At 34.4% G+C, this 142,654-nt stretch overlaps 7 protein-coding genes and 1 long non-coding RNA gene across 10 annotated transcripts; 4 read left to right on the top strand and 4 right to left on the bottom strand.

Moving 5' to 3' along the window:
* Positions 1-6,120: 6,120 nt before the first annotated feature.
* LOC133182351 (microtubule-associated proteins 1A/1B light chain 3C-like) lies at positions 6,121-18,043 on the bottom strand. Its single transcript, XM_061317163.1, has 4 exons — positions 17,883-18,043; positions 11,545-11,600; positions 10,607-10,713; positions 6,121-9,758 (listed from the first exon to the last, which is right to left on the bottom strand). The coding sequence occupies exons 1-4, from the start codon at positions 17,935-17,937 to the stop codon at positions 9,593-9,595; spliced, it is 384 nt and encodes a 127-aa protein (XP_061173147.1). The 5' UTR covers positions 17,938-18,043; the 3' UTR covers positions 6,121-9,592.
* A 10,818-nt stretch (positions 18,044-28,861) lies between these two features.
* Positions 28,862-38,134, top strand: LOC133182349 (uncharacterized). 3 transcript variants are annotated; one of them, XM_061317160.1, is made up of 7 exons: positions 28,862-28,952; positions 32,767-32,890; positions 33,798-34,957; positions 35,602-35,847; positions 36,028-36,110; positions 36,379-36,704; positions 37,049-38,134. In XM_061317160.1, the coding sequence occupies exons 3-7, from the start codon at positions 33,820-33,822 to the stop codon at positions 37,953-37,955; spliced, it is 2,700 nt and encodes an 899-aa protein (XP_061173144.1). In that variant the 5' UTR covers positions 28,862-28,952; positions 32,767-32,890; positions 33,798-33,819; the 3' UTR covers positions 37,956-38,134. The 3 variants fall into 3 exon arrangements, with proteins under 3 accessions (XP_061173144.1, XP_061173145.1, XP_061173146.1); XM_061317161.1 differs by lacking the exon at positions 28,862-28,952 and adding an exon at positions 29,448-29,537; XM_061317162.1 differs by lacking the exon at positions 28,862-28,952 and adding an exon at positions 31,437-31,454.
* An 8,828-nt stretch (positions 38,135-46,962) lies between these two features.
* On the bottom strand, positions 46,963-52,496 carry LOC133183686 (neurotrimin-like). Its single transcript, XM_061318610.1, has 6 exons — positions 52,109-52,496; positions 51,727-51,803; positions 51,372-51,576; positions 50,914-51,066; positions 49,631-49,765; positions 46,963-47,531 (listed from the first exon to the last, which is right to left on the bottom strand). Exons 1-6 carry the CDS (start codon positions 52,179-52,181, stop codon positions 47,143-47,145), a joined length of 1,032 nt encoding a protein of 343 aa, XP_061174594.1. The 5' UTR covers positions 52,182-52,496; the 3' UTR covers positions 46,963-47,142.
* A 14,936-nt stretch (positions 52,497-67,432) lies between these two features.
* On the top strand, positions 67,433-68,136 carry LOC133182710 (uncharacterized). Its single transcript, XM_061317559.1, has 2 exons — positions 67,433-67,649; positions 67,749-68,136. The coding sequence occupies exons 1-2, from the start codon at positions 67,624-67,626 to the stop codon at positions 68,134-68,136; spliced, it is 414 nt and encodes a 137-aa protein (XP_061173543.1). The 5' UTR covers positions 67,433-67,623.
* A 12,662-nt stretch (positions 68,137-80,798) lies between these two features.
* LOC133183685 (uncharacterized) lies at positions 80,799-86,625 on the top strand. The gene is made up of 8 exons (XM_061318609.1): positions 80,799-81,353; positions 81,611-81,741; positions 82,163-82,205; positions 82,452-82,919; positions 83,121-83,609; positions 83,825-83,951; positions 84,208-84,338; positions 84,487-86,625. Exons 4-8 carry the CDS (start codon positions 82,452-82,454, stop codon positions 85,651-85,653), a joined length of 2,382 nt encoding a protein of 793 aa, XP_061174593.1. The 5' UTR covers positions 80,799-81,353; positions 81,611-81,741; positions 82,163-82,205; the 3' UTR covers positions 85,654-86,625.
* A 1,109-nt stretch (positions 86,626-87,734) lies between these two features.
* Positions 87,735-90,721, bottom strand: LOC133183684 (ATP-dependent DNA helicase RecQ-like). Its single transcript, XM_061318608.1, has 3 exons — positions 90,271-90,721; positions 89,335-89,482; positions 87,735-89,217 (listed from the first exon to the last, which is right to left on the bottom strand). The coding sequence occupies exons 1-3, from the start codon at positions 90,569-90,571 to the stop codon at positions 88,341-88,343; spliced, it is 1,326 nt and encodes a 441-aa protein (XP_061174592.1). The 5' UTR covers positions 90,572-90,721; the 3' UTR covers positions 87,735-88,340.
* A 138-nt stretch (positions 90,722-90,859) lies between these two features.
* On the top strand, positions 90,860-91,870 carry LOC133182709 (uncharacterized). Its single transcript, XM_061317558.1, has one exon. The coding sequence runs from the start codon at positions 90,860-90,862 to the stop codon at positions 91,868-91,870; it is 1,011 nt and encodes a 336-aa protein (XP_061173542.1).
* A 7,076-nt stretch (positions 91,871-98,946) lies between these two features.
* LOC133183683 (uncharacterized) lies at positions 98,947-99,589 on the bottom strand. The gene is made up of 2 exons (XR_009720703.1): positions 99,500-99,589; positions 98,947-99,347 (listed from the first exon to the last, which is right to left on the bottom strand). It is a non-coding gene; the product is annotated as an uncharacterized LOC133183683 (long non-coding RNA).
* Between the last annotated feature and the right edge of the window lie 43,065 nt (positions 99,590-142,654).

The following is a 142,654-nucleotide window of genomic DNA, read 5'->3' as shown; positions in this document are numbered from 1 at the left end:
AACACTATCCCCCTTCTCCAGGCCCGTAGCAACGGATTCAAAAAGTGCAGGGGTGGGGGCTTACCAAAAAAAAAAAAACTCTGATGACAAGCTAAAATACAAGAAAAACAAAGAAAAGAGTAATTAATCGTCCACATCCTTGAATTGGCCAGTGCTCGACCTTACAGCAACAAGCATCTATAAAGGAAAATTTACTATAGCCGTAGCAAAGTCTAAAACGACCTGCAAAATAAGATCAAGCCGTCTTTCCATGGGTTAAATTCTAATTCTTTTTTTCAGCGATAACAAAATTAATAAAATGTTTATAATATGCTAATCCAATGGGTCAAAAAGAAAGTCAGGTTGATAAATTCACTCGATTAATCAATATTTTACGAAACATTTAGGACGATCAATGTAATTTGTCCATGCAGTGGAATTTGAATATTAACCAGCTTTATCATACACAAATCGAAAGCGCTATTACAAGTAGTTTTTTTATTTTGATTTTTTTAAATCATATTTCAAAGAAAAGAGATCGCGATAGGGCACCAGTTCTGCTAGTAGCACTATAAGAAGCATGACGTCAATACTTCCGTGACGCTATGAAATTGTAACATCACGCATAACGTCAATACTCAGAAAAAGTGCCCCCCCCCCCCCACGCGTTAAACGGGCCTTTTCTCACTTTGTGCCCTGGCCCCTCGTAGCATTTAGCAATGAGCGCTAATATTTACCAAATAGCAGTGATTGAGCAACCAACAATAAGCAACCGACAGTAAGTAAGGGACAGTACGAAAGTAATTTCCATTTAACAACGTATTGTTATTCTAATGTACTTAAAAATTCGAGGACAGTGCATTCTATTCGAAGTATAATAAGTTATCAATCTGCACTGACGTGTTATGAAATCAATCGTTAATGAAGCAGTAGGAGAGAAAATCCTCCAATCAGAATACGATAATTATAATTAATTGACGTTGCTACTTTGGGAAATACAAAGTTTACATCGCAATAAAAGAGGCGGAAACTGTGATATTTGTCTGTGTTTATCTCTACCAATAAAACAATTCATTATATTCTGGTAATCCCGAAGTCTATTCCCTTGCAAATAAGACAAAATAGCGCGAAAATTGCGATACTTATATGGATATTTCCATCTATTAAATAGAACATCAAATCACGTGCCTGGCGTAAAATGTGAATTTCCACATTCTCTGAAAAGACAACATTTAAAAACTATAGAGTGAAGATTAAGTCACAGGGACTTGCTCCTGGCGTGTGAAAAATATTTATTTAAAAAAAAATGTACGAACTAGTAAAACAACACGTTTTAGTAGTTCACATATATATTTTTTAATAAATATTTTTTACACGCCAGGAGCAAGATATCTTCTGGTTTACTGGTAGTAGGTCTAGCTCAGGTTCAGCATCAAAATAAGTAAGTTTTAAAAATGGGCTTAAATGTGCACGATTCAATGGCTGATTTTTTTTTAAATCTCCGCTTCTTTTAAATAGTCGGGGGGGGGGGGGTGTCTTATAATTACGTCCTTTGTGATGCCCATTATATCTGATCAACCCCTAGTTTACCAAACGAACACTCCGGAAACTGATTACACAAGAAGTATAGAAAATCTTTTTATATCAAAATAGCTTTCAAGTTTTTAATTTTGCCAACTACCGTATATACGTACAAGTACATAAATCACGTTTTTTAAGCCCCCGTAATCGAAGATTCGGGGGCATATAGTTTTTGCCTTGTCCGTCCATCTGTCTGTCTGTTTGTCTGCAAAAACCTTATCATTGCCCAAAACTTTTGATTGGTTGGAGCTATGGCTTTCATATTTCACATGTGTATTCCTCGGGACAAGACCTTTCTTTGGGTACCATCATATTTGATCTTTTGACCTTGGAGTTTGACCCAGATTTGCAAAATTTTACCCAACTTTTACCTTGGCCATAATTTTTGAACGGTTGGTGCTAGGGCTTTCATACTTCATAAGTTTAATCTTTGTGAAAAGACATTCCTTTGGATACCAACAACTTTGACTCTTTGACCTTGACCTAGGAGTTTGACCTGCTTTTGAAAATCTTTAACCTTGGCCATAACTTTTGAATGGTTGGTGCTAGGGCTTTCATACTATACATATGCATTCCTTCTGACAAGACCTTTCTTTGGATACCAACAACTTTGACCCGTTGACCTTGAACTTGGAGTTTGACCTAATTTTGTAAAACTTAAACTTTGGTTATAACTTTTGAACAGTTGGTGCCAGTGTTTTAATACTTCACATGTACATTCCTTGTGACAAGACCTTCCTTTGGACACCAACAATAGAATTATAGCCCATTGACCTTGACCTTGGAGTTTGACCTAATTTTGGAAAACTTTAACCTTTTAAATATCTATTCAATAGTTGCTGCTAGGGCTTTCATACTTCACAGGTATATTCCTCAAGACAGGACCTTACTTTGGGTACCAACATACTTGATTTGCATTTGAGAAAGTTAAACTTCGCTATAAGTTGCCAGTGGACATCAGTGTTTAGCAAATACATCTTGTTTAAGTTAACCTTTCAACTTTACAGAGACAGACACATAATTAAATTAAAGTTTAATGACCCTCTGATAAGAGAGATAACTCACACTAAGATTAGTCGATATTATTCCATTTATAAAACTGTCCATTTTAAAACTGCAAGGAATGCTGAAATTGTCTGGATTTCAATTATAATTTCAGGCTGTCCAGCGCTATTTCACAAAAAAATAAAGGCAAATTTAAGGGCTACTTTAGAGTTAATAGTAGGAGCTTTATAACTAAATTAAGGCACTTTTAGATGTTCAAATCGACTTACCTTCACAAATTTGACAATAAAAAACTTACAAAAATATTTTACAGAAAGTATCCACTGGGGTCAACTGGCTTTCACTGCATAATCTGATTAAGAAGTGCAGACTACATTAAGATATATTTTGTGTGAATTCAAAATTGCTAGAGTAGAAATATATATTAGAATAAGATATCCATTGGCAAAAAGCTCACCTGAGTCAAAAATGTGAAAAGTTTAGACAGACAGATGGACAGATGCCAGACAAGTGTTGATCAGAAAAGCTCACTTGAGCTTTCAGTTCAGTTGAGCTAAACACTTGAATTCATTAAGTTTGACAGGCATAGGTCAAATGCTGCATATACTTTTTTGCAAAATAAAAAAAAAACTTCCTGTGTTAAAATTTGACCAATAAAAGAAAGAACTAAGGACATACTTTTATCCTTATCTCAAAATTTTTGAAAATAAACAGAATATGAAAAAAAAAAATACAAGAGAAATCAAGGGCCTTGAATCGCTCTTCTAATAAACTGTACAACCTATCACTTCTATTTGAAGCCTCTAAGTATCCTGTATATTTAGATAAAGCCTTGAAATTCCAAAGGTAGGTCATCATGACCTACATTTTAGATGAAACACTCTGAGAACCCAAGACGATTGTAAGCCAATTAGTACCTGAGAGTAGGTCATGGTAACTTACTTATCACTTGTCGTTCTCTGAGGACACAAGATGCATCAACTAAGTTTGATGATTCCTAGCTGGTAAGTACCTGTTATATTTAAATAAAGCCATAAAATTTGAAAAATAGGTCACAGTGACCTCCTTTTCAGTCAACTAACTCTGCAGACCCAAGATGCATCAACTGAAAAAGTTTGATGAGTCTAAGCCAATTAGTACTTGAAATATTTGATTAAAGCCATAAATTTTCAAAAGTAGGTCGTGGTGACTTACTTTTCAGTCGACCCACTCCGAAGACCCAAGATGCATCAACTGACAAAGTTTGATGATTCTAAGCCAATTAATACCCAAGATATTTAATTATAGTCATATAAATTGAAAAGTAGGTCAAGGTGACCTCCTTTTCAGTCGCTCTACTCCAACGATCAAAGATGCATCAACTGACAAAATTTGATGATTCTAAGCCAATTATATAAGTACCCGAAATATTTAATTATAGTAATATAAATTGAAAAGTAGGTCACGGTGACCTACTTTACAGTCGACCTACTCCGAGGACCCAAGATGCATCAGCTGCCAAATTTTGATGATTCCAAGCCAAATAGTATCCGAAAATATAAAATGCAGCCAAAAAATTTCAAAAATAGGGCACGGTGACCTACTTTTCAGTTGTCATACTCCAAGGACCCAAGATGCATCAACTGACAAACTTTGATGATTCTAAGCCACTTAGTACCCGAAATATTTAATTAAAGCCATAAATTTTCAAAAGTAGGTCATGGTGACCTACTTTTCAATCATCTTACTCTGAAGACCCAAGATGCATCAACTGACAAAGTTTGATGATTCTAAGCCAATTAGAACCTGAAATATTTAATTATAATCATATAAATTGAAAAGTAGGTCATGGTGACCTACTTTTCAGTCGACCTATTCCGAAGACCCATGATGCATCAACTGAGAAAGTTTGATGATTCTAAGCCAATAAGTACACGAAATATTTAATTGTAGTCATATAACTTGAAAAGTAGGTCAAGGTGACCTCCTTTTCAGTCGATGTACTCCGAGGACCCAAGATGCATCAACTGACAAAGTTTGATGATTCTAAGCCAATTCGTACCTGAAATATTTAATTATAGTCATACAAATTGGAAAGTAGGTCACGGTGACCTACTTTTCAGTTGACGTTTTTCGAAGACCCAAGATGCATCAACTTACAAAGTTTTATGATCATAGGCCTTAAAATGTCCAACGTATGCCTCTAAAACACTTTGAAATCGAATGCCTGCAAAGTTCAAAAAATAGGTCACTGTGACCCACTTTTAATAAATATGTTTTATGGCCCCAAGACGCATCATCTTACAAGATTTAATGATTCTAAACCTCTCAGTATTCGAATTAATGACCTTAATTGATTTGAAAAAGATTAGCCATAAAATTCAAAAAGTAGGTCAAGGTGACCTACTTTTTATTCCACATACTCTGGGGACCCAAGATACATCAACTGACAAAGTTTGATGATCATAGGCCTTAAACTGTTTAAAATATGCCTCTAAATCATTTTGAAAAAGAATGGCCTCAAAATTTAAAAAGTAGGTCACCATGACCTACTTTTGAGTCAATGATATGAGGTCCTTAGATGCATCAACTGACAAAATTTGATGATCCTAGTCCCTATAGTAAGCAAAATATCAACATTTTAATAAAATGTAATTTTTTGTCAACTTTGAAGTGACCTTGAGACCATGCCCTTTGCTCCAGGGTAAATCCCCATGCAAATTTTATTCTACAACATATCCTCATCCTTTTGTGTAAGAAGAGCTAAAAATAAAATACATAAACAAGTTCTTACATGCAGAGTGACTAGATGTGATACTTGGGAATGGTCTTATCTAAGAACTTTAAACTAGTCACTCATCCAGAAAATGTCATTCAAATCCAGTATCTGAAGAAATTTTAAGAGTGTTCACCCCCTTGATGCATCATCCATGCAAGTTTGGTTCAAATAGGCCTTATAGTTTCTTGGTAATGGACCTGCTCTAAAAACTTTAACCTGGGCACTCATCTGGAAAATGAAGGTCATATCCAGCATCTGAAGCAACTCCAGTATTGTACATCCTTAGATGTATCATCCAGTAAAGTTTGGTCAATATAGAGCTTATAGTTACTTGGAAACGAGACCTGCTTCAAAAACTTTAACTTGCTCCAAAGACTTTAACCTACTTCAAAAACATAAACCTGGTCATTCTTTCGTTAAAATTGCAGCATCTGAAACCTTGACTGGTACAATAAAACATACTAGAAGCATCCTCCATGCATCTCTGATTAATATAGGGCATAAAAGTACTTGAAGAAATCTGCTCCAAAAACTTTAACCTGTGGCACCGACGCCAAGGGTATTACATAACTTTGTTGAGGTAAGATAAAAATGCTCTTTATGAAGCCTTACTGCTCTACTTTGATATGAGCAAAGATTTTTTTTCTTCTTTATAAACAAATTTCAATCTGGTGCACATTTAGAAAATAACCTTGTGATAAAACTGTATGCATCCTGCTAAAATTTTCTATATGTTCATTGAAATTGCATAATAAACCTTTCATAGTTTAGCGGGGGGAAAAAAGACTAAAACGATCTTGTTAAGTATTTAGATACAGTTTATTACATTTAGTTTTGAACAATCACATTCTTTTTCTATACGAGAAATACCTTTCACCATCTACAGGCAGAATAAGTTGAATTCATAAATTAATATTTATCACAGACAAACAAGGAGCACAAACATCACTAATGCCTTTACATGAGTGGTGCTATGATTATAATATCTTAAATGCCACAGTTTTTTTCCTGTAATAATACAATAGCCTTTCTCAATAGTCAAATGAGATATAGTGCACCATGGGCAGCAAAACTATATCTACATGAAATATTTTACAATTGTTCAGATTTCCCATTTGAGAAGGAATTCCTAATTAGCATGTCTTTCTTTGCTATAAATTGGATTTCTGGTACAGTTTGGAGATTTCAGAGTTTTTCAAAAAATCTATCTCACCACCATGAGTACATAGAAACTACTCTAAAATAAGCATATTTGGTAGCAAGAATTTGTTCAATTCAAGCAATATAGAGACTGCAAAATATTTTGTAACAGTACTCAATAATGTCATTGTCAGATACCCACAGGGGATCTCGTCTTTCACTTATCAGCCGTGGGCAAACTCGCTGAAGTATTGTCGTTTATAATGCAAATTTGTTGCTTATATAGACAAACAATCAGAAAGTTGGAACTCTTCAATTTTGAAAATATGTTTATAAGTTTGCTATTTATGGTAATATCGTGACGCAGTAAAAATTTTAAAACTATAAAAGACACATTGTACATGTCACTGGCATTAAATACCATTCAGGAATGATATAAGAGTACCTTTTTCAAACTGGTTGGCGAGTGGATTTGTTTGCAATTGGTGTGTTAACTATGGAAAAGCATTTGTCATTGCCAAACGTACATATGTAATGTTAACTGTGATTCATTGACTTGCCATCGCGATTCTGTGCAGCAGCCAATCAAACGACCCATTAATGATATTAATTACATAAGACAATATTTCGGCAAGTTTGCCCACGGGTGATGACTAAAAAATGAGATCACCTGTGGGTATATGATGATGGCTCAATAATGGCAAAATACATAAATAAATTGCAAAGAATTCTGTATTGCACAACATCCACAATATAAATTGAGAACATACATCTCAATCTGTTCTTTGTGAAAAAAAACCTATCACACTCACTAGCTTCTGCCCTTAATACAATTTTTTTTCTTCCTCTGTTCAAAGATTGTGGAATTTAAACAAACCCTTGACATATGCAATATGTGTTAAGGCACAATAAAATAAAACATGGACACTGCACACAGAGAGACTGAAAGTACAGTCCATATTACTTCATTATATACATAATTCATTATCCAGTTCATAATTCAACAACTCACAACAATATTGAGGTGTGTGGGTATCCCTTAGTTGTAATGTTCACCTCTAGAACTTGGAGCAAAATCATCCTCGGGAGCCATATGGCCAATCTCGGCCGTGGGTTTCCGACGATGGAGCAAAATTAAACTATAACAAAATTGAGCATTAAACAGTTTTAGATATGGACCTTACGAAGCAATTATGTAGGAATGTTGAACAAGTATCCAGGTGCAAGTCCTTTAACTGAGCTATGAACAGCATGAACATGGTAATTACTTGCAACCAATGAATACACAAAATTTTACATTATTGCTAAGACTGTGGAGTCTTAGTTTCATCATGTTCATCATAGTCAAATTCATTTATCATCTTAGACTAGAAACAGACCAAAAAGGTTTACAAAAGTTTGAATCCTGCACATTTCAACTTTACATATAGCCTTACTCAAATATCCCTATCTGAACAAAACAAAAGTTTTTTTTAAAGGTATCACAAAACAAGTCTATCACAATAATGTACCGATACCTTAGTAAATAAAAGGTTTATGGGCTACAAAGCTCACCAGAGTCCAATATATTCCTATGTAAAATTTAGACAATCTATTGTGGCCCCATCTTACCTCCAGCCCCTCCCTACCCCTAGGTATCATGATTTAAAGAAACTTGAGTCTGAGGATGCTTCTATACATATATGAATAATCATGGCTTTGCTGTTCTGAAGAAGACTTTAAAAGATTTTTCCTATATATTATTCTTATGTAAAACTTTGATTGGCCATTGTGGCCCCATCCCACCCCTGGAGGTCATGATTTGAACAATTTAGAATCTACACTACCTGAAGATGCATCAGTATAAATGTGACTAATTATTGCTTTACTCTTCTTGAGAAGAATTTTAAAGACTTTCCTATGTATTCCTATGAAAAACTTTGATTGTCTATAGTGTCACCACCCTACCCCCGGAGATAATGATTTGGACAAACTTGAATCTACACCACCCCAGGAAGTTTTCACATAAGTTTCATCTTTTCTGGCTCAGTGGTTCTTGAGAAGAGGATTTTTAAATGACCCCATCCATTTTTCACTATTTCTTAATTATCTTGCCTTGGAAGATAGTGTGTCACTTCATTTGAATAAATTTGAATCCCCTTTACCGAAGGATACTTTGTGCCAAATTTGGTTGAAATTGGAACAGGGGTTCTGGAGAAAAAGATAAAAATGAGAAATGTTTACAACAATGACAAATAGAGCGGAGAAATTTCGATCAGAAAAGCTCACATGAGCCTTTAATTGTAAATAAAAACAACATACATGTAAACTATCCATCCAAGTTCACACTACACTGTACTTATAATTCTTTCAAAGACTCAAATGTTAAAGGCACAGTAATTGCCAGTATCCAGTTGCATTTAATACAAATAAACTCTGAGATATTTTCAAGTGAGATTCAAGAGTTCGAAGTTTGTCAAAGCAAAATAAACCTAGACATGACAGCTAAGGATAAGATTAATCCAACTAAGTATAAATCGATATGTTCACAACATGCAATACAAACCCGGATGTCTAATTTCTTAATAGTTTTACACAAAATTTTAACTTAAAGGGGAAGCAACTCTTTGCAAAACTGCAAGATGCTGTGGAAGACCTTACATAACCTACTGAAACTACAAGGCATTATCCGACATGCAAAAAATTGAAACATTTTGTATAGATGTGTTGCAAATTAAAAAACAAATGTCAATTCTTGCAAAAATCATTTAGCTTTGCATTTGTTCCATTCTAAAAATGTGTTCTTAGAAAAATTATTGCTTCTGCAAAATGAATAATACAAAAGAAACAATGAGGTGTTTGACATAGGTTCAAATGTACTTAAGTTGTTCAAACAGAAGAATGAAATAAAATATAGATACATTATATATATAATTATGAATAAATCAGCATGGCAACAAAATCATTACGATGAATTGTTGAGGATGACAAATAATCATATGAATCCACTTTTATTTCAATGACACAGTGTATCAACTAATTCCATGGCACTGGCTCCAATACTCTGAAAATTCTGATTCAGAGGCAAATTCCAAGATCTGATCAAATGATCAATAACTTATTGCCCAATCACAACATTGCACTATAATATCAACACCCTCCGAACATTTCTTGAGATGCATAAGTCATGTAAAGGAAGCCATCATCATCTTTTTCATCTCTGTAAACTTCCGCCAGTGTCATTGACATGCTTGAAATACTTTTGTTGTTCACTATGAGATAAAATGCTTGATTCGAGTTCAGTGACATACGATTCCTGGAAAATATATAGAGGATATTCAATGTTTTGTAGATGAATATGGAATTTATTTCAAGAGTGGGACAGGATTATTTGATATTTTCACGAGTGCGAAGCACGAGTGAAAATATCAAAAAAAATCCTGTCTCACGAGTGAAATAAATTCCATATTTATCTACAAAACATTGAATTTTCTGTTTATTACATTTTCTTTCATTTTCCCTTTGCCTCTGTCTTTTCTTAACACAGTGTCATAGGCTTGACGTCATAGTTGAGCGGTTGAGACGTCATAGCTTAGAAGTTGTGTGTCAGATTGAAAACATTACATAGCATGGATTTTAGCAACATATTTAGGAAGAAATTTGCAGTTTTAGCTCTATCAAGATGCTTAGTTACTATCTCTATCTTATGACAGGCCAGAAATTATTTTTTACTTACTTTGATATCCTTTCACACTGTGAGAGAATAACATTTTTGGTATCCTTTCACACTGTGAGAGAATATCACTTTTATTCAATAAATAAATCACAGTATTTCACTGTTGAAAATGTAATAAATATATATAATCAGCTGTCACTATCCAGAAACATTTCAATTCAGCAAGCATAATAGAGTACATACATGTATACTGATTCAATTAAAATGCTCCACTGTTCATTTTGAACATGGAAAAGTCAAGATTATAACTCTCAAAATCCAATGAGTAAATTACTTAACTGCTTAATCATTTTTCCTAGAACTGTTTACTATATCATTACAAATTTCCCAAAATATTAAATGTATATCAAAATCAGGGTTGTAAATGGATTTTTTTTTTACTTATAAAAGGGGCATTTTATTCATGTGTAGTCAGATTTATTGCCTACCTAATAATAGAGGCAAACTGTGACATGGAGAGCTCTTGAGGCACGAGGAATTTTGTTTTATCCAGCATCGGAAGATGCTGCTCCTTATAGTATCTCTCTACGATCACCTACAAAGACACAGAATACAATGTCAATAGATACCACCACACAGAGATTAATTATTACAGTGACTTAGATAACCACTATCGGTGTCACACAAAGTGTACAGATTTAAACAAGCTAAAACCAGTACAATGTGGACAGATTCATATGATTATAGCTGGCTGGTGCCTGTCTTATTCCCAGTGTATACTGGCTGAAAACCATTCTCCCACAGTTGTTGTTTTTATATTCTTTGCACATGACAACGATGAATCAAACCAAGTTGTTAAGAAAAACATATTTGCAAACCTAAGTAATCTATTTAACACTGTTTTCAGGAACAGTACTTTTGTAACAATTACAAGGTTTTTTTCTGATATGCATGACCATTTTATAGCATTTTCTTAATTACTTGTTTCATATTTTTTATACAAAATAAAGAAGGCAGAACACTTCCTTTAACTGACTTCTTAACTGAAGGGAAATATTGCATGTACAACCTAAAACCAAAATCTATTTTTAGACTGTAATTTCCAGTGCCAATATTCTTAGTAAACTGCCAATGTCATAATGTGTTTGTGATGCAGACAAAATACTTTTAGAAAATATTGGTGCTATCTCATAATCTAGTGGACTGTTTAGTACCTATAGTGCTACAAGAAAATCGGATATTAGTCGTATTTATGCAAATTGTTACACTGAAAAGTATTTCATTGTTTTAAAATCAAATGCCTTTATGCAGTTATGTTTATCAGCAGAAGCACACTTCAATTAATTACAAAAGACATATCAATTTTCCAAGACTCTACTGTCAAAATCAAAAAAGGAGAAAAAAAAATAAAACGTCAATAACATACCGGTACTTTTGTAGGGAACTTTGATCTTATGCCTACAACCTCTTCCTTCCGCACAGCTGAAAATAATAATTTACCTGCAGTTAATGAACTTTAATGAAACTAAAATAACTAAAAGAGCAAATTAACATACCAATACTTTCTACATAAAAGTAGAACAATTTTCAAAAAGACTTCCCTAAGTACTAAGAAAAAATCAATTTATTGTATATAGCTTACTATAATCAAAAACGCAGTTGTTTACACGTTAATTTTCAATCAAAACCCCTTGCCAGTATATTTGTGTACACATCATTTTTTCCCCCCAAAAGTTATGCCCCTTAATAAAATAAATTTAAAATTTATTAACAAGTTACTTATTTAAACCCTGACCTCCTATCACTTTCCTCTGTATGGAACATTTGTCCAAATACAGAAAATTAATATTTTCATACATGTATGTACCCCAAAAGAAAACAGATTGATTCTAAAGATTGAGAAAAATATGTCTAATTAATTATATAAATAGTGACATAATTTATATATTAATAATATGTAATTAAATAGTGCCATCATTCAAAATCCTCTCATACTTTAAAATGTCTCTTAAGTAAGAACAAGAGGCCCAAGGGCCTTAACGGTCACCTGAGTACAATACAACAATTTAGAGGATCCATAGAGTATTAAAATGAAATGAAAGGTGAAGCTTTGTTGCCCAAAAGCAAGAAAAATAGGGTGATCAGGATCAACAAAATAATTAGTCTACTATTCATTAACAGTTCATAAATTAGGTTCTAATCTGTTCCCCATTTATCACTATCACCATACAGTATATTAACAAACTATCAGTGCTTTTGTACTATTTTAATTCCTTGTTGTAATCTCTTACATTGGCCTCTCTTGGTCTTTGATGAACATTTAATAAGACAAGTTATTTTTGTCTCATTTTCATTTATCTATTACTTACAAGTCCACATGATCATTAAAACTATGAAAATACTTTTTGTATTACACAATAAAAATTCTTGCATAATTCTCTTATTCTATTAATTTTCAAGTACATTATTTACAATGATTAATTATCAAAAGTAAATGGCAAAGGGGAATAACTCCTTTCAGTAGAATGCAAATTAATTGAGCCCTGGCTAGGACCAGAACACTTGACCAAATGGTCCAGATGTTCAAAAATCTGGTAAAAATACCCTTCCTTATTACAACTTTTACACTTTTTGCCTCTGATATGCCCAAGTGCAGATAAGATTTTTAAAGAAATAATGCATTTTCACTACAGATTCACTATATTATCAATAGAGCCCCCCCTCCCCCCTTCACCACCGAGAAACACCAGAGCCTCTCACCCTGGGACCAGAAGTTTCAAGTTTGCTCATCGTAAGTAATCACTTTGTTTAACTGCTTAACATTAAGGAGCAGACAGGATTATTTAATAGAATCAACAGCCCCACCCTTATACCAGCACATCTGACCAAGGGGTCATGCAATTCACTACTCTGGAAGAAGCACTCTTGCACATCATAACTATAAACTTAGCTTCTTTGCTTTTTAACCAGAAGCAGAAAAGAATATTTTCAAAGAAATTTTGATTTTTCACTATATAATCAATAGAGCCCCCCCCCCCCCACCTTTTGACCAGAACCCTTGACCCTGGGGCCATGAAATTCACAATTTTAGAAGAGGCATCCTTGCATATCATAACAATGTACTTAGTTTGTTTAAATAGTACCCAGGGGCAGAGAAGAAGATTTTCAAAGAAATAATTCACCTTCACTGTAGGAGCTATATAGCCCCACCCTAGCACAAGAACCCCTGTCCCTGGGGCCATGAATTTCACAATTTTGGAAGAGGTGTCCTTGCTTATCATAACAATGTACTTAGTTTGTTTAAATAATACCCAGAAGCAGAGAAGAAGATTTTTAAAGCATTAATGCATTTTCACTATATAATAAATAGAGCCCCACCCTAGCATCAGAACCCCTGACCCAGGGGCCATGAAATTCACAATTTTGGTAGAGTTTCTCTTGCTTATCATAACAATGTATTTAATTTGTTTAAATAATACCCAGGAGTAGAGAAGAAGATTTTCAAAGAAATAATGCACTTTCACTATATGATCTATATACCCCCCCCCCCCAGCAACAGAACCCCTGACCCTGGGGCTATGAATTTCACAATTTTGGTAGAGTCACTCTTGCTTATCATAACTATGTATTTAATTTGTTTCAATAATACCAAGGAGTAGAGAAGAAGACTTTTAAAGAAATAATGCACTTTCACTATATGATCTATATACCCCCCCCCCCCCCCCCTAGCACCAGAACCCCTGACCCTGGGGCCATGAATTTCACAATTTTGGTAGAGTCACCCTTGCTGATCATAACTCTGTATCTAATTTGTTAAAATAATACCCAGGAGTAGAGAAGAAGATTTTCAAAGAAATAATGCACTTTCACTATACGATCTATATAGCCCCACCCTAGCACCAGAACCCCTGACCCTGGGGCCAAGAATTTCACAATTTTGGTAGAGTCACCCTTGCTTATCATAACTATGTATTCAATTTGTTTCAATAATGCCCAGGAGTAGAGAAGAAGATTTTCAAAGAAATAATGCACTTTCACTATATGATCTATATAGCCCCGCCCTAGCACCAGAACCCCTGACCCTGGGGCCATGAATTTCACAATTTTGGTACAGGGCTCAATGCTTATTACAATCATGTCAACAGTTTGACTGCTTGATGTCCAGGAGTAAAGAAGAAGATTTTTAAAGATTGCATTAATTTTGATGGTTTTAGCCCCACCCCTCAGGCCCCAGGGGGGCAGGGACCATGAAATTCACAAATTTTGTTCCCCATCACACATAGATGCCATATGCAAAAATTGGCTGAAATTGGTTCAGCGGTTTCAGAGAAGAAGCTGAAAATGTTCAAATGTTAACACACGACGCACGACGGACGACGACGGACGAAAACAGATAGCAATAGGTCACCTGAGTGACTCAGGTGACCTAAAAATTGATAGAGTTTTACTTCAAAGTCATATATGGCGTATTTTTGATAAGTTCAGACTACCTAAAATTAAAAAGATCTTTCTATTTGTTTTATTACTTTATATAAAGATAGGACTTTCCTGTAAATTACACAATTTAAATCAATCTTGTTTCATACATATTAGAAATTTAAAACAATAACCAATTTATTTACCGGCTCCGCATTTAAATATCAGACACAGTTTAAAGTCAATTACTTTAACAATAGGAACGTGGGGTTATTCAAGTTCAAAATTGGTGAAAATTTTAATTTGAACATAAATAACAAATATCATGTTCATCTACACTCAATCTCGTATTTTTATTTTTAAGCTAAGATACGCAATATAAAGCTTTAAAGTAGAATTTACATATTTTTTTATTTAAAGATACCCACACAAATTTGAATTATAATCAGCTCAGGGGGTAGCAGACTAAGAATTTAATATAACCCACATGGTGTATGACTAATCATCTAATATTAGAGATGAAACAAACATGTATGATTTCAAATCATTAAACTTCAAGTTTTTTGATGCCACTAATAAAGCAGGTATCAATTATTGTACCCTGATCTAAAGAATAATGACCTTAAAGAACATGACCCTATATATGTGTCAAAATGTAAACATCCTTCAAATTACAAAATGTCAACAGGACACTGCCCCCTAATATCTAAACCACTTAACAAAGAGAAATAGAAATTCAGTTGCTACAATAAATTATGTTAGCTCATTACAAAAATGACAATTGGAGTCCATACAGAGTAGTTCTCTATTAAACCTATACATGCTCTCAAAATTACATCATAAGGCCATCATTAAAAATTTTTTGTTCGATGTACTCTGACCCAAATTTTTCAAGGTGGGTGGGTGGGTAGGTAGGTTTTTTTTTTTTTTTTTTTTTTTAACTTTTGGAATTATCTAACACCATGATAATTAAATGTTAAGACAATCAGAGATTTACCATGAATCTTATCTAATCCTCATCAACATAGTTTATATGTTTGTCAAATGCAGCAAAACCAAAAAAAGACATATGGAACCTAAGCAAGTTAGACAATATGTATTTTCCCATTAAAAAAAATCAAAAAAATTAAAGTACTAAAAAAATGATTGGGTAGGGGCAGTTTTGATGGGTCGGTTGGAGTACATCAAACATTTTTTATTGTTGGCCTAATTTCCTGTACAATCTGTGACTTTGAACATTTTGAAGTCCATAATAACATAAGCATTAACCAGATATCACAACTATGTTAAGAGAATACTTAAAATGTTCAAGGTGGCTAATAAAATAGAAAATGCTAAAAAAAAAAAATTATTTAAATTAAAATATATCACCACCACCCTACTCCTAAAATAAAAATAATTAAGCCAAACCTCATTTTCTCGAACTCCATGGGATTGAGAAAAAACTTCGAGATATTGTAGGATTCAAGATATCGATGGTAAAATACTTTAAAAAAGAATAAGTGGTTGGGACTTCCAAATTACTTCGACATATCAATGGTATTCGAGATAGCGAAGTTCAACTGTATAATAATAAATAAAGTTAATCTATACACTTCTAATTTATTACTGTGACAGTGCACACCTAAAACTTTTTTCAACACTATCCCAGTCGGGCTAGTATTGGCAAACTATTACTAGCCTGAATCACTATTACATGTACTTTTTACTAGCCCCCCCCCCCTTTAAAAGTGTGAATAATAAAGGGACAGAGTTTTGTTTCATTCCTTTAGATTTAATCAGGAGGGCTCATTTTTAATTTTAGGAATTAAATTTCTATGAATCATTCTGTTCTGTCAATTTATTGTCATGGGACACAACTGCACCTATGCAAAGATATCTGATCCTATAATAAAACTGTTTTTGTTTTACAAATGGATGTAGTCTGATGTAAGTAGATATAAAAACTTCATCTCAATATCTTCGTAACTGAGTCATGACTCACCCCTTCCATCTATCCATTCATTTTAAAACTCACAGGATTTATTATAATTCAATTTTAAGCATTTCTTGATGTCAGTGACAGTATCTGTCTCAACTTTTTCTTCACATTCTTTAGCTATGCAAATATGACAACAGGAAACAACAAATCAAAGCATGGAGAGAATTAGAAAGACAACAAAATTAAAATCATTGAGAAAGTCATAAATATTCAATCTGGATAATCTATGTTTCATACAAAATTTTTCACAATGAATCTCCAAGGAAATTTTGAATCATGTTACAATAAGAATGCCTATTTCTTTTTTTGCCTGTTTAGCTTTTTTTCCTTTAAATCACTTTCAAAAAAAAATCCACAGAAACAAAAACAAATTATGCTGGATATCTTAATCAGCAACATGCTTGAAAGTAGTATACTTGAGTGAGTGCTGTATTTGAGCTGTATAGGTATAGACAATGAACATCACTTGTGACCTATTTTTTATACATGTGCAGATAAATCAATGATGATGACTTATTTGTTTAAGATACTAGGGATAATTCACACAGTTTGAGATATGTACATGTACGCTGCATGTTGTACAGTAAATGTGTCCTTGCTTCTACTAGGTGTACATTAGGCTTAAATTTAGGATATGTCACATGACATTATGTACCTGAGTCAAGGTCAACATTACGCTTCAGGCGATTGATACTAATTTGTCTGATTAATCTTTCACATTAATATACCTTTTTCTCAATGCATTAACAAAATAAATCAATTTTTTAGTTAATGTAGACGAGACCATGGGAATAGTGATACTGTCCACTCCTCTGAATAATTTAAGACATACCAAAAAGAATCTATAGTTTGATAAATTAAGCAATTTATTATTTATTTATTAAAAAAAAGACTATATAGTCAAAACCCTTCAACATAAGCAGACTTATAATTATTACTCTCTTAACAATTTAAATTGGTTTTTCATCAAAATACATATTCATCAGTCATATTAGAATGCGTGCGACACTTCATTTGCAAATCTCGCCATGAATTATGCTGTAGGTCTATTATTGTTTACTGCGTTTTAAAGGATTTTTGTCCCAATTTATTCTAAAATGTTTGCTTTGAATTTGTTAATAATTTACTACAATTAACTGGATACCACTTATAGCTGAACGCCAGAACGGCCAAGTATCGATACATACAGTATTGAAATGCACTACATGTATTGATCTACGAATATAAATAAATATCTTATGTGCCAGTTACCTACATATAAACATATTAAAATCGCCAAACCATATGAGACCATTTGATTTGACACAACGTTCAACAATGTTCAACAGGTGATGATGGGACATATGACACAGACAAAAAATTCTTACCAAAACTTTTCCTCTGCTTAAAAGTTTTATACGTATCTCCATTTTTCTCTGGCATTGTCACCGTTAATACCTTTTACATGCAGAGACGATGTCAATGATCAGACCTTACGCTAACTACTGTTTGACACTCTGTTCCTATCAGAAATGGCGCAAACAAATGACGTCGACGATATAAATCATTAGTAAGGTAAGAGGTGTTCCGAACACGAAGATGAGGATTTCCCGCGAAAACTCAAATCAAAGCACGCTTCTTGAAAAGGGAGAGTGGAGGAGGAGTTTCCGCTCTTCTGAGCCAATAATAATAATAATAATAATAATAAATATATATAAATAAAAAAAGAATCATTTTGATAGCTTCTGGTGTAATATAATGTTGAAGTCATTCAAATATTAAATAAAAAAGGTCTAGCTATATATGATAAATAAGTTTTTAGCTCATACTAGTTAGCCCTTGGATCAGGTGAGCTTTTCTAATCTAAGATAGTTCGATGTCCGTCTGGCGTGTGTCGTCCATAAACTTTTCACATTTTCGACGTCTTAATTCTCAAGAGCCACTGGGCCAATTTCAACAATTTGTCAAAGCATCCTTGGGCGAAGGTGATTTTTAAAAGTTTGTACACAGGAAGTGCCCCCTGTTTCAAGGGCAGATGGTTAAAAATTAGTGAAAAATTAATGGCATCTTTAATCTCCTCAATAAAAACTAGACTAGAAAAAAATAGAACTTATGTTAAAACCTTATTACATAGTGTAGATTCAAGTTTGTTTAAACCATAAGCCCGGGGATATGGCAGGGCCACAATGGGCGATTAAAGTTTTACATGGAAATATTTAGGTAAAATATTGAAAAAAAAAGTTCTTTTCAAGATGAACAAAGCCCTGATTAATTATATTTATATGAAAACATTCTCATGTAGTGAAGATTGAAATTTGTTGAATTAATTACCCCCGGGGCTAGGGTGGGGTCACAATGGGCGATCAAGCTATATATCTCTTATTAGGAAAAAAAATCTTTCTTCTTCTCAAGAACAGCAAAGTCATGATTATTCATATTTATATGGAAGCATCCTCAGGTAGTGTAGCTTCAAGTTTATTTAAATCATGAAATCCGGGGCTAGGGTAGGGCCATTAAAGGGCGATTAAAGTTTTAAACAGGAATATATAGGGGGTGGGTTAAAAACTTCCCAAGAATAGCATGACAATGATTGGTCTTAATATGGGAGCATCTTCAAGTAGTGTAGATTCTTGTTTGTTAGTCCCCTACCGGTGAAACCGGAGGGGACTATAGGATTCCTCTGAGTCTGTTCGTCCGTCTGTCTGTCCCTCTGTCTGTCTGTCAGTCTGTCCCACTTGGTTTTCCGCACTTTTTTCCTAAACGCTTGCAGATATTGAGCTGAGTTTTGGTATGTGAGTGTATCTTGATGAGTAACAGATCAAGTTTGCACTTCGTTCCGCTTCATTGATTTTTGACGGAATTACGTCCTTTTCAATTTTTAAGGGTTTTCCGCAATTTTCTTCTAAACGCTTTCAGATATTGAGCTGATGTTTGGTATATGACTTTCACTTGATTAGTTATAGATCAAGTTTGCATTTCGTCCCGCTTCATTGAATTTTGACGGAACTATGGCATTTTCAATTCTTAACGGGAACCAGATTATATTTGCCGGTAGGGGACTAGTATTGCTAATGCAATACTCTCAGAATGCTTGTTCAAATCATGACCGCCTGGGATAGAGTAGGGCCAAAATGTCAGAGCGATCAAAGATTTATATAGAAATTTTAATATAGAAAAAAATCTTTAAAAATCTACTCCTTAAGAACAGCACAGCCATATTGATTGTATTAGTATGGAAGTTTTTCATCATCAGGTAACTACTTATAGAATGAAGTTTGTTCAATTTTTGACTCCCGGGGGTAGAGTGGGGCGCACAATAGAAGGTCACAAGAAGATCAAACTTTTAGATAGGATTGTATAATAGAAAATCTATAAAATCTTTTAAAGAACTGATTAGTTCAATAGATATGGAAGTAACTTCAGTAAGTGTAGATTTAAGTTTGTTCAAATCATGCTCCTCCCAGGTTTTGAGGTAATCGAAACAAGAGGCTCATAGGCCACAACGCTCACCTGAGTCAATATGACTGCTGTTCTTCATCAGCAGATTTTTTTCTACTATACATTCCTATGTGAAACTTTGATCACCCATGAGGCCCAAACCTACCCCAAGAGGTCATGATTTGAAAATACCTAAATCTACTCTACATGAGGATGCTTTCATATCATTATGACTAATCATGGCTTTGCTGTTCTGTGGCCCAAACCCACCCCTTGGGGTCATGATTTGGAAATACTTGAGTCTACACTACCTGAAGATGCTTCCATATATATATATATATATATATATATATATATATATATATATATATATATATATATATATATATATATATATATATATCATAGCTTTGCTGTTCTTGAGAAGATTTTTTTAAACTTTAAACTATATATTCCTCTGTTAAAGTTTGATTCCTATTATGGCCTCACCCTACCCCTGGGGATCATGACTTAACAACTTGAATCTACAATACCCGAGGATGCATCAAATCAATATGTCTAATCATGACATTTCTATTCTTGCGAAGATTTTTTCCTATAAACTAGTATTCCTGTGAAGATCTTTGTCCCCCTATTGTCGCCCCACCAACCCCCAAGGTCATAATTTAAAAAAAACAAACAAAAAAAACATTTGTATCTACACTAAGTATGAAGGTTTCAAGTACGTTTCAGCTTTTTTTTTTTTGGCCCAGCAGTTCTTGAGAAGATTTTCATGTGATGCGACCAAATTTTCACTAATTTTTAATTATTTCCCTCTGAAAGAGAGTGTGGCCCTTCGTTTGAACAAACTTAGATCCCCTTTACCTAAAGACGCTTAGTGGCAAGTTTGCTTAAAATTGGCCCTGTGGTTCTGGAGAAGTGAAAAAATGTGAAAAGTTTACAGACGGACGCACAGATGACAGACAAAATTTTGATCAGAAAAGCTCGTTTGAGATTTTAGCTCAAGCGAGCTAATAAGATATTATCTTAAAAACGACCAGATCTCAAGCGCAGATATCCAGAAATTATGCGGTTTGATGGGGGGGGGGGGGGATACCCACTAAAATCCATCTCAGAGTTGTTTTGACTAAAAAAGTAAGCAATTTCTCAAAACTCGAAAAAACCTCTTTTGTGCGTGTATCGTAACAAAAATTGCATAAAAATAAGAAAGTAAAATAATTTTGTGTATTGTGCCAAGAGAGATAACAGATGCTAATTCTATAAATAAAAATAATGAGAGATGATGACCACTAAGGGTTTGACCTTTTCACCTATACGATTCCAAGAAAATTTCTTGGAATGCGGTTGTTTAAGTTGTTTGTCATATGATATATTTGGTTAGGAGGAAGGAGCAACCAATAGTTTTAAAGTGACCAGAGGTCAGTTGTTGGTATAAATTAGCTACATCAATTAAAATTTAAAGATTACGCAAAAGATAGAAAATGATTTTTAAAGTGCATTAGAAAATTAAAGGGTGTTGGAGGACAGAATAATGGTAATTAAAATTAAAATTTAAAGTAATTATTGCAAATTTCGAAGGAGTTACAAATATGGAGATGTAAAGCTACAAGGGTACACCTGGTATAAAATGAGCGGCCGGGCGGACACAGTTCAGTCGGAAACTGGATTGTGTCTGTCTCTGCTTACATTTTATACAGGTGAGATCATTTTGTAGACTTGCGCGTTTTTATGAAAATTAATAAAATTTTCAGAAGGCTAATTTTATTTACAGGTTAAAATATTTTATATTATAAGTAGTAATGTTTATTATAATGTTTATTATCTTGTGTAAAATTATTTCTTGTCATCATTAATAGAAAGAAATGGATTGTTTAATTTAATAAAAGTCGGACACTGGATTATGTCTGTCTCTGCTTACATTGTATACAGGTTGGGCAACAGAGCCACTCCCTAACACCTGTGAGCCGCTCTGGAGAGGAAAGGTCCTCAGATCTTGAAGGACTTTGGAATTGTAATATTCCAGAGTCATTTCGTAAAAATAAAAAGTTGACTTGGGTCACTCCGACCAAGCTCAAAGATTATGAGTTATTCCACTTGGTGTGTCCTCTCACTTGCATAGCCAGAGATCCCGGGTTATATGAACAAAATGCATGATCGGTCCAATGTCATTCGGGACCCTGCCTCCGGTTATGATAAGGTTTTGGTTACGTGTGTTGGAGGAAGGAGGCGACAAGTCGATTTCTTTCATCTCTCTCTCTCTCTCTTTATTGTTTTAATGACTCTTCTTTCAGGGTTTGGGATGGGGGGGTTTCTAAGATCATCTTTTCCTTAGTTTGATCCCTCGCTACATCCTCACAAGACCACGGTGACTGGGTCAAACAAAGATAAATGTCATTGAAAGTTTTCTTCAGGTCCCGAATGAGATTATTTTCAAGCCCATGGGTCAGAAGGGGACAGACTTGTGGGTCAAAATTAAATCTGAAACGGAAAATATACGGAAACAGTATTTAAAAATGTTATGAAAAAAAAACTCATTTTTGTTCAAATCATTATGCGCAGGGGGGGGGGGGGTTAAGAGTTTTCATATTTGTATAGTAAACAAGGAGAGGATGAAAAGAAAGAATTCATCATTTCTATTCAAAAAGTCCAAAAATATGATAGCAGTCCATGCATGATATTTTTTGTTTGTGTTATGTGTATATACATGTGTCCTCTACAAAAATTTAGAATTTTTCAATTTAAATTTGTATATAAATTTAAATTGAAAAATTCTAAATTTTTGTAGAGGACACATGTATCAATACTCGTATGTAGTATAGTTAGTGCGGTATATACCACTTTATGTGTGACGAATGTCCAAATCAAACAACGGTTTAAAATAACGGTACAAACGAATTTGAAAAGAATACGAAAGGAAATGAATTTAAAAAGATGTACAAACGACTTTAATCGAAATAAAAACCCGGTGCTTTGTGAAAATAGATCGCATCAAGGCAGTCGGAGTTATTGCGCTTAGATGTAATGCACTCCGATGCCCCACGAAATCCAACAACGTTAGATGCCTTTTTGAGGGTGAATAAGATTCGGAGACGTTTTGCTCTGTCTGTTTGTCCGCAACAAAATTGAAACTTGTCTATAATTTTGATCGATTGGAGCTAGGGCTTTCATAATTTACATGTGTATTCCTTGTGACAAAAATTTCTTTGGATACCAACATAGTTGACCTCTTGAAGTTTGACCCATTTTTAAAAAAGAAAGATTTTACCAAACTTTAAACTTGGTCATAACTTTTAAACGGTTGGAGCTAGGGCTTTCATACTTCACATGTGTATTCCCTGTGACAAGACCTTTCTTTGTGTTTAAATCTTTCTGACCTTGACCTTGAAATTTTATCCTTGGCTATCAGTTTTAAATGGTATGAGCTATAGGGCTTTTATAGTTCATATGTGCATTTCTTTTGACAAGACTGTAGGTACCAACAATTTTGACTTTTGACATTGACCTAGGAGTTTGCCCCACTATTGAAAAACTTTAACCTTTGCTCTAACTTTTGAATGGTTGGTGCTAGGGTTTTCATATTTCACATGTATATTTCCCTCGTGAAAAGAACTTCTTTTGAGTGTCAACAATTTCAATTTTGACCTTGGAGTTTGAATTACTTTTGCAATACTTTAATCTTGCTCATGCTAGTAATATTTAAGTGTCTGGTGCTAGGGTATTCATGTTTACCCTGTTAGTAGTATTTTCTTTGGATACCAATGATTTTGATCTTTTGACCTTGACCTTAGGGTTTCGCGTAATTTTGAAAAACTTTGACCTTAATCATATTTTCTGCATGGTTTATGCCCCCGAACTCGAAGACTCGGGGATATATAGTTCTTGGCATGTCCGTCCGTCTATCTGTCTGTTTGTCCGCAAATACTTTAACCTCTCATAACTTTTGATTGGTTGGAGCAATAGCTTTCATATAATTCGCACATGTATTCCTTGTGACAAGACCTTTGTTTGGGTACCAACATATTTGACACCTTGACCCTGATCTTGGAGTTTGATCCACGTTTGCAAAAAAAAAAAAAAAAACAAAAAAACAAAAAAAACTTTAACCTTGGGCATAACTTTTGAACAGTTGGTACTATTGTGACAAGACCTTTCCTTGGGTATAAATATTTTTGACCTTTACCTTAGGGTTTGACCCACTTTTTACAAACTTTAACCATGATCATAACTCTTAAATATTTTTTACTGGGGCTTTCATGTTTGTGTATTCCTTGTGTCATTACCTTTCTTTGGATGCCAACAATTTTGACTTTTGACCTTGAAGTAAGACGTATTTTTGAAAACTTTAACATTGGCAATAATTTTTGAGCAGTTGGTGCTATATATATTTCACATGTATACTTTTTTTGACAAGACCTTCTGGTTACCATTAATTTGATATCCTTGACCTTGGAGTTTGATCCACCTTTTAAAAACTGTAACTATGGTCATAACTTTTGAACGGTTGGTACTTGGCTTTCATATGCCACAGGTACATGTATCTTCATTGAAACAAGTCCTTTCTTTGTTTAACATCATTTTTGATCGCTTGACCTTGGAGTTTGGGTTGCATTTGAGAAGCTTTAACCTTTGTCATAAGATGCCTTACGGGGGCATCTATGAGGGGCCGTTTTAGTATTTACTGGCACTAAATGATATCACCTATTCGAATAGGAGATATCACATATTCAGTTGGTGATATCATCTATTCGAATTAGTGATATCACCTATTCGCGTTTATGTCACGTATGAATTGGCGATAGCACCTATTCAAATAGCACCTATAACAACTGCTCCCAAGACTATACATGTACCGCATACGTCTACTTTATACAGAAAGTAAAAAGTTCCCTCTCTTTGTACATAAATAATTAAAACAGAGAGAGAGAGAGAGTAGCGATAAATATAGCAAAACTGATTGCAAGTAAAATTTATATAGCTTCACAGGGATCGATAATATATGGTATTTTGAAATGGGCTTAAACACAAGGGGAATTGGCATCCCGAATTTGCTTAGGGTTAATGAAAATCTTTTTTTTTTAAATATGCAAATCGGGTTATTCTATGGTCTTTTTGTGTACATTGTAATATAGAAACAGTGACCCCATCTCCTCTTTGTGCCATAAATTATCTACAGTTTATTTGATGAATGCAATGCGGAATTAGTAGAGGTTATAATTGCTCAAATTAAGTACAAAAAGTAAAAAAAAAACAAAAAAACAAAAAACTTTATAATCTTTTTTGAAATGTTTGCTGAAGAGTAATGTAATCCTCTCATCAATTCATTTTAATCAATGCTAAGAAAATAAAATTGCTCTTTGAAAGCCTTTTAAAATTTCTTCCTTTAATTTTCATTAAAGCTAGATAATCTTGAGGAAGGGAGCATTCATTATTCAATGTTGTAAGAAATGCAAATAGGTGATATCGCCTTTTCGAATTGGTGATATCACCTATCGGAAATGAATTGTTGATATCATCAATTCGAAAAGGTGATATCACCTTTTCGAATAGGTGATGTCATCTTTTCACTCGAATAGGTGATATCACCTATTTAAATAGGTGATATCACCGATTCATTTCCAATAGGTGATATCACCAATTTGATAAGGTGATATCGCAAATTCGAAAAGGTGAAATCGCCAATTCGAAAGGTGATATCACTAAACGGCAATAAATACCAAAACGGCGCCTCATAGGCATCAGTTTTTCAAAGATATCTTGTTTTGTTTATTTCTTGCTAGCTTGATTATATGTATTACAGTTTTCTATATTAAATGGGGATAAAAATTGACTAAACTGCTAAATATTTGTAAAGGAAATAGCGCAATTACAGATTAAATATATGAAACCTACTTATACATATCATGCCTGATCCAGGCATTTTTCTGAAAGGGGAAGAGTTGTCAACACCCAATACCCCCCCCCCCCCCCAAAAAAAATCTGACTCAGAATTATACATTTTTTTAAATGTGACCTTCATCTTTCCAAATTGACTTTGGTTCAAGGTCCTGTCGCACCCACTAGCATCAGAAATATTTGTGTGGAGTACACTTTCCGTGTTTTTCCTTTAAGTTTAGGACAAAACATAATACTTTTAATGCCAGTGACCTTTGAACTTGCCCAAATAATCTTAGGTCAAGGTTATAACAATTCCTTAGTACATAAGCAATCTTCTTTCAAATATGATTGCATGACTAAACGGATAAACCGATAGATAAGGTGACTCCTAACCAACCTCCTCCCCGATTTTGTTTCGTGGGTATAACTTCTTGTAGATATGTTTATGTTCATTTCACTATTCAGGAGCGAATATATTCAATCACCGGCCTCATGAATGGTAATTCCTTTAGTTTTACAATTTTATGGCTTTTTCGACCTTTTGCCACAGAACTGGGGTTTTGTTTGATTACTGTGAAATATGGAGATAAGTCCATTGAAACAATACAAATCGGGAGCAGATCAAACGCGGACCTCCAAAAACAGCAGAGGTGGGATCAGGTGCCATGGAGGAGTGAGCATCCCCTGCCGACCGGTCACACCCGCCGTGTGCTCCTTGTCATGATCGGGAAATAACGGAAAAATCCGTCGACAATTCAGTGTGTAAATAATGGCCTAACAATTAGTATGTAAAATGCCAATCAGCATATGACTTAAGGTCAAGATCTAGTAAATGAAAGGTGCCTACAGATTTCTCAAATTTAACAAATACATTCCTTTAATGATGCTTTATAACTTAAGCTTGGTTAAATAAGGTGTTTCGGGGCAAATTTTGTAGATAAATAAGACGAAAAATCATATTTTAAAGTGTCATTTTCAATGAAAAATTAAGAAAACCAGTCAGGAATACCGGAGTTTTTTCCATATCAGACAAAGGAAATGTATTCAGATTGCCTGCAGTCTCTCAGAAAACAGTTATTTATATATTCTTGGCCTCTTCTTTAAAATAATATTAAATTTAATATAGGTATCGGGATTACTTTTAACATGATTACAAATTGAATTCCATGAAAATACTTTATTTTCTACATAATCCTCTTAGAGCCGTAAAGTACGGGAAAAAGAAAGTTGAAATTGATTATGACGTCATAATGGACCTAGCACCAAAAAGTTAGTCTAAAGTCATTTACTAGATCTTGACCTTAATGATAGATTGTATTTGCAGACAAGGTCATTATATCGACCATAGAACTTACGAAATGATGACTTTAAACGAGACTGTTGATATTCTTGTTTCATCAACTTGTTTGTCAATTACTTGCCTTGTTTAAGAAATTGTTCATACGAAGAGCATGCTCTTGCTCTTGCGTATCGAATCAACTGAGAGATATACACCTCATATGCAGGTGATAAGGGTGTACTGCTGCATTAGTAAGGGAAGTTGACGATTGAAAAGTTAAAGTCATCACGTTTATTATAAATCTTTGTTGTTAGATTACCATTAACGTCCTTTTCTAGTAAAATATCCAAATATGAAAAAGATATGTCTGTGGTATCTTCTATTTCAAGCTCACTGGGATATATCGAGTTGACATATGAATGGAAATAACTGTTGTTAATTGATAATATGTTGTCGATATATCTAAATGTCGATTTGAAGGTCACAAGAGATTTCTTTTTCTCATGTATATGATTTTGAATAAATTCTGCTTCATATGAATACAAAAATAGATCTGCTAACAACGGGGCGCAATTGGTACCCATGGAAATTCCAAGAGATTGTTGGAAGACCTGGTCTCCAAAAACCACATAAATATTGTCAATCAACTCAAGCATCTTTAAAATATCAACTTCAGAGTACTTGTGTGTACAATCAGAATGTTATTTCACAAAATAACTTTGCAAATGACCAATGACAAGGTAAGTAAATTTACTATTTTTTTTAATACTTTTAATGTAAATTAATAAACATGTTACATGTAATTCTTATAACAAAAACTTTCTGTTGCTCTTCGTCCTGGGTTTATGATTGTGCAGATTGACTGGAGAACTTTCCTTTAGTTACCTGAGAGCCAGGTTCACCACCCCCAGGGTTAAAAAATACCGAATTTCTGAAACCCTTCTACACATCTACAGGACATTCTCAATCATATTCCAAAATATGAATGGGCTACTAGACGAAAAAAATGTAAGAGGAAATCAGGGAACCAGGATTTTGTTTCAAAAAGATGTCTTACCCAGATTTGGCCCCCAGGTTAAAAATTGAAATTTCAAAAATCTTTTTGCACATGTTCAAGGCACCATCAATCATATTCCAAAAGACGAGTTGATTCCTTAAAATGTTAAAGGAGTTGAGGAAGAAGATAATGTGACTGACGGACGGACCAGAATAACAACAGTATACCTGACTTTCTTTGAAAGTGCGGGTATAAAAAGGTACCATGCTAAACAAACCGACACACATTGTTAATTCTTTAGTAATCAACATGGAAATCGCAAAATGATGAGATGGTTTTGCATTATGGCCTTTTTTGTATTAACAGCGCCTGTTCACTTGCGTTTTTGAAAGGCATACTGTTCCGCCTTCTACTTTGCACTCCATGGCATAACGCCTTTCAATTTTTTTTTGTAGCAATTTGATCTTAATAGGCTTTCGTAGTTTCAACTTAGGAGTCAGAAGGCATGCGCACATTGCATAATATTGCCCAAAAGAATAAATAGATAGGGATATTCTCAAAGTATGTTTCGCTTTCTATATAAATACAGAATTTTCAAGTCCAAATCACTTGAATCCCACACTAGCATTACCGCATTTAAAAAGAGAATATGAAGATTTTGTTAAAACAAATTGCCATAACTACAAATGAGTCATTAGAATTCAGATTAAAAAAATTTTCCGCCTCAGCCATTTTGAAAATGTGCTTGTTCAAGTAAACATGGACGTGGATGTTTCATTTTAAATGAATCCTGGTGTGTCCTCATCATTTACCCTTAAAATCATATTGTTTATGGATGACTATTTATGGATATCAGGAAAGTAATGATAGGTAAATATCAAATGCTGAAAAAAGAAATGAATTCAGGTGAAATGAAACATCTGTTTTGATTGTGTTACTATTTATCTTGTTTTACTCGGTGAACTTGTCGACACTGTCTTGCAACTCATATAAGGATATTCATTGTTAAGATTAGAAATGTATCTTAGAGTTTAATTTCATATAGTTTTTGAGAAATTCAATACATTTTACACAATATTATATTGCTGACCTTGGTCAAAAGTGATTTGATTGATTAAACAATGTAGTCTTTGTTTGTAAGGCTCATAATTTATAACTTGGTTTAATTCACCATCCGGTAATCAAACATTTACCCAGAGTTCCCTTCCGAAAGATGAAGTGTTTAAACATGTTAAGCATTCCAGTCAATGGAAGTGAATTTAATTTACCGTGCCAACACTGTGTTACAAAACTTCATATAAATTCTTACAAAGATGTATTGCAGTTAAGTCTAGTAAATGTTCAACCAAGCTTCAAAAATATTAACTGCTGCCAAAGAGAAATTTCAGATTACTTCATACAGATGTCGACTCGAAATATCCCAGTGAACTCAAAATAAAAGACACTACAGAGAAGGTCAGATCCGTTTCATATTTGCATGCTTTACTGACTATAGACAATTGGGACCTACTAGTAACTAAACTGGATGAAATTATTTTAACATCATCATAACCAACTGATTCGATACGCAAGAGAATGCTCTGAATACGATCAATTTTTAAACCAAGGCAAACTACTGACAAATAAATTAATGTTATAATGATTTCATCAACTCCGATTATAATCAGCTTTACGCAAATTCTATAGTCGTTATTATAATGACTTTCTAAATGCAACCTCTGACAATGGTCATTTCGTATTTTGCCTGAAATGTTTCATACCATTTGTTAGGTCATTGTTTTTATATTAAATTTGTCTACTGGCTTGTCCGTCAACCTAATCAATGCATATCACGGTGGGTGTGACTGGTCAACAGGGGATGTTTACTCCTCTTAGGCACCTGATTCCACCTCTGGAATTTCCAGTAGTTTGTGTTCTTGTCCTTTTAATGATTCGAATTGTTCACCAGATTTTTAAGACTGTTTGTTTCTTTGTTTGTATAAAGCCTTATTATTTTAATCGTTTTTCAAAGGAGCTAGGATTTAATTCTGGAAATGGCAATTCATCTTATACCTATAACATCCTTTCTGGGGAGGAAATTCTTCAAAATCATATTTCAGTTTTGAAAATTTTTAATATCCCCGAAAACAAATTGAATTTGAATTACCATACTTATAATTGATTCCTAAACTACATAAATATCCTTACAAAGATACAAAGCGGGTTTCAGGAAATTTTCTATCAAGCCTCTTTCTTTGCTCCTAATTAAAATATTAACAGCCGTAAAGGAAAAACTTCATGAGTACTGTACACCAATATATTCGCGAAATAATGTTATTCAGATGTGGATTCTAAAAATTCCAAGGAAGTTTTATAAATTTGAAATTTCAAAATTTTCCCTAAATCAAAACGTATGATTTTTCAACACTTGCCAAACATTCCCCATGATATAAAGGTTTTTGACATCATAGACAGATAGTTTTTTCCAATAAAAATGGAACTTATAAATTTACTTACCTTGTCATTGGTCATTTGCAAAATTTTTTGTTTAAAACATTCTGATTGTTCACACACGTACTCCAAAGTTGATATTGAATAGATTCTTGGGTTTTTCATAACAATGTCTTTGTAGTTTTTGAAATTAAAGTCTTCCAACAATCTGTCGGAATTCTCATGGGTTCCTTTTGTAACTTTTTTGTATTCATGTGAATCAGAATTTATTCAAAAACTAATACAAGAGAATAATTAAACACTTGCCGTGGCCTTCAACATTTAGATATATCGACGACGCATTAACAATTAACAACAGTTACTTCCATTCATATGTCGACTTGACTTGATATATCCAAGTGAACCTGAAATAAAAGATACCACAAAGTCTTACACATCTGTTTCATATTTAGATATTTTACTAGAAAAGACAGTAATGGTAACCCAAGAACAAAAGTTTATGATAAAAGTGATGACTTAAATTTTTCTATTGTCAACTTCCCTAATTTATTGAGCAATATACCCTTATAGCCTGCATATTGAGTTTATTCTCCCAGTTGATTCGATATGCAATTGCATGCTCTATGTATGAACAATTTCTAAAACGAGGCAAGCTATTGGCAAACAAGCGGAGGAAACAAGGATATCAACAGTCACGTTTAAAGTCAATATTTGGCAAGTTCTATAGTCGATACAATGACCTTGTCATCAAATACAATCTATCATTAAGTCAAATGCTGACAGACATGTTTATACTAATTGTAAGGCCATTATTTACACACTGAATTGTCGACATATTTTTCCGTTAGAACTTTGCCAGATCATGACAAGGAGCACACGATCGTTTGACAGGGAATGCTTACTCCACCTTGGCACCTGATACCACATCTGATGTTTTTAGAGGTCCGTGTTTGCTCTGCTGATTTGTATTGTTTTAATGGACTTTTGAGCTTGGCTGGTGTTCGTTATCTCCATATTTCATTGATTACTGTTCGTTATCTTCACCCTTTTTTCTTATTGCTATTTTCATACAGCCAATAATGAAAAACGTATATTAATCCCCTTCTCCATACATAAAAAAGCGAACTGGACTAAACTTTACCTTTCAAATTGCGGAATGTCGTTTTCATGTGTAATATAAATTCCCTTTTTAGAGCATGTATATGGAATGTGCTTGCATTTGTGAGCTAGGGAGTGTGTGTGGGTGTGTGTGAGGGTGTGTGTGTACCCTGACTGAAAGTGGATCACAACGGATAAATAACAGTTTTTCTCATCCAAAATTTATGACTATTTCTACCTTTTTCTATGACTAACGAAGTAATATCTATTCCGTCAAAAAACTTCATGACCAAGCTACATCAATTGGTGAAAATTTGGGAAATAAACTTTACTGTTCAAAATCATTTTTGAAACGTTTAGAGACACTTTAGTTTTGATATTCTTTCTGGGAACATTTTCAAAATTCTATTTTTTACAATTAAAAATTTCCTGTGTTGATTTCAATAATCGAAAAAATTACAATGTACTTAACTCTTCTATGTAGGAGATAAGAACATTTACTTGTCGTATGTGTCTTTATTGTGAATCAGTTTTTAGCAACATGTTTAATTTCTTATTTTTGTTGTCCTTTGAAACTTAAGACTCTATTTTTTTCTACTGTCCCTAGTGTATTACATGTATTGGAAAAAAAGTTTAATTGCTAATGTTCTGCGAGACATTTTGTAAATAAGTCACATCCTTTGCATTGGATTATTAATCTGCAAATGCAGGGAGACTCAAATATAAATTCAAGAATAGCATGATCTATGAAAATATTTTATTGTCTGTTAAGATTTTTAATACCCAAAATATGATGTTTTTATTAGTGCAAAAGGGTCACACAATATTTACGCGCATTATAAAATATTCAAGAGGTTAATATTAAATTAATGAAATAGTACTAGTATTTGAATTATTTTGCATAAAATAAGTTTATTTTAATAATCACATCTGGTTAAATATGTTTGATTTTAAAGTGAGTGAAATTAAACTTAAATTTAAGTGCAGAAAGATCAAGTTCATTGTATCCTTGCTCATTAATTCAGATGCACAAAATTTTGTTTGTAATTTTCAGTTACACTAAATGATTCTAATGGATGATTATATAATGCTTCGCACAAAATCTTTGATATGACTAATGTAAGGAATTACATATCTCCATGACTGATCTTTGCAGAAAATACCTGAGGGCATTTATGCTTAAGATGAAGAACTTGCTGGCAGTCAACGAACAACACTGTAATCCGAATAACACGACCAACAGAGAAAAGCTGTAGTAAAACGTCCTCAAGTAAAAACAGGTATGGCTTTTGCATGTAGCGATGACTCCTTCATATGTAACAAAGCAATAATCTTTTTAAAATACTTGTTATGTTTGATCTTGGTGTAATGATGAAATTAGTAAGATATGTTAAGGATATCCGATCCTCAGCCAGGAAGGATAACTCTTAAATTTATTATTTTATTCAAAAAGTCTCAAAATGAAGCTTGAAAGTGAGATCTTTTCGTGCAACAATTTCCATTTTATGCTTCTTAATTAATATGATTCAAAGTGCTTTGAAGTCTTAGAAACGGTCTTGTAAAAAGTTGACATTTGTACCCCATAAAAGAAAAAATAAATGAATTTATTTTTTAGAGAAATCGAATTTCCTTTAGTCTAGCATTAGGTACCACTGCTTATTAGCATGATATGAAATTAGATGTGATATGTGATGTCTAGCAATGATAGCACAAGCTTTTTTACACTATGTATTATATGACAATTGGAATAAAAAGAACTAAAATACTGTACAAGCAAAAAAAAAAAAGAAAAAAAAAGATGCAATTTTCTCCAAATGCCCGGATACCTATATTTTTCTATCCTAAATCAATTTAGTTGATCAATTTTCAATTAGAAAATGCATAACTGGTGTTTTCATTCGCATTTCCTGAAAATATATTTGAGATTTGATAATTTTCCCTACATAATATGATTTAAAACTAAAATGATGACTTTGAAGAAATTCCATGGGTAAATTCACGTTACTATGTGAAATCAGACATTTTTGTGAGCATTTTCAATTACTTTAAAGCTGATTTTCAGAACCTGGGGATTGGACTTTCTTAAATTAACCAATATTCAATTCAGACTAACAAACTTTTTGATAAATGTTGATTCAAATCATAGTTCTATACTAGAATTGGTCAAAACATTTTCTTCAATTTCAGAAATACACACTTCTTCGATAAAATGGAAGAACAGTCATGTTTAGTTTGTGGTCTGGACTTTGAGCTCTTCGAACGGAAGCCCCATTTTCTGCTTTGTTGTGCAAAAAGTATATGTAGCCAATGCTTGTTAAAAATTCTTGAAAATGAAGAAATTAACCAAAGGTGTCCAAACTGTAGAGCGGATATGCCAAAAGCACTGGATGATTTCATTTTGAATGAAGGCATCATTGAGATATTGAAATTTGAACAATTTGGAGAAGTGAACTGTGAACAGTGTAAAGAAGGCAATGATCAGATAGCAGTGAAAATGTGCAAGGAGTGCGGACTGATATGTAGAAAATGTTTAAGTTGTCACGATCACATGAAAATCTTCAGTAGTCACGAATTAAGCCCTATACCACTGAATAAGTGGTCAAACAATCTATCTATAGCATTTAGAGCTCCTTTGTATTGTGATAAGCATAAACAGAAACTTGAATCTTTTTGTAGGCTTTGTGGGGAAGCAGTTTGCTCAAAATGTCTTGAAATTTCTCACAAGGATTGTCGAAACATGATTTTTCCAATAGATCATGAATTCAGAAATATACTACAGTCACTGATGGATGATTTAAATCAGATCGATTTCACTAAAATAAAATCCTGTCAAAAATTAAAGGACACACAAGAATGTCAGCTAATGGATACAGACAGGGAAATAGAGGCCTTAAAAGAACAGTGTCTGAATACATTGGAAAAAAATTTTGATGCAGTGAGAACAGGATTCCGGGATAAAAAACAGAGATTTGAAAAAAGTAGTAGTAATATTATGAAACAATTAGAAAAGCTGAAAAATTACCACACAGATCTGTTTAATTTCCTAGAAAGAGCATCATCACTGCAAAACAAAGTTGGATTTTTGCAGTTGGGGAAAAAAGTTAGAGATGGCATTGAGCATCTGAGAAAAAAATTGGAGGAGGTAGATACTATTGAAGAAATTGACTACCTAAGCTTGACCAAAGACATTTTCAGAGAATTACAATTAGCAGTAGGTGAGGACTCGTCAGTAGATTTTGCGTTAGACGTTGCTGAGAACGACAATGCTTATCCTTCAATTTTAAACATTTTGAAGCAATATCGTCGCTCAAAAAGAGGGAAGGAAGAAGGCGAACAAACAGTGGAAGGTAAATAGACTACGTTATACAATAGATAATCGGAAGGTAAGTAGACTACGTTATACAATAGACAGTCATCGAAATATAGGAGGAGCATATTATCTGTAAGTACTGTGAGGTAAAAAAGGTGAAAATAACGAACAGTGATCGATCTCTCAAGTCTTTAAAACAATACAAATTCGTAAACAAGGCATGAAACACGGACCCTTGGAAACTCTAAAAGTGGGTTAAGGTGTCTAATAAGAGTAAGCATCCCCTGTCGACCGGTCACACCCGCTGTGAGCCCTATGTATTGATCAGACAGACGGAGCAATCTGTAGTCAAACAGTATAAAAACAATGGCCTAACAATACTGTTATAAAACATGTTAGGTCTCACACATGGAAAGAATTTAAATATATATGCCTATATAAATTTTATAACATTAACAAATTAACTGAAAATAATAACGAAATTAAGGAAGCATTGACAAACAAAAATTGATTCAACTTTTCAGCTTTAATAGAGTTACACGTTGACAAACAGGCTACAGACCATCCAGAAAATTTTATAATGTGCATTTTAAAATAGAGTTTCTAAGTGGAACAAGGTGTGATGTCCTATTTATATATGAAATATCAGAATAAAATATTTTTTTTTTTTTATTTCTGCAGTGTTTTCTGGACATCCTGTTTACCGTGTGAAGTTTAAACCAGATAATTTTCCAAGGTTCGAATATCATTTTGAACTGGTCCAAAAACTAATTAACCATGAAGAATCAGTGAACAGTGAAGTTATAACTCCTGATCTATCTGAAGCTCTGCATGCTACAATTCTGGTCGCTGGAAGGGTTACAACAGACAACTTAGAACTTCTAAAGCCACTGACTGCTAATAAACTTGATGAAAATGAATTCCCATGTAAGACTGATAAAATAATTATTTAATAGTTCTTTTGTTCTAATATTTTCTAATTTGACAACGAACTGGAAGCCCGAATATATTATTGTCACAATCATTTAAAATGAAATTCTGCAAAATAAAAAGTTGAAATTTTAGTTGCTTGCTTTATGACTATATTTAAATCGCTTTCTGTTACAGCGTCCCAGGGACTGAGCCATGCAATATTGATTTATTTTATTGGTTTCCATGGAGCAGAAAACAGAAGCCAAAGTTTAGCAGAGGTATTTAAAAACGGTTCTTTGTCAATAACACTGATATTGCCCTACCTAAACAACGAGCTTGAAGCCAACTACATATCAAATGTTATTTAAGTAATAAACTCTCTCTCTCTCTCCTTTTGATTTTTTTTATGGTGTGATCAAGCAATTGGCTTAAATTGCGTAATTCTTTGAATCAACGCCGAAGGCAAAAAGGGAAAACATTGAAAAGTTAAACACTTAACAATTTAAGAGAAAATTATTTTAAATATTTTTTTTTAAATCTTTATAGGAAAAAATTATCAAGAGCTCTAAATGGTGTGTGTTCGTAACATCGGAGTCCGAATCAAGCGAAGATTACTCAAGGCTTAAGGAAGACGGCCGTTTCTCGGTTGTATTCCACGAGGCAGATGCAGTATGGGATAATCTGACTTCAGCATTAGAGCTTTCTCTTATAGACTATCTTACACTATCTCACTATCGAAAATTGAATTCACTTTTTCTAGCAGACAGTGACGCCATCATTACACGTATTCAAAAATGCTCTTCGTTTCCTGGGATAAAGGCTGGACAGAAGTCGAGAGAAATTCCAAGGGAAATTAATATCATCTTGGAAAGGTGAGATGTCTCTCTCTCTCTCTCTCCATGTACTTCAACAGATGTATTTTTAAAGTCAATAAGTCTCAATACTTTGAAGGATACATACTACATTACAAGTATTTGCAAAGGATTTTTAGACCTTTGCAACCTTCTCCTGAAACCAATATATAAACTTTATAAAGTTTTTTTTTTCCAGCTTTCAAAATTGAATGTTATTGCCCATAACCTATTTTCTGAAAATAAGATGTTACAATTATGGCACACAATTTTTATTTTAAATTTTATAGAAAGATTTGCTATTTCGTAAAAAAAAAAAAAAAACTATACACTGTAGTAAGTTATATTTTTTATCATCCTTATAGGTTTAAAAAACATATTGTCAAATATGGCTTCCATTTCGAAGATTTTCGAGTGATTGTGGATGAAAGTTACGAATCTGATATAAAAAATGCATTTGAAACAGTGACTTCAACAGATTTTTGTAAAATTGTTGTAATAACTGAACAAAATTTAAAAGAGCAAGTCAAACCGTTTGCCGGATATCAAGCTCAGGGAACGAAGCTGTATCAGTCACTTTTGGAGGACAATTATGGGACTCTTGGCTGTCTAGCAATACTGAACCAGGAGCGCGTGGTTGCATTATCATGCAGACATGTATGCATAGAGAACAGTACGGTATATATAGAACATGAATCAAATGAGCGAATACCTGTAGGAAGATGCCTTCAAAATCGAAAGGGAGAAATTCAAACAATTCAAAGCGATTTAGCAATTGTTGGAGTTAATAAAGAGGTAGAAAAAGCCTTCTCTAGTAAGGGACTCCTAAATCACAAGGGAAAACCAACAAAGGCTGAAGTGTCTCCTGAGGAAGACAGTTTGAAGTTCATTGACGACATTGTTCATAAGTTAGGTGCATCCTCACAATGGACACAGGGTAGAATTGTTTCCTCAGAAATCATCGGGAATGTAGACGGTATTATTGCAGTTAAGGGGATGAATGATGAAGAATTCGGTGAACCGGGAGACTCTGGTTCCATAGTGTTTCGAGAATCGTTTAATACGAGGGATAGAAAGCTTGAAGTCATAGCTGTGCTTACCGCTGGTAGATATGAGGCTAGATCTGACTCCGACGAAGAAAAGCAAGAAGAAAAGCAAAATAAACACGATTCCAAGTTAAATCTGGTTGTATGCTCGGTTTTTAAAAATGCTTTTGACATTTTAAAGAAAAACGACCCATCTTTGGAATCCATTTCATTTTTCAACGATTGATATGTTTCATGATTTTGTAGATTTTGCATAAGTAATACGTGTAAAACTTTTTATTTCAAAATAATGATGCCTCTGAAGAGAATAGAGTAGCAAAGTTTAGGCTTTCATACTATTTAGAATAAAATTTAGAGAACTATTCTCTGTAGTAGAAGCCTAAGGTTATTGCTGAATTCAAACTGTTTGTACTTGTATACCAATCATATTCCTAAACATGATTTACAGACGGGTTCTGGGAACCAGGTCGTTTTTTGACCCCAATTGACCGCCAGGATGAAAATGAAAAATTTAAAACTTGATTGAATATCTACGGGACACCACCAATCAAATGCCAAAAGATGGATTGGCTGGCGCTTGAAATGTAACAGTTCTGGAAAACCGGTGTTTTCGACACCCACCTAGCCTCCAGGATAAAATTCCAAAACCTTATCACGCATTCACAGGACACCATTATTCATATTTCAAAAGATGGTTTAGCTACTTTGTAAAATGTAAGATTTCTGGGAACCAGCTCATTGTAGATATACACATCGTTTTTAACCCCCAGTTGCCTCCCCCACCCCCGAAGAAAATTGACTTTTCTACACGACACTAACAAATATTTTCCCAAATATCTTTTGCTCTTACTATAATATAAGAGCAGATTGAGAAAGAAGATTGTGACAGACGACAGACAGACCAGGACAACAGCAATAAACCTGGTTTACTTTAGAAAGTTCGGGCATGATTAAAAAATGTATTCAATTTGGATTTTTTAGGTGTCAAATATCAGTGTCGAGAGGAGGATTTCTGCCCATAGCCAGCTTTCCAACGGAATTTGTACTCTAGAGTAGGTCTTCCCCCACAGGGGAAATCTCACCCTACAGCCAAATTTATCCCTATTCCTTTCTCAGAATAGGCGTTTCTCTCTTCTATCCATGCTAAAATCATGTCTAAAATACATGTATTTTGCTTAAAGTTTATATGAAAATCAACTGATTTTTTTAATGAAAATATGAGTGTTTTCGACTCAAGCATCTCAAATTTAGTATGAAATCTAAAAATATATGGTTCCAATCTGGCAATTAAATTTTGGAACGCAGTTCGCAAGTCGCAATTAAAAGGTGAACTGTTTTCTAGAACGCAGAACGCAATTCAAAATTTTAATATCAGTTACGGGGTCTGAAATTTTGAGGGAAGGGCACTAGTTAGTGGTCAGTTACCACTTCTGTGAAAAATGATGATGTGTCTTTTTTTTTTTTTTAGCTTTTATGCCTACCATATAATACTAATTAAAAAAAAACATCGGGCTCGGAGTCATTGAAGACCTCTGTCCCGGGGTCTGAAATTTTGAGGGTAGGGTACTAGTGGCGAGTAACCACTTCTGTGAAAAAATGACGATTGTGCCATCTCTAGTTTCCGAGATCGATCCCTCAAGTTTTTATGCCCACTATATAATATATAGTGAATAAATATCGAGCTCGGGGACATTGAAGTCCCGTGTCCCAGGGTCTGAAATTTTGAGGGGTAGGGAACTAGTGGTAAGTTACCACTTCTGTGAAAAAATGGTGATGGTATCATTCCCCGTTTCCGAGATCGACCCTTATTTTTTTGTCTACTATGTAATACTGAATAATTATTTGGCCTAGAGATATTGTAGTCCTTTGCCCCAGATCTCAAATTTTAAGAGTAGGATGGTAGTGGTCGGTAACAACTTCTGTGAACAAATGGTGATGGTAACCTCGTTAGTTTTTTTAGATCTGTGTTTTGTTTTTGGCAAACCAAAACCGAATGCTCAAGTAACCTATTTTGGTCCCTTTGTCTGTAAACTTATTGTAAGCTTCTTGACATGGTGTAGCATCTAAATTAGCCCAATTAATGCCAGCAAGGGTCAGGTGGGCAACAATAGGGAATCAAAATTTTACATAGGAATGAATCAGATATTTATATATTTATTAAAATTAATATTCTAACAAAATCTGAACAAATCTTTAAAAATCTACTCCTCTACGACGAGAACAGATGAAACACATCGTATATGCAAGCTTAATGACATATATTATTCAAATCATGGCCCCCGGGGTTAGAGTGTGTCCATGATTGTGGATGATTTTACATTGAAATACAGATACATGTATATTGAAATAATGAATAATGAAATCTTTTCAGGAACAATTGGACCAGCACAGATGAAACACAACATATAACCGTTAGCTTGAAGACATTCCAAAGTTGTGCAAATTCCCTTTTTTGGACCCTGTATTAGAGTTTGCTGAAATTAAGATCAAATTTTACATTACATGCACATAGGGAAGGAATTTTCTTCTCCAGAACTTCAAGGCCATTGTAGTCACATTGATATTAATGCATGACTATGTTGTATAGATTCAGTTACCTCCTCTAGTTAAGATGGGGTCATAATAAATTTTCATGGAAATAAGAAAGAAAGAAATCTTTTTAAAAAAAATCTCTATGGACAACAGGGCTAAAGTTTCTCAGGCTTGCGATGCTGCCTCCTGTTTTATGTGTTAGGAATAACATGAAGCCATTAAACTTCCGGGTTGAAAACATCGAAGAATTGTACAACAGGGATAAAATTTTAAAGTGTCGGATACTATGAAGTTAATCTCAGCGAGATCCGTAGAGACTAAAAATTTTGGTCTGGTGTCTCTACGAGACACCAGACCAAAATTTTTAATCTCTACGGATCTCGCTAAAATTATCTATGAATTATATTCGAGACACATTGGATATTATTGTCAAAAACTCTTAATTAAAAAAAACATGGTGATGTCGTATTTTGAATTTTAAGATCCGCCACTCGAATCTTTGATCCTTTCGCTATGATCCGAATTTTTAAACACCAGGCTCAGAAATACTGAAGACCTCCTAACCTAGGGGACTTAATTTTTTTTTTAGTGGGGATCTGGTCGTCAAATTTAACCAACCACTTCCGGAAAGATTTCTGGAACAGAACGGCAATTAAAGGTCACCTGAGTATAATGTAACGCTATAAAGGATCATGAGACTGAATATAAAATAAATCAAAATTTAAATGCGCTGAAAAATGAAGCTGTTATACCCAAAAGCAATAGAAATATGAACAGAGTGAACAGAAATCAGCAACATAATTCATTTAGTGCTCAGTAACAAATCTTAAAAGTTTATCTATTTTCTTGCCTGTACTTGCCCCAATTGGTTACTATTCCCATGCGGACTTAACAAAACGATAGTTCTTGAGCACTATTAGTAAACCTATCTCATTCACTACCACACTGGTCTCTCTTAATCTTTGAAGAACATTTAATGAAGAGAGACAAAGTATTTCGTCCCATTTTTATTCAGCTATTATTTAGATCTCTACCTGACCATTAAAAATTGTGAAAGTACATTTTGTTATAAAAAAATTGTATAATTCTGTTATCCAGTTGACCCTACAAATACATTTACAGAGATTAATTATCATAGGTGAATAGCAAAGGGGAATAATTTCTGTCAATATAATACAAAATAATAAATTGACCAAAGGTGCAGAATTTTAAAAACCTGGTATAAATAATCTTGCTTATTACAACTTTATATACTCTGTTTCCCTCCGAGATATCCAGGTGCAGAAACGAACATTTTCAAAGAAATAAGGCATTTTCACTACAGATTTAACATAGCCCCATCCTAACACCAGAGCCTTTGACCCAGTGGCCAGAAAATTCACAATTTCGGAAGAAGCACCCTTGCTCATCATAGCCATGCATTTAGTATGTTTACTAAGTACCCATGGGCAGAGAGGGAGATTTTCAAAACCTATTGTATTTTTACTATACATTCAAAAGAGCCACATCCGAACACGAACTCCTGACCCAGTGGTTATAAATTTGAAACTTTTTTGAAGAGGCATCCTGTATCATCATAAACATGCAATTATTTTGTCTACTAAATTCTAAGGAACAGAGAAGATTTTAAAAAATTGCATCTACACTATATTTCATTTTCACTATAATTCCAGCGAACCCCCCCCCCCCCCACACCTAAACCCCTGATCCTGGGGTCACACATTTCACTATTTTAGAAGAAGCTTCCTTGCTGATCAACCCTAACACCAGAACCCCCTAACCCAGGGGCCATCAAATTCAGTTTTTGAAGAGACACCCTTGCTCATCATAATTATGAACTTACTATAGTGTTTACTTTGTTTAATTCCCAGTAGCAGAGAAGAAGATTTTCATAGAAATAATGTACTTTTACTATATAATCAAAAGAATCTCTCTTCCAACAGAACCCCTCACTGGGGCTAAAAATTCCACAATTTTGGAAGCGACAAGCTTACTCATCATGTCCATGCAATTGGTTTGTCTGCTAAATACCCAGGGATAAAGAAAAAGATTTTCAAAGAATTTAAGCTTTTTCATTATATAATCAATATGCCCACCGTAACACCAGGACCCCTTACCCAAGGGCCATGAAATTCACAATTTTGGAAAAGGCGCCCTTGCTCACCATAACTTTATACTACTACTTGATTTGTTTCCTTAAAGAATGCACTTTCACTATATAATCAATTGAGCTCCTCTCCCGCAGAACGCATCACCCTGAGGTCACAAATTTCACAATTTGAAAGAGGCACCCTTGATCATCATAACCATGCACTTAATTTAATATGCTTTATATACAGGGGGAGAGAAGATTTTTTTAGGGATTTATGCATTTTCTCTATATAATCATTAGTGACCCTTCCTAACTCCAGAATCCCTGACCCTTGGGCCATGAATTTCACAATTTTGGTAGAAGGTTCAAAGCACATTATAATCAGCCCCACTCCTAAGGCCCGGTGGGATCAGGGACCATGATATTTACAATGTTTGTTCCAATTCACTCGGAGATGTTTTGTGCCAAAATTGGTTGATATTGGTTCCTTGGTTTTAGAGAAGAAAGTGAAAGTGTTCAAACGTTAATGTAAGACGGGCGACGGACGAAAACAGATAGCAATACATGAACTAATTACAACATGAAGTAAACTCGTTATAAATGACCCCCCGCTCCAACCGAACAAGTAACCGCATAGTTACACTAACTTTTCTATCGTTCTTTTTAGAATTGATACTAAAAATATTTTAAATTGGAATCTGTGTGTGTGTGTGTGTGTGAGAGAGAGAGAGTGTGTGTGTGTGCGTGCGTGCGTGCGGGTGTGTGTGTGTGTGTGTGTGTGTGTATTACCAACTCAAAGCACAGGAAGAAAGGATATACATGTACAATTCATTCATGAGTTTAATGTTATTATTTATATTTAATATGGTAAAAACAAAAATGTTGGCAACGGAAATAATTTCTACTTATGTGTTTTTTTTTAATTCATGCATCATGTTCTTAGTTTTACTTATGTTGGAGAATGGTTTCCCTGATACAAGTATTCAGAATTTATACATATTTTTTAAAATAACAATTAAATTCAAAATAACGATTATTTCAGTAATTTGAACCAGTTTTTAAGCGATTTTGATAAAGTTGTATACCGAAATGTGCCATATTTTTATGTTGACATATGCTCATGTTTATTTATGTCTGACATCTTTAAAAAATGTTGCAACCTATAATATATTATACTTTTTTTGATTATTAATTATAATATTAAACTTTATTTGAAATCAAAGCATTTTTTCTACTTTCAACTAAAATAGTGTGATTGCGGAGGTACAGAGTGTTTCAGGTTACATTTCCCGACCTTGCAGTTTCCAAAAAAAGTTATGAAGAATTTATGAAAGGAATATTTAACAAGAATGTAAGGAACATAACAATTTAATATTATAGCTTAAATAAAGCTGGACCATTATTCTTGAAACAGAATTTTTTTTAAACCTCAGACGCATTATTCGTTTTTACGTCATTTTATTATGAATTCTAAACGGCTGCAGTGTATCTCAATCATAAACAGACTAGTGTGGGTTGTGAAGTCCCATAATGCTCGTTAAACAATCTGTTTTCTAGAAAGATGCTTCTCATCTGAGTATTTCTTTTGAAATCCTATATTCATTAGTATTGGCGATTTTCTGTTTGCATGGTACAGTTTAACAATATTAATACAGAGAGATATCTTTTACCTTCCATACCGTCCTATATTTCTTGTAATAGACAGAAAACAAATATTTTTAGCATTGGTATGGAAACACGGTCCTTAATATCTTAAATGTACATGTATGCATGTGCCTATGTAAATGTACATGTAATACATCTTTTTAAGATAAGAAGCTATTTTTTACAAAGCAGTTCATAAGGTAATAAAAATTTTTATATATATATATATATATATATATATATATATATATATATATATATATATATATATATATATATACATGTATATATATATATATATATATATCGTTAAACATAGGTAGGCGTTAAGACAGAAAGTAATTTGGCTCAATTACACGGTTTTTTTAATTATAGTGCAGAACTAATTTGAAGCATGATGGTACCATAGAATTCTTCATAATTCGGAAAGGGACGTTTTTAATTTCCTTTATCAAATATAGATTTTTTTCCCAATCATATTTATGGAGGAAGAATTTTAAAATTAAAAGAACATTTCGTTTTGAATTATATATATTGATATTTTCTATGTATTAAATATCATCTATACTGTTCATAAATCCTTCCTAGGGAGCTCCTAATTCCGTCAAAAATCATTAAAGCGGAACGAAATGCAACTTGATCTGTAACTCATCGAGATACACTCACATAACAAAAATCAGCTCAATATCTTCAAGCGTTTAGAAAAAAAGTGCGGAAAACCAAGTGGGACAGACAGACAGAGGGACAGCTATACAGACAGCTAGACAGACAGACGGACGGACAGACTCAGAGGAAACCTATAGTCCCCTTCGGTTTCACCGGTAGGGGACTAATAAAAGTAAAAATATCAAACAAAATGATAATCTCTTTTCTCAACGATAACTAAATGTCAATGGAAATGGAGACACAGGAGTTCATTCATTGACCACGCTGATAGTACCTTTGCAAAATCGACTTTTTGTTTTCTAGTATTTCCTGTAGGTGTAAAGTGATACTTTTAGAATTTTTTTCACAGAAGTGGTAACTGACCACTAGTACCCTAGCCTTAAGATTTCAGTCCCCGGGACAGAGGACTTCAATGTCCTAGAGCCCGATGTTTATTTACTTAGTATCATATAGTAGGCATAAAAACTTTAGGGTTTATCTCAAAAACTAGAGATGGTTCCATAGCCATTTTTTTCACGGAAGTGGTAACTGATCACTAGTACCCTAAACTTAAAATTTCAGACCCCGGGACAGGAGACTTCAATGTCCCCGAGCCCGATGTTTATTTTGGTATTATATGGTATTATTTTGGTATTATATGGTATTATTTGGCATAAAAACTTTAGGGGTATATCTCGGGAACTAGAGATGGTTCCATAGCCATTTTTTTCACAGAAGTGGTAACTGACCAGTAGTACCCTACCCTCAAAATTTCAGACCCCGAGATCATACATCATCATTTTTTTTTTTTTTACAGAAATGGTAACTGATTACTAGTACCCTTACCTCAAAATTTCATAACCCGAGGCAAGGAACTTCGACGTCCCCGAGCCAGATGTTTATTCTATTAGCATTATATGGTGGGCAAAAAAACTTGAGGGGTATATCTCCGGAACTAGAGATGGTACCATCATCATTTTTTCACAGAAGTGGTAAATGACCACTAGTAGCCTACCCTTAAAATTTCAGTCCCCGGTCCAGGGGACTTCGACTTCCCCGAGCCCGATTTTTACTCACATTAGAACTACATAATAGACATAGAAACTTTAGAAGTGTATCTCGGAAACTAGAGATTGTATCATCACCATTTTTTCATGGGTTGAGGCATCGAATCTTGTAATTTTTTGAGTGACTAATTCTGTAATTTTTTCTGAGTTAAATTTTGAGTAGACTCAAAGATTTGAAGGCAATCAGGTTTTCGAACGCAATTTGCAACTCAAAAATGAATTGCATTGTAGAACGCAGTTCGCAATTAAAAACTTTAATATCAGTCACGGCGTCTGAAATCTTGAGGGTAGGGTTCTAGTGGTCAATTACCACTTCTATAAAAATGGTGATGGTACCATATCTAGTTTCCGAGATACAGCCCTCAAGTTTTCATGCCTACGATGTAATACTAAGTGAATAATCATCAGGCTCGGGGACATCGAAATCCGCTGCCTCGTGGTCTAAAATTTTGAGGGTAGGGTAATAGTGGTCAGTTACCATTTTTTCATCTCTCGGAGCAGCGGTACCTGTTTGTTCACGATTTTTAATATGTGTATCGGGCACCTTTAGTGACTTGATAATTTGTTTGTCCTACACAGACTCAGTATTTTATTTAATAATAATAATACTAATAATACTAATAATAATACTTTATTTAAAGAAGGTAACCCGATTAGTGCAGGCACTATTCTTCCCCGGGGCCTTCTGTAGACAAAAATCAATATACATACATATACAGATACACACAATCAATAAATAATCATGAATTATTGCGACATTGTTTTACATATTTTTTAACTTGGTGCTTGAAAACATTGAGTGTTGGAGACATTTTTATGTATACAGGTAAATTATTCCACAACATAGCACCAGAGTGCTTTTTTACAAAAAAGTTTGAGAAAATTCTAAAATTTATGCTAATGTTAATTTGTGAGTATTTTAATTGAGTAGTTCTTCAAAGTGAAAAAAAGATTTAAAAAAAGAAGAAGGTAAAAAAAAACAAAACAAGAAATACTGCTTTTGCAAGCTAAAGAAGTATGTCCCCTCGACTCGAGCGGTGTAATATTGGAATTGAAAACGTGAGTGATCCACCTACTCTACAAGACAGATAATAATTTGCATATCCTAGCTGCAGAATCGTAGCTCTCCGGGGATATTTAACAATTAGAACAAAACCTTTAACTTTAGGCGACATTTTCTTTTTTGTCGCAAGTTCGAGTATTATTTTGATTCATCTCTTGCCTTAAATATGCAGTTGAAAGTTATTTCTCCATTATGTGATATATTCAGTTTATTTCTAAAACACAAAGCAAAACAGTGTTCTGGCTAAGGTCAAACAACTGGGTTTTTTTTTTCTTTCATTAAATACCTATCAGTACTCTCGAAGCAAACAATGTAGATTTCAACAAAGCAGATTTGGGAAATCATCTAAAACCATCTTACTTCGAATGATTTAATTTTGCTTAGGCACAGCGTTTACAGAATCTTCTACAGAACCTAGTTCATTCATTACAATACATCTGTACCTAGAAAATGTATATTTGGCATCTAGAGTGAATTTTAAAGGAAAAGACAAAAATCTAGGCTCCCTTCGATTTATCTGGATATTGGACAATTCGTACACATAGTTGTTCGATTCCTTGTCGTTTCGTTTTGGTTTAGTCTCTCCTGGTGAGTATCTCCCTATTTTTACTTCGTTTCTGTACCACGTGACAGTTGTTAAAGGATTGGCTAAAACGTCACACACCAATTCTACTTTGTCTGCTCTGTCACCAGTAAAAGAAGACATAATCTTAAAATTTCCTTCATTGAGCCTTATTTTTATTTTAACATCAGGCAAAACTGAAAAGAATTGAAAAAAAATTCTTTAGAGAGTAAGCTTCGATACTAGGGAAAAAAATCAATGAATATAATGAAAAATTATCAAGAGATGTGAGAAACTAATTGTCATTTGTGAACACTGATAAAGGTACTTTCTACTGCTAGTACTGATAATGATACTTACATTTTGCATAGAGAGTTACTGCTAGTACTGATTGTGATACTCACATTTTACATTGAGAGGTACTGCTAGTACTGATTGTGATACTCACATTTTACATAGAGAGCCATTCCTAGTACTGATTGTGATACTCACATTTTACATTGAGAGGTACTGCTAGTACTGATTGTGATACTCCCATTTTACATTGAGAGCCACTCCTAGTACTGATTGTGATACTCACATTTTACATTGAGAGGTACTGCTAGTACTGATTGTGATACTCACATTTTACATTGAGAGTTACTGCTAGTACTGATTGTGATACTCACATTTTACAGTAAGAGCTACTGCTAGTACTGATTGTGATACTCACATTTTACAGTAAGAGTTACTGCTAGTACTGATTGTGATACTCACATTTTACATTGAGAGGTACTCCTAGTACTGATTGTGATACTCACATTTTACATTGAGAGGTTCTGCTAGTACTGATTGTGATACTCACATTTTACAGTAAGAGTTACTGCTAGTACTGATTGTGATACTCACATTTTACAGTAAGAGCTACTGCTAGTACTGATTGTGATACTCACATTTTACAGTAAGAGCTACTGCTAGTTCTGATTGTGATACTTACATTTTACATTGAGAGCCAGTCCTAGTACTGATTGTGATACTCACATTTTACATTGAGAGGTACTGTTAGTACTGATTGTGATACTCACATTTTACAGTAAGAGCTACTGCTAGTACTGATTGTGATACTCACATTTTACAGTAAGAGCTACTGCTAGTACTGATTGTGATACTCACATTTTACATTGAGAGTTACTGCTAGTACTGATTGTGATATTCACATTTTACAGTAAGAGCTACTGCTAGTACTGATTGTGATACTCACATTTTACATAGAGAGTTACTGCTAGTACTGATTGTGATACTCACATTTTACATTGAGAGGTACTGCTAGTACTGATTGTGATACTCACATTTTACATTGAGAGCCACTCCTAGTACTGATTGTGATTCTCACATTTTACATTGAGAGGTACTGCTAGTACTGATTGTGATACTCACATTTTACAGTAAGAGTTACTGCTAGTACTGATTGTGATACTCCCGTTTTACATTGAGAGCCACTCCTAGTACTGATTGTGATACTCACATTTTACATTGAGAGGTTCTGCTAGTACTGATTGTGATACTCACATTTTACAGTAAGAGCTACTGCTAGTTCTGATTGTGATACTTACATTTTACATTGAGAGCCAGTCCTAGTACTGATTGTGATACTCACATTTTACATTGAGAGGTACTGTTAGTACTGATTGTGATACTCACATTTTACATTGAGAGTTACTGCTAGTACTGATTGTGATACTCACATTTTACAGTAAGAGCTACTGCTAGTACTGATTGTGATACTCACATTTTACAGTAAGAGCTACTGCTAGTACTGATTGTGATACTCACATTTTACAGTAAGAGCTACTGCTAGTACTGATTGTGATACTCACATTTTACATTGAGAGTTACTGCTAGTACTGATTGTGATATTCACATTTTACAGTAAGAGCTACTGCTAGTACTGATTGTGATACTCACATTTTACATAGAGAGTTACTGCTAGTACTGATTGTGATACTCACATTTTACATTGAGAGTTACTGCTAGTACTGATTGTGATACTCACATTTTACAGTAAGAGCTACTGCTAGTACGGATTGTGATACTCACATTTTACATTGAGAGGTACTGCTAGTACTGATTGTGATACTCACATTTTACATTGAGAGCCACTCCTAGTACTGATTGTGATACTCACATTTTACATTGAGAGGTACTGCTAGTACTGATTGTGATACTCACATTTTACATTGAGAGTTACTGCTAGTACTGATTGTGATACTCACATTTTACAGTAAGAGCTACTGCTAGTACTGATTGTGATACTCACATTTTACATTGAGAGTTATGTTGTGTACAGCAGCCTTATTTTCCTTGTAATTATTGGTTGCTCGACATTGAAACTTTGTCGCGCAGAACCTTGACACATTCTGAATTCCAAGCATGTTACCCCGTATTCCAATATCTGAATAAAACATTTGTAACGTTTTAAATACAAATTATCTGTATGTTTTTTAACACGAGTTTTATTACAATGATACGTAATTTGAGTTTGCTCCTAAAAAGAAAAGAAATCAGTCTATATATATATTTGAAATATATATTCAATTGTTATATAAGGAAATATCCCAATTTCTTAGTCGTACAGTATTATTTCTCTTGTAATTTCGCTCTAGTTATGTGTGAGATATTTCCTTTATAATAGATTTACTGATTTTAAAATCATTTGATAAACTATAAGACAATTATGCACCTTTTTTCATTCTTATGAAATCATAAATATTATGACACTTTTTGTATAATTTATGCTGGCATATCCCCCCCCCCCCCACACATGCAAGATAAATTATGTTAACATGCAACACAATTATTTAGACATGCGACTTATTTATATCAACATGCAAAATAATCATGTTGACATACAGGCTACAAATCTCTTTAGAGATTCTAATTTGAATGTTGGTAAACTTACTAACGCCATTTATAAGACATCATACAAGCAAGATGCAACAGAATTATGTTGACATGCTACGTATTTATGTTAACATGCGAGATAATTATGTAGACATGCAACTTATTTTTGTCAACATTTAACATAATTTTGTTAATATGCGAGTAAATTATGTCAATATGTGAAATATGTATGTACTATAAAATATGTATGTTGACATGCAACTTATTATCTTGGATGTTGACATAAATATCTTGCATGTTAAAATATAATTCGCATGTTGACATAAATAAGTCGCATGTTGACATAAGTTGCATGTTAACATAATTATCTTGCAACTTGACATAAATAAGCCGCATGTCTACATAACTATGTTGCATGTTAACGTAAAGAAATCGCATGTGACATAAATCTTGCATGTTAACATAAATAAGTCGCATGTCAATATAATTCTGTTGCATCTTGCTCGTACGTAGTCGGATAACGGCGTTAGTAAGTATGTTTACCAACATTCAAATTAGATTCTCTATAGAGATTAATAACTTATATTTCAACATAATTATTATGCATGCAGACAATTATTTTCCATGTTGACATACAGGTTAACATAATTTATCTTGCACGTAGGGGGCCGAAATATGCCACCATAATAATTAATGTACCTCTTAATACTTCCTCCTGTTGATTTGTTACTTCCATAGCATACCACGTGACTGTAGGTTGTGGAATTCCGGTTGCATTACACCATAAACGAGTTGTGCCATATTCTAAAACGTTCACTTTGTCCCCACTATGAATTGATATCTCAGGTTTTGCTGTTTCATTCAAAGTAGTGAAAAGGTTCCTTTAATTTTTTTTGATTGGTCGTGTTATAGAATGTGAAAATTAACTACATGCATATATCTACCTATAAATATCATCACTTTATTTTTATGACAATTATTATTTATCAAATAAATAATTTCGTTATTACTAGTATTCTTTAAATTCGACATTCTTCGACGTTAAAAAAACACTTTTTGGGAGTAAAGATACGATTAGCAAATAAATAAAAAATAAATCAAACAATAATTTTATACAAGTAATCTGAAAATATTCATATCTGTTTACAAGCTGTTACCTTTTAATTTTAGGCGATAGTCACTAATGATGGCTTGAGTTTTTCTATTTATACACCGATATCGACCCTCGTCGGAAGATTTCAGATATCTAATTGATAAACTTCGATCTGTTGAAGTGTCGTTTTTAACTCTAATCCGTGTATCTTGTGAAATCATGGTATTACCAATGAAAATCACTTCATTATCATCTTTCCTCCACAGAATCTATGTACGAAAACACGGAGTTACCATTATGAAAATACAAATGTTGTTTCTTTTTCCTAAATCTATCAATAATCTACATTTTTAGCCATGTAATGTTTGTCAATAAAGATTTACCACCCCGTTTTGTTTCTACATAAAAATTTTACATACCTCTTCTCCTTTATTTATTTCACATCGAAATGGATTCACTAAATCCGACCCAGCTTCCTTTATTCTCAGTTCATACTCTACAAAAATGACCAATTTTAAACCGCATTAATGTACTTGTAGGGAAATTTAACTAATGTATGAAATATCGACAACAGCAATAAGAATTTATTCTTGAGACCCATGGAAGTGTACTCTGTGATTCTACAGCATTCAAATAAAAATTCAACACTCAACAAGAGAGGATAATCTAAACGTATATGACAAGGATGATAAATGTGTACATAGAATTATGTATGATACAAGAGGTATGAAAATAAATACTATTGCCATCCACACTGTTTATACTAAACTTCAATTTACACCTAAATGTAGGGTAACATACCTCTGGATAACTGGGAATGATAAATGTGACAATTGAGAATAATCCAAAACGAGTATTTTAGAAATATATTCATCACTCTGTGATCCAGATTCCACAGGAACAACACAGATCTGTCGTCTTCAGTGTAAAAACGTTCTAGTGTTATTGTAGCGTAATATCATTAGATTGGAATGTAACACTTCATATTGTAATTTCCTGTTAGGTCCACACACTGAGTATAAGTGTTAACCTCTTAAAACAGGGTAGAAAGCATCTCTCTTCTTATATAAAAGACCTACATAAATCCTTTCCTCTCCAAAGATATACAAAGTCAAGCAGATATTTCCTATGGCAATCTTGAAATAAAACAAAAGGACCATGGACCTATGGTCATCTACATGTATCAAAATTCAAAAGACGAGAACTAGCTGAGTGTCATTGCAAGTTCTCTGTACTGCTCTGCTAAAGCTTATAGCTGATACATAATTTTGTACATATAGAACATTTTATTCTTCTATGTTACCAAGTTGATTATATAATCATAAGATGAATTTCTTACATTCCTTCATGTGACCTGAACCTTATCCAGATGAATTTGAATCATTGATTTGACGGCTTAATGAGTCTAAGCAAATTGTATGAAGTGTGAGCATATGATCTTTTTTCCTTTTCTTATTTACACTTATCACTAACTGAGTAACTCGAAGTAGACCCCCCCCCCCCCACCACCACCACCACCAAAAACACACACACATTTACAATTAGGGACTGACAGTGACGTTTGTGTCCCCATGTCCAATATTATGAACTGTGTGTGTGAATGTGTGTGTGTGTGTGTGTGTGTGTGTGTGTGGAGGGGGTGTAAACTTAACCTTTGGTCTTTCAATTATAAATCAATGGGGGTAATGATTTTGTAATAGACAGTATTGAAGAGAAATTCATACCATATAATTACGATTTTGTACCTTTATCTTTCGTCTTTTGGTCTCAGCATCAATAGGGGCCTTTTATAAGGCAGAGAGAATTATCAACCTAAAATTCATTGAAAAAGCTCAGAGAAAATTTGAGTTATTATCAAGAAACCATTTTATACAATATCTGAATATGCGACCTTGTCCTTTGACTTATATTGACCTCAAAATCAGCCATGGTCCTCTTTAAGTTAGGAGTATTGATATAAAATTTTATTGAAAAAGCTAGTAACATTTTAGAGATTTCATCCGAGAACTTAAGCCTACCATTCATACCATATGAGATTTTTTAACCTTAAACTTTCACCAAACGCCTAAAATCAATGATTTTTCTTTTAAGTGAATCATCACCTAAAGTTTAATTGTGAGAGCTGAAAGAGAACTAACTTTAGCTTTCATCTGGAAATCATTGTATGCAACATATGGATTTCTGACCTTGCCATCTGACCTGAAAATCAATAGGAGTCTTCTTTTCATGTATAAGGAATAAAAATTATGAAATAAAATTCCATTGCAAAAGCTAAAGGAGTTTTAGAGACTTCATGTGGAAACTATAGTGTTTCAGACGGAAGGACAGATCTAAATTAATATCCCCCACTTTTAGCAACAACAAAAAAGTCACCAACAGATTCTACTTTGTATGAATGAAAAAATTTACTCTTCAGAAAACCTAACAGAGAATTATGATCAGAACACGACTCTGTTACAGTCTTATGGAAAAGACAGACAGCCATGCCAAAAACCTATCCGTTTCCTTTATACAAGGAGACATTCTTCCAAAATGTAATAAAAAGAAATTAGAAATACGAGGGTTGTCCCAGAAAAACGCGAATTTTTTAAATATTTCATGAACTACCTGACCAAATTATTCATTTTTGGCATAATGTTGGGAAATGATACCTTTATCATTTTGGCTTAATAAAATGAGGTTCCAATGCCATATGCATTTATAAACAACATTTAAAGGGTGATAAATATCGGTGGTCGGCGCACGGCAATTTTTTGACTTTCAAAAATAGCATTTACAGCAATGCTTTCTTTAATACCAGGCTATAGAGAAATATAATGTGACAAAAAATTATATCCGTAGAAACTTTATGATCTACAGTACCCGTGTGTAAAAAAAAAATCAATACTCTGACATCATAAATAACAAAAAAATGACGTTATATGCACAAACACTATTAATTAGATATTGCCAAAAACAGCGACGTCGAGCGATAATACGGCGCACCAAAATATCACTCAGTGTTGTGTAGAGCGGGGTTTGACTCCTGTTCATACGGAAAAAGAGCTGGGAACGACACAAATACATGTATCGATCACAGGTTTATACATAGTGAAAGAGGTTCAAAGATGAATGGACTGGTTATCCGATGGAAGAAGCGCTTGGTAGACCAACAAAAATAACGACAAATTGATAAGGCTAGAGCTGGACGTCATACATGGAGACCACCGTTAAGTTTTCAAACAGTTAGGTTTATGATCGGGGTTGGGAAATTGTCTAATAAAAGAATTTATTCCTTGATTTATTCCTAACTGTAGTACGTTGGAAATGGATAACTCGATAACTAAAAGAAAATAACACGCAGTATCGATTTAAAGACGCACGATTCCTGAACAAATTCAAAAACTCCACGAGCTACGTTTTGACGTCGTCGGTGTTGCGCCGGTGTAACGACGAAAAGTGACCCCCATAGAATATTGACCGGGGATTATTTTTCTACGTAGAAATTTGTTCCCCTGGTCAATATTCTACGTAGAAAAATGACCCACTTTTTTGTAGAAATTATGGCCTTGGTGTCATTTTTCTCCATGTGGATTGTAGAAAAATGAACCTGTAGAATGACCCTGTGTCAATTTTTTGATACCAGAAAAAAACTGCATGGTTTTGGTAGGCAAATACAGGGGTTAGATCACGCAGTCTTATGATATGAAGTGTTAATTTCTAAAAGTTTTGAAGTTTAAATGACAAAATTAAAAGGTTATACTATACTTTACATTAATAATACAAGATGTTTTATCCCCATTAAAGGAAAGCCTAACAAGGCTATAATGATGTTCTATCACTGTTAGAGCAAGAATACATGGTCGTACATTCTTTGATTTGTTTTATCACATTTAATAAAATAAGTTTCCACAGTTGTAATTATTTAAAAAAATCAAGATCATTTACTTATCTGGTGTAAGAAAGAGACACATATAAATAAAAAATGCATAGCTTCCATAATTGTAATCCTCTTTGATTTTACTATGGGAAAATAATGTGCAATAAATAAAAATGTAGTCTTCCTTTTTTCTTTAGAAGTTATAAGGTTAACGTTTTGGAACCCTACCCAAATAAATTTGCGTGAAAAAAAATGGAAGATTGATAAGAAAATTCGATCTCGTAAATATCTTTGATTTTCTAAGAATAAAGTCTCAAACTTCTCATAAAAATAAAGTTGAAGATTACATATGTGAAAAATTAAAATGACACAGAACTAAATCAACCTGCCTCTGACCTTCGATATCAGGGACACAAAAAGCGATTAGCTCAAAATCTTTACCAATGTCTTCTGTCGTTTGTTAGTGTCAACAAAAATGAGGCTTTTTACATAAAAAAAAAATGATTGCTTAAAAAAAGAGGTGTTTGGTATACTAGTACCAAGAATTGACACAAGTTTGTACACGGTAGTATCGTATTTCCCCTTTCTAGTTATATGTAAAAAAAAATTACCAATAGAAAAACAGAATGTTGCATTATGAAAAAAGCTTCTCAGTCTTATTTACATAATTTTTTCCTGAGTATGATTGGCAATTTTAGCACATTTGAAGTTGCGTGTGCAAAAAAATATGGAACTGTACAAAAAATGTTATGCTAGAGTCAAGTACCATGCGAGATTCGTATAAGCGTATCTATAGTGGCGAGTTTTGAAGGGGTTACGGGGTTGTAACCCACTCTTTAAATTTACTAGTAGCCTTTAGGAAAAAATCCCTTCTGGCCATGTCTTTCCTATAAACAAATGAAGCGTTCTTGCTGTCTGAAACGAGGTTTAAAGATATTAAAGGGTTTTTAGGATAAAAGTGAAAAAAATCTTTTCCTTTCACCGAAAGTCCTCTTATAAGGATTTTATTTACATAATGTGCGTTGTAATGCAGGTTGTTTTAAATTCATTAAGATTTACAAATTTTATCTCTTTAACGTTACATGACTTGAGGTGTGCGCGACAGAGGCAACGTTTAACAATTTTTAAGCACACATTTTGCATGACTCTCTTTTTTATCGAATGGCTCTACTGCTTAATGGAATGATTGTAATTTTCCTAGAAGCATGGCTAAGGCCTGTTATAAGGTGAACATTTACTCAAATTACACTGATGGCCCAACGGTAAATCATTTAACACTACCCATTCAAAAGATATGGTTCGTAGAGTAGAACCATGCAACAAGTAAAGGTTACATGTAGGTTTTATTAGCAGTACGCATTTGAATAAAGCAGCAAACGAACATTCATATGCATTGAGAAAATATGACATACCGGGTAATGCGTAGAACAACGAAGGAGTCATGATGCAAATGCATTTTGGTTAACATTAAACGCAACTACACGATATCTGAACTGGACAAAAATTATAAAAAATATAAAATATAAGTAAACTGAATGCATGCAAGGAAAACGGATAGTGAATGTCAAACCCATATTACATACTTGATCAAATAAAAGAATAATTTATAGACCTCCTCTCAGCATGTGGATAATTTTAGATACTTTTCATAACGGTACAATAAATAATAAGTAATATCCAATTGGGATTTCAAGCTGATATATCATCTTCTTTGCATGTTAGTAAACATATAAGTATTGTTCTTCAAGCATATAAAATTCCTCTCCATTAAAAACGGAAACAAACAACGCAATGATCTAATTGTGAACTGGGAAGCAGTATTTTCTGTTGTGTGAAGTTATCGCCCGTATAATTTTTAAATTGCATTCATTTTTTGCATAAATAAACATTTCTGCTAAATCCATTTTAAAGTAAAAAGATCAAGAATAAACATTTTATAATTTAGTTTAAAATAACGATAAAAATTTTCTCTTTGTTGTAGAAAAAGTGTTCTCCCCGTTATTATTTTTTTTTTGTAAAAAACTATGAAACATATATGTATCAGGCATATATGTAATTTATTTTACAAGGCTAAAGTGTTACTGAGAGAGACGGACAAGAATATAATAAAGAGAGAGGGAGAGTGGGGAGGGAGGCAGGGAGAGAGCGAGTGGGGAGAGAGAGAGCAAGTGGGGAGAGAGAAAGAGAGAGCGTGTGGGAGTGGGGGGAAAGACAGAGAGTGAGTGAGGGGAGAGCGAGTGGGGAGAGGTGGAGAGAGAGGGAGTGGGGAGAGAGACGGAGTGGGGAAAGAGACAGAGAGCGAATGGGGAGAAAGAGGGGTGAGAGAAAGTGGTGTTTCAGTTTCATGTTAAAGTTATGTCAGTAGATTTTGCGTATACAACTGAGCTGACTTTTTTTTGCATTTTTGATGTTGTAAATTTTGCTTTTCTGGTATGGGTACTTCGTAATTTACTCTTATTTTAACCCGCTTGATATCATACTTGTATAATTTATTTCTACTTGTATAAAACAAGATATTTAACTTGAATGTGTTCCAAGTTAACTTGAATGTGTTCATTGTATTCCAACCTACCAATCAGTTCTCTACATGTTTTCCAGTATCTATATATAAAGCCGCGCAATTCACAAGTTTGCATTTTATTTAATATTTAATGATCAGCGGGTTCCAGTAAAAGTTCTTCCAAACCTCTTTCTTTACCCCTCACTAAAATATACACAGCAGTGAAGGAAACTTCAGGAGTACTGTGCAACAATATATTTGAGAAGTTGTGTAAATCAGATGTGGATACTTAAAAATTGCAAGGAACTTTTGGAAAAATTTAAAATCACAAAATTTTACCAAAATAACATAAAAATGTACGAGTTTTCAACTCTATCTACAACCATTCCAACGATAAATTAAAGTCCAGGATTTCTGACATTATTGACAGCTGCTATCAATAAAAATGGAATACCATGTCATTGGTCATTTACATTTTGTTAAAAAATATTCTGATTGTAAACAAAAGTACTCTGAAGTTGATATTAAAAAGATACTTGAGTTTTTGATTGACTATATCTACTGAGAATGTGGTTTTTGGAGACCAGGTCTTCCAACAATCTGACGAAATTCAAATGGGTACCAATTGCGCCCCGTTATTAGCAGACTTATTTTTGTATTCGTATGAAGCAGAATTTATTCAAAATCTTATACATGAGAAGAAAACACTTGCTGTGGCCTTCAACTAGACATTTAGATATATCGACGACATATTATAAATTAACAATAGTTATTTCCATTCATATGTATATGGGATATATCCCAGTGAGCTTGAAATTAAAGATACTACAAAGTTTGACACATCTGTTTCATGCCTTGATATTTTACTAGAAAAAGACGTTAATGGTAACCTAACAACAAAGCTTCATGATAAATGTGATGACTTAAACATTTCAATCGTCAACTTCCCTTATGCAGCAGTATACTCTTATCAGCTGCATACAGGGTTTATATCTCTCAGTTGATTCGTTACGCAAGAGATGCTCTACGTATGAACAATTTTTAGGTAAGTTATTGACAAACAAGAAGATGAAACAAAAATTTCAACAGTCTCGTTTAAAGTCATCATTTTGTATGTTCTACTGTCGATACAATGACCTTGTCAGCAAAAAAAAAAAAAAAAAAAAAAAACAAAAACAAAAAACAAAAAAAAAGAGATGTGTTTGTGAAACACTGATGCCCCCGTATGGGAGCTTATTGTGAAGGTTAAAGTTTCTCAAATGCAAGTCAAAACCCAGGCCAAAGATATAAAATGTTGGTACCCAAAGAAAGGTCATGTCTCAAAGAATATACCTGTGAAATTTGAAAGCCCTAGCTGCAACCATTCAAAAGTTATGGCGAAGGTTAACGTTTTTTGTAAGTAAAACGTCAAGGTCAAGGTCAAAGTTGTTGGCATCCAAAGGAAGGTGATGTCACAAGAATTACATATGTAAAGTATGAAAACCCTAGCACCAACCATTCAAAAGTTATGACCAAGGTTCAAGTTTTTCAAAAGTAGGTCAATCTTTTTTGTCAAGGTCAAAGGGTCAAAGTGGTTGGTATCCAAAGGAAGGTGATGTCACAAGAATTACATATGTGAAGTATGAAAGCCCTAGCATGCACCAACTATTCAAAAGTTATGGCCAAGGTTAAAGTTTTTCAAAAGTAGGTCAATCTCTTTTGTCAAGGTCAAAGTGGTTGGTATTTAAAGGAAGGTGATGTCACAATAATTACATATGTGAAGTATGAAAGCCCTAGCATGCATCAACTATTCAAAAGTTATGGCCAAGGTTAAAGTTTTTCAAAAGTAGGTCAAACTTCAATGTCAAGGTCAAAGTTGTTGGTATCCAAAGGAAGGTGATGTCACAATGATTACATATGTGAAGTATGAAAGCCCTAGCATTAACCATTCAAAAGTTATGGCCAAGGTTAAAGTTTTTCAAAAGTAGGTCAAGGTCAAAAGGTCAAAGTGGTTGGTATCCAAAGGAAGGTCTTGTCACAAGGATTACATATGTGAAGTATGAAAGCCCTAGCTCCAACCGTTCAAAAGTTATGGCCAAGGTTAAAGTTTTTCAAAAATAGATCAAACTCCAAGGTCAAAGGGTCAAAAGAGGTTGATATCCAGAGAAAGGTCTTGTCACAAGGAATACACATGTGAAGTTTGAAACCCCAAGCACCAACTGTCAAACTCCAAGGTCAAAAGGTCAAAGTTGTTGGTATCCAAAGAAAGGCCTTGTCACAAAGAATACACATGTGAAGTTTGAAACCCCAAGCACCAACTGTTCAGAAGTTATGGCCAAGGTTAAAGTCTCATAAAATTTTGCAAAAGTGGGTCAAACTCCAAGGTCAAGCTTAAATATGATGGTACCCAAAGAAAGGTCTTGTCACAAGGAATACACATTTAAAATATGAAAGTCATAGCTCCAACCAATCAAAAGTTATGGGCAAGGTTAAAGTTGACAACAGACAGACAGACAAACGGACAAACAGACAGACAGGACAAAAACAATATACCCCCCAGGATCTTTCGATCCAGGGGCATAAAAAAAACTCTCATTAAGTCAAATGCTGACTGACAGTTTTCATACTAACTGTTAAGTCATTATTTACACACTGATTTGTCGATTGAATTTTCTGTTCTTTCCCTGTGTGTGTGACCGATCAGCAGGGATGCTCACTTCTCCATGCCACCTGATCCCACCTCTGATGTTTAAGAGGTCCTTGTTTGCTCTGCTCCTGATTTTTATTGTTTGAATGGACTTTTGAGCTTGAATACTACTCTTTATCACCATATTTCATGATATGAATTATTTCCAGCTTATGCATGGCACGCGGGGATCTAGATGGGCTTCGGTTTTTAAGGTCCCAGCCGAAAGACCATTGACTTTCAATGCCATAGGAATAGTCACTTTCTACATGTATTTAAAATATCTCGGTTTGGCACGGCACCAGAAAGATTGGACAATCAAATGCTGAGCTCCCATAGCGTACGAAGCTAGCTCCCATAGACACTAGGCTACTGTGATCAGTACCGCAGTTATTAAGAACTAATTTAATTGCAATGATATCAGATTTTTAAAAATAGCCATCCAACAAGATGTGTTTGTGAAACACTGATGCCCCCGTATGGCAGCTTATGGCGAAAGTTAAAGTTTCTCAAATGCAAGTCAAAATCCAGGCCAAAAGATAAAAAATGTTTAATTTGAAAGCCCTAGCTACAACTGTTCAAAAGTTATGGTCAAGGTTAAAGTTTTTTAAAAGTAAGTAAAACATCAAGGTCAAGGTCAAAGTTGTTGGTATCCAAAGGAAGGTCTTGTCATAAGGATTACATATGTAAAGTATGAAAGCCCTAGCAGCAACCATTCAAAAGTTATGGCCAAGGTTAAAGTTTTTCGAAAGTAGGTCAAACTCCTAGGTCAAGGTTAAAGGGTCAAAGTGGTTGGTATCCAAAGGAAGGTCTTGTCACAAGGATTACATATGTGAAGTATGAAAGCCCTAGCATCAACCATTTAATAGTTATGGCCAAGGTAAAAGTTTTTTAAACGTAGGTCAAACTCCTAGGTCAAGGTCAAAAGGGTCAAAGTGGTTGGTATCCAAAGGAAGGTCTTGTCACAAGAATTACATGTGTGAAGTATGAAAGCCTTAGCTCTAACCGTTCAAAAGTTATGGTCAAGGTTAATATTTTTCAAAAGTAGGTCCAGAGGAAGGTCTTGACACAAGGAATACACATGTGAAGTTTGAAACCCCAAGCACCAACTGTTCAAAAGTTATGGCCAAGGTTAAAGTTTTTCAAAAGTAGGCCAAACTCCAAGGTCAAGGGCAAAGTTGTTGGTATCCAAAGGAAGGCCTTGTCACAAAAAATACACATGTGAAGTTTGAAAGCCCAAGCACCAACTGTCAGAAGTTATGGCCAAGGTTAAAGTCTCATAAAATTTTGCAAAAGTGGGTCAAACTCCAAGGTCAAATATGATGGTACCCAAAGAAAGGTCTTGTCACAAGGAATACACATGTGAAATATGAAAGTCATAGCTCCAACCAATCAAAAGTTATGGGCAAGGTTAAAGTTGACTACAGACAGACAGACAATCAGATAAACAGACAGACAGGACAAAAACAATATACCCCAATAACAATATACATCTTTCGATCCGGGGGCATAATAAATGCGGGTTCGTGACGTGTTAGGGGGGTATTGATATTTGGAAAAACAAGAAGTTAGAATACAGCTTGAAAATAAAACATTAAAAATTGTGGTACTAATAGTCCTCCATACTTTCTCATAATCAGAATTTGACAAACGTGTAGAATTTACATTTGTAGACTTGTGAATTGTCTTTGTGTTCTCAGCAATATAGATAGCAGAAAACATGTAGAGGGATGAAAGGATAACTATAACAACACATGCAAGTTTAATGTCTTGTTTACTACAAGTAGACGAAGTGTTTAAGTATGATATCAAGCGGGGCAAAATTACAGTAAATTCTGAAGTTGTATGTTCGGAACTATATGCTAAAATTAATCGGAATTACCTACTTACATGTCATGCCAAGAAAAAGTACGCATTCTAGTTTTAGAGCGAACTCAATAAAAGCGGAATTAGCGTTAATCTGTGATTTTTCCCCAGGGAGATGTGCGCGAGGCAATTAATGTCAGCACTTTTGAGGGAAGGATCTTAAGTTTTACTGGTTTTAAATTAAAGCCAGAATACTTATTATTTAGAAGCCTTTGCACCTTTTTTCCCGTTTTTTTTTTTTTTGGAGGGGGGGGGGGATTTTCCATGCAAATCATATGCGGTTAAAAAAGTAAAAAAAAAAAGAAGAAAAAGAAAGTGAAATAAATTATAGTAAACTAATTAATTGTTCAGTAAAAATTAGACGCCTTTCAAATTTTTCAGTGTTTATATATCAAAATATTTTTTCCTAGTATAAATTAACTTCGGGCACGATGAACTTGGTTGTTGTGGAAGTCTCGCGCCTTGTTAAGGTAACATACCGGTAATTGACCAATGAAAATGAACTTGGTCAATTGTAGTTCCATAAATATAAAATTATTATATTTTCCTTTTGAATTTTTTTTTTATTTCCTTCCAGTCTATTTTTACAATTTTGGTACCTGTGTCTAGTGCATTTTACATAATTTGTAAATAAATAAAGGTTTTTGACGGGAACTATTTTTTCCGGCATAGGAGGCTACTTCCTGGGGTAGAAGTTTATTTTTCTTTTACTCAGAAAACGGAAAACTTAGGATCCACCCCCTCAAATCTGCTGCCGTTAATTGTCTCGCCAGCATTAGGGGAATATGAATGATTGTATCGCTGTGGAAATATGGACGGGATTTCTTGGCATGGTAGACTATGAACCTGGTACGATTGCAAGTTCGGATTTACAAACTTACAAGACTGGATATTTGAACGCGATTATCCTCCATACTTTAGCACCCTTTTCTCGTGACGGCTGCCTTTTTACTTCTTTTGTTCAGAAGAGGATCGAGCGTGGGAGGGGAGTCTCCTTACATATATGTAGTACATGAAATAGTACCCTCCAAGGTAACACGGATCCCTTGTTAGATTTTAAGTTTATGCTATGGAGGTAATCGGCTAGTCCTTCAGAAGTTTCATTAACCCGTACCACCTTAATATCCGTTTTTGTTTGTTTTTGTTGTTTTGTTTTTGTGTATTTGTGGTGTTTTGTTTTGTCCTTATTTTGCAAATCTTTCCAGTAAAGAAACTAAAATATATATCGGTGTATTGCGATTTTGACAAACTAGAATGTTCCAAGGAACTCGTGTGTCGCCTGCTTTGTAGTTTCCTTAAAGACGTACATAAATCTTAAAGTGGTCAACTATATTTTGCTATTAGCATGATAGTTTATGCATTCACCTTCAAAGAAAAAATGGCATGGATTAGTATAAGACTGCAATAGAATCTGACAAGAAAATGTTCTCTAACCCTCAAATGAATAATTAAATAGAAATTAGTATCTATCATTTATTAATACGTGTTTCCGACAATGCTGCAATATTGTCAGTTTACATGATCCACGTGGAATACCAATCCCGATGTATTTTAGTAGTATTTAAATATATATAAGTTTATATGCTAAGCGAATACGATACAGTTTCAAAGCACTGTATCATAAGCTCAACGTGTTTTCAACAATCCTCCAAAGGAGATCAGTTTGTCTTTACTGCAATTGTCAGTCTACATGATCCATATGAATGGATTGTAATGCTGGTATTTTTCATAATGACAAACAATGCACAAGCTAAATAACATAGACTTACCTCTTAAATGTCAAAAATATCCCGTATATCGGCACTATGATCTATTTTTGAAAAGTTGGTTAAGGGTCACGAGGTCAGTAACCATGGTAATTTACAAAAGCCATAGTGCCAAGCAATATGTGTACAAAATATCAAATGACAAATCTCTTGCAGTTCTCGAGAGAAAGGGTGTGACAGATGGGCAGACAGTAAAGTGATCCCAAAGTGCCGCTCTGCTCTGCAGGCGACACAATAAGTAGCCCGTAGAGGGTGTGACAGACGGACAGACAGACCAGGTAAATTGATCCCTAAGTGCAGCTCTGCTCTGCAGGCGACACAAAAATGTCGTATTGTGATACTTTTCTTAAGTCCGAAAATACCACCAAAATGCTTGGACTTCTGATGTCTTAAAAAAGTTTTGAAATTTACGATGTCAGAAGTTAACGATTTCAATCGTCCTAAACAGTAAGGTTGCATTTCGTTGCAAACTGTAATCAAAACAACAAGAACGTTTTTGTAACAAAGTATTTATAATAGCTTTATACGCTCTGTTTATAAATAGAGGTTAATAAAACAAGATAAAAAAGATCATTTTAACTGTTTTCGAAAATATTACAATATATATATTAAAATACATTAAAAATATCGCAATATATCGCAATACGAAATTCCCAACCGATACCTAGCCCTATTGTTGAATTATCAAAACACCCGTATTGACCGAACACGTCGTGTGTTTATATGGTGATAATCTGATTGGCTATATATAGGAAACCTCTTTTAGATTGATTGTATGTTTTTTTACGTCTCGTTCGAGAATTTTTCCCTCATATAGAGATATCACCATATACCGGTCAAGGGCTTCAAATTTAGAACTTTAGTGGTTTTTATTATGATAAAATAAATTTTGACAGGGTCCCTGTATGCACAGGTTTGCGGGAGTTATCGTCCCTTGCGCAATGTCATGCGTAGTACAAATAAGTATTGGCGCCATTATTGCTAGCTGTTCAGCGAGCAGCTCCTTTTTCCTCCATGCAAGAGGGTCACCCATACGATCTTCGTCCAAGAGATCGGACAGTGCTTGAACTTATAAGATCGTGCGACGACTCGTCTGATGAAATGAGTGACAACGCAGAATTAGTGGCCTCCGGCGACTCGGCCACAACGGCAATTCAAACGACAGAGGAAGTGCGGGTCGCAACCACGCCACGCAGGGTTCAACACTAACCTTAGTCCGTTAGTCTCAGACTAACGAATTTTATGTCGGACTAATAAAATCTGCGCCTAGTCAGTCCGATCGGACTAATAAAAATTACAGCTTGTATGAAAAATTATTCACGTTCGATTCGCGACATTTTGCTGGAAAACCCCGAATGTATTTTTAGCTCTTTACGCATGGCGGGAGGTCATGTATGTCCTAGTCAATACGACGCTTATTTGTATAATTGATTTAAATTATGTAAAACGGTTCAGTGATCATGATTTAGTCTGACACATGCCGCCCGCAATGGAGAAACAGAAGAAGATGTCGGACTTTTTTAAAGCGGATACTGAGAGTGTTAAAAGGCGAAAGTTAGATATGTGTTGAGAAGAAAGAACGTGAGTCGCCGATCACGAGATTTCCAGGAATCTTGGACGAAAAATCGAGACTGGTTATATTTTGAAAAAAGCACAGGACTTATGTTCTGTACAATTTGTAAAGAACAGGCGAAAGGGGCTGTAGATAAAGCATGCTCTTTTGTCGCTGGATGTGCTAATCTTAGGTTAGAAACAATTAAATACCATGAAGAAAAATCATCCTTTCATAAAATAATGTGTTGAGATTCATAGAGCGAAATCTACGCCTAGAGGTGAGTCTGCTGCAGAAAAGATTGTAGAAAAACTAAATAAAAAAGCTGTCGATCGTTTAACAGTTTTATTTTGTAATGTCCATGCTCTGGTTCAACATAGGCGTCCATTCACTGATTATCCTTGGATACTTGAGCTTGACAAAAAGAAAGGGATAGATGTAGGAAATACTTATAACACAGACAAAGAGGCCCAGATATTTTCCTTCTTTATTGCACAAGAGGCTAGAAACAATATTAAAAAGTTACTGAACAAATGTCCATTCATATCTGTGATCACTGATGGAGCAACAGACAAGTCAGTTAAAGAACAAGAAATAGTGTATTGCAGATCGTCAAATGCTGGACTTGTTGACACATATTATATTGGAATAGGAGAGCCAGAACGTGCTGATGCGAATGGAATCATTAGTGTCATTGCATTGATACAGTTTTTGAATCTTTGGATATTAAAGACTACAAGGACAAACTGGTGGGCTTTGGGTCAGACGGCGCATCTGTCAACACAGGAAAGAAAAATGGAGTCATAGCTAAATTAAGAGAGAGTCAACCTTGCATCATTGGAGTACACTGTCATGCTCACCGCCTTGAGCTAGCATACAAAGATGCCATGCGTAAATACCCATCTCATAAAACGCTTGAAGAACTACTGGATGGACTCTATTTATTTTATCATAACAGCCCCCTAAATCGTTCAGATCTTGGGAGATCATGTGAAGTATTGGATGTGCCTAAAATTGTACCAAAAAGAATAGGTGGAACAAGATGGCTTTCTCATTGGCTGCTGGCATTAGAAAATTTGTGGAAGGCTTACCCAGGAATTGTCAGTCATTTGTAAACGGTAAAATTTATTGCTTTATACAAAAAATATAAAACAATGAACCTTTACAATTGATGTGAATTAAAAGTTATGACTCTTTGTTTTCAATTAATTATTTTCTGGTACTATACTTTTCAGCTGACACACACTTCCCAAGTTCCTAAGAGAACGACTGATGCTGTCGGGAAAGCTAATGGATATCTCAAAATGTTGTTGAATTTTGACATTTTGGTCTATGCACACTTCATGACAGATGTGATTAAAGTCCTTTCAACATTATCATTGTTCCTACAGCATGAAAAGGCTACAGTGTCAGAGGCTTACCTCAAAGTATTGGCAACAATGGCTGTGCTGGATCAATACAAAAACAAGTAAGAAAAGTGCCAATATTTAATTCAACAGTAAACCATTGATTTCATGATAATTTTTTTAAAACCAAGTTTCAATCAATTTCAATCAATTAATAAAAATAATTTGAATTTCGAGTCACTAAATTGCAGGGATGGTCCAATTTTAAAGAAATTTGTTCAACTTCTGGAATTAGACAAGGGCATGTTTCATGGATTTAAAATTAACCGTATTGAAAGATCCAGAGATAACACAGATTTGAAGTTTCCAAGAGAGGGGGCCATTGATCGCCTAGTTGACTGTTTAAATGGCAGATTCGATGAGCAGCAGTCCATGATTCTCAAAGCGACGAAGTTGGCAGACTTTTATGGGCTGGCCAAAACGATCAAATTATGCTGGTATAAATTTTTAGATTAAGTTATCATGTAATTAAATTCAGTATAAAGTTCAATCTCTTTTGAATAAAAATAAAAATAATCATAAAAAAGAATTTTAAAATATAGGTAGTAAAGAACTTGTGTTTGCAAGTCAGGTGTAAGATCTCTTTTGAAAACAATTCCTGTAGACTTTGGAGATGAAGATTTGGAAATCTTAGTGGACCATTTCTCACCAATATTGACTAAGGCGGGATTCAATGCTGATGAGATTTATACTGAATGGCAGATGCTGAAAAACATGATCTATAAAAGGTACGAAAATATTTTATGAAGGCCAAATACACAATACGAAAAAACTTCAAATTTGACGGGACAATCAGTAATAATACTGCAAGAATTTTGTAATTTCAGTGACTGTGATGTGTATCAGTTGTCCTGGGAGGAGGTGAATCATAAATACAAGGAAGGACATCAAAACTTCCTTGCTCTAGTGGACATAATTTTGTCCCTTCCCACTTCTTCTGCTGATGCTGAGAGGGGATTTAGCGAAATGAAAATGGTTAAGACAGACTGGAGATGTAGACTCCGTTCTGAGGTCTTAAATGATTTAATGCATATTCAGTTTAACACACAAGATGTGTTAAAGTTTAATCCTTTGCCTGCAATTCACCTATGGAACTCAAGTGCTGTCAGACCAAGGAGGCCGTTCTACAATAACACGGATGAGAACAATAATTACAGCTCTGATGAGGAAGATTTAACACCACTCTATTCTTTGGCCAAAAAAGTGGTTGACTAAATACAACGAGTGTCACTGTGGGATAACAAAAACTCACTGTTTGAAACATAAAATTCTAGTTTGATTAACATATGAAGTCAATACAAAAGTAATCTCTGTTGGAATTACTGTTCCTGTAATTAATTTTACAAATGTTAAACCTCATGAATTGACTTCTCTCAGATACTTTTGTTTAATTAATTAATCAAAAACTTCACTTAAATGTGTTGTGCATTTAAAACAAAAGAATCACTAAAATAAAAACATTGTACTACTTATAAATAATTTTTGTTTAATAATTTATTTCTCTATTTTTGGCGGACTAATAAAATTACCTGCGGACTAGTAAAAGTCACAAGTCACTAGTCCGGCTGGACTAATGCATAAAAAAGTTAGTGTCGAACCCTGCCACGGGTACATGCAGTCCCAAGACCCCCATCTATCTCTAGTGAAATAATCGTTTTAGAGAAGGAGCTGCAGACGTTAGAACTACACAAACGAAAGATGGAACTTCTTCAGAATATCGATGCTTGCAAACAAACTATAGCGGCCATGCAAGAGAAAGACAGCCCTGGCCCGAGTCCGAGTACAACTCGCGCACCTGCGACTGCTACTGGAGTTGAGACTACACCAAATGTACACCCCCTGCAAGGTACAGTTGACCTCAGTAATCTTATTAACTTGTTCCCTTCTCATGTTTCTACTGCTATTACACCAAGCACACCCAGTAATAAGGGGAAAGTAAGATTTGTTCACAACTACGTTTGGCTTGACCCCATTATGCAACAAGAGAAGGATGTTCTTCTTACACTTACCAATACTGGAGTGAAGATTAACAAAAAGCTTGATCGTGACTATTATAAACTGTCCATAGAACAGTGGGGCTATGGTAATGCTGCGATTATGCAGGAAATGATTATTAATCAGGAATTGGATGACCAGGGAGTGCGCGACTACCTTGAATACACCAAATACATAAATCGCTTATTCAGCAAGTACGCCAAAGGCAGTGTCCTTCTCTTCGACCGTGAATATAGGGAACTGCAGTTTAAGGAAAAGTTTCGATGGGGTGTATCTCGTCCTCACCTTCAGGATTTTCAACTGATTTTTAAACCGAACAGCCTGACTATGCAGACCCTACAAGGATCATTGGGAACACATGCTAAGAAGGAAGGTCCCTCCAAGCAGAATGGAAGTCGACGTGGCCCATTCACACCTGAAGGCAAGGAGATATGCAGGAAATTCAATATGGAAACGTGTGACTTTACTAACTGTAAATTGCAGCATTGTTGTTTTGTTTGTTATTCACAAACTCATAATGCTCTCTCTCACCCAAAAAACTAGGGAATGGGACGGGTCGCTGCTCTGAATCTTCTTCAGGGTTAAAGTACTCGGTTTGGGAATTTTATTTACAAGATGATTTTGATCGCAACTTCTTATGCAAGGGAATAAGAGGGCTTTAGAATTATTGATGAGGGAGCTGAGTAGTGCAGTCTGTAGAATACTAAAGAAAGTGTATGGTTATACTGCCATTGTTTATCTTGATGATTTTTTGATTTTTGGAAAAACTTTTCATGAATGTTCAAGAGCATTGTATACACTTATTTACCTACTTAGACAGCTAGGTTTCGCTATTAACTGGTCAAAGGTTGAAGGTCCCTCCCAGCAGCTTGTATTCCTGGGGGTGGTAGTAGATTCAGTGACTATGACTTTAGCCTTGCCAACATCAAAGCTTCAAGACTTTAACAACTTACTGGGAGCATTTTCTCGGAAAAAGCGTGCTAGTGTTAGACAGAAACACTAATTGGAAAGCTCAATTTGGCTTCTCAAGTGATATGTGGTGGCCGTACATTTCATCGTAGAGTGTTGGACTTGAAGAATGCAGTGACTGAGAGACATCATAAAGTGTTGCTCACAGATGATTTCTTTGCGGACCTCCAGTGGTGAATATCATTCATGTTGATATTCAATGGCATGTGTCGTATACAGGATCCACGGCCCATCACCTCACTCCAGACGGATGCTTCTTCAGAAGGAGGTGGAGGATACTACAATGGAGACTACTTCTACATTAATTGGCCATTAGACCTACCAGCTTGTGCAATGGCCCATATTAATGTTAAAGAGTTTATCTCTATATTTCTATCTGTGTTTAGGTGGAGTAAATACTTTGTGAATCGTAAAGTGATCATATATAGTGATAACTCTTCTGCCGTCTCTTGGATTAACAAAGGAACTTCCAGGAATCCCCTTGTACAGTTCATGTGCCGCATTCTCTTCTGGATATCTGCCCTGTATAATTGTGCTATCAGTGCTAAATACTTACCAGGCAAACAAAACAACGTCGGGGATGCATGTTCCCCTCTTCATGAGCCTGGACAACTTACAAAACTGTATTCGTTAGTGCCTTCCCTGCAACATGACCTATTTTTTTTTATCGACTTAGATCAGTCGCTTCCGTTATTCGAACACACGACCTTCCGGCCACGGAGTGAGCTACCGTGACAGTAACCTCTTATAGAGTAAGAACAGAAAAGCGTTGACGTTCGCTTCGTGATGGGGAGGCCCAGGTTCGATTCTCGTTCGCTGTGCCGTGTCAAACGTAAAACGTTTACATAGTTAATATTCTAACTGTTACTTCGCCAAGCACCCTGCACTAGAAATCAGGGGTTCTCTCGGTGAAACCCCAGAAACCGAGGTCACGGTAGGCGTTGGTACGCTAAACATTACTGCCCAACGGCCCTGGGCGCCGCGTTTAGGTTTTAACTTGAAGCCATTCATCGGTGTATGGTGACGACTTTATACGAGTTTTGGAAGAGGCGTCTTTACTCATCACTACCACGCACCTAGTGTCGCCTGCGTGGCGGAGTGGTTAGAGCGTCTGCTCTAGAGTCGCGGAGTGAGGAGTTGATCCTTACGTCGCGGGTTCGAATCCGACTGTGGGACGTGGAGACCGGTCCTTCGGATGAGACCGTATAAACTGGGGTCCCGTGTCGCAGTAGGTGCTGCCACGAAAAAGATCCGAGTATAGGACAAAATTTGCAGCTCTCCACCGGCAAGAGGTGGCGTCTCCATATGAGTGAAAAATTCTCGAGAGGGACGTTAAACAACATACAAACAAACAAACAAACAAATAAACCACGCACCTAGTTTATCTAAAAGGAAGAGAGAACATATGTGATCATTAAAGTCACGATCTTACATCAGAACTCCTGATCTGGGATCAAAAATATCACAATTTAGGAAAACTAAAGGCACTTTTTCTCAACATTACAACGCTCTTAGTTCATCTGCTATATATATAGGGGAGACAAGACATTTTCACAATATGATCAATAAGACAATATGATCATAAGAGACCCGCTCTTACGAGGGGTGATCAGCAAGTTCGCGAACTAATTGAATTACTTCTTTAAATGATCCAGGCAGTCACGTGACATGCTCCGAAGCAGTCTGTTCAGAGGAGGTAAAAGATTTTTCCGAGTCTTACATTTCTTACCATGCAAGTTATTTTTTATAACAAAAAAAGTCCATCTGTCAGAAATGGCCAAATCTCGGGAACAGGATGGGTGGATAAGGATATCCCTTCCCACAATTAGTATGGTGACCCATCACAACCCGAGTCCTCGTTTACCCAATGTGGATAAAGTATGGGCGTCTTTTTTTTATCATATCTCATATGTTTAAAGTCTAAAGTAAACGATATTTTAGAGATTTAATAATTATATTATTGTTAAGATATACAACCATTTTTCTTATTGTTACTTGACGATGTTTCATAACAAATTGCTCAACTAAGGACACATTTTTCGTTGGGCAACAGAACAAACATCATTTTTAACCGTCTCCCTGTCTTTACTTAAACAATCAATCCAATTAATGATTGAAATTCTGGCAAGTCTTTTGTCTTCATAAACCTTGTACAAATTATCATATTCTACTGCAAAGGAATTTCCAAGATATACGTTAAACTTTACAACCGTTCGTTGCTCGAGTACGACTGAGTCAACCATTTTTTGTCACAAGTGACCTACATATTGACGTCATTTTCACATTGTGACGCCACAAACACGGAGCAAAACATTATTTAACATATGCTATTTATAGAACATGTGTGCGACTATATGTGTGCCAAATTTCATTCTGATCTCAAGAGAGTTTTTTATATATAGGTATAGTTCGCGAACTTTTTGATCACCCCTCGTACTTTAAAACCCCTGACCCTGGGACCATGAATTTTACAATTTTGGTAGAGGGCTCAATGCTTGATGTCCAGGGGTAAAGAGGTTTTTATTTTTAAATTGCACTAATTTTGTTGGTTTTAGACTCTCCCCTCATGTTCCAGGGGAGCAGGGACCATGAAATTAGCATTTTTGTACCCCTTCACTCATTGATAGTACAGGCTAAAATAGGTCAAAATTCATTAAGCAGTTCAAGAGAAGAAGTTTGAAAGTTTACGATCGATGCACGTATATATATATATATATATATATATATACATACATGCATATATATATATATATATATATATATATATATATATATATATATATATATATATATATATACTCGTGGGAAGCAAGCAAAAAAACATACCACATACATTGTATATGATGATAGTATTGGGAAGTGGCGTTACGGAGGGAGAATGTACCTTGCTCCCCAACATACATTTGGGAGTAAAAAAAAAATCGGGAGATGCAGCTATCTCTGGGCCTTCGCCGACCACTCCCCCTTACCCTGGGATGAACGCGTATCTCATTTCTAAAGGTTTTACAGTAAAATTTGTTTAATCCGGACACTACTGATTCCATAAAAAAAGGCTGGATTAGACAACATTCCAGATTAGACAACATTTTAAACAAATGGACTTAAAGTTAACATCGTATTAAGCAAGATTTAGGATTACACATCCGGATTAGACAAGTTTTACTTGTATTATATAATATAGTTTAAAGGTAGGGGGTCAGATTTCTATGGGGGTCATTTTTCAACGTGTGTGGAGTCGTAGAATTACCGGCCTGGAAGGATTTTCTACGGTCGAAAAATGATCCTACTTGCAGTAGAATATTGACCGGGGGTCACTTTTCCACGTAGAAATTTGACCTCCCGGTCAATATTCCACTCGGGTCACTTTTCGTCGTTACACCTGCTGCTATTTTGACTGATTCGTTTACAAAAGAGAAAAGTGCTATTTATAGAGAAATTTTTTCTGAATTTTCTCTGAATTATTTTTAAAAAAGTTGATTTTAATGTATGTCAATTTTAACTTCATAATATTAGTGAAACAAAAAATATTGAAAATGTTCGCATTTTTCTGGGACAAACCTCGTAGAAGTAGCAAATTCAAATAGTTTCCCCCAAGACTGAAATAAATAATATATAGTGGATGACCGCATGCATCAATCTATGACATATTTTTATTACTAAGCATATCATTAGTAGATGCCACTGATATCTACATGTATAGAATGATATAATATGTGTCAATGACGGACAATGTATCTTTGTCGGATGACAACCCCCCTCCCCTGGGGCCAGGCCCTTGGGTAAAGCTAAATTGGTGTTTGAATTTTTTGAATATATATTAATATGGATTTAAAGTCATCTACTGCACCTACATATTATCACACAGTAAGCGGGTTTATTTAATTAATTTGTGACTTGCTTGAGAGTTTTTGTCCTCGAGCATTGGCTTCCATATGGTGTGTTCCTCGATCAACCACTGTGTCATGTAATGTTTTATGCTATAATGTATTACCCTTTCCTTAAACTACTACATTAATATAAATCACTGTTCAGTTTTTGAATAGACAAATGTTTCATCCAGGGGCTATAAACATCCCCGGTGAGAAGTACCGGGGGGGGGGGGGGGGGCCTCCGAGGATATTTTACCCAAACTGTTTTACTTTACATATTTAATCTTTTTTTTATTTTGCAATAATCAATAGAGTATGAAAACTGTTTTTCACCGACAGAATAGGTCGTTTCGTGCTCAGTCTCTCTTCGGTTCAGCTACGTATTTTTTTTTTTAGAATTATACAAATATATCCAATTTTTAACATAGATCTGAAAAAATATTCTCTTTAATTACTTGAATACTAAGCACTACCAAGTCCCCATAGATTCTCCATTAACTGGTATACTAAATTGAAAATCTATAAAGATAAAAAAGAAATTACAAGCTTACTTGGACATTTTCCTGAAACGCAGTTAACGAATTTCAAAGTTCAAGACGGAGAATGAAAAATGAAATCAAACACAGATATGATCAAGTCTTTTTATAACAAGTGAAAAGCTGTCAAGGGACAGCAACAAGTTTTCTCTCGTGTGAACGGTAATGGGATTTAACAAGAGGTCTATAGGTCACAACGCTCACCTGAGACATTGTGGCCCAGCTGTCTTTCCTCAACACATTTTTTATGCCCCCGGATCGAAAGATCCCGGGGTATATTGTTTTTGTCCTGTCTGTCTGTTTGTCTTTTTATCTGTCTGTCTGTTGTCAACTTTAACCTTGCCCATAACTCTTGATTGGTTGGAGCTATGGCTTTCATATTTCACATGTGCATTTCTTGTGACAAGACCTTTCTTTGGGTACCATGATATTTGACCTTTTGACCTTGACCTTGGAGATTGACCCACTTTTGCAAAATTTTATGAGACTTTAACCTTGGCCATAACTTCTGAACAGTTGGTGCTTGGGGTTTCAATCTTCACACGTGTATTCTTTGTGACAAGGCCTTCCTTTGGATACCAACAATTTTGACCCTGACCTTGGAATTTGACCTACTTTTGAAAAACTGTAACCTTTGCCATAACTTTTGAACAGTTGGTGCTTTGGGTTTCAAACTTCAAATGTGTATTCCTTGTGACAAGACCTTCTTCTGGATATCAACCTCTTTGACCTTGACCTAGGAGTTTGACCTACTTTTGAAAAACTTTAACTTTGGCCATAACTTTTGAACGGTTAGAGCTAGGGCTTTCATACTTTACATATGTAATCCTTGTGACAATATTGGATACCAACCACTTTGACCTTTTGACCTTGACCTAGGAGTTTGACCTACTTTTGAAAAACTCTAACCTTGGCCATAACTTTTGAATGGTTGATGCTAGGGCTTTCATACTTCACATATGTGTAATCCTTGTGACATCACCTTCCTTTGAATACCAACCCCTTTGACCTTGACATTAAAGTTTGACCTACTTTTGAAAAACTTTAACCTTGGCCATAATTTTTGAATGGTTGGTGCTAGGGATTTCATACTTCACATATGTGTATTCCTTGTGACAAGACTTTCCTTTGGATACCAACAACTTTGACCCTTTGACCTTGACATAGGAGTTTGACCTACTTTCAAAAAAACTTTAACCTTGGCCATAACTTTTGAATGGTTGCAGCTAGGGCTTTCATACTTCACATATGTAATCCTTGTGACAAGACCTTCCTTTGGATACCAACAACTTTGACCTTGACCTTAATGTCTTATTAATTTTTAAAAAAACTTTCAACCTTCGCCATAACTTTTGAACAGTTGTAGCTAGGGCTTTCAAATTTAACATTTTTTATCTTTTGGCCTGGATTTTGACTTGCATTTGAGAAACTTTAACCTTCGCCATAAGCTGCCATATGGGGGCATCAGTGTTTCACAAACACATCTTGTTCTCTATATATTACTATGTAAAACCTTGATCGCCAATTGTGGCCAAACCCTACCCCCCGGGGGTCATGATTTGAACAAAATTGAATCTAAACTACCTGAGAGAGCTTCCACATGAATATGACTTTTCATGGTTTTGCAGTTATTGAGAACATTAATTTTCCTTTGATCGCCCAACCTACCTCCGGGGGGTCATGATTTGAATAAAATTGAATCTTCACTACCTGTGGATGATTCAATATAAATATGACTAAATTTGGCTTTGATATTCTTGAGAAAAAGACTTTTCTCTATATATTTCGACCGGTCACGGTAGCCTAGTGATAGGGCGCTCGCTTCGTGATCGGGAGGCCCGGGTTCGATTCTCATTCGCCGCGCCGTGTCAAATCTAAGACTTAAACATAGGTAGTGACTGTTCCTTAGCCAAGCGCCCGGCACTATTAGTGAAAGTTCACGGGTCTTTCGGATGAGACTTTAAAAACCGAGGTCCCGTGCACGTGTCACGGTAGGCGTTGGCACGATAGCTGATAGAACCCTCACTTCTCAATGGCCCTGAGTGCTTATTATAGGTAATAATTATAGGAACAGACTTAATTCTGCACTACCAGAAGATCCTCCCTATAAATATGACTGATAATGGTTTAGCTGTTCTTGAAAAGACGATTTTTAAAGATTTTCCCTATATTCCTATGTAAAAATTTCATCGCCTGATGTGGTCCAACCCTACCCCAGCTCAGGGATCAAACTTTAAACAGAATAAACTTGAATCTGCATCAAAGCTAAGGATGCGACTCTGTAAATATGATGAATCATGACTTTGCTGTTTTTGGGAAGATTTTTAAAGAATTTCCCTATATAAAAATTTAATCGCTCTTTGTGGCCCCACCCTAGCCAGGAGGGTCATGATTTGTCCGAACATGAATCTACACTACCTCAAGATGCTTCCATATGAATATGATTAAACATTGCTTTGCTGTCCTTGAAAAGAAGAATTTATTTTTTCTCATAAAACCAAAAATCAAAATCCAAGTACTATGCATATCTCATTTTCATTTTCAATAACGTCAACTTAATGACACCTGATAGTTTGACTAATCATGGAAAAGTTAATTATCTAATCATTGGTTAAATCAACTTTTTAACAACTTTTTTGAACAGATTGCGCTTTTAATTAGATGAAAAAAGGTAAAATTTAACATTTAGTTGAAGACAAACTTACTCATATTCATGCATACAGTTTGATCAAACCGCCCAGGAATATAGATTTTTTTTTAAGATTGTATAAATTCATATGGTTTTGGTCCAACCACCTCCCCGGGAAGGACTCAATTCACAATTTCAGTTACCCCATAATCCATAGATACTAAATACCAAAAAAGTTGATATTGGCTTGATCATACACAGAAGAAACTTTTGCTCATAAGTTCTAAAGCATCATACATTTCACAACGTCTATCAATGGTCAACTAAGAAAATCTGGTAACCTAACAACACCAGGAGTGGTCTTTAAAAAGCGAATGCATGGTCATTTTTGATGTCTGTAAACGCATCCGTTGATCAGAACAAGTTGTGCTAATGTTATATGCGAACGAAGTGCCTATAGTGCGACAAACATGAACGTGAAAAATTAAATCTCAATTATAACATTTTTTTTTATATTTCATCTAACTTTAGTCTCCTGCGTGGCACAGTGGTTAGACCGTCTGCCCTAGAGTCGCGGAGTAAGGAGCTGATCCTTACGTCGCGGGTTAGAATCCACTGCGGGACGTGGAGACCGGTCCTTCGGATGAGACCGTATAAACCGCGCAGCAGTGTTAAGGCTTCCCGAAGCTTTAAATGCGTTCAAAACATAACACTGCATTGCAAGATCGGTTTTGATTTTTAATTGTAAGTAATGTACTTAAGTACGGCCAATTTATATAAAAAAGTTCTCTTAGCTATATAAAAACATATTTGTAATGATATCACATGACTTCGTTGATCATGTGACGGTCATTTATAATTTTTGAAGTGTTTCACATTAATCGCTTCGGCGCATCTGATTAACACAATTATTATTAACTTTTTGTCGCATCAATAATCTCGTCGCATCCTTGTGAACCCGAAGTGTGCTTGGGAAAAGTTATACAATTACTCTGGTACAAAATATTTGTCCCCCGCTTTCACTGAAATATTAATTTGGGTCTGTCTGTCCGTCCGTCTGTATTTCTGTCTGTCTGTAACACTTTCGATTCCGTGCGATATCTCGAGAACCCTTTGAGCTTTCGCAATGAAGTTTTGCATAGCAACTCCCTATGGACTAAAGAAGAACCCTATTAATTTTGAGGTCAGAGGTCAAGGTCATAAATTCTGTCTGTTTGGAAATGGGTGTATAGTAATAAAAATGCAACAAATCGGTTTTTAATGATATTTTCTCAATAAATAGGGCACGATTGTGCCAAAAAATTATATTTTAACCACATACTACATGTTAAGTTCCATTTTGATAATATTCGGTCGGTAGCGATATCGCTAGAACTTGTTGAAGTGCGAGGGTGTCCGATGCATGGTGAATTCACCCTACGTTTTTGCGTCCCAAAGACAAAGCCATCACACATTTTTCCCAAGCAAGATTCAGTTAGAGAAGAAACTTCTCTTACAGATTTCCACAAAAGATCTCAAATAAATCCTCATTAATCACCTGCACAAGTCTCTTGTATACACATATTATAAATTCTACCTCTATCCACGGGTATGAAAAAGGGTAAATGTCAAGTTTACGTATATTTTTCGTATACATTTTGAAAACACGCTGACTTTTAAGCAAGAGTAATAAAGCAAAGTTATCTAAAATATTCGGCTTTATGAGATTTAAAAAAAAAAAAAAGATTAAAACACGTTTATTTTACACTAGCTTTCTTGCAATTTATATGCAGATTGAAAGAAGGTGTAAAGTTTATGGCACTCTCCCCAGCATAAAAGCTCAAGTTTGCAGTGACTTGACGTCATTTTCAATTATGACGTCATACATTTGTAGTTCAGAGAAGTGAAGGCACAGAGTACACGCTGATATTCTCTGGGAAGGCTTAAATGCAGTAGGTGTTAAACAACAAACATCTAACATCAGTGGCGTAGCTTCCATTGAAGCACGGAAGCACGTGCTTCCACATTATTCCGTGAAAAAAATGATCAATTTAAAGAAAATTAAAGTTAAAATAAATATATTAAATATTATTATTAAAACAGAAAAAAATGTAAAAATATTTGATCTCATCTTTTTCTATTTCGGGCTCGGGCTCCGGATCTTATAAAAATGACATCATATCGATAACATGACGTAATCGTTATACGAAACAAAACAATTTCTTTGTTCCAAAATGCAGAGGGACATTGCGTCTTATTTCAGGAAATGCACCTCTAAAAAAAGTGAAACTGATATTCATGGAGAGCAAGTATCCTGCAAGTCTTTGCAGAAATCTGTACCTATATCAATCATGTCCACTTCTACAAATTTTTCAAATGCCAATATCGATCACAGGCCTCCCTATGACGATTTTGCTACCCTGAGTTCGGACCGTCTTTACAGAGATGATATTAAAAAATGCATGCTGACTGAGGTTTGGGAATCTGCTTCAAAGTTTAAGTTTCCTCTAAGGTAGATCAATACTTGTAAAATGACTAAAATGACATATTTTCCTTAATATATCTACATATAGTAAGCCATGACTAACTTGAGATTTTAATTCTAAGAGAATGCACATTTATGTAATTTGAGATTTAATTCTAAGAGAATGCACATTTATGTTACAATTAAATAAAATTTCTAAAAGGGTTACGTTTAGAACTCTTTTAATCGTTGTCTGGAATTCATACTATCATTTTAAAATTTAGAAACATTATTTACATATTTTAGGGAAATAAGAGGTATCAAAAGATCTTTCCAGTGGAACTGGTTAGAGAAAAATCCGTGGATGCGCTACTCTGTTTCCACAGATGCAGTGTACTGTGCGCCCTGCATATTTTTCGGTTCACAGAGCACTAATACAAAAGATAAAGATTTTGGAATATCATCCTCTGTTTACGATTGGGCTAACCTAGGCCGATGTGTTTCCCGCCACATTCAAGATAGTAGTAAGCACCATGAAAATGTTCGAGCAGCAGCAGAGTTCTTGAGCATTATAGACGGCAAAAAGTCCAGTACCTTGGAGTCCATGTCAGACAGTTACAACTCCAGGGTAAAGAGAAATAGAGAAATTCTTTCATGCATTATTGATGCTATAGTTCTTTGTAGTCAACAAAACCTAGCACTCAGGGGCCATGAAGAGAAAGATAGCAATTTTGTTGCTATTCTTCAAATGAGAGCTAAGGAAAATAAAGTGTTAGCTGATCATTTAGCTTTTGCAGACCCAAACAAAAAGTACACTTCACCAGATGATAGATCTGTGTGCTGACAAAATCATAAACTCGTGTCGCTGATTGCAATGCTGCTCAGTTTTTCGGTTTTATCTCAGACGAATCAACTGACTGTTCTACAAAAGAACAAGCATCTATATGTGTTCGTTTTTATGACAAAATCGCAAAAACTGTTCGAGAGGAGTTTTTAGGTTTTACAGAGGCTAAACGTACAACAGGAGAAGCACTTGCAGAGCTTTTCCTTAGTGAACTTGAACAAAAAGGAATTCATGTTGATAAAATGCGGGCACAGGGATATGACAGTGCTGCCAATACATGTATGTCCGGTATTCGTAGAGGTGTACAGCAATCTGATTAAAATACAGATCTCTTCATAGCGCAAAGCGCAGAGAGATCTGACAACGACCCATTGAGGGTCATGTTCCGTGACGTCAGAATGAACTTTCATTTATCCAATCAGATGGCAAGTTACGCTTTTCTGTAAGTAATCTTGTAAAGCACGCGGAACTCAATAGTCATTGTAAAATTTAGATGAGTACCGAAGTAATGCAAAAATGGCGGCGCCCATGGAGTCACGAAGACAGACACAGTCATGACAGTGCGTATAGTTATCCGCTTTAATTCCTTTAGAGAGAATGACAGAACCATCAACACCTCGTCGAATTTACTTCCACGGAAACATTTGTGTGATATGTGGGTTTTGTTTTGTCACGAAAGAGACAGACGGGGCTGGAAATATTATCGTTAAGAAATGCACAAACGTCAAATTAAAATTAACTAAGGACAGACTTCAGAGCATTGGAAAAGTGATAGGGTCGCTTGAAAACTCTGATATTGAGAAAAATGGCGTCTGTGTAAAGTGTTACAGGGCAGTGGAGAAGGTGATCAAGTTGCGCAATGAAGTACAAAGTTTAACGGAAAAAATGAAAGAGAGTAGTGAAAGAGTGAGTTTGAGTTTGCCTTCGCCTAGACGGGGTGTTTCAGAAAAACGGCTTTTGAGGAGCCCTGTCTCATTACAATCTACAAAAATTGTCAGATTTCCAACTGCAGTGTCAGCTATTATACCAGTAAAGATAGAGAAGTTCCATGATATTACTTGTACTTCAGCTATCAGACCAAATGAGGCATTTGAAATTAAGCCTTCTTCATCTGATGGTTTTACCATGAACAAGATGCAGTATTCATGTAAGTAAATTGATTTTATTATCTGCTGATAGTGGTATACTGTGGGATTGACTCATGTGTTAAAATGTTTGCAAATTGTTGTAATTGTAAAATTATGAGAAAACATTCATAAAAATGAATACCATCTGATGCTTTTCAAGTTAAATTCAGCTTATTTAAAAAAAAATGAAACTTGCTTCTTCATGTTCTTGGGCATGTTAAAATAAACAAAATCTACCACTGACTATTGACAAGTATTGAATATTACCTAAATGTAGGTGTACCACTTGCGACTTCTGCCCTGTGTGATGTATTGACAGCTTCTCAACATGAACCTAGGAACCAACCAACCAGAAGGGCACTTTTTTCCTCTGAGGAGGAGGATTCATATAAAATTGGTAAAATTCAGGTAAGATTTTTGATTAAGTTAAATTTTCTATTGTGGTTAAATTTGAAGTTATTTTAACTTGTTGTAAATGTCTGTTTCAATTCATCATAATAATAATAGTAGGATGAATTTATGCACTATTAGCATGATTAGACCTTTTCTCTATTGGAACAGATATTTACATATTGAAAAGTTTTTACTAACACTTCATTGAATTGCTACAGTATAATTCTAAAAACCTGTTATTTACTTTTAAACAATGCAGGATAATGTTCTTGATGCAGCCTGATATATAAACAAGAAAAGGGAGGGGGAATAATATGGAGTATATGTATTATTGTCTCAAACATTTACTGCATTAGAAAAACTTGAATTTTTATTTCCTTGTTAATGTTCTTTTGTGTTACCTTTTTAGTTAAGCATGTTTTTATTCATTGAGCAGATGCTGAATTTATACAGGTTCTTGTGTCAACTGCAGAAATTTGGTAAGCTTGTGTAATGTTGATTTAATTCATTTTTTAAATTCACAGTATATATTGAGCATGCTAAAGTATGCATTTTTTAAATACACATTTTAAAAAATATTTTATGAAAGTGAAGATTATTATGGTTTAATGTTTTCCTTTAAACTTGAGGTATGAAATCTAGTTTATATATTCATTTATTTTTGTGTAAAGGCACAGAACTTATTGAAAAATACAAAACTGTCTCTCCTTCATGTTTTAAATTAGATGATTGACTACTTCCAAAGTGGTGCAAAGTCAAAATGGATAGTAGATGAATATCAGAAAAAGTACTGTAAAGTGTTATTTCGTGACCAGGACGTTGAAGATAGTCTTTTGAAATTAATAGTTTCCATACGTCCACAGTCAGTTGTGTCTGCAGCATCCAGTTTGATAAGTTTGGAATGTGAGAAAATTTGCAAGAGAAAATCTGGAGGAATTCTAAGAGACAAAACCCATGAAAATATAATGCAGTTTACATGGGACAAACTGCATAGAGAATTACAACTTAAGGCCCCTTATCTTTTGAAAGTGTTCTCTGCAGCTGTGTCACCCATTCCAGTATCAATATCTGACAGTAAATTATATCATGCATTGTTGGCAGCTGCAATATGTCTCCAAGGGAGAAGTCGAGAAATGACCGCTCTCCAGTACTTGATAGGCTTCATAATGTTACATGGCAGTTGTACTCAAAGGGTAAGGCTACAAAACTAGACTAATGCAGATGTACATTGAGTAAATCATGTGAATTTCTGAGTCTGCAACATTCATTTATATTTAAGCAATAGTTATCATAATGATTATAATATAATTGATTATATTTTGACATTTAAAAAGACTTTGTAGCCATCATAATGTTTTATACTTTATTGTACATAAAGTGTAATTATATTTTAGGACATTGAAAGACTTTCTAAACTTGGTTTGAGTGTACATCCACAGACCCTACGGATCAAGATGGAATCATGGCATGAGTTATTAGACAAACAGTTGCTAGAAATAAAGAATGACTGGGCACAGGGATTACCAACACCAAAATATCAACTTGTGGGTGACAACTGGGACCGAAATATAGTCCCATCATATCGTACAACGCAGCAGAAAACAGTGTCTGTTCATTTATTTAATGTAATTGGAGTCATTGACCGAGTTGTACCTCAACAAATAGGTGATGATTACATGTACATTTTAGATGTAGATGATCTTAATGCTACAGACTTTATCCCAAGTACAGGAGAACAGGAACTTCTTGCAAATGAAATATCTTTTTTGGTGGCCAATGCAGTTATTAACAACAACGAACAAATGAATAACTTGCTAAGAAGTATTTATCCAGATCATTATGAACATGCCTACAGTCACCTTGCAGGATTAAAAACAAAACAGGTTAAAAATATATTTTATCTAAAATATACCATATTTAAAGCTGAAATATTTTACATCTTTTTTTGAACCATTTGATTTTATATTCTTCAAAATTCAACAAGCTTACATTCTGTACAATAGAATATATTTTTAGGAGGTAAAGTTTACAACAGGGTAATGGGTATACATTAATGCATAGAAAATATTGTAATGACATTGACCTTTATCTTCATCAGTTTTCTTTGGGACTTTTTGACTGCGATGAAAAAAACACTGGTGATGTTATAAAGTTGTTGAAAGACCTCAGTGAAAAGTATATTCCTATGAAGGATGATGATGTGTATGAACCAGTTTTCTTTGGAGGCAAGTACTACAATTTACATTCATTTATTACTTACATCAAGGTTTTCATTACTTTGTTTATATGTTAAGAGTTAAGGAAAGCATTTTAAAATTATTATAATTTGATAGGATTGATTTTTTCTCATATTCCCACAATCATTTTTGTAAATAATTAAAAAAAAAAACAGTGTATTGTATTTTTAGGCAAAAATAATTTAAAAATGAATTGGCTAGATAAGAACTATTTCTTAATTTTCAATTTTGGATATTTTCAAAGGTGATAGACTCACTGATGAAAGGATACAAGCAGCCCAGTGTTCAATGATTAATGGAGAGAAGGCAATAGATCGCTTTGAGGGCTTTATATCAAAGATCGAAGATTTTCATCGATTGATGAATTTTCTTGAGGTAGTTCTTTCATGATATTTTAGCTACATGATGTCGTAAATATATTCCCTAGTATATTTTTCACTTGCTTTAGATTTGAGTGATTAAAAAAATGAAACTGAATCTGTAGTACATGTCCATGAAATTAATGACTGATTAATAATTACAGGCCATTGTCAAATTAACCTACAGTACAGGGTCTGGAAAGGATTCAGGCACAGCATACTTCTTCAGAAATAAACTGAATGCGAGGGAAGTAAAAGCAGAAGTCAAGAACTCTTATAGACCATACAAAATGCTGTACAACACAATTTTTGATGCAATTTGCTGTTTGCTCTTCTTAAAAGAATTCGGATTGACAGATGGAACACAAACAATCCCTGTTCCAGATGACTTTCATGAGTGGTTACCTGAACAGAAAATTTCTTGGATGTGTGAAATTTGTCAGAAAATTGTAAGGAAATGGTTTTTCGAAGGAAGTGATTTACTGTCTGAAGTTAGAACTGTACTAGACAACCCTGAGCATCCAGAGAACTACTGGACAAAGAGTTTAAGTGATGGAAGGTTTCGATGCCATTCCTGTGATAAGTCATATGTGAATGTTGATTCATTAATAACCCATGAAAAGGCCAAACATGGATATAATGAGTCAACTAAAGACACAGCAACAAAAGATCTAGAAAAAGATGACCTCTTTGATTACATTCTCTTAGTGTTTCGTTTATGTGCCTTACATAAGAATTTGGATTCTGCGGTAGATATGGCTGATGGTGCTCGCTCTGTTAGATCAGCAAAGTACGAGGCTCTGTTGTACAATAAGACAGGTAAAACTAAATATCTTATTGGTAGCATCCATCTAACGAGTCTTACGTCAGGTACTCTTTCCGAGGATCAAACAGAAAGACTTGTACAGAACAGGTTTATAAATGTGTCAGGTGGCAAGAACAGGAACATGGCTTTGGACGAATACGTCGAATTCATGAATAGAGAGATTAAAAATGCCTCAACTGGACATCAAACTAAGGAAAGCCTAATTAAACACTCCAAAGATTTCCCTTTCTTGGTAGAAAGTGTACAGCATTTTGATGACATGTGTGATATTCGAGGAAGGAAAGGTTTTCATCATGTGCCATCATATCGTGAAGATGTGAAAATAGTAGTTAATGAATTAATTTCCATCCAGGCATTTGAAAAACAACCTGGTCGTCAATTCCAGTGCAGAAAACTTTCACAGAACAGAAATCCGTTCTTTTTAAGCTTCAAAAATTTTCCTTTAATGGTATTGCGACATAAACCATCCTTGCCATTCCGAAGACTGCGAAATAGAAGAGTGTGAATGTTATGTACCTTTAACTCACATATTGATTAATAGTTTTATTAGCTCACCTGAGCTGAAAGCTCAAGTGAGCTTTTCTGATCACCCGCCGTCCGTCCGTAAACTTTTCACATTTTCAACTCCTTCTCAAGAACCACTGGGCCAATTTTAACCAAACTTTGTACAAAGTATCCTTGGGTGAAGAGGAGTGTAAATTCTTAAAATAAAGGGCCAAGTCCCCTTACAAGGGGAGATAATCAAGAAAAGACAAAAATAGTGTGGGGTCATTAAAAAATCTTCTCAAGAGCAACTGGGCCAGAAAAACTGAAACTTATTTGGAAGCATCCTGGGATAGTGTAGATTTTAAATTGTTCAAATCATGACCCCCGGGGGTAGGGCGGGGCCACAATAGGGAATCCAAGTTTTACATTGAAATATATAAGAAAAATCTTTAAAAATCTTCTTCTCAAGAACAACTGGGCCAGAAAAACTGAAACTTATATGGAAGCAGTGTAGATTCTAAATTGTTCAAATCATGACCCCTGGGGGTAGGGCGGGGCCACAATAGGTATATTAAATAGGGGGAAATCTGGTAAAATACAGCATGGCCAAAGTTACTAAAGTGAGTGATGTGGCCCATGGGCCTCTTGTTTGTTAAATTGAGATCCTTCTTTATGATTTTGGTTTAGTTAATGATTTGAATGCCTATCTTTAATGGAATTGGATATTGCTTCCATTTACAATCAAAATCATTATTTTTCTTAAATAAACCAGATGTACATATTTCCTTCTAGACTTCATTTGAGTATCTGCTACATGTGTGAAAAATTATACAGGTCAATAGCTACTGTATATGATAAAAATCAGTTACACCATTTTAATAAACTAATAATGTCAATCTTACATCAGTTAGCCAATTAAGCCTTTAAAGACAGTTAATTTGCTGTAATCATGGTAATTTTGGAAGCATTTGAATAAAATTTTGACTGGTAATTGTTGGTTTCTGTTGTTTACAATGGAAAGGCAAACATGTAAGATTATTTTAAAAAAAACATTAAGGAGATCATGTGTGTTAAACAAAAAAGGCATGACTGCCTCCTCTAAAGCTTTCAAGCTTTAAAATCTAATTTGCAAAATATAAAATCTCCCCTTACTGGGTCTGATATCCCCTGGCAACTATCAAACTTAATTTTTCAAGGATGGTCTTAATGAAACATAAAATACATCAAGAAACATAAAATACATTGAAGTGGGATGTCACCTATTGAATCGCAACTCACCTCTCTCACAGAGAGGTCATGACAAATCCTCTCTACTATACTATAGTGTTCATTTTTTGTCCCCCGCTTTCACGAAAGTGAGGGGACATTAAATCCTGTGCGTCCGTCTGTCTGTCACAAAAACTTTAACCTTGGTCATAATTTTTGAATGACAAGAGATGGGGCTTTCATATTTCACAAGTTCATTACCTGTAACAATGCCTTTCCAAATAAACTATGATTTTGACCCCTTGACCTACTTTTCAAAAAAAATTTTTAAAATAACTTTTGATCGAGAAGAGATAGGACTTTCATAGTTGAAATGTTGAAAGATGTTTCCAAGCATGCTATTATTTTTTGCCCCTTGATCATGTTTGACCTAATTTTAAATATTTTTAACTTTTATGATTACTTGAATGACATGATAGGGTGTTCATATTTGACACAATATGCCATAAATGATATCCCATCCACTAAGACATCAAAAGCGGGGGACCACAATTCTTTGAATTTGCTTGTTAATTTCCAATGACTAGAAAACAGATATATATATACCTATTAATGTATGTCAGTGCCCTTGAACATGCCAAAACTGACCTCTGCTGAAATTTAAGTCATGACACTTACAGGACAAGAGCAATCTTTGTGTCCAGAATGAATTTCCAGTACATGCATTTCTCCATTAGAAAAATTCTGTTCTGGACATGGTTCCATAAACAAACAAGATGGTTCCCAGAATTTCTACAGAGTTTCACTGATTATTGATATTGTGATAGAAAACTCTCTATTGTTGAGAATTAAGCTATAAAATTGATTTTATATTTATTTATTTTATTCACTACATCTCATATATATGTATACATTTGCCAAATTTTTTTTGTCAGAGAGTATAAAAAAAATGAAGGTGGATTGTCACTTCCTGAAAAAAAAAGTATACTATACATTAATTAAATTTTGAATCTGGCACTTCTCATATTTTACATGCTTATTTTTGTGCACAATTATCAAAACATCTCCGCAGTTCTTGGTAAAACATAATCTCTGCATTTGGAAAATTTTCAACATCATCTACAATATGCATCTCGTTCTTTCATCAATGTCATATTTAGTTCAAACAACACAACAAGAAATCATTAGCATGAATTGGATTTATATCCATTATAACATGCTTAACCAACAATTTGCACAAGATTTACATCTCCACATCAATAATTTCTTTTGTCTTTTTATCAACATATTTAGTATGACAACATTATAATATCAAAGCATTGCCATTATTCATGTTACTTCCATCACAACATGCTTAAACAAATTTTGCACAAAATTAAAGTGGTCGTATTGATATAACATTTTGACAGTTCTGGATGTCAACCATCATTTAAAGAAAACCTTTACAAACAACTATCTTAACAAATATATCAACAATTGGTTTATACATACATGTATATATTAGTCACTATCTGATTCTGAATTCTCATCTGGTGAATTTGTGTTTAAAGTGTGGCTATCTATATATAAACTTTCTAAATATGGCATTTCACATTTTTTACATAAACATTTCTGAGCACAATTATCACAACATCTATGCAATTCCTGATCAAACATTACCTCAGCATACATAAAATGTTTCATAATATTTTTTCTACGACATGCATCATCATTAATAATTCCTTTCATATTTTTATCAACATGTCCTATTTGGTAGGAACTACATAATAACAAAGCACTGGCATTACAACCATCACGACCCGCTCGACCTACAATCTGCACAAGATCTACAACATTTCTAGGTGGTCCATATAATATTATGTTTTGACAGTTCTTTATATCAACCCCCATACCAAGAGCACTGGTACAAACAACTACTTTAAGAACACCTTCAGATGAACTGAGATCAGTCACTATTTCCATTTTTTTCTTATCACTGGTTTCAGAATGAAACATTTCTATAACACTGCAATCTGGTAGTTCCTTTTTAAAATAAGTAAATACTCTTGCGACATCTTGAATGCTGTTACAATATATTAATGTTCGAGGAAAACGTTCAAAATTTTCATGCAACTCATCTATAAGCCAAAATAAAGATGGTTCCATGGTTCTACCTGTTCTGAAAACACTGTACTTGATGTTACCCTTATCTGGAGAAACAATTATGTGTTTTGCACCCTCCATACTTAAAGCTTGAAGCACTTCCTTGAGAATTTCATCTGTACAAGTTGCACTGAGAGCAAGCATGGAAGCTTCCGGAAAGAGGCTTCTTACTTCTCCAAGGTAACGAAACCAGCGCCTAAATACCTTTTCATGTTCATTTTTGGAAAGTTCTCCCCTGAAATAAAGTATAAAAAAATTAAATGCTGCAAACTCAAAATGTTTCATTAGTGAGTGATAAATGGACATTTTTTTACTTAAGATGTAAATATAACATTTGTGCAGAATGAATTACCATGTAGAAACTGTATGGAACTCATCAACTACTATTAAGGAGACCTTTAGCTTCGATAAGGATCCTCTCCAATCATCATTCCCAACAAGATGCTCTGGTGAAGAAAATATGATGTCACATTCCTCCACTGCACAATAATCCTTTTGACCTTATTAATAATTGAAAATGATTAAAAATTAAATAACTAAATGTCCAGAAGTTATATGTTTCTATCCAAATTTCACTTCTAGTGAACTAACAAGTGGTTATATTTTAATTTCCAACACATGAAACAATCACTATTGTCATGATTGTAAAACAGGGTCTGTTGGACAATATACAGGTATCATTTTACTGACAGAAAAATTCATCTATGTTGCAGCTTTACATACAGTATATTGCCATAAGCGAGTCATAATTTTATTTTTCCACAATATATATTTTTTTGAAGGAACATTTTTTATAAAAACTGATTGTGAGACCAATTTCCATTATTTTTCACTGAATTATGCAGAATAAAATTTTAATTTGGCATCCGGCATGTGATATTAATTACTGCAATGCCAACAGAAAAAAATTATTTTGAAATTATATAAAGAAACTGCAAAGATTTCTACATTTTATGGTGTTTCAGTCATTAAAAAGTGAGCAAACAAACATCACTGCAATAATATTATTCTATGTAACTACAAACAATGTTATTAAAGGAGATATCTGACCATGCTGATCAGCACGGCAATTTAGGGGTCATATTCTTCATATTTAAAAAAATCCTTTAAATTAAAATGCTTTATAGTACTTAGCCCCGGAAATAAAATAAATTTCATTAAACTTCTAAAATATTGTTAAGTATACAGGTATACTCTAAGGCGACCAGCAACAAAATTAAGAATGATGATAATCAATTTACATTTTGAAGGACTGTCGTTGAGGGAGAATAAACCTTAAGTTTAATACCTTTATACATAACTTTAAGACCATTTCCAAATTTCTGTAAGCGAGCCACCTGGTCCTGCATCAGGGAAATGAGCGGGGAGCATACGATGATCTTATGGAATTCTTTTCCCAACTTGTTCGCAACACCCTTCGCTACCTGGTATGGTAAAGACTTGCCATATCCTGTCGGTAACACGCCTACACAATCTTCGTTCCTAATAATCGATGTCAGGATGTCTAATTGCTCGCTTTTTAGTTCATCTAAACCAAAATTTTCTTTAATTTCTTCAAACGCAGCTGATACTTCTTCTTTCGACGCCATTTTGAAACAATGTTACAACCAACTTCGTAACGAGTATTGTGATTGGTTAATAAATTTATCTTTCATGCAAATAATAAAGTTCATTCTGACGTCACGGAACATGACCCTCAATGGGTCGTTGTCAGATCTCTCTGCGCTTTGCGCTATGAAGAGATCTGTATTTTAATCAGATTGGGTGTACAGGCGAGGATAAAGGAAAGGATTCCCAGAGCGGAATATGTTCACTGTAAAGCACATAATTTAAACTTAGCCATAATACATGCCAGCAAAGAGCCACTTGCAAGAAACATGATGGACACGGTCCAAGCAATTGCCCTTGCCTTTGATTACTCAGCTAAGAGGTTGCTTTCTTTTAAAGAAAACTTGGAAGCAAATGCTCAAGTAAAGGAAGAAATGGTCAGAAGACAAAAGTTGAAAACTCTTTTTGAAACTCGATGGGCCAGCAGATCTGACTCTTTAAATACTTTTTTATCAGCATACAACGTTGTGGTTGATTCTTTAGAAGATCTGGAACAACAAGGTGATTCCAAAGCCAGAGGATATGCTTGCTCAATCGATTTTATTGTTTCACTTGTCGTTGTACAATCTACTCTACAACCACTTGTACCACTGTCAGCCATGCTACAGAATAAAGAAATCGATCTGATTGAGGCTGTTGCTGAAAATAAAGTTGTAATCGAACAACTTAGACGAAATCGAAACGAGGACGGGCACTGGGATGATTTGTTTCACAAAGCTACTGTAGTGGCAGCGTCAGTAAATGAGGTACCTGTCATACCCAGAGGAGTTGCTCGCCAAGTAAATCGAGTAAACGTACCTGCTGTTAACCCAAGTCAATACTGGAAACGGGCAATGTACCTGCCTTTTGTCGATCATCTGATCCAAGAGCTTACAAGTAGATTAGTGAAGAACGAGGACAGGTTTGCTGCACAGACCTTAATCCCTCAAAACCTCCACGTCCTCACAAATGACATGCTGAATAAGATATTCACCTGCTACCACGACGATTTAACTGCCACCACAGTGGTCGAATTCCAAGAGGAAGTTGACCGTTGGAGAATTAAGTGGGACATGGCAAGAGACCCCACTTGCAAGCTAGCCAGTTTATCAGAAACATTGGCAGTCACCAATTTTAATCTCTACCCCAATATTTTCATTTGTCTATCCATTCTTATTACTATGCCTGTTGCTACTGCGACAGCAGAACGAAGTTTTAGTCTAATGAGACGAGTGAAAACTCATGTCAGGTCAACCATGCTTTCTCAGACTTTCAAGTCTCTCAGTGCTACACGCTTATAAACAATGGTCAATAGACACTGACAAAGTAATTGACTCATTTGCACTGAAGAAAACACGAAGACTGGGCTTCCTTTTTTCCCAAGATACAGATATAAATGGGTAAAGTCGTACATGTACACGTACGTTCATTTACAATTATTTTATTTGTTTCTTTTATGTAACCATCCAGATAGTTTGTTTCACATAGTAAAAAGTTACAATTTTCGACTACTAGTAATCTATTTTTGTTTTTGTTAATGCATATTATGTTTAATCAATCTATTCGAAATTGAAGAAAAATGTATATTGTAGACATTGAAATTACCTATTGTAATTGTCTAAAATCCATCAGCTTCCGGGGGCTTCGCCCCCTGGGCCCATTGGGGGCCTTAGGGCGGCCCCCAAACCCCCTGCCCTGTTATGCTTCCATATTCATCTACCCCAAGCTACGCCACTGAACATTATAGTATACTTTATGTAAAATCTCCACAATTTGCAAAAATCTCAAAAAGATTGAAATTATTTCCCTATAAAATAGCATACACACACTTGAGAGGGAAAAAATGATGATTTTCTCACACCATTATACAATTTTTCGATATGAGTGGGTCTTCGCTCCATTTTTGGAAGGTTTATCCTAAAGTATGCGTAAAAATACTTTTAAAGTACACTCGTGACACAACATTCGCATCTGTCCGAGAAATACTTAAAATGTCCATTTAGTCAAGGGTCATATATCACAAACATGATTTAAATGCCACTATTCGTCAGGAATTGTGTAGCGTAGTGGTAAGCGTGTTGGTCTCAAAGGAAAATGATATTTATGATTTTCATTGCTAGGGTTCGAACCCCACGAATATTACATTATTTATTGATAACAGAATAATTTTTGCTGAAAAAAAAAGTTTTGTTTATCATAATTTCATAAATTTCAGTAACGAGAACTTTACTCTAAATACTAAATCCACAAATTGAATATTATTTAAACATATCTAAAGTTATAGGCATTCTGCACACCTTGTTCACCCATCTCCTTTCTCATTTGATATGAGATTAAGGTGATTTAAACAAAATAACAGGCTTAATGGTTTTAAATAGCCTTCAATTCCACTCTTGAGTTGAGCTAAAAAGAAAAATCGGTATGGAGTGCTTGTGCGTGGGACTTTAATGAATGCAAATAAAAAGTGTGGAGAAAGAAATTTTTTTTTAAGATCACGATTTCTTGAACATGAAATGTCGATAAATACTTATATTTTGATTAATATGTTCATTTTTTAAAAAAGAGCCACCTATATACGCACAAATAGCCTAAAAAAGGAATCATTTGATGAAATTTGACGGGCTTGGTTTCACTATAGTAAATCAAACTTTGAAAACTTTGATTTACTATAGTGATCACCATGACACTATAGTGATAACTATAAAAACTTTGAAATACTGTAGTGATCACTATGAAAACTTCGATTTACTATGTTGATAACTTTGAAAACTTTGATTTACTACAGTGATAACTTTTATTTACTATAGTGAAAACTTTGACACTTTATTGATCACTTAGAAAACTTTGATTTATTATTGTGATAACTTTGAACCTTTGATTTACTATAGTTAACTATAGTACACTATAGTTTACTATAGTATTTTTAGGGAAGATACTAGACTGATTAGGGTATATATCTGCTTCGTGTGAAAGATGATTTTTTTTTTCACGGACCGAAAGGATTAACTTTTTGAATAATTTTAGCGATCTTTTGAAATGGATTTCCTCGCTCCTGGACATCAAGCAGAGAAAATGAGACCGAAATAATTATAAAGCTTTCAGAGGGTGGACCCACTTGTGTGCAGAGAAAAATTCATACCTGAAAAAGGTGAAGACAACGAATAGTGATCGATCTCTAAATTCTTATTAAAAACAGTACAAATTAGTGAAGAGGGCATAAAACACGGACCCCTTTAAACTCCAAAGATGGGTCAGGTGCATAAGAGGAGTAAGCATCCTCTGTTGACTGGTCACACCCGCCGTGAACCCTATGTATTGATCTGGTAGACGGAGTAATTCGTAGTCAAATTTAGCATAAAAACAATGGTCTAACAATAGATATGAAGCATGTCGGTCAAAATACGACCCAATGATTGGTTGTGTTTGCAAACAAGGTCATATATAACGACCATACAATTTTTGAAATGGTAACTTTCAACGATATGGTTGAAATATCTGTAACATTAACTTATTTGTCCGTAGTTTGTCTAGGTTTAAAAATTGAACGTACTTAGAGCATGCTCTTGCATATATATATATATATATACATATATATATATATATATATATATATATATATATATATATATATATATATATATATATATATATATACTGTAAAAAATAAGTGTTTTAAAAATAAACATTAAATTGCCACAGATAATAAACACTTTAACACGTTTAAAATTTACACACTTTGTGAAGTGTTTAAGAAATAAACACGTTAGAATGTTTAAATTCTAAACATATGAGGTTTAATATTTAAATACTTCCTTCTCATTCTGTTTAAATACTTAACATTTCAAAAACACAAAACGTTTAAAGATTAAACACTAAATAAACAGAAGGAGTTTACTAACTAAACACCGTGCGTGTTTAAAATTTAAACATTTCATGTTTTATTAATAAACACGTTCAACCTAAACACTTAAACATGTTTATTCGATGCAACAGATAATAATCACTTAAACATGTTTATACGTCATTTTTTAAACACTTCAACGTGTTTAATTTACAAAATAAATAAACACTTGAACGTGTTAATAAATTTTCAACATTTTTATTTGAAACAAACATAAAACAGTACAAAACACACTGTTCTTGATGATGAACATGTACATAAAGCTTAATTAATAAATGACTTAATGTTGAATAGAGATTCAAACTTTATAAACAATTATAACATTTATCAACACATTTGCTAACACACACATGTAGATACATAATTCAATTCAAGTTGAAAGATAGAATTATCCAAAAAAAAAAAAAACAAAACAAAAAAAAAACTAGCATGAAAATGTAAAACCTGCATGTGAACTAAAATCTAAAATTCAATAAAATTGGTGGAGGGGGGGGGGGTGAAATAGGAAAATCGCTTAATAAAATGAAATACTATTTTTCGAGAATAAAATTTTGAAACTTTATTTTAAAAAAAGGGACAGGGCGTCCATTGCATCTTTTTTAATAAAACAAACAAATTCATAATTAAATATAATGCAAAAAGACTGAAAATGTTATTTATTGCCTATACATTGTGTATGTATTGCAGTTAATAAATCCAGTTGTACCTGTATAATTTTACTTTCACTAATATTCAGAGTTTTAACCAAATGAAGAAAATTTCCAGTTTTTATCTGTAAACGACTAATTCATTAATTATTCTTGCAACTTCACAAGAGCTGCCGTGGTATCACTCACAAAATTTCATATAATATTCTAACCGAGTTAAACAGTCTCCTCTGCTTGTGTGTAAAATTCAGGTTCTTCTGCCACGGATGATGATCTCCAGTTTTCCGTTCTCCAAAATTTTATTCAACCTTAGTATTTCTAATTCCTTCTTCTTATCAGAAATATCCTGAAAAATAGATAGATAAAAAATATTTACTATGCAAATTCAGAAAATTATCTGTAAAAGAATACATTGAGATAAAAAAAAATAATTTGTTATCCTTCACGCCAATTTTAATTATATAATACATACTGAGAAACAAGTTTAAAATAAAAATATGCAATACAAATAAATCACATAAGCATACAAACAGTGTATACACTAAAAAATTAAATATCAATGTACTGCAGGAGCAGCCCAACAGCAACAATTAAGAGAAGGGGGGGGGGGGGGCTACCCAAGGCATTTTCTATCATGTAAATAACGCTCTCCAAAAATGTAAAGTCTCCTTAAAGAATACATGCGCGGGCATGTGAATACATGCGCTTATGTGTTAAGTTATGTATGGTCAGCAAATAATCATAATAATGCGTGATAGGGAGCATGAATTTTATCAAGGACAGCACGTAAAATATAAAAATAGTAAAAAAAAAAAAAACCAGGAAAAAGTCAGATATTTCGGACTACTCTCAAGGTTAAGTGTGATCTTCGTTTAAAATCACTTTCCTTTATCAAGTAATGTATTCTTCTCAGGATTCACAATAAGAGATGAACATCCCTGCAAATTAATTAGACATCGCAATATACTTAAAGACTACAAATATTTTATGCCGACCGCTGCACATGGCCGCATTTGCACTAAGACGATAGGCCTAACATTCCTGCATTTCATAAATGAAAAGCAGTATAAACGTATGATGGTTAAGAAATGAACACTCGTGTTAAACACCGGTGATTAAAATATTGATAAAATTATAAAAGTCATCATAATATATGTTTCTCTTTCCCCTTTAACAGTTTATGAATTTTTGGCACAAAAATACCATAAATTAATTTTAATTTTAATTGCTTTTGGTATGATCTAAAGTCAACGTATTGCCTGGCTATTCGTAAAATATCTACTAGTATGTACGGAATTACTTCATAAATTAAGAAATTGTACAAATGGCAAATGCACAAAGCAATACTGAGAAGCAACACCTAATCTAATTTTTTGATTTGATGCATATGAACATTGCGTGCTTAAGATGGATGATTAAACACCCTACTTATTGAACACCAATTTAAATAGTCGTGTTTATATGTTAAACGCTAATGTTTTGTATTTAAACCCACCATGTTTAATTGTAAAACACGACTGTTTAAAAGTTAAACACAAGTTAAACATAATTTTTTACAGTGATATATATATATATATATATATATATATATATATATATATATATATATATATATATATATATATATATATAGACTGGTCACACGCTCGTTATCTCCTTTGGATAAATCACTATCTTTTATGTAAATAGGTTTAAGCAAATTACGCCAGTTTACAATATAAATGGGGGAGGGGGGTATTAGTACCACCAAACAAGGACAGATTATTAATTTTATTGTCAAATGAGGATAGATTATTTATTTTCAATATTTTTGAGGAAAGATTATTTATTTCCAAAATTTGCCAGCCCCCCCCCCCTCCTTCCTCAAAATCAAATGGCCGTCCCCTGAGCAAAAATATTTCGTGCATAAGAATCATTATCATGAAAATTACATTCCTTGGTTAAAGGTAAGTGTTAGGGTGGGATTATGTTGGACATACATGTATATATAAATTAAATTGAACCTTTATAAATCATTATTCGTTATTATCCACCAGGAAAATAGTATGAATAATAAACTTTAGGTCATTCACCGCACCGAAACTGAAATTTAGTTCACAGAGTAAGGGGTCAAGTCATCCGTGCTGGCTTATTTGAAGATGCATCAGAATTACCTTTCTATTGCTTAATAGCTTTTGATTAAATATTTAGGACTGTATTTCCACTCCCTGCCAGATATATCTGAGTCATTATTAGGTTTTAGTCTGATTTCATGACTGTGAGAAAAATTAAAAGTTCATAGTAAACATAATTTGAAGGTCTCTTTCCGAAAACCCGTGATTTCTTGTCTTCTACGGTGTTGGCGTGTACCGGTACATGTATGTCATTTTGTAAAGGCCAAGGTCGTCAAAAAGGATTATTTTTTTCTTGGGTAGAACATAGCAATATAATTCCATAATTGATGGGAAAGAGGGTACTAATCATTAAATTATAAGTACCTGCAATGTTTTTCTTGACATGATACAAGACAGTGAACGATACGATCGATAGAATATACGCACGATAGAATAGGATAAACGGTCTTCACGATAAACCCTCAAACCTCATAAACTCAAAACCTAAAAAACACTACACTCGATAAATGCAAGAACTGATAGGGTACATGATTTAAATTACTGACAATTATTTAAAAACGAAATATATAGATAAGGTTTTTAAATCGTTTATAGATATGTAAATATAAAGTCACATATGTATTCATTATTTATTCAGTCACTTAAGTTTGTTTTACCATGCGATAGTACACTCATATAGAGACGTCACCATATACCGATGAAGAACTTCAAATTTGGACCTTTACTCGGCACTCAGTGACATTGAGCAGTAAGGGTTTTTTTACCGTGCCAACGCCTACCGTGGCACGGGGCCTCGGTTTTTAAGATCTCATCCGAAAGACCCGCAACTTTCACTTCAAAGTTGAAAGTTCGCTTGGCGAAGGAACAGTTACTGCCTATTTTTTATCGACTTAGATCAGTCGCGGCATTGATTCGAACACACGACCTTCCGATCACGAAACGAGCGCTCTACCGACTGAGCTACCGTAAGTTACTCCTTGACATCTAAAAGACAAACTGTAGTATAACTTAAAAAATAAAATAATTATAAATTATTTTTTCCAAAATAATGCTTTGGTATCCTCTTTCAGGTCTCATATTTGGGATTAAACATTTGGGATTAAACATATACAAAAAAAAAAACAAAAAAAACAAAACAAAACAAAAACTGCAGTTAGTAAAAACCTTATTCATAGGACATCTGCCAAACAAACTGTAAAATTACACGACTATTTTGAACATCCATCAGAATTGTGTTTACTTGTGTAAATGTGTTGATTCAGTCAAATGAAAGTAAATTAAATTAAACAGAATTTCGATTTCTATTTAAGAGATATCTGATGAATATTTTTATATCTTCATTATATAATAGTTAATTAACCTTACTTGAAAATGCTAAGTCAAATTGAACTTAAAATGATTGTCTGTATTTAACTTAGGTGAAATCGTTATATGTACAGTAACTCGGGAGAAAAGCTTGGCGGAACGCTGCACTTTGAAATGTATTTTTTTTTTATGTTGGCGACACTTCTTCCCTTAAATCGGAAGAAAGGAGCAATCATATTTTATATATACAGTGTATGTGCCAATTTTAAGTTGACAATATACGAGTATTTTACATTTTACACATATTTATATTTCAAGCGCTTGCACTACTCTATCGATGCTTCAAGAATCCATTGGTTACTATTGTGCAAATGATTGTAAAATCTTGAAGGAAATATATTAACATTAAGTGATTTTATATGCTTTATTTATATGGTATAAAGTAACTTTTATGAACTTAATTTACAAAAATCAAAATTACCGAATTGTTTCTTTATAAGCAAAAAGTTTAAAAATTCCAGATATCAAATCGAATCAGTCTTGCTTTTCACAAACTTCTACTATATTGTTCTATCTTGCACGTACACTCCGTCCTTTATTTTTTCTTTTCCTTCCTTTGCAGAACCTCATTTTCATTCTCTCCAGAAATAGTTTCCAATTTTTCCAGTAGCTTTAATTCGTCCCCGTCCTGGTTCACACTCACAAGTTTTCTTTTTCCCCTTCTTCTCCTCCACCACCAGCCTGCCTCCGAATCATGAACATGGCAAACTAAAAGTAAGACGATCAAAAAGAGCCCCAGTCCACGTTTATTCTGATAAAAAGAGAAATTTTACTGATTAATGTACTTCACTTTCATTTGGAATTCAGAAAAGTCAAAAACTAAATATACCTACATGCAAATATATCTTCAACAAATTTATGAAGAAAAATATGGTGTAAACTTAGAAATGCAACCCAACTTACCATTTTTGCCTGTGCTATTGTATTGCCCGTTCGATAAGTTTTCCAAACGCAATATTTTTTATGTTGAATGTGCGCAGTTTGCTTATTTAAATACTCCCGATCAAAAGAACCCGCCTCTCCAGTGGAGCTTTTTATGTTAATGGGTGTTGTTTTTTTTTTTTTTTTTATCGTAATTACTTTTTTTAAATTTACTCACGTCCTTTGTGGAAAGACATAATTCAAGCAATTTTTCATCATGTAACAAAACATAAATTTTTCCTACAGTGCATCCATCTTAAACCAATCAAAAACTCGGATATTCAGTTTTTTCAATACAAACCCAAACAACATACGAAAAGTGTTTCCTACGATACAATCCTCATTGGCGGATTTTACAGTAACTTATAATAACAAATTAATTCCTCGTCACTCAGAACAAATTAATTACATGTAATAATAAATTAATAAGTTGTAATTAAAAGTAATCACCTGCACTGTCTTCACAAATTAATATAATTTGTCATTTCATGCAGTAAGAAAAGACACTAGAGTGGTCCTCACAAGATTCTGTAGATTTAAAATATATCTAAATATGCACATCATGCATTTTGGGGAGTTGAACAATGTTCAATCTCCCTTGGTAATTGGACTCTTCTGCACGGTGATTTTTATTGATTATATAACGGGGGTTCTGTGTAGGCTAATTTCCTCACATAATCTTTCAGTTTAAACTCCCGCCATTAAATATTCCATACAATTTTTCCAATTAATTTACTTTTGATAATTGATGTGTAAGTAAAAGCAATGAAATTTTACTTGGCTCATTTTGGATGTAAGATTTAGAGCAAATTGATATACAGCGCCTATAGATAAATCCACACGGTCATTTAGGAAACGAACGACTATTCTGCACAAGAGATATCTATTGAAACTGGCGCGAACAGTGTATGGCGCGAAACTCGTCTGAAAAATTTGTCCGGATGCAATGTCTATGTGTGATATTGTAACAGCTAAAGTGTTGTAACAGCAGTCAAAGTAAAAAGTTACAATGATCTTGGTCCAGGCAATCCACGTAGAAGATTCATAATCAGTGTATTACTTTTGGAGGCATTGTTAACGTAGCTTCGAGCTTGCTATGTTGTCGGTGTATACTTATGTCTATCACACTTTAATGGTAAGACATGGAGCGAAGCGTTCTAAAGCTAGGGCAATGCTAATTGTTTCTTTTACATTGATGTGTCTATTTCTAATTTCGAGAACTCTGCTTTCCAGTTCAATACAAGGCCGTAACTAGGCTCAAATTTGCAGTGAGGCAAGGATTCTGGGGGCCACCCGAGTCCCAAGCGGGTCGAGGGTAATGCCCTGATAGGCGTTCTCGGGGGGGGGGGGGGTCTCAGAACCTGGGTTTTAGTACATTAAAGACTTAATCTTTGAAATTCTTCACGTTTTGAACTATTTTAACATGATTCCTAAACTATAATGAAGCACCTGGTGAGATGATCGATTTTTAGAAATTGAAAGTAAAGTTGAAAGTATTATAATGAATTTAGTACAAAGACGCAAATAATTTCAGATCAAAGTAAAGCTATTTTCAGAAAACTCTAAAATTTTAGTGAGGCATTTGCCTCACTTGCCTCAATGGTAGTTACGGCCTTGCAATAGAAATAGACCGTTCACGGTAGCTCAATCGGTAGAGCGCTCGCTCCGTGATTGGGAGGTTGTGAGTTCGAATCTCGGCCGCGACTGACCGAAGTCGATAAAAAATGGGTAGCAACTGTTCCTTCGCCATGTGCTCGGCACTTTGAAGTGAAAGTTGCGGGTCCTTCGGATGAGACCTTGAAAACCGAGGTGTTGGCACGATAATGATCCCTGAATGCCAATGGCCCTAGCTGAGTGCCGAGTAAAGGTCAAAATTTGAAGCCCTTCACCGGTATATGGTGACGTCTCTATATGAGTGAAAATTTCTTGAATGGGACTATAGCAATAAACAATCAATCAATAGAAATAATCACCATCATAGAAACCACCCCCTCAGGTATCACATGCGTCAGTCAAAATATTTCTAACAGGTCAAACTCACTGTGCAATAAAGGATATCCACCAGAGAAGGGCCTTTTTGAATTCAGTGGACATACGAACTTTGCAATTTATGAGCTGATTGTTGACATCAAACATTCTATGAAAGAATGTTCCGTCTCCTGTATCATCTCACAGGCCCAGCTGAATTTGTCAATAAGAGATTCCATCTGATGTTTTCGTGCGCGCACTCTAAGTAGCAAATTTAAAGAAAAGTTTAGAAAACTCGAGCATTTTTTCTATAGGGAGGAATAGTGTCATTACAAAGGTATCAATGAATATGCCAAGGAAGATGAGCTGCCGGCATGGTGACACACTTAACTGTAGCTCCATAAACAGTTTTCATTATATGACACACACAAGAAGACACTGTTTGTAAAATAGAGAGGCTCTTAGCTACCCCTACTTCAAAAAAGGTGATGGGTATCTCCCTCAAAAAAACCACTGTAACCCATTATGCATAATTGCTTGAATTCGACATTCATTTCTCTGACCAACCTTCGCTAGGAAGCAGTTCTCTTAAATCCATAAAAACACAAGAGGTATCATCATACAGATTGTTTAAACAATTTTATGCCAGGCGGCTTGCATCATGAATTAGCCTTATTTTGCCATTACTTTTAGAAATGACACCAAGAGCACTTGTAAATCGAGAAGAAGATTAACATATAAGATACATACAGTATGTAATTACCATTGTGAATTTCATCTAAAATTGTTTATTCTGCTGCATGCTTGTACATTCCAGTAAATGTATAATTAACAAAATTAAGAGATTTTACATAATTAGTTTTATACACATGCTAAACAGCATTGACTTACTTCTTAAATGTCAAAAATATGCTTTATATCGACACTGTAAACTATTTTTAAAAGTTGGTTAAAGGGGTCAAGTTCAAAGTTTACGAGGTCGGTAACCATGGTATTTTAGAAAAGCCATAGTGCAAAGCAATATATGTGGAAAATATCAAATCCATATCTCTTTGAGTTCTGGAGATATGTGTGACAGACAGATAGAGGGACAGACAGATGCCGGGTAAGTGTCGCTCTGCTCTGCACAACAAGGCCTGCAACTCGACGCCATTTTCGTTTCTTGATCTCGACCGGAAGTGCCTGAAGTCTAAAACTACTCTTGTTTTAACAAGGTATGAATTGTATATTAATAAACAGTGTTCATTCATAGACGATCAGTTATTCTTTTTTGTAATATGTTAGACATGTACAAGTCAAAACCTGACTACTTTCGGCCGAGATAACATTAGCCAAATCGGCTGGAATTGCAGGCTTTGATGATTTTATAGTAAAGGGGTACATATTTTACTTAATGATTTAAACGGAGGCGCTTATGTCATCGACATGCACCATTGGAAATCGAGATAATGTAACCCAACTTAAACACTTCATTAATGAGCGAGGTACGTTTTCATGAAAGAACAATTATTGTACTTTGATTCCAGCTGTTACTTCATTGGCTGCAAGGTATTTTTAGGTTACCCGAGTCACTCAGGTGACCTATTGCTTTCCGTATTCGTCCGTCGTCGTGCGATGTGCGTTAACAATTAAACATTTTCAACTTCTCTGGAACCGCAGAACCAATTTTGGCATATAGCATCTATGGGTGAGGGGGAACAAAAACGTGAAATTCATGGTCCCTGTCGCCTGGGACCTGAGTGGTGGGGCTAAAACCACCAAAATTAATGCATTCTTTAAAAGTCTTCTTTACTCCTGGACATCAAGCAGTCAAACTGTTGCAATGATTGTAAGAAAACATTGAGTCCTCTACAAAAACTGTGAAATTCCTAGCCCCAGGGCCAAAGATTCTGATGCTAGGGCAGGGCTATATAGATCATATAGTGAAAAAGCATTAATTCTTCAAAAAATACCCTCTCTGCTCCTGGGAATTAAACGAACTACGAACATAATTATGATGAGCAAAGGTGTCTCTTCATAGATAAAAAAACGTGAAGTTCACGGCCCCTGGGTCAGGGGTTCTGGTGTTAGGGTAGGGCTCCATTTGTTATATAGCGAAATGCATAAATTGTTTGGAAATCTCGGCTCCTGGGTATTAAAAAAACTAACTAGGTACATAGTTTTGATAAGAAAGGGTGCCTCTACCAAAAATGTGAATTTTATGGCCTCTGGTTCAGGGGTTTTGGTGTTAAGGCGGTGCTCTGTTGATTATATAGTGAAATCCATTAACTGATTGAAAATCTCTGCTTCTGGGTATTAAACAAAATAAGTACATAGTTTCGATGAGCAAGGGTGCCTCTTCCAAAATTGTGAATTTCATGACCCCTGGGTCAGGGGTTCTGGTATTAGGGTGGGGCTCTATTGATTATATAGTGAAAATGCATTAATTCTTTGAAAATCTTCTCTGCCCATGGGTATTTAACTAACTAGGTGCATAGTTATGATGAGCAAGGAGCAAGGGTGCCTCTTCCAAAATTGTTAAATTCATGGCCCTTGGGTCAGGGGCTCTGGTGTTAGGGTGGGATCTATTGATTATATAGTGAAACTGCATTAATTCTTTGAAATCTTCTTCTCTGTTCCTAGGTATTATTTAAACAATCCAAGTGTATGGTTATGATATGCAATGGCGCCTCTTCCAAAATTGTGAAATTCATGGCCCAAGGGTGAGGGATTCTGGTGAAGGGGGAGGGGTGGCTCTATTGATTATGTAGTGAAAACGCATAATTTCTTTGAAAATATTCTTCTCTACTTCTGGTTAAAAAGTAAAGAAACTAAGGTTATAGCTATTATGAGTAAGGGTGCTTCTTCAAGAATTGTGAGTTTCATGGCTCCCTGGTCAGATGTTCTGGTGTTATGGTTGGGCTCTATTGATGATATAGTGAAAATGCATTAATTGTATTATATAATATAGTGAATTAGTGAAAATGTGTTATTATTTGAAAATCTTCAACTAAGTGCATAGTTATGGTGATGAGGGTGCCTCTTCCAAATCTGTGAAATTCACGACCCTGGGTCATGGGTTCTGGTGTTAGGATTAGATAGTGTTGAATCTGTAGTGAAAACGTATTATTTATTTAAAAAATATTCTATGCTCTTGGGCATGTCGGAAGCAAACGGAGTAATTTTTAATGAGCAAGGGTATTTTTACCAGATTTTTTAACATCTGGACCATTTGGTCAAGTGTTCTGGTCCTGGCCAGGGCTCTATTAATTCATATTCTACTGAGAGAAAAAAAATTCCCCTTTGCCATTCACTTCTGATAACCCTTTAAATAATGTATTTGAAAGGTAAATAGAATAAGAGAATTATGCAAAAAAAAAAATAATAATAATAATAATAATTGTATAATACAAAAAGTACTTTCATAGTTTTAATGATCAGGTAGACTTGCAAATACTAGATAAATAAAAATGACAAAAATAACATATCTTTTTTAATTTTCTTCAAGGACCAAGAGAGGCCAATGTGAGAGACTATGATATGGGGTTAAAAATAGTACTGAAGCACTGAATATTTTGTTAATAGTCTGCATGATAATAGCGATAAATGGAGGACAGATTAGAACTTACTTTATGAGTTGATACTGAATTATTTCGTTGATCCTGATCATCCTTTTTCTCTTGCTTTTGGGCAACAAAACTTCCTCTATCAGTTTATATTTTATGGATCCTCTAAATTGTATTATACTCAGGTGACCGTTCAGGCCCTTGGGCCTTTTGTCTTTAAAATAGAGGTTTTTTTTAAGATAGATCCTGTGTAAATTCGGGCTGACGTTGATTCCCCTGCCTTTTTGTATAGATAAAAAGACAAAGCTGATGATAACGAACAGCGATCAATCTCAAAAACCCTACAAAGAATAAAAAAAAATCTTTGAACAGGGCAGAAAAAAACAACGGACCCCTTGAAATTCCAGAGGTGGGATTAAATGTCTAAGTGTCACCAAAAAATCAACATTATATGATAGTATGTTTTCGGCCCCTGTGAGTTTTACAATGATTTGTGTTTGCACTACCTATAAAAATGAAATCATGTGAATAATGATGAATTGTTTGATCCCTAGCCAACAATTCCAAAAACGTTGAAAACATTACAAACATTTTATAATTACAAGAAATGGCACATGCAAAGGCTAACACTTGTGAAGATAGAAAGAACTACCAAGGATATATTCAGAAAAAGATATATTTCTTCCCCATTAAAGTTAAATTCTGAAAATCTCTTGAAATAAGGACAATTTTATATATTGTATGGAATATATATGAAGATAAGGAACAGAAATCAAGCTCAAAAGTCCATCAAAAGTATTTTTTCAATATAAATTTGAAGCAGCGCAAACAGGGACCTCTAAAAACATCAGAGTGGGATCAGGTGCCACTTCAGGCGTACGCTTCTCCCGTCGAACGGTCACACCCACTGTGTGCTCCATGTCATGAACGGGCGAAGGGGAAAATCCGTAGACAAATCTGTGTGAAAATAATGGCCTAACAATTTGTATGAAAAATGTCAGTCAACATTCGACTTAATGATAGATTGTATCCGCCGACAAGGTCAATGTATCGACCGTAGAATTTGAGAAACGTTGCCTTTAAACGAGACTAATGATATTCTTGTTTCATCAACTTATACGTGAATAGCTTGCCTCTTGTTGGAAATGGTTCGTACGTAGCCCAAGAGCATGCTCTTGCGTTCGAATCAACTGGGAGACATAAACTCCATATGCAGGTGATGATGGTACATGTATATTGCTACTTAAGTAGGAAAGTTGATGATTGAAAAGCCGAAGGTCATCACATTAATCATAAAGTTATGTTGTTAGGTTAACATCGATGTCTTTTTCTAGTAAAATATCCAAAGATGAAACAGATTTTTCAGACTCGATCTGTAGTATCTGTGATATATTGAAAAAAAAAAATCTGCATGAACGAAATTCATGTATATTAAATGTGAAGCAGATTATTGGCATTTTTTTTACTTTGACATTAACTTTTTAAAATTTTTTTTTATATTTATTTATTTTTTTTAAAGAAGAAATGGAGAAAAATTGTTCAATTTTCACTATAGTATAAACAGAGCGCAAACTTAATGGAGAATTATTGGAAGATCATACTTGGTAAAGAGAGGTTGCCTTGGTACCTGAGGATGCTTCAGTATCGATATGACTAATCACGGCTTTGCTGTTTAATATGACTAATATGACCTCTAGTTTATGATACAGATAACCAAATCTGGATATGACAATTAATATTTTTTAATAACTGAAACCTTTTCTTTTTAATACTAGTATATAAATGATAAAAGACATTCAATATTTTTGTGGGAAAGCGGTTGGTATATAAATGATATAAACAAGTGACCCAAATGAGTTCATCATCCAATATCCAGTATCTTCTAAAATCCAATAATTTTCAACCTCAATACTTTATCCTCGTATTATAATGAGTACAAAGTTTAAATTCTTGAATCAATCTATAGATTTGGTGGGCACAGGTTTCTTGAAAAATCATGGGGTGTTAAGTTGATCTAACTTTTAGGAATTTATCCAAATTAAATTAAAACCGAATGAAAATATCAACGAAAAAGTAAATTTTGTACTTTTAAATAACTTACTAATCATTGTTGGTATACAGAGTGTCTGAAATGTTTATATGTTCTTTTTTTTATTATCATTATTTCGTGATTTCTTTTAAATAGTGTTTCTTAAGTTATGCTGAATTAGACCGGAAAGTTTCTTTCGATACCATCAGTTTCGTGGCGTATTTACCAACAAATGTTATTTATAAAATAGGCCCTTATGGAATTTATGACATAAACATGATAAGAATTATTTATCCATGAGTGATGTTAAGTTACTAGTTTTTTCCTTCGGCATCTTTTTCAATTAATTTCATAAATTCTGATGTATTGAATGCTTTTAATACCATTTTGTCGACGATCTCAACCGAGGTCTCGTGTCGCAGTAGGTGCTGGCACGAAAAAAAAAGATCCCTCATTGCTCAATGGCCCTGAGTGCCATTTTTTTTAGGTCACCTGAGTCACTCAGGTGACCTATTGCTATCCGTTTTTGTCCGTCGTCGTGCGTCGTCCGTCGTGCGACGTGCGTCGTGCGTTAACATTTAAACATTTTCAGCTTCTTCTCTGAAACCGCTCAACCAATTTCAGCCAATTTTGGCATATAGCATCTATGGGTGAAGGGGGACAAAAGTTGTGAATTTCATGGTCCCTGCCCCCCTGGGGCCTGAGGGGTGGGGCTAAAACCACCAAAATTAATGCAATACTTAAAAATCTTCTTCTTCACTCCTGGACATCAAGCATTCAAACTGTTGACATGATTGTAATAAGCATTGAGCCCTCTACCAAAATTGTGAAATTCATGACCCCTGGGCTTAGGGTTCAGGCTCTAGGGTGGGGCTAAGTTGGTTGTATGTTGAAAATGCATAATATGTTATAAATTCTTCTTCTTAATTCTTTGACTCCAAGGGGGTATAATGTTTTTATGATTATGTTGAGCAATGAGCCCTCTACCAAAATTGTGAAATCTATGGCACCTGGGGTCTGGGTTCAGGTCCTAGGGTGGGGCTAACTTGGGCATCCCATATATTGAAATGTATTTTAAGAAAATATGGTCTTTTATTCTTACATTGTGATCAAGCAGTTAAGCTGTTGGTATGATTATAAAAAGCAGAGAGCCCTCAACACTGTGGAATGCATGGCCCCTGGGTTTTAGGGTTCAGGCCCCAGGGTGAGGATAACATGGATTAGTTGAACAAATATAATTATATTGGAAAAAACTATTTATATTGAAATTACATGTAAAAAAAAAAATATTTCTGGGATGTTTGATGTTTTTAATCAATGTATTAAAGTTATTTACGCGAGAAGAAAACAGATCTTATTAAAAAAAAATTATCCGGGAATATTATTGCTTGCTGCAGAACACCCACGCATGCGCACAAACGAGCGTCTCTCGGAAGAAGAATATCGTCGGACTGTCTTGAAAGTTGAATACTACTTATTATTTACGTTTTGTAGGTCTCAGGTTTTGCAGTACGAACGGTGGGTATGAGTGTTGCGATTTTTAGGGTTACAAAGTATGAAAAATAATGTGCTTTTGAGAATACATCGTATTCTTCCTGATAATTAGATTCGTTTTAGCTTTGTTCAAATGGCGCAGAAATGGTTTGTGATGGAGCTACAAAGAAAATGCTGGTTTGAACGTTGTTGTCTGCATTTTATATGCAATAATAAATTATCTATACTGGGTGTTAAATATGCGTTTTTGCTTTTTTATCGAATATTGTGTCGAACTGAATTTGGAAACGTGATGAAATTATCAGTTCGAATTATCTCTAAAGTAATGGTGTAGTTGATAGGAATAGCGGGACAGATCCTCGCTTTGAATAATAATGATAATAATACTTTATTTTAGAGAAGGTCTTCTGATAAGTGTGACACACTTTTCTTCCCCAGGGTCTTCTAATCACATGAATAACGTCCCATATAGTATGGAGGTAAATAGCTTCATATTAATTTTAGGAATAAGATGCTTTTTCAATTTATCACGTTTTAGTAGTCAATACAGGATGACAAGAAATATTTTTTTGAATGAATTGTTCTAAGATATTTTGGTTCAGGATGTTCCGCCCCTATTAACGATTCGCTCTGAGACTATTCGCCCCACGAGGTGTTTTACATGATATATAATGTATATGGTACATGTTAATATAAATGTATACATGTAATTTACGTGTTTATCATATTTGAATTCATATGATTTAACTACTTAGAAAATGATGTTAGTTTTTTTTTTTTTCACCAGTCATTCATTTAGTTTGGTTTAATTTATCAAATCATTTATTCATGCACTGGGTGACTAACTAATACATGTAATTATGTTTATCCAGCAATCTTCATTAAATTTGAAAGAACAAAATTAGGCCTGAATATCGGCTGGAAATTTCTTATTGCGATATTTTAAACTATTGCGATATGTATTGCAATATTTTTAATAACAGTGAAAATGCTCTTTTCTTATTATTTTTATTAACCTTTATTTATAATCAGCGTGAATAAAACTACATGTGTGTTATAAATACATGTATGTTGTAGCCAAAAAAAAGTCCTTTCTTGATTTCACTTCAGTTTTGTAACAAAATACAACCATAAAACAGTAACCTTATTGTTTGGCATGATTGAAAGCATTTCTGTCATCTTAAATTTCATATTTAACTTTAGAAAACCCAAGCCCAAGTATTTTACCGACATACCGTTACTGGAAAAACATCGCAATACGATATTTTTTGTTAACGAATTGCAATATACCGGAATATCAATATTACTGCACAGCCCAACACGAAATTAATTTGGACAATCAATGCAGTTAAGCAAATCATGCAAATAAATATTCATGAATAAGTAGAGTGACAGGTAATAAGTGTAAGAGTGCAAATTATAACAATAAATATTAAAAAGTAACAGACATTTTTGAAAAATAAATTTTAAGTGGCTAAAATTATTCATTTCACTTAAACATAAACATAGATTTGGTATATTTTCATGTCTTCTTTTTTTAAAATGTAACAAGTCTTTTTTTAAAAACATACTTTTTACATACTAGTAAGGTTATTATACCCCACATAACAAGTTGCGGAGGGTATAATGTTTTTGACCCGTCTGTCAGTCAGTCAGTCAGTCCTGTTTTTTGTCAGTGCAACTCCTCATAAACCGCTGCACAGAATTTCGTCAACTTTGCAGATATTTAGGACACAATGTGTAGATGTGCATATTACCAGGAAATTCAGATTCCTTTATTTTTTGGGGAATTTTTGGCACTTTTCAACTTAAATTTTTGGCCATATCTTGAATATAGAGATGAACAGTTTGTCAGCGCAACTCCTCTTAAACCACTGCACAGAATTTTGTCAAACTTTGCAGGTATTTAGGACACAATGTATAGATGTGCATATTACCAGGAAATTCTGATTCCATTATTTTTCTGGGAATTTCTGCACTTTTCAACTTAGTTTTTTGGCCATATCTTGCAGGTATTTTACCAGAAAATACAGGTCAAGTTCGAATTTGGTCATGGTTGGATACAATACAGGTCAAGTTTGAATAAAAATTCAAAAATAAATATGGCATTTTAAATTTTAGCTGCCTGCAAGGGCATTCATGGCGTTACGACACATCTAGTTAATTAAGTAAAAACCAGTAGAGCTACAGTCTCATCAAAGTCTTCTGGATTGAGTGATGCTATTATACATTTAGGTTTATTCAACCCTGTAATTTTTATTTCTACAGTAAAACTCGTTTAGTACGAAGACAGATATAGCGAAGTCACGGATATAGCGAATTTTTCTTGGATCCCTAGCTATATAAATTTAACGAATTTCTTATATGGCTATAACAAATTACGGATATAGCGAAGTAATTTCACAGGTCCTAGTGACTTCGTTATAACTGAGTTTTACTGTAGTTGCCTGAAGGAGTAATGCTTTCCATGAAGGTGGTAATTATTTTGTTGCTGTTGTTTTCTGAGCTTCATCACCTATCTTTCATTACAAATCATGTTGCATTGTTTTGTACTGTGTTTATTGAACGAAAATATACGAAAAATAATTCTTCCTCACAATGTAGCAAATAGAAGTTATTTAAAGGTGAGGTATTTAATATTTGTTTTAAGAACAGATGATACAAACAATAAAATGGATGCCTGGATTGGTATATATATTTGGCCCTATTTTGGTTATGAATAATGCAAATAATAAATTTCTAAAATAATAAGTAATTGTAAACTTTCTATGAAGTTTAAAATTCTACTTCTACAGTCATCCTTTTAAATCTATACCATTTTTTGTAACTTTAAATCCCTTTATTGTAAAACTTCAAATAAAAAAATAAAATCTACATGGTTAAACATCCATTTTACTCATGAACATGACTGCAGTAGGTATTTTCAGGATTTTTGATAAAAGTTTATTTGTATCATCTGTCCTAAATCTGATTTTGTATAATTTTTAGCTCTTCTGAGCCAAAGGCTCAAAGAGCTAACGCTATGGGCATTTGTGCAGTGTGCGTAAACTTTTTAGAATATTGGCCATAACTCAAGAACCCCTTGGCCAATTATTGTCAAATTTGTCACAGGCTATCCTTGGACTCCCATTTATACTAAAACTAGGGCAGGGATCGACATTTACGGTTGTCCGCTTGCCCGGGACAAGTAAATTCTCAGTTCGGGCAAGTGAAACTGTGACATACTTGTCCCATCGGGGAAGTGAATTTTTCTCATAGAAATGTTTATATTTATTAAGTTACATTAATTTGTAATAAAACAATAAATCGAACACGATTTCCACCATGTACCTGACTGACAATGGTTTTGCTTTCGGAATTCCTTGGTAGCGTTTCTGGATAATTGTTTTCTTTCATAGTTAATACACTCCACAACTAACAACTTTGTTAACTTCTTATTAGGATATTAGATTATTTATTCACTCACAGAATATAAGAGGAGTGTAACACGATGTATCCTAATCAAGATAAGATGTATGTTTCATAGCAACTATCTTCCTGTAGCTTCACATTTCACATGATGTGACATCTGAGAGTCATGATTAACAAAAGGATTCTACTGAAAATAATTTTAAAAATATGAATTTTATTAGAAGGAAACGGGGTGGGGGTGGGGTATTGCTGCATGGCGGTGTGTGTTAACAGGTTATAGTTACAAGGACAGTGTATACATTTATGTACAAATCCAGCATCGAAATTTTTTCATGTAACTCAACTTGCCAAATTGACAGTGTGTCACATTCTTTCTTATCATAACATTTATAGTAATAAATAATTTTCTTCTCAAGTTCTTTCTTAATTTTGGGCAACAAGGATTTGCATTCATACAAGTCAAAGTTTAAGATCACTTGCCCGAAGGGCAAGTAAATCTGAAAGTTAATGTCTATTCCTGTAGGGTTGTGACCCTTAAACAAGGGGAGATAATTAGGAAAATAGAAATGAAAGTACTGGTTGCTAAAAAATCTTCTTCTCAAGAACCACTTACTGTTCCAAGATATTCTTATGAAACTTTTTATGCTGATACATATTGATGTAAGCTATTCAATTGCATCAAATTTTCTTGACCTTTCCTTTGACGTTGACCCCACTTATTAAAATTTTTTGTTTAACTCGGTTATAGGAAGTATTCAAGATATTTTCATAAAACTTCATATGCTGATTGCTGATACATACTAATGAGAGCTTTTCAACTGCACTAACACTTTTTGAATTTGACCTTGACCTCACTTATCAAAAGTTTGTGTTTCGCTCAGTTTTTTTTAGGAACTGTTCAAGATATTTTTATGAAACTTCATATGGTGATAAATATTGATGTTAGCTATTCAACTGCATCAACAATTTTTGTCTTTTACCTTGAGCACCATTTTTGAAAAATTTGTGTTAAGCTCAGTTTCAAAATAATATTCAAGATATTTTTATCAAATTTCATATGCTGATAGCCTGATACATATTAGAGCTATTCAACTGAGTCTACATTTTTTACCTTGACCTTTCCTATGATCTTGACCTTTACTTACATTTGTTGTGAGCTCAATTTCAAAGAAACTATTCAAGATTTTATCAAAATAAGTCATTAAGTGTAGTCTTGTAGATATATTCCAAGTGCCCAAGGTTTAAGATTTCCCTGCAAATGCAGTTCAAGACCAACTCCATGTCATGGTTCAATATACAGCACTATAGATGTATTTACTATTATATTTAGTGTGTACAATATTTGGAGGAAATTTATTTTTCAGCAAGTTAGTGTAAATTTGAATTAGTGCATTTCTGAATGTGCAAGATGTAAATGTATGTATAAAAGGCATTTGGGATGTACATGTACTTGATTTGGCAAAAGTTCCATTCTGCAAAGGCATTAAATAGAACACACTGCCAAATGTAATACGTTTACAGTATTTATAAATGATTATAAGAAAAATAGTGTTAATATTTCAGCTTAATTGTGTGGTGGGTAAGAAGAACCTATTTGAGTATTTTTACACAAAGGGTAAATAATATGAAAATTTCAGCTAGCTTGTATTTTCATCTGATCACAAGAAATGAGTGCAATGTTTGATAGGTAGTTGGTATTTGTGCCTTTATTTTAGTACAGTTTAGACGTGTTCAAGTAAGTTCAGTGGGGGAAAAATAATAGGAACCAACCTAGTGTGGCTGTAAAGTTAGTGCATGTTAGAACAGTTCCATCTGCAGTGACTGTGTATAGATAGTTTTCCTAGGACATATTTTGCCTTGGAGTTATTCCCCTTGGCCGCCATCTTGTAGGTCAAAGTAGTGAATTTTCCTCTCTGAGCAACCATGCATTTTAATCATGCCTGCCAGAAATACATGGGGAAAAATATTTACAATATTGTAATTAGGCCAAATAAAAAAATATGTGTGATTCCGGTTACCCGACCGTCCCTATTTTATACCCCCGACCCTAAACTTTTTTTTGGCAATTTTCATATTTTTTCCGGAATTTTCCCCAATTTCCATCAATGGCTCCGGTTTAAGTTTTAGTTTCAGCAATGACGGCCTCCTTGCACAACATAGTGCAAGTGTTTATTAGTGTTAAATCGAAAGCAAGCTAGCATGTAGGTGTCCCCTACCAATATTGACTAGTATTTTATCACACCACATCTAAATGCCATTTGCAAAGTAGTGATAAGTATTATTTAGAATAATTAAGAAAATCATTTTGTTAAAAAAAAAAAAAAATTTAAAAAAAAAAATCCCTACCTACCTACCCCAATTTTTTTGGAGGTGTAACCGGAACCACACATATTTTTTTGTTTGGCCTTATGAGTTAAAAGAGGCTTAACAAATGTATATTCTTAAGAAAAACTGTTATCTTCAACTCAGTGCCTAGTATAACAAATTGAACTTGGTTGAATAATGAAGGGATCTGGGAATGTTGACCTACAATATGGCGGCCATGGGGAAATAACTCTTGGGAAAACCATATTGTTTGATATCAGGTTTACTTTAATCTGTGATTAAGATAGCTTGCATATTTTATGTGTATTCCGATTCAAACATTCTATAAATGTAGTATCGTAATGTTGACCTATTTTGTAACAACAACAACAACAACGTCCCCCCCAGAAGTCTCTTTTGAGCATTATGGAATTTACATGAGAGGCTGATGCATTCATACTTAATTAGACTGCTGTTTACCAGAAGATTGTTAGGCCATAATTTACACCTTAAAACTGTCTGCAGTTTTTTCTGTTTGCCCATTCATGACAAGGAGCACATGGTAGATCTGACCTGTCAACAGGGGATGCTTACTCTTTCATAGTACCTGACCCCACCTCTGATGTTATTAGAGGTCTATGTTTGCTCTGCTCCAATTTTGTAATGTTTCAATGGACTTCTGAGCTTGATTACCTTACCTTCATCATGTTCATATTTCATTGCATCTTTTTATTTCTGTGAAGAAAGTTGAGCCACCATAGAAAAAAGGGCTTTTATCTGGGGAAAAATATTAAATCATTTACTACATCGGAATGTATGCCTATTAATTTGGCCTAATGATACCCAATTATTCTTGAGAAAAATTCTATAAATTCTTTCCTCTGGATTCCAATGTAAAACTTTTGATTTCCTATTTGGCCAGATACTAGAGATGATACAAACTTGAATACTAGTACATGTATAAAAAGCAAGGGGATGCCTTCATGATAATTTGACTGTGTCGTTATACTGTTCTTTAGAAAATTTTAACAAGGTTTTTAATATTAAATCTTTAACTCTTAAGATCCACCTTAGGCCCAGGGTTATATAAATTATTTAAGGGAGATGTATTATTGAAAAATACATGAAGTAAATATTAGGTTAAGGAATACTGATTGAATTAATAGAAGTTGTATGTGTTTTGCAGAAACCTTGTGATGCCACGCAAAAGGAACTGGCGCATGGCATTGGCGAAGATGGGGAACCAGAGTCGTGCCAGCACTGACAATAGACTCGTGGATACTAGCCACGTAAAAAATAGTACAAAGGACCCAACAATTGACGTAACGGATGATGGACCTTTGAGACTCGTGGACACTAGCCACGTAAAAAATAGTACAAAGGACCGGGGGGATACTGCCTCCTTAAAAAGAGTACAAGATTTGCCTTTGGGCGCCAGTAACATTACAAATTTGCCTTCGGGCACCAGTAACATTGCAAAATTGCCTTTGGGCACCAGTAACATTGCAAATTTGCCTTCGGGCACTATGAACACTGCAAAATTGCCTTCTGGCACTATAAACTCTGTCAATATGTCTTCTGGGTCTCTGAACTGTGTTAGTTTACCTTCCAGCACAATAATTTCAAACACATTACAACCAAATTTCATGAAGCTTGACAATATGGCTGTTTATCCCAAGAATAATGGTAATTTTTCTTTAGATACAAAAAAACACAACTGACATTTCCTGTTACCCTGTACAGTCTACATACAAGTCTTTCATGGAAAAAAAATTGTCTGTGACAAGATTATTTGGGACAATTAATCAAGCAAGTTATTTATTTCCAGCTTTTTCTAGAGGAGTTCAATGCACATGCAATGCTTTGATGTCCATCATTTTGCAAAATGCATCTACGTCAGCAGAACTTGATGATGTGCTCTTTGCTGGAGATAATTTATTTAGAGTCAGAATTGCAGAATTGCAATCAACTGTTCGGTATGTCTCAAAAATGCTACAGTTTCAAGAACTTCCCAAGTCTGTTCATGTGCATGACAACCAGTATGAAATATGCTATTTTGAACAGATATATGGCACAGTGACTCATATAGATTGGGATCAGTCGTGTCCAAGTAATAATTTGAAGGAAGGCATTCAGATACTTTTTGATAGATACAATCAAGGATTAATTATAGTTGGAGGAATTTGTTCTGCAATATATGTGGATGACAAGAACTGTCCTGTATTTTTTGATTCACATTCCCATGGAAAAGATGGTCTTTCATGTGCAGATGGGCAGGCTGTTAAAATCACTTTTGGAGATACTGATCAACTTGTGGATTACATGTTTGCATTCTATCAAAGTTGTAATATTTCAATGATAAGCCAGTTTGAGATTCAACCAGTGTCTGTAACACAAAAGACAAGTATTTCCATTTCAAGAAGTGAGAGACTTTCCTTAATTGACAAGTACTTTGAGTTCCAAGAGAACATGTCTAGAAAATGTACCATTTCTGAATCACCACAAGGAAGTCGAAATGAATATATGAGAAATTATATGCAGAAAAGGAGGGAAAACTCACAGATAAAACAGAGGGACAAAGAAAGTACTTTAAGAAGTATGACCAAAGCAAGACAAAGTAATGAATTTAAAGAGAAAGAACTTGCTTCCAAAAAAAAAGTCAGAAAAAATCCCGAGACAAAGCAGAAGGACAGAGAAAGTACCTTAAGAAGTATGAACAAAGCAAGACAAAGTGAAGAATTTAAAGAGAAAGAACTTGCTTCCAAAAAAAATGTCAGAAAAAATCCTGAGACAAAGCAGAAGGACAGAGAAAGTACCTTACGAAGTATGAACAAAGCAAGACAAAGTGAAGAATTTAAAGAGAAAGAACTTGCTTCCAAAAGAAGTGTCAGAGAAAATCCTGAGACAAAAATCAAGGACAGAGAAAGTACTTTAAAAAGTAAAAATAAAGCAAGACAAAGTAGAGAATTTAAAGAGAAAGAACTTGCTTCCAAAAGAAGTGTCAGAGAAAATCCCGAGACAAAAATCAAGGACAGAGAAAGTACTTTAAAAAGTAAAAATAAAGCAAGACAAAGTAGAGAATTTAAAGAGAAAGAACTTGCTTCCAAAAGAAGTGTCAGAGAAAATCCTGAGACAAAAATCAAGGACAGAGAAAGTACCTTAAAATGTATGAACAAGGCAAGACTAGATACAATATTTTGTTTAAAAGAAAGAGAAGCAAAGAAAAAGAAAAGAGACAATGTACAGCAGCTTGAGAAGGAAAGGCTATGTAAACAGCAAAGTAGAAGAATTTACAGACAAAAAGAAAAAGAGAGTGAAAGAGTTTCTAAAGCTAAAAGGAGGCTTGATGCAGAATTCACAGACCATGAAAACAAATTAATGAAGAAAAGGTGTCATGGTTATTCTTTGGAAGACTGCATAGAGAAATTTCATGAACAATTGAAAAGTGGTCCAATTTATGTGTGTACATGTTGTCATCAGACTTGGTTTTTGAAAAGCATGGTCAAGCTAAATACTACTAATCTTAGTGCTAGTAGTAAAAGTATTTGTACTGGCTTAAAGTCTGTGGATGGCATAGAATGGCTATGTTTAACCTGCTGTTCAGCCCTAAAGGATGAGAAAATTCCAAGACTTTCAGTTAAAAATGGAATGAAATGGCCTGTTAAACCAGATGCTTTGAATTTACACCCATTGGAAGAGAGGTTAATATCTCAACGCATACCATTTATGCAAATAAGAGAATTACCAAGAGGAGGTCAGATGTCAGTCAAAGGAAATGTTGTGAATGTTCCAGTTGATATTCAGCCAACTGTAAATGCCCTTCCACGACAAATAGATGAGCATGTGACTATAGCTGTAAAATTAAAGAAAAGATTATCTCACAAATCGGCATGCTTCACAGAAAATGTTCGTCCCAATGTGGTGATAAATGCTTTACAATGGCTTATGAAAAATAGTGAATTGTATAAAAATTCAGGTATAGTGATAGACCATTCTTGGAGAGGTGAAATTGAAAAAAGTAATGAGGAAACAGTACAAGAACTGATAGGTAGTTCAAATGATAGAGATGATCGTGAATCTGAAGGAAATGATGATGGTTTTTGTGAAGTTTCTTCAGATGATTGTATTCAAGGCAATTCTGATACACTTGTTGATGAAGCAGACATTAATACAAATAAACTCTTTGTGTTTGCCCCTGGAGAAAACCAAAAGCCAATAAGTTTATTTACAGATAAAGATGCAGAATATCTCTGTTTTCCGACAATATTTTGTGGTCATCGCAGAACTGAAAGTGAGGAAAGAGAAGTACCAGTAAACTACAGTGATATTGCAAAATGGGAGTTGCGCAGTGTTGATAGACGAGCAGCACAATCTGTACCTAACATCTTTTTTAAATTGAAGAAAATTCAAATTAAACAAGTTAGTGATAAAGTTAACTTGGCATTGAGAAGATGTAAATCAGAGGGTAAGAAAATCACTGCTGAACAAGTTTTAAATCCAGCCTCTGCAGAAAAAATTGTAAGATTAAATGAAGGGTATTATATATTCAGAACCCTTAGAAATTCTCCTGCATATCTTTCATCTAAAAAGAAGGATGTATTTGCCATGATAAGGCAGTTAGGTCTTCCAACCTGGTTTATTTCTCTTTCATCAGCTGATACCAGATGGCAAGATCTGCTTAAAACATTGGCAACACTAGATGGAAAAACCCTGTCACAAGAAGAACTAGAGGATTTGAATTGGAGTGAAAAATCAAAACTAGTCAAACAAGATCCAGTGACGTGTGCAAGATTCTTTGACAACAGAGTTCAACTCTTCATTAATACCTTTCTAAAGAGTCCTCACAATCCTCTTGGTGTTGTCACTGATGTATTTCGGAGAGTAGAATTCCAAAACAGAGGTTCCCCACATATTCATATGCTGGTATGGACAAGTGATGCTCCAAAGCATAAAGAAAATAGCAATGAGGAAATTGAAGCTTATGTAGATAAGTACCTCACATGTGGTTTGCAGGAAAATAATCCTCAAATGAAGCAGCTTGTAGAGCTTCAAGTACATAAACACTCAAAGACTTGCAAGAAAGGGGGTAAATCTGTGTGCCGATTTGGATTTCCATTGCCACCTTTGCCAAAAACCATGCTTCTTGAACCCTTGGATGTTGATATTGAGCAGTATAGAAAGATATATTCTGATATTCAGAAGAAAATGAATGATTACAAAGATGGTTGCAGTTTAGACTATGAGTCCTTCTTGGAGACTGTTGTAGAAATGTGTGAGAATGAGTATATAAAATGTATTCGAGCTTCCTTGAAAGGTCCCAAAATGTTTCTAAAAAGAAGTCCATCTGAAATGAGAGTGAATTACTATAATTCATCAGTGCTAAGGGCTTGGAATGCTAACTTGGATATTCAGTTTGTACTTGATCCTTATGCCTGTGCCACATACATTGTTGCTTACATCAGCAAATCTCAAAGAGGAATAAGTGCAATGCTTGATAAGGCATCTCAAGAAGCTGCAGAGGGAAATATGGATCTTAAGCGTCAAGTTCGACATATTGGAAACAAGTTCCTAAACTTTGTTGAGGTCAGTGCACAAGAGGCAAGTTACTTGATCCTTCAGATGCCACTTACACAAGCTAGTAGAGAGGTTGTTTTTATAAATACCTCACCACCTGATGACAGAGTTTTCTTACTCAAACATCAAGATGAATTGAATGAGTTACCAAAAGACTCAACTGATATTAAGGCAGATAGTATGATACAGAGATATGCAAGAAGACCAAAACAACTAGAAAATTGGTGTTTAGCTGATGTTGTTTCTGAATTGGAAGTCACTTTCCCAAAAGAAATGCATAAAGATGTACAAGAGGAAGTGAATGATGATAACCCTGAAGAAAATTCTCAAGAAACTTTTTTTAATGATCAGGATGTTTTAGTTCAGTTAAAAAATGGGATTACGATCAGAAGACGAAAAAACAAACGAGTTATTAGATATGTAGGGTACAGCCAAAAAACAAATTCTGAACAGTACTACAGGGAAAGAATTCTTCTCTATCTGCCTTGGAGAAATGAGAATGTTGACTTGCTTGGTGGTTTTCAAACTTATGAACAGCACTACAGGCAAAAAGCATGTGTAATACAAGTGAAGCAAAAACAGTATGAGCATTTTGTGGATGAATTAGAACAAGCTCGACTTCAAGCTGAAGAAGATCTTGATAATATGGAGACAGTAGCACCAAATACAGAACATGCTGAGGCAGAAGATGCAGAGATAAGTTCTGAACCATCACAGGAGTTTGTTCATTTTGATCCTGATACATTTGAACACAGAGATTTTGATATTGGTCCGGAACTTGGCTTGTCTTCAAAAGTATCTGAAACAGAAATGAGTGCTGTCCGAATTCCTGATCAGCAGTATTATAAACTTTTGCAATCCCTGAATACAAAGCAGAGAGAATTTTACAATCATGTAACTAACTGGATTCAAATCAAAGATGAACCGTTATATGCTTTTCTTACTGGTGGAGCAGGTGCAGGAAAATCGGTGGTTGTTGATGCCATTTTTCAAACATTACACAGAATACTGTACTCAAAAGAAGGAGAAAATACAGATGATATTAGAATATTGCTTTGTGCTCACACTGGCAAAGCTGCATACAACATCAAAGGGACTACTATTGCATCAGCTTTTCACAGGAAAATGTATCAAACACAGCAGCACATGAGTGCAGATGAATTGAACTCATTTAGGACAAAGTACCGGAATTTGTCAGTTGTGATAATAGATGAAATTTCAATGGTAGGGAATAATATGCTGACATTTATAAATGATAGACTTCAGCAACTTACTGGTAGAAAACAAGATTTTGGTGGTATTAGTATCATACCTGTTGGTGATTTATATCAGTTACCACCTGTTGGAGACAAGTGGATTTTCAAAGACCTTTCTAATCCTGGTCAGAGTTTAGCAAAAAATTTGTGGCATGAACATTTTTACATGCATGAATTAACTGAAATTATGAGACAAAAGGATGACCTCAGATTTGCAGAAATGTTGAATAGACTTCGTGAAAACAAGATGACAGATGAAGACAAAGAACTCATTTCTCAACGTTTCGTCGGGCAAGACTCTAAAGTCTATCCTAAGGAGGCACCTCATCTGTTTATTGAGAACAAGTTTGTTGATTGTTTTAATAACAATCTAATAGAAAACCTTTCAACAAATAAAGTAAATGTAAGAGCAGACACAGACGTGTTATCACAGACAAAACTTTCTGCATCGATGAAATTAAAACTAGTTCAAAATTTGCCTGAAAACCCAGCATCTACTGGACAATTAAGAACTAACTTGGTTATTGCTGTAGATATGCTCTATGACATATCAGTAAATCTTGATGTTACAGATGGGTTGACAAACGGTGCTTCATGCGTTGTGAAATACATTGATTATAGACAATCACAATTAAGACCTGCCATAGTATGGGTTCTGTTTGCTGACTCAAGTATAGGCATTTCAAGAAGACATCAATACAACCATTTGTTCACCACAAATGTTAACACTACGTGGACTCCCATATTTGAAGCTAAAAGAACATTTGTATATAACAGGAAGACCTACGAGAGAGTTCAGTTTACACTCCAACCATCTGCTGGAAAGACAATCCACAAAGCACAGGGAGCAACTCTTTCAAAGGCAGTAATCAGTTTAGCACAGACAAAGCAGCGCAAAATTCCTCACATACATTATGTTGCCCTTTCAAGAGTAAGGTCACTTGATGGTCTATTCATTCTGGATTTCAATGAAAAAAGTCTTTCGAAAGATGAAAATGTTGATAAAGAGATGGACAGATTGAGGACAAATAGACTGCAGCTCTCATACACACCACTTTACTCTGTATGTAAAGATATTAAATTTTTGTTCAACAATGCAAGGTCTCTACACAAACACTTTGATATAAAGTCTGAACCAAGTGTTTTAGCTGCAGATGTCATTGGTATAGCTGAATCTTGGCTTTGTGAATCAGATTTTGATGAAGACATTACTTTGGAGGGTTTTACAATGTTCAGAAATGATGCAAATTTTTCCCAGACCAGATCACATCATGGCATTGTCATATATCTGAGGAATCAATTACAGTGTTTGACATACAACTCTTTTACTTCCAAATCTGTTGAATTTTCCATAATTTCCATTATGTTATCCAATACTCCAATACAGTGTGTAGTTTTATATAAGCAACCTTCTTGTACTCTTCAACTTTTTTACGATACCTTGAAGAACAGATTGTTTCCATTTGTTGACAAAGATGAAAAAATTGTGATGATGGGAGATTGTAATTTGGATTTGAATACTGGTCAGTATGGACATTTCCTAAACTTTATGAAAGAAAACTTTGGTTGTGAGCAAGTGATAAACAAGGTAACCACAAAAAACAAGACACAGTTAGACCTAATATTTACCAACTTCACTGATATACAGACAGATGTTCTTCAGGCTTATTGGTCTGACCATAATATGATTTATTGTGCTGCAAATATGACTTAAGCTAGCTAATGATAGAAGTGCATTTCTTTTTTCCAGTATTAAAAAACCCTCTAGAGCACAAAACAGGCAGTATGTAAATATTTAGTTTCCAATGGAAGCTAAATATTTACAAACTGCCGAGAGTGGTTAGACAAAACAAGGGTTGCCACTCACCTTATTTGCCCCAATAACTCCCCCATATATTTAAAAAATATATGTACATGTATATAATTTTAAAATTCACATAGATTTCCTTATTGGGAAGTTATTGGGACAAAATTGTGTTTCAAAATTGAATGCCCATGAGATGGAATTATTTAGTTTATGTATGTTAAGTTTGCAACCTTTCAAGAAACAAGTTTTTGTGTTATAACACAATATGTAAATTTGTTTGTAAACTTTTGTATTATTGAATTATAAACATTTAAGTCATTTATAAATGGAATTATATAATGATCTTTTTTTAAAATTGGAATATGATATAGTATTTTAAAATATTCATGTACTGGTGTATATCTGCAAGATTTGATTGGATCTAATATTAATTTAAGATATTTCTTTATAACATGCTTTCTATTGTGGTCATGCCTCCTTGACTTGATTTATTAGGTCTGGATGAAATATACAATCAAATAGTATTTAATACTTCTATTCCAATGAGTTTTACTTCTTCAGTGTTAATGTTTTGTTTTATTCTTACATTCATTTAAGGACCCTCTCAACACTAAAGGAAAATTGAGAAAATTATAGTGTGTAAAGGTGTAAATACTGAGATTATCTATTACATTTTCAACATAGGGTACCTTGCATTCACCCCCAGGAAAAATATTCAAAGAGAATGAAGTACTTATGAACAGATATCACTGTAGTAAAATACCTGCAAATGAAGAGTTCAGTCTATTTCTGTTGGCCTATTACAGTGTTGTGAATGCTTGATTTGATCTCAGATTAAGTGATAAACTGTACATTTCAATCTATTTATTCTAGATCAAAGGGCAGATTACTCTATCTGCATAAAAATACCACAAAATCAGAACTCTTTAGTGTACAGAGGGCTGTTAATGTTTTTGTGTTTGTAAAGTACTATCTGTTTTGGTAATGCATGTACATGTATAGTAATTATAAAATTAATTTTTCATCTCATGGGCATTTAAATCAACATTGATTTCTTAAATAGTAGATTAACTTATGGTGATTGATACATATGTTTTGAATTTAAGTATGTATTAGAATGAAAGAATTTTTGTGTTATACACATAATTACTGCAGTTATTATACAACCCATTGTCAAAAGGGTATTTCTGCAAAGACATTGTTAACAGAACAGCTGTTGTCTCTGTGAAGTCAAAGACTAACTCCTAATTGTGTTAATGTAAAACTGTTATATCAACATTCGGTTCATAAAAAAAGACTATATCTCCCATGTTACATATGAAATTTATAAATCAACATTCCATTTCTGAAAAGACTGACTCCCGTGTTACATGTGAAAGTGTTATCTACATTCCATTTCTGAAAAGACTGGCTCTCGTGTTACATGTGAAACTGTTATCAACATTCTATTTCTGAAAAGACTGGCTCTCGTGTTACATGTGAAAGTGTTATCTACATTTCATTTCTGAAAAGACTGGCAGCGTGTTACATGCGAAACCGTTAAATGACAACATTCTATTTCTGAAAAAAGTGGCTCCCGTATTACAAGTGAAACTGTTACCTACAGTTCATTTCTGAAAAGACTGGCTCTCTTGTTACATTGGATGTGAAACTGTTACATTCTGTTGTACATAATCATAATTGTATATGTTTAGAATTCATTTCTTATTTATTTATATATTTATTGATTTATTTTATATTATTTTTTTTAGAATTTTTTTTTTTTGCTAATACTTATATGTTGTTGAGTAACACTAAGGCAATTTAGAATTTTCCAACTATGATATATATATATATATATATATATATATATATATATATATATATATATATATATATATATATATATATATATATATATTATATATATATATATAATTACTTATACCAGCATATATGCTCTAATGTTGTGGATGAAAGTGTTTACTCTATAGTGTACTGTTGAACAAGAATTTAATTAAGTCCTAGACTAGCTGCTGTCACTAATAAAATTGTGTGTATTTAAAAAATTTAACCCCCAATAACTACCAAATTTATCATATTTTATGCATTTTCAAGTTCCTTCTGAAATGTAACCAATGTATATTTGATTATAAAGATCAAGGCAGGTAGATGTTGTATGTATTTTTGTTTAATTTGTTGTTTATTGGAGCAGAGACAGTATTATATTTGATTTTGTAAAATATATAGGAAGCTTTAAAGCACATGTATATATATTCCAAAAAAAAAAAAAAAAAAAAAAACCCTCCAAAAATTATACAAATTTGTAAAACAGTTTCTGCAGACTTGTTGCTAAAACACATTCATTTTGAAAAATAAGAATAGCTATTCTTATTTTTGCATTAATTATCCCCAAATTTATTTTTTAAATAACTGCTTATGTATATTGAAATTCAATGCAAAAACATTAAAAAAAAAAAAAAAAAATAGATATCCCCCTTATAAATTTAGAATTTATACCCTCATTTACTACATAATAAAATTAACTGGAATCTACAAACAACACAATTCAAGAAACTATACATGATAAAACCATTTCTCTGGATTTTTCGTATCCTTTGACCTTAAGATTTATTTCTCTGAAAAAGTGTTGATAAATGTATTCAGGTCCTTGTAAACAGCTTTTAATCTTTATTTTCGCTTTCGTTATGTAAGATTAAAGAAGTTGTTCTCAACAATGAGTGAATACAGCTAAATTTTCTATTTCTTTGAAATATTTCATTTACCTATCAATTTTCATTGTGCAGATATTTAAATCAAATGGTAATCATGGATACTCTGAATGTAAAGGTTGATTTAATTAATATAAATTCACTGATGTAGGTAATCTTTGCATATTTTCTGGGGGGGTGGGGCTGCATTGTTTCCAAATGCTATTGGAGCAGAATGATAGAGACTGTGTACTAAATATATTTTTGTTCTTGCTATGTTGCATTTATCTGCATGTTCATTACATTCTTGATCATATTGTGAAAAGTTCAGATAACTTTATGGTTCAATTTTTACTATTTGTGCAGATTTTAAAATGTATGTGTACAATTTATGCTAGGTGGACAAATTCAGCTACATGCAATAGAACCTACTAGAATTCCTAACTCAAAAAAAAAAAAAATATGTTCATGATTTCACAATACATGTATCTGTTTAGTGTTCTAACTGTCTGAAATCACCAAAGACACGAAGCATTCACTTTTGAAAGGTAAGTAGCATAGAAAGAGAGGGTCAATGGCCAGCCCGTAAAGGGAGGTAAACCTTGCTTCTTTCAGATGATACAGAAATAAAGTGAAGATTGCTTCATACATAGTATGTTTGGTGGTAAAATTTCAGACAGTAGACCAAAGAGGTATTTTCATATTGTTTGAAAAATTGAACAAAGTAATTAAAATATAAATGAATTGTTCACCAAGCTTACTAAATAAATGCAATGCTATAGTCAATAAATACAACTTGATTATTTAAGTCATCACTGTGCACATATTAAAGTCAATTATTGAACCATTGTACTATTTACATGTACTATATAGTAACATGCATATGAGTGTGTAAATGGATTAGTGTGTGCATAATGGAAGTTAAGCAAGCAGTTACTTTATACCTGCATTGATGAGCTTTTTTTGTGAGAGAATAGTCTCCTTTGCAGTGACTTTGTATTTTTTTTTTTTAATTTCCCTTAATTTGCTTTTTTTATTTTGAATAGTGTCATATTTTAATTTAAGCTATTGTACAATTTTAGATACTTAGATGTTTTATCATGACTCTTTCTTTCCAAACTTGATTTTATGATAAACAATTCCATTGATTACATGTAAATCATTATACTGAGTGAATTATGAACTCAATAAATCTGATATGGCTTTTTGTGTATTTGTCAATTTTTATTACAGTATATGTTTTAAGGACTGTGAGAAAGGAAAGAATTACTGCTTACATATCAGTTTATTTTTGAAAGTATGCATATTAAAAATAAATTGCACTAAGTACCTTGTGTAAAGTCACATGTATGATCAAAACAAAACATTAATATAAAAACCACAAACTGCAGAATTTATCACTCTAAATTATAAAATTTTTAGTGAGGCACTTAAAGGTTTACAGTTGTGACAAAAGTTTGTTTATTACAGAATGAAGGACTCACTAACTTAGACAAGGTCATGCAGTGTTACTCAAAGGTCCCACATCTTCTTACTGCAAATGCATTACAAGTTGCATCGCAAAGACAATATGATGATTATGTGACCAAATGTCATACTTCAATAATGTTCTGTGAAAAAATATGAAATTTGTGCATTGATGGCATGATAATAGTACAGAATTATTACATGAAAATGAAGTAAGTAGCCCATGTATTTCATGACCCTATAGTGATTCAAGGTTCCTGACATACAAGTGTATATTTCTTCCTTCAACATTTTGGCTCTACTCAGTTGAAAGACTTGTTCCATGATACTCAGGTGACCTACAAGGCCCATGGGCCTCTTGTTTTTTAATAAAATCATTTTTAATTGTGACCAATTATTGGATTGAAGAAGATGCATAAAGTACTTTACGTGTTCACCAATTTCTACTAGAAAGATTTAATTACAGGGTTTAATTAGTGTTGTGTTACAAAGGAAAAGACGTTCCTTGATATTACTTCAAAGTAGTACATGTAATTACATGTAATTCGTGTAAAAATCTTACACTAACACAGTGTTTTATTTTCTACATATACTTTAAACAATTAGCTTTTGTGTAACATTTAAGTCAAATATAATTTTTAATATCACACAGTTAAATGTATAATTTAAACTTGGTTGAGGACTAATTTCGTACTGGTACTTCTTACAAAATTTCACAGCCAATTCATGAAGGTAATACATGTAGAACAATACATGCAGAAAAAAAACACTGGATCTCGAGAACAAAGTCAAAGAAAAAATATTAATTTTTAATTTAGAAGTTGCCGCCTATATAAACAAGAAATTTAAGGGTCGACAGTCTTGCATGGGCACAGGTGAATGCATGCAAAATAGACTATTGGCGTGGATTTGGGAAAATCAGATTAATTAAAATATGTTGTGGTTTTGAAGGAATAATATGTCACACAAAACATCAGGGGCCCGTTTTACAAAAGAACTTACGACTAAGACCAAAATTTAGTTCTGCTAATAACTTTCTAATTTACATTAAATAGAAAGGGGTTTTAATATTTTTAATAGGAATGTAGAAAGATTTTTTGGTTCCGAAGGAATAAAATGTCGCACAAAACATAAATTAATCAAAAAATGTTTTGGTTCTGTCGTACAAAACGACGACTCGGACGGAGGGGATACATGTACTACTACAACTCTGTTCATGTTTTGGGTGGTTGAGATAAAAAATAAGCTGCACATCATATACATACATAACTGCAATGATGGCCTCTCTGAAGAGAAGCTTCTTTTACGAACAATATTATTCGACCCATTGTGGACTGATACAGGGTTGTAGTTTTGAAAATAAAGATTGTTCCATTCAAAACCACTGGAATTGACGGTAACAGAAAGTAATATTTTTCGTCAGTAAAAGCTATTTCTTTGAAACAGCGACGAAAATTCAAAGAGTATATTTTCTAATGACGTATAGTAGATGCAACCGAAGAACTGAAAGCTATTGAGCTTTTTAAAGAGAAAAACAGGTACAATTTGGACAAAGATGATCACCATTTTACTACATTATCCAATAATAATGTAACACGTGTTTCCTTGATCTAATAAGTATTCGATTACTATAATTAATGTGAACGTGTGAGACGATGTTCCAGGGGATCTAAGTTTTTAATTAACCCTTTGAAGAATCCTGAACCTATGTATTTAAGTGATATTTTAGTGGAAAAGTTTAATTGAATGGCAGCATGCACTAATTTTAGCAAGGTTGTATACATTTTCATTTGTTGAACAGCTGAAGTTGTTCAATTAAAACTATTAGCTAATGGGGGGAAATTTAAATAAGATATGAGATAAACTACGGTAATATCTACACGTAAACAGCAGCAGATTGTTAGTTTTAAAAGATTAACAAATTATTTTTCAAAACATTCCACAGTAAATTTTAATTAAAAAAAAAAAGTCACAAATTTTCTTTTATCGATTTAATCTTAAAATATTTAATACTATTGTCCAAATATGGAATACATATTTGCATTTTCCCGAACTTTTACAGTGCCGAAGAGTTCTGTATTGGTGAGAGTCTACCCAAAGCTGAACTAGCATGTAATGAAAAAGTAATCTATTAATGTCATTTAGAAATGGAAGACTTCACTGGAATTAACAACAGGAAGCATTTCATTTTTTTTTCATATAGTGTGCGACCTGTTGATTAAATAAATAGAAATGAAATATATCAATAAATATATTAATAAATAAATACAAGTATAATAAAAAAAATCTGCAATACTTACATGTAGTAATAATCCGACAAAACAGGATAACTAAAGTTACATGAAAATTTTAAAAATGGTGTTCTAAATCATAAAACTATAAAACCTAGAAGTCTCTGACAAGGCTGTAGCTCTTATGTTGGATAGTCTACTTGTTTACCAAGTCTATTTGAAATTTGACCCAAACTGTAGGAGGTCTTATTGAAATCGGACTTAAACTGTTGGAGGAGTAGCGTTCTGAAAAATTGTTTAAAGTCAGACGGACAGCTAGACGGACAACGAACATTTTACTTATGGATAAGCTCTTCTGGTCTCTGATAAGTAGTATTAAAATACATGAAGTACGGACGATTCTTCCATAATCATTTTAAAATTTTCAATGACGTCAACTACACGTTTTGTTACTTGATGGTTTGACCAATCATGCAAAAGTTAATTATCTAACAATTGGTTAGTGTATTTTAAAAAATGGTTAAATTTAATATATGTGTTATAGAGTACAAACTAACTGGTATTTATGCAAATAGTTTGTTCTAATAAGCCTATGGTTATAGAAGAAATAAAATTTAATGGTTTTTGTCACCTTAGACAAAGAAATTCACAATTTCCGTCCCTCCTAATCTTTTATACTGGTACATGTACATTATAAAAAAAAAGTTTATAACTTTTAACAACTCACACAACGCCGTTCAATGGTCACACAATAAAATCAGGTAACCTTACAACATCATGAGAGTGGTATTACAAGAAGCGACTGCAGAGGCCACTACAATATTAAATTTTGCTATACTTTTCTTACTAAACATGCAGAATTGAGTGGGCTGGTAAGTTCAAAGCAAAATTTTCAGTAGGCGATTTAAGTGCAAAGCAAAATTTTGAGTATATTCCTTTTCTAATCTTGTAAATCAATTATCTGTATACAATTAAGTGCCCCCAATAAAAACAAACAAACAAACAAAACACATATTCATCCAGTATGGCCCCAAATATTTATGAATCTGTTATAATGAGAATGTTTGTATACATTTTATTTTATCTCATAAAAAATTCAGTCCATAGTTGTGCACAAATGTCCGAAATGGGAGGTGAGATTCAGGAATTATTTTACTTCAGCCATGTTTTGATTGATTAATTGCGTGTTGTTTTACGTCCCGTTCGAGAATTTTTCACTCATGTAGAGAAGTTACCATATACCGGTGAAGGGCTTCAAATTTAGACCTTTACTCGGCACTCAGGGCCATTGAGCAGTGAGGGTTCTTTATCGTGCCAACGCTTACCGTGACACGGAGGCTCGAGTTTTAAGGCCTCATCCGAAAGACCCGCAACTTTCACTCCAAAGTGCTGAGCACTTGGCGAAGGAACAGTTGCTACCTGTTTGTTTTTTTTTTGGATCAACTTAGGTCAGTCGCGGTTAGGGCTGTGTATTGAGCAAAAAAATTCGATACAATATTTCAGAAAGCGATATGCGATATATTGGATTCTTTTACAAGTCTATCAAAAAAAGTCTTGTAAATCATTTAATGCATAAATTTTGTAAAAACTAAGTGTTTTATAACCGATTTTGAAGTTCTTGTCTAACTGTCATTACAAAATACATTTAAAATTCAAACTTTTAACGACTGTAAAACCAACAAGTTATAATATAGTTGTCTATGCATTTTGTAATAATTATTCAACATGTGTGATCTCCTTAATGTTTATATTGATCAGTTTAAATTCAAACGAGTTGAATGTAATCCTTGGTGATTGAAATTCCTAAACTGCCTAGCCGATACGTATTGGAAGTTATTTTTCGATACGCGTACGATACATTTTTGAATATCGGTACCTATCGATATATTGATACAGCCGTAGTCGCGGCCGTGTTTCGAACAAACGACCTTCCGATCACGGAGCGAGCGCTCTACCGACTGAGCTACCGTGACTGTGCCATGTTTTGATATAAACCTCCGACCAAACAGTTATGACACCAGCATATTGATGTCACTAATATCATTCGATGATCAGAAGTTTTTATATAGTGTTCTCTCAAATACTAGATGAATAGAGATTTACCTACATGTATTTGACCGTTCACGGTAGCTCAGTCGGTAGAGCGCTCGCTCCGTGATCGGGAGGTCGTGAGTTCGAATCTCGGCCGCGACTGACCTAAGTCGATAAAAAATGGGTAGCAACTGTTCCTTCGCCATGCGCTCGGCACTTTGAAGTGAAAGTTGCGGGTCCTTCGGATGAGACCTTAAAAACAGAGGCCCCGTGTCACGGCAGGCGTTGGCACGATAAAGATCCCTCACTGCTCAATGGCCCTGAGTGCCGAGTAAAGGTCAAAATTTGAAGCCCTTCACCGGTATATGGTGACGTCTCTATATGGGTGAAAAATTCTCGAATGGGACGTAAAACAACATACAATCAAATCAAATCAAATCAACCTACATGTATTTAGATTAATCTGATTTAAAGAAATGACAAGCTTGGTGATTTTGAATAGATTCCCATCAAAAGCATATGCGTGGTGTTTTTAATGGAATGGAAAAGTGAAAATGAGATCAAAAGTGAACTCGCCAAAATTAATTGAAATGTAATGAATAAATGCTTTTCATACTGTGTGCTTAGAGTCAAAAGGTTATGTCTATATATATTGCATGAAAATATGTATTTTAAAGTAGCCATAGCTTTACAGAGCATTATTATAGGTGTTATACTCCTTCTCCTTATTTAGGAGTTAGTCGGACAAAATACTTCTAAATTTCCTTCACAGCATTTTTATATTCTATACGGTTTCATATACCAGTTCGAAGATTTGATAGGCAAATGACACACCACGCATCGACACCAGAGATTATCGACAAAAAAAATTACCCCACTGAAACATTTTCTATATAAAGGAGGGACTGAAAAAGTCAGTTTGAAATAATCTACTAACATTTTCAACTTTAACTTTGCCAAAATACATTCAAGTATACCCCCCTTTGTCAGTTACAACTGCATTAATAAGCAGTTTTAAAGATTATTTTTATTAGATCAAAAACATGCCTTTGGATAAATAATACTTTAGTGGAGTGGGACTGATCTGAGAATTAACTTTTTAACAGAGAAGGGTTTTCCCCGGAAAACAGGTGTGGAATTTCCATAAGGGGATATTACTCGAAGATCTTGAGTCATTTTTCTGTTTGGGAGATTCTATTTTAGAGCCAACCTTCCCGAGGGAAAATTCTATTCTAGAGCAAGTTTTCCAGGGCAAATTTGATTGATTATTATTGTTTAACGCCGAGTTGGCAATATTTCAGCCATATTTTGGCAACCAGGGCAATTTTGAGAGGAGCCACGTACGTATTCTACAAGACCGGTAAATAGACAATATGAACAACTCTAACTTTCTCTCATTATCTCTCTCTGCCATTTGCCATTTTTTTTTAGTTTAAATGATGACAAGAAGATGAAAGGAATTTCATGTTATTTGAAGTTTGCTCCAGACGTGCCTTGATTTTCTCAGGCATTTGGTTGTAATGATCGGTAGAGGATATCGTAGGGAACTGTCCGAGTATAAAAAGAAGTGTTTTCCAGATAAAAATAATTTTATCCAAAATCGATTTCTGTTTCCAATGTAAAAAACGAAACTTTCGACGGAAACATAGTCTTGACAAATGGCAGTTTGCATCACCGGGAAAACACTAGAACACCACTTCGGGTCTTAAAAATCACAGGAATGGATGCTGCTCTTAAAAAGGTACACAAAGATGAGACCGGTGGACACCTAGGAATCAACAAAACGTAAGTTCCTTGTTAAGTGTACTGACCCTAATGTAACTTGATCGAGACCCACGACTGATTAACAGTGGTTGTATAAACTTTTAACTGATTTGAATATATGATTGCAATAGGTTTGACCTTAAAGTGCAGATATTTTCAACATGCGTCAAAATTTCGATCACCTTAATTCAATATAATTTTTCAAATGACCAACAATGACAAAGTAAGAAATTTACGATTTCCATTTTTATTGAAAAGGCATATGTCTATCAACAAGAGGCCCAAGGGCCTTAACGGTCACCTGAGTATGATACAACAATTTCAAGGATGCATAGAGTATAAAATGAACTGAAAGGTGAAGCTTTGTTGCCCAAAAGCAAGAAAAATAGGGTGATCATGATCAACAAAATAATTGGTCTTAATATTCATTAACAGTTTCTAATCTGTTCCCCATTTATCACTATCACTATACGGTATATTAACAAATTATCAATGCTTCTGTACTATTTTAATCCTTTGTTGAAATCTCTTACATTGGCATCTCTTGGTTTTTGATGAATATTTAATAAGACAAGTTATTTTTGTCTCATTTTTATTTATCTACTACTTACAAGTCTATCTGATCATTTAAACTATGAAAGTACTTTTTGTATTATACAATAAAAGTTTTTGCATAATTCTCTTGTTCTATTTACCTTTCAAGTACATTATTTACAGTGATAAATTATCAAAAGTAAATGGCAAAGGGGAATAACTCCTCTCAGTAGAATACAAACTAATAGAGCCCTGGCCAGGACCAGAACACTTGACCAAATGGTCCAGATGTTCAAAAATCTGGAAAAAATTCCCTTCCTTATAAAAACTTTTACTCTGTTTGCCTCAGATATGCCCAGGTGCGGAGAAGATTTTTAAATAAATAATGCATTTTTACTACAGATTCACTATATTATCAATAGAGCCCCCCCCCCCCACCCCCAAAACACCAGAGCTTCTGACCCTGGGATCATATGTTTGCTCATCATCACTTTGTTTATCTGCTTAACACTAAGGAGCAAACAGGATTATTTAATAGAATTAATGCATTTTCACTAAATTATCAAGAGCCCCACCCTCACACCAGCACATCTGACACAGGGGTCATGAAATTCACTACTCTGGAAGAAGCACACTTGCTCATCATAACTATACACTTAGCTTCTTTGCTTCTTTAACCAGAAGAAGAAAAGAATATTTTCAAAGAAATTTTGCTTTTTCACTATATAATCAATAGAAGCCCCCCCCCCCCTTCACCAGAACCCTTAAACCTGGGGTCATAAAATTCACAATTTTGGAAGAGGCATCCTTGTGTATCATAACAATGTACTTTAGTCTGTTTAAGCAATACCCAGGGGCAGAGAAGAAGATTTTCAAAGAAATATTTCACCTTCACTATAGGATCTATATAGCCCCGCCCTAGCACCAAAACTCCTGTCCCCGGGACCATGAATTTCACAATTTTGGAAGAGGCATCCTTGCTTATCATAACAATGTACTTAGTTTGTTTAAATAATACCCAGGTGCAGAGAAAAAGATTTTTAAAGAATTAAAACATTTTCACTTTATAATCAATAGAGCCCCGCCCTAACACCAGAACCCCTGATCCAGGGGCCACGAATTTCACAATTTTGAAAGGAGGCATCCTTGATTATCATAACTATGTATTTAATGTGTTTCAATAATACCCAGGAGTAGAGAAGATTTTCAAAGAATTAATGCTTTTTCACTATATAATCAATAGAGCCCCACCCTAACACCAGAACCCCTGACCCAGGGGCCATGAAATTCACAATTTTGAAAGAGGCACTCTTGCTCATCATAACTATGTACTTAGTTACTGAATTTAATACCCAGGAGCAGAGAAGAAGATTTTCAAAGGATTAATGCATTTTCACTATATAATCAATAGAGTCCCGCCCTAACACCAGAACCCTTGACCCAAGGGCCATGAAATTCACAATTTTGGAAGAGGCACTCTTGCTCATCCTAACTATGTACTTAGTTAGTTTATTTAATATCCAGGAGCAGAGAAGAAGATTTTCAATGAATTAATGCATTTTCACTATATAATCAATAGAGCCCCACCCTAACACCAGAACCCCTGCCCCTGGGGCCATTAATTTCACAATTTTGTAAGAGGCACTCTTACTCATTATAACTATATACTTAGTTAGTTTATTTAATACCCAGGAGCAGAGAAGAAGATTTTCAATGAATTAATGAATTTTCACTATAATCAATAGAGCCCCGCCCTAACACCAGAACCCCTGCCCCTGGGGCCATGAATTTCACAATTTTGGAAGAGTCACTCTTACTCATCATAACTATATACTTAGTTAGTTTATTTAATACCCAGGAGCAGAGAAGAAGATTTTCAAAGAAATAATGCACTTTCACTATGTGATCTATATAGCCCCGCCCTAGCACCAGAACCCCTGACCCTGGGGCCATGAATTTCACAATTTTGGTAGAGGACTTAATGCTTATTACAATGATGCCAACAGTTTGACTGCTTGATGTCCAGGAGTAAAGAAGAAGATTTTTAAAGATTGCATTAATTTTGGTGGTTTTAGCCCCACCCCTCAGGCCCCAGGGGGGCAGAGACCATGAAATTCACAATTTTTGTTTCCCTTTACCCATAGATGCTATATGCCAAATTTAGTTGAAATTGGTTGAGCGGTTTCAGAGAAGAAGCTAAAAATGTTCAAATGTTAACGCACATCGCACGACGCACGTCGCACGACAAAACGGATAGCAATAGGTCACCTGAGTGACTCAGGTGACCTAAAAATCGCTTGATTTGCACTGTTTAAATAAACTTGGAGCTTGAATACTGGTCATTATCTCCATATATTTCATTCTATAGGATACGAAAATATTCGAAAATTGTGAAAAAGTTGAACAATTGTCAAAGTCCCAATAATAGACAAAGTCATATCTCTGACATATATTTTTAAAAAATTGTTTATGAGAGAAAGGAGAGGGGCACTGGAAAAAAACACACTAAATTAACATGATAATAGATATCTTAAATATATCTGATGGCTCTAGAAAAAAAACTTTTTTATCGACATACAAAAACGCATGTTTTCTTTTTTTTCTCAAAATGGGTAAGAAGTTTTTAGTTTATTATTATTATCACTTATCAAAAAGAATCAAGAGGAGTCTTCATTATGCAACTGTCACCTAAATTCTCGAGAGTTTTTGTTCTTATTATAAAATTGTGACCTTCAAGTTTCGAAACTATTCTAAATAAAATAATTTTGTATCATTATTTCGTTATTGTAATTAAATACAATAAATGCTTACGTATATGTTCATTTTAAATCGTTATTCAGGTGGTGGAAGATACGATAGAGATACTAGATCTACTAGAACAAGATTTGTTTGTGAAACACTGATGCCCCAGTATGCAACTTATACCAAAGGTTAAACTTTCTCAAATGCAAATCAAATATGTTGGTACCCAAAGTAAGTTCTTGTCCCGAGGAATATACCTGTGAAATATGAAAGCCCTAGCAGCAACCATTAAAAAGATATGGAAAAGGTTAAAATTTTTCAAAGGTAAGTGAAACATCAAGGTCAAATGGTCAAAATTAATGGTGCCCAAGGAAAGACCTCACAAGAAATACACAGGTGGAATATGAAAGCCCTAGCACCAAACGTTCAAAAGATATGGCCAAGTTTAAAGTTTATCAAAAGTAGGTCAATCTCCAAGGTCAAAAGGTCAAAGTTGTTGGTATCCAAAGTAAGGTCTTGTCACATGGATTGCACATGTGAAGTATGAAAGCCCTAGCACCAACCGTTCAAAAGTTAAGGCCAAGGTTAAAGTTTGGTAAAATTTTGTAAAACTGGGTCAAACTCCAAGGTTAAGGTCAAAAGGTCAAATATGATGGCACCCAAAGAAAGGTCTTGTCACAAGGAATATACATGTGAAATATGAAAGCCATAGCTCCAACCAATCAAAAGGTATGGGCAATGTTAAAGTTTTTTGCGGACAAACAGATAAACAGACACACACGGACGGACAGGGCCAAAACTATATACCCCCGAATCTTTGATACGTGGGGATAAAAATATAAATGCTTAGGTATACGATCATTCTAAATCGTTATTCAGGTGGCGGAAGATACGAGAGAGATACTACTGGAAAAATTCATATGAAATGTGTCAAGAAGAACATTGAGGAATGTAACCAATGTCAGCGGAAAGCTCCCCTAAGGAAAGCATGCAAACCTCTTAGACCTATAGAAATGAAGTCGGAACTATTTTCTCAGATAAGCGTGAACCTCTTCGGACCTTTAGAAAAAATCCAAAATGGCAAGTACATGTATAAGCTTATTTTGATGGAAAGAATAGATGTCAAAATGTAGACATTTAGTTCAAAGAAAAGCTAGTGAAATCTTAATTTCGAGATATTTTCCGACAATCATTTTTCATGTTAGTAAAGCAGCAATTTTGCAAATTTATCACAAATTTCAGACATCAATCGTCTTTTTTCATATTTCAAGGTAGATGGGGTGAGGGTGCGAGATAATAAAAAGCAGGAAACAAGATGTGTTTGTGAAACACTGATGCCCCCGTATGGCAACTTATAGCAAAGGTTAAACTTTCTCAAATGCAAATCAAATAGTTGGTACCCAAAGTAAGGTCTTGTGTCGAGGAATATACCTGTGAAATATGAGAGCCCTAGCAGCAACCATTGAATAGATATGGAAAAGGTTAAAGTTTTTTTCAAAAGTAAGTCAAACATCCAGGTCAAGGTCAAATGGTCAAAATTAATGGTGCCTAAGGAAAGGCCTTCTCACAAGAAATATACTGGTGAAATATGCAAGCTGAAGCACCAATCGTTCAAAAGTTATGACCAAGGTTTAAATTTTTCAAAAGAAGGTCAAACGTCAAGGTCAATGGATTACAATTGTTGTTATCCAAAGGTCTTGTCAAAAGGATTATATATGTGAAGTATGAAAGCCCTACTATCAACCGTTCACAAGTTATGACCAAGGTCAAGGGTAAAAGTTGTTCGTATCCAAAGGACTTGTCACAAGGATAATATATTTGAAGTATAAAAGCCCTAGCTGCAACGGTTCAAAAATTAGGGCCAAGGTAAAAGTTTTTCAAAAGCAAGTCAATCTCCAAGGTCAAAGGGTCAAAGTTGTTGGTATCCAAAGAAAGGCCTTGTCACAAGGATAACATATGTGAAGTATGAAAGCCCTAGCTGCAACGGTTCAAAAGTTATGGCCAAGGTCAATGTTTTTCAAAAGGAGGTCAATCTCCAAGGTCAAGGACAAAGGGTGAAAGTTGTTGGTATCCAAAGGAAGGTCTCGTCAAAAGGATTATATACGTGAAGTATGAAAGCCTTAGCACCAAACGTTCAAAAGTTATGGCCAATGTTAAAGTTTTTTCAAAAGTAGGTCAAACTCCAAGGTCAAAGGGTCAAAGTTGTTGGTATCCAAAGGAAGGTCTTGTCAAAAGGATTACAATTGTGAAGTATGAAAGTCCTACGATCAACCGTTCACAAGTTATGGCCAAGGTTAAAGTTTTTCAAAAGTAGATCAAAAGTCAAGGTCAAAGGATCAAAGTTGTTGGTATGCAAAGAAAGGTCTTGTCACAAGGATAACATATGTGAAGTATGAAAGCCCTAGCTACAACGGTTCAAAAATTATGGCCAAGGTCAACCTTTTTTCAAAAGTAGGTCAATCTCCAAGGTCAAAGGGTAAAAGTTGTTGGTATCCAAAGAAAGGTCTTGTCACAAGGATAACATATGTGAAGTATGAAAGCCCTAGCTGCAATGGTTCAAAATTTATGGCAAAGGTAAAAGTTTTTCAAAAGTAGGTCAATCGTCAAGGTCAAAGGGTCAAAGTTATTGGTATCAAAAGTAAGGTCTTGTCACAAGGATTACACATGTGAAGTACTAAAGCCCTAGCACCAATTGTTCAAAAGTTATGGCCAAGGTTAAAGTTTGGTAAAATTTTGCAAAACTGGGTGAAACTCCAAGGTCAAGGTCAAATATGGTGGTACCCAAAGAAAGGTCTTAACTGGGTGAAACTCCATGGGACTCAAAGTCTTTAAAGGGGCTGAGGTAGTTTGCATTCGCATTTTCATCCCGGGGGGTGGGGGGGGGGTTAGGCCTTTGATTGAAAATGTAACCACAAAAGATGAACGTGTTTTCAATGCTCTACCAAAGATTCCTATTTAATGTATTGCTTTCCTTGCTAAAATAAGTCGAGAAACTCTAATAACTGTGCATATTAAATTAATTCAGATAAATCTTTTTCCCAAATTGTTTTATTTTACTTTATTTAGAGCTTATATTATGACATCAAAAATAAAAACTGTCAAAGGCCTATTTAAATTCTCTCCGTATTCTGAATTGAATTAGTCTTTCTTTCTTTTCTTTTCTTTTTTTTTTTTTTTTTTGAGAGAGAGAGTTTTAAAGAAATTTTTATGCCCCTGGATCGAAAGATCCCGGCGGTATACTGTTTTTGTCCTGTCCGTCTGTTGTCAACTTTATTCTTGCCCATAACTTTTGATTGGTTGGAGCTATGACTTTCATATTTCACATCTGTATTCCTTGTAACAAGACCTTTCTTTGGGTACCGTCATATTTGACCTTGACCTTGGAGTTTGAACACTTTTTCAAAATTTTATGAGACTTTAACCTTGGCCATAACTTCTGAACAGTTGGTGCTTGGGGTTTCAAACTTCACAGGTGTATTCTTTGTGACAAGGCTTTCTTTTGGATACCAACAACTTGGACCTTAACCTTGGAGTTTGACCTACTTTTGAAAAACTTCAACCTTGGCATAACTTTTGAACAGTTGGTGCTTGGGGTTTCAAACTTCAAATGTGTATTCCTTGGGACAAGACCTTCCTCTGGATATCAACCTCTTTGACCTTGACCTAGGAGTTTGACCTACTTTTCAAAAACTTTAACGTTGGCCATAACTTTTGAACGGTTGGAGCTAGGGCTTTCAAACTTCACATATGTAATTCTTGTGACAAGACCTTTCTTTGGATACCAATCACTTTGACCTTGACCTAGGAGTTTGACCTACTTTTGAAAAACTTTAACCTTGGCCATAACTTTTGAATGGTTGATGCTAGGGCTTTCATACTTCACATATGTAATCCTTGTGACATGACCTTTCTTAGGATACCAACCATTTTGACCCTTTGACCTTGACATAGGAGTTTGACCTACTTTTGAAAAACTTTACCTTGGCCATAACTTTTGAATGGTTGGTCCTAGGGATTTCATACTTCACATATGTAATTCTTGTAACAAGACCTACCACTATGACCCTTTGACCTTGACATAGGAGTTTGACCTACTTTCGAAAAACTTTAACCTTGGCCATAACTTTTGAATGGTTGGTGCAAGGACTTTCGTACTTCACATATGTAATCCTTGTGACAAGACCTTCCTTTGGATACCAACAACTTTGACGTTGACCTTGACGTTTTACTTACTTTTAAAAGACTTTAACCATCGCCATAACTTTTGAACAGTTGCAGCTAGGGCTTTCAAATTTCACAGGTATATTCCTCGAGACAAGACCTTTCTTTGGGTACCAACATTTTTTATCTTTTGGCCTGGATTTTGACTTGCATTTGAGAAACTTTAACCTTCGCCATAAGCTGCCATACGAGGGCATCAGTGTTTCACAAACACATCTTGTTTCTTCAAGGAATAGATGGCTCTTCAATTTTTCGACATAATGTTTCTTTTGCTTTCCACACCCAAATGCTACATGTAATAAGAAAGAATTATGTAATTCTATTCTATTAAAAATAACTTGAAATCAGTTTTCTGTATTATATAATTGACTCTATCAATATATACATTGTATTTATAGGTAATCGTTATATCGTAGTCATCACTGAGTACTTAACAAAATGGGTTGATGCTGACCCCATTCAAGAAACAAGTACTCTCCAGATTTGTGTACCAAAAGTTCTAACTACGGGACCAGGGTCGAGGATTCTGTAATCAGTGTAATTTGTAACGCTCATTATTTCACTTGTATTTTAGAGTTACTATGATTTAATTTTGCAATTATTCAAAAACTTCCACATGAGAAGAAGTTAACTCTTGCTGTGGCCTTCAACTCGACATATTGACAACGTATTATCAATTAATGATAGTTACTTCCATTCATATGTTGACTCGATATATCCCAGTGAGCTTGAAATAAAAGATACAACAGAGTCTGACACATTTGTTTCATATTTGGATAATTGATTAGAAAAAGATTTTAAAGGTAACCTAACAACAAAGCTTTATTATAAGCGTGATGAATCTTTAACTTCCCTTACTTATGTAGCAAAATACCCATATCACCCGCATATAGGGTTTTTGTCTCCCAGTTGATTCGATACGCAAGAGCATGTTCTACGTATGAACAATTTCTAAATCGAGGATAGCTATTGACAAACAAGTTGATGAAACAAGAATAACAGTCTCGTTTGTCATCATTTTGCAAGTTTATGGTCGATACAATGACCTTGTCAGCAAATACAACCTCATCATGAAGTCAAATGTTGACGGACGTTTTTCATACTAATTGGTAGGTCATTATTTACACACTGAATTGTATACGGATTTTCCCGTGTTTCCCGATCATGACAAGAAGCAAACGGCGGATGTGACCGGTCGGCAGGGGATGATCACTCCTCCATGGCACCTGATCCCACTCTGATGTTTTTGGAGGTCCGTGTTTGCTCTGCTCCTGATTTGTATTGTATGAATGGACTTTGAGCTTGGATACTGTGCGTCATCTCCATATTTCATTCTCCTCTATGAATAACACGACTGTGTATGTACATGGCTTATGTGACGGTCAAAACTGGAAATGGATGCCTTATAAACCTCTTTCAAGAGACCCTCCCAACAATCACTCGGTCAACCTCGTCAACAAGCATGGACATTTCGAACCCGTTTTGGATATACAAGATGAGTTTTACTCCAGGACCCCGCACTTAAGAATTGGTGATTATCTCGACAATAGATTCCAGAATTATGTTTCACAAGAAATGTTAGAATCATCTCTTGTGAATTCAGACATGGACGAGCAAAAGCTGAGGGACTTTGAAAACAAAATTCCCCCACACATTTTCTCAAAAGAATTCACCGATATATATACTGCACACCTTGCAAATACAAGATCGATCCAAATATATTCAACTTACTATGTGACTGGAGTGACTTTGAGCAGTATTTGTAGTGCAGTGCATTTATCGTTGATCTGAAATTGATTTTTTTGATTGTTTGTCTGTTAGTCTGTTGCCAGATTTTTTTCCTATCCTCACCCTAATAAAGGATATTAGATAGCATTTTAATTTTTTCTTGAGAATAATTGTTGGCTTGGTGTTTATATTTGCACCATAGTTCTATCTTATGACCGGTTTGTTTAAATTTCTGCGAGAGCTTTAGGATCAAAGGACACAGATACTGTTACCTAGACATACTATTGTGATATTTGTACTCTGGTTGACAGATTTGTCTGTTATTGCGTGCTTGTAAGCAA

This window comes from Saccostrea echinata, unplaced genomic scaffold (assembly GCF_033153115.1).
Source record: "Saccostrea echinata isolate AGI-Se365-2 ecotype Australia unplaced genomic scaffold, CSIRO_AGI_Sech_v1 ptg000009l, whole genome shotgun sequence".
NCBI classification, from domain to species: domain Eukaryota; kingdom Metazoa; phylum Mollusca; class Bivalvia; order Ostreida; family Ostreidae; genus Saccostrea; species Saccostrea echinata.
Note: the sequence above shows the minus strand (reverse complement) of the source record. Positions and strands in the feature narration are given on the sequence as shown.

Coding starts and splice junctions, on each gene's coding strand:
- LOC133182351 (XM_061317163.1), bottom strand. CDS start 17,937: ATGCCAGAGAAAAATGGAGATACGTATAAAACTTTTAAGCAGAGGAAA. Junction 10,714..11,544: donor AGTTCCCTACAAAAGTACCG/GTATGTTATTGA, acceptor GTGTCTTTGTAG/GTGATCGTAGAGAGATACTA. Junction 9,759..10,606: donor CAGTTTGCCTCTATTATTAG/GTAGGCAATAAA, acceptor TATATTTTCCAG/GAATCGTATGTCACTGAACT.
- LOC133182349 (XM_061317160.1), top strand. CDS start 33,820: ATGGAAGAACAGTCATGTTTAGTTTGTGGTCTGGACTTTGAGCTCTTC. Junction 36,111..36,378: donor GAAGCCAAAGTTTAGCAGAG/GTATTTAAAAAC, acceptor AAATCTTTATAG/GAAAAAATTATCAAGAGCTC. Junction 36,705..37,048: donor ATTAATATCATCTTGGAAAG/GTGAGATGTCTC, acceptor TCATCCTTATAG/GTTTAAAAAACATATTGTCA.
- LOC133183686 (XM_061318610.1), bottom strand. CDS start 52,181: ATGAATATATTTCTAAAATACTCGTTTTGGATTATTCTCAATTGTCAC. Junction 51,067..51,371: donor CTATCGCCTAAAATTAAAAG/GTAACAGCTTGT, acceptor TGAATGAAACAG/CAAAACCTGAGATATCAATT. Junction 47,532..49,630: donor CATAACTCTCAATGTAAAAT/GTGAGTATCACA, acceptor AATTCTTTTCAG/TTTTGCCTGATGTTAAAATA.
- LOC133182710 (XM_061317559.1), top strand. CDS start 67,624: ATGCTGAAAAACATGATCTATAAAAG. Junction 67,650..67,748: donor AAAAACATGATCTATAAAAG/GTACGAAAATAT, acceptor TTGTAATTTCAG/TGACTGTGATGTGTATCAGT.
- LOC133183685 (XM_061318609.1), top strand. CDS start 82,452: ATGATTGACTACTTCCAAAGTGGTGCAAAGTCAAAATGGATAGTAGAT. Junction 83,952..84,207: donor TGAACCAGTTTTCTTTGGAG/GCAAGTACTACA, acceptor ATATTTTCAAAG/GTGATAGACTCACTGATGAA. Junction 84,339..84,486: donor GATTGATGAATTTTCTTGAG/GTAGTTCTTTCA, acceptor TAATAATTACAG/GCCATTGTCAAATTAACCTA.
- LOC133183684 (XM_061318608.1), bottom strand. CDS start 90,571: ATGGCGTCGAAAGAAGAAGTATCAGCTGCGTTTGAAGAAATTAAAGAA. Junction 89,483..90,270: donor TCTTAAAGTTATGTATAAAG/GTATTAAACTTA, acceptor ATTATTAATAAG/GTCAAAAGGATTATTGTGCA. Junction 89,218..89,334: donor TTCCATACAGTTTCTACATG/GTAATTCATTCT, acceptor ACTTTATTTCAG/GGGAGAACTTTCCAAAAATG.
- LOC133182709 (XM_061317558.1), top strand. CDS start 90,860: ATGATGGACACGGTCCAAGCAATTGCCCTTGCCTTTGATTACTCAGCT.